The sequence below is a fragment of the Chanos chanos genome, chromosome 5 (genome assembly GCF_902362185.1).
Source record: "Chanos chanos chromosome 5, fChaCha1.1, whole genome shotgun sequence".
NCBI classification, from domain to species: domain Eukaryota; kingdom Metazoa; phylum Chordata; class Actinopteri; order Gonorynchiformes; family Chanidae; genus Chanos; species Chanos chanos.
The window spans coordinates 39,779,842-39,903,314 of record NC_044499.1 but is presented as its reverse complement, the minus strand read 5'-3'; the positions used below and the strand labels follow the sequence as shown (position 1 = coordinate 39,903,314).

The 123,473-nt window shown below is 41.5% G+C and overlaps 2 protein-coding genes across 2 annotated transcripts; one reads left to right on the top strand and one right to left on the bottom strand.

Moving 5' to 3' along the window:
- Nucleotides 1-3,100: 3,100 nt before the first annotated feature.
- Nucleotides 3,101-26,980, top strand: LOC115813030 (E3 ubiquitin-protein ligase RNF152-like). Its single transcript, XM_030775618.1, has 2 exons — nucleotides 3,101-3,178; nucleotides 25,807-26,980. Exon 2 carries the CDS (start codon nucleotides 26,047-26,049, stop codon nucleotides 26,683-26,685), a length of 639 nt encoding a protein of 212 aa, XP_030631478.1. The 5' UTR covers nucleotides 3,101-3,178; nucleotides 25,807-26,046; the 3' UTR covers nucleotides 26,686-26,980.
- Nucleotides 26,981-49,602: 22,622 nt separating this feature from the next.
- Nucleotides 49,603-64,492, bottom strand: LOC115812513 (cadherin-20-like). The gene is made up of 11 exons (XM_030774991.1): nucleotides 64,280-64,492; nucleotides 59,015-59,309; nucleotides 58,664-58,783; nucleotides 57,121-57,288; nucleotides 55,198-55,385; nucleotides 54,502-54,755; nucleotides 52,482-52,618; nucleotides 51,419-51,540; nucleotides 50,946-51,063; nucleotides 50,577-50,828; nucleotides 49,603-50,138 (listed from the first exon to the last, which is right to left on the bottom strand). Exons 1-11 carry the CDS (start codon nucleotides 64,490-64,492, stop codon nucleotides 49,603-49,605), a joined length of 2,403 nt encoding a protein of 800 aa, XP_030630851.1.
- Between the last annotated feature and the right edge of the window lie 58,981 nt (nucleotides 64,493-123,473).

Sequence of the window (123,473 nt, the reverse complement as noted above, 5' to 3'; positions counted from 1 at the left end):
AAGAAGGCCATTTGAAGAAAACGGATGTACTGAAAAACAAGAACTGTATTAAATAAGCTCTGATTCTAACCGCACACTGTTCACTGCGTGCTTGAAAGAGGTTTTTTTTCTTTTCCCTTTAATCCTGGTCAAGCCATTAAGAGCACTTGCACATTGTCAATGCCACCATGCTGGGAAAGGCAGACAGGAGCACCATGTTCCAGTGCCCCTTAAGAAAACCTGAGGTTAAGTGCCTTGCTCAAGGGCACAATATCAACAGGCAAAGGAAGTTAGACAGCTATTAGAACCAGCAGCCCCGCTTGATGAGGCCAACAGTCAAAGGTGCCCTGTCTGGGAATTGAACCAACAACCTTACAATTCCCAGGGTAGAGTCCTAACACACCATGGTTTTAAGCAGTTTCAACATCATGAGAACATCATGTAATTTAGAACCGGTGATGATGATTTTTCTTTTTGTGTGTTAGAGATCAACCCTGTTAACTTGACTCAAACATCAAAACAAGCTATTGAAAGTACACAGTTAATAACAGCAGCGCACCAATTAACAGATGAAGGTCTGCCAAATTATGTGTGCTATGTGCCTGTATTACCACATCATGGTTGTCAACCTATTAATACTTATTCCATACTTGTGAGTGGCCCTTTGATACAGCTAGATGTAATGGCACACTTTATAATAGAGTAGAAAAAGAGCCACTCTTTCTGCTTTCACTCTCCCACCCCCCTTACCCATTTGATGGGCACCTTTGGGCTTTGTGGAGTCATTGATGTGTCCTTGTATTGGCATACATTTTTGGTTTAGTCAAATCCCGGTTCTTTTTCTTACATTATTCAGAGGTTGCTATGTGCTGGTTATTGCAATTTCTTGCACCTTGGTTGTCAAGCTATTGATCTTGAATGAAGGCGATCAGGAACATTCGTTCTTGTATAAGACTCTTACTTCACCTAGGCAACAATGACAGACAAACAAATGACATCTGCATGCTAATTAGGCATTTGATTGGGTGTAAAATTGTCACAGCAGACTAATGAGTGGCGTCTCGGATAACCATGCAGAACAATGGTTCTGAAATTAACTGCAGAATGAAATGTAACAATTGCAGTGCAGAGGAAGGAAGATTCTCTCTATATACTTGTGTCTGTATTGTTAAATAAAGTATTTACTGAATGAAAAAAAAGTGCATCTTTCTCTCTCTCTCTTTCCTTGCCCTCATGCTCTCTCTGCCATTCACATCTATGGTGCAGACTATAGTGAGGATGCAAGAATTGTAACAAACAAACAAACAAACAAACAAACAAACACACAAATAAATGTTGGTATATAAACAAAACATTTGCTTTTACAAAATTCCCACAACAGGGAATGTTTCCTTCTGGGTTCATGATATTTTAATGTATAATATATGTCTTCCACACTGGTAGAACTGACATCACCAGAGCTAACTTAATACAGTTCTCAGGTTTACCTTATCCACCACAGTACTGTGAACTCCACTGCCAATTTTGTCCTTTATGTGTTATTTGTAGAGAAACTATGATTGTTTATGATTGTGAGAGAAAATGACAGAAATAATATTTTCACTTTTAAGCCACTGAAAAAACAGGGTGCAGATATTGTAACATGTGACCCGTAGGAATACAGATATGAAAAAAGTAGTGCATGCACACACACGCGCGCACACACACACACACACTCACTCACACATACTTCCACTGTGCAGTAGGTGCAAATTAATCTGGCAGGGCTGTCATTCTTTCTCCCTGCCGAGGGAGCATCTGCAAGCCAATTCACCTCATACTAGATACCCCCCCCCCCTCACACACACACACACACACACACTCACACACACATACATACATTGAGGGAGGGTGGGAGGCAGTCAAACACATGCATTATGCACACACAGACAATATTTTCCCCATTTCTATACATACACAATGTATGCCCCATTGCCTCATCTCAAGCAGCACACCTGTCATGCACAAACAAGTACGCACACCTTCACTTTATAAGATAATAATAGTGTGTGCACACACAGTTGTCTTGCAATATTAAAATGATCAGCCTGTCTCCTGTCTTTAACAGTCACTTGAGTAGACTCTTGTCTATCCATACCCATCAACTACATCTCCTCATAAAGCTTCCCAAAAGACCTCCTGTACTTCAGCTGTGTATTTAAACACTTAGACTCTACCAGCATAGAGATTGTGCAAAGCCTTATAAAAATGTCAGTGTAAATGTACACCCATTATTTTCCATATTTAAAGTCAATATAGCTTACAGATCCTCACCTCTGAGAAGTGAAATCTCTCAGGCGCTTCTTTCAACCTCTCTTGATTTACGTTAATCGTGCCCCCCCCGTCCCCCCAGGCTGTCGGCAAACAGATTCTCCTCAGGTGATTGCATTTGGAATGCTATTCATGCAGAATCGGACTTATAACACACAGAAAAAGGTTAGACAGATTTGATGACATATTACCGTCAAGCGACATGAGAAATGTCACCCCCTTGTCCATTTTCCCATTGCTGTTTGGGTTCTGACTAGGAGGTGAAGCACATCCATTCGATTCTTGAACCTCTCTTTCCTGAAACGTTTGGCAAAGGACATGTTTTAAGAGAAGAAATATTTTAACAGAATCAAACAAACAGACGATTAATAAGTCTATGTAAATTATTAGGGCTTTGTGCAAGCCACATGGTTACAGCAAATGTCCAAATCACTGCAACAGATAAGAATTCTTTAGGGAGTGAAATACAAACAAAACAACAGGTAATCCTCTTATTCTAAACAGTGATCAAAATTGCCTTATGTGTGTGGTTTCGTGACATGGCTCAGTGTTGCAAGTGAAGGTAAACATGTATAATTAGAGAGATAAGACCAGTGCGGCCACAGGGAGGGGTTTAAGACACTTGGGCGGGTCCCAGATTTTGGTAACTAGTCCCTAATGGGCAAGACCGCTGTGTTGGGAGGCGCATAGGGCAGTTGCTTTATAATAAGGAAGAAAACAGAAACATTAGGCTGCTTCCGAAAAAACTGCAAAGCTCTTCTGGTACCGTGCCGTTTGCCAGCTGATTCGCTCGGAGAGGCAGGTGTTAACGATTCCGTCTTAAAACACGAATGTGGATTGCTGCGCTTACCATTGTACGAATGAAGTACTGACGGACCTTCACGTTACGGTGCGTTCGTTTGATTTTGTCAATATTTTGTCATGTATTTCAGTTTCTTCCATTTTGCAGGTGAGGATAATATAACTTCTGTAGTAACGAGAAGTGTGCTACTCAGTTTGGAGCACATATGTGTTTTATGATAAAAGACTTCTCGGTCACTACCTCTTCCCTCACGAGTTGAGTGAATGCAATCGACCTCTATACCAGTGTTCTCGTGTCAGTGTCACTGTTGCAATACAAGCTAGTGTCAGAATTTGAAAGTGGTCGGTAGTCTAACCTTTAAAATCAATAGTTCATCAAATGCACTGAGAATGCAAGCGCTGGTGTAAGTGTCACTTTTCCTATTAGAAAATACCATTATCTCTTTAAACAATAAACCCTCGGTATTGCATTGTCTCGCTCTATCATCACATTGTGTCATTGCTCGGCAGTAGGTTACATTAGGTTACTACGATTACAATGCGTGAGGGTCTATGTCGACCATTAGAGCTGAATTGTTTTGGACACACAGCCTCAACATCAGGGTAAAATGATTACTTGCCGACGGAACAAAGCCTTCCGCGTCGGCGCCTATCCGCTCATTCCAGGGCTGTAAATTGAATGTTTCCCATCCTCGCAGACACGCTACCCACTGAAGAACATATGACATGAAAGAGCAAATTACCAGACAAACGGTTTGAGTGTCCATTTCCCCGTGAGTAAATTTTACTCCTTAGTCCATCGCATTTTCTAGATCTGTATATTCTTTATGATTATATCTGAACTTGCCACCCCATGCAACATTACTGAATACAAGGTTTTACACATGAACAGCATGAAAAGATAACGTTCACTGCTTCGTCTGGTTTAGCATTAAAAGCGCATATAGATGCCATTAGAGAACTGTAGTCTACGAAGATGTATGTTTTGATTAACTCAACTATTGATTAGTTGTACGACCGGCTGCAATTTTTGAAGCATGTACTTCATATAACTTCAGACGCCCCTGTGGAAAGGTTTCAATTGCAAGGGAATGTAGTGTAAAGTAACATGGCTCTTCCAAACGTCGTTTTGGTGCAAATAAAGTCGTCAAATTGATCGCAAACCGTTGGCTCTTAACTGACGGCTTTGTGAAAGACCTGTTTGCTGCAGGACTCTTCGGATATAGGCGACGAGGGAACAGTGATTAGTGAGACTAATTTCACTAAGATTTACCTGAGAGTGCTAATTTCTTGAAGTGAATTAACCAAAGCAGTAGGAGGTAAATACTTGAATCAGTAAGAATTATACCGCAAAAGATAATTGTCTGATTAAAGCGGACGAGGGCTTGAAAAGGATGGCTCAGACTTTGTCTCATAGTGCCGCTGGCGAGGCATTGTTGTTTTACATTCTTTGTGCTGAAAGGTTATTGTTACGGTAAAATTGCTCCCATACTCTCCTCATTTACCCATTAATTTTCACGTAACGTGTATGGCTTTGTTCTGTCGTCTCTTCATCCTTATGTGCTGTCTGTGTGGTCATGGGTAAGCAGGCTGCCCTGTCATTAGGTTTCAGTGTGAACTGTGGTCCCTTTAGAGATTGTCAGTTGACTTTATTAACATGGTACAGGATGAGTTAATGAGGTAATAAAATATTGTCTATCAGTAAGTCACATTATGCAACTGAGCTGTAACTTTGACTTGTGATGTCAGACTGGTGTGAAGAAGAACTCATTCATTTATGTGACACAAATTGTATAACTATGTTGGAGGGGGCTTCTCTCAAACATAGCTGTGAAGCATTCAGTAAACTTAAGTTCAGTAAACACACAATTTTCAGTTTTGTATTTGAGATCGTGCATCCCTTTGTTTATCCCATTATTTTTCCTTCTTATTTCCCCGTTGCCCGTAGTTCAAATATAGTTTTGCTATTTTGCATGCTCTGCTGAGCAGTAAATACATTCAGCAGTGACCTAACGTGAGGTAAAGTGCGGTCTGTGTGGGCTAGGCTATTACAGAGTAGTATTTGCACTGGCGGCTGTTATGTTGTTACTCAGTTATACTCCATGCCTGTCTTGTCACACATGTTTGAGTGCTGATTGATAGAGAGCTCTAGTGTTTGACTTTATGTCTTGCATTAAATATTCTGAGTAAGGTGATGTTTCATTTGACTATAACTCTAGTCAGATGTGCGTCATCTTATTCTTTCTCCCCCCTGCATTCCTCATTCTATCTGTTGTGGCCTTGAGCCTGTCTCTTAGCTAGTGTTGCTCAGATGAGATCACTCTTAATAATTGAAAGATGTTTTGCGCTGAGGAATAAGCCAGGGTACATAATTGAAGACATGTGGAGAGAAAAAAGGGGGGGGGGGGGGTTTGCCTTATAAGAATAATTGCATTTGACAAACACTGCAAAACCAGATGTTTTCAAAGTGCCTCAACATAAGGCACATGTTGTGTTAGTTTGAGAAACTGTTACTCTGAGGGACTCAAGTAAGTAAGGCCTCAGCGTGTCAGAACGGAACGGCTGTTGAATGGGCGTGGTAGTGGAGTGGGTGAAGGAGTACCATTAAAGAAGACAATGTGTTAAGTTCTTATGAAATTCAGGGATGTTGTGCCCTTGTGCCAGTGTCCTTATATAAAGGCAAACATGTTCCCTTCTTAATGTGGCAGCAGGCATTAAGTGTTCTCTCTGGCTGAGGGGTTCCATAAGTATCTTTTAGCATACAGAGCAGTAGTCTCTGTCACTCCCACACAGGGCAAAACTGATGAGTCCCAACAACTGCCTAAGTCTATGTTTTCTATAAGGTGTACATGCACTAGTATAAGAAGCATTACTCACCCTGTGATGAGATAACAAGCAGTTTTTGAGTGGGATTTAGCATCGTATTCACCCTATGGTACTCATTAATGACCCAGGCTATTATAATTGTGTGGTTAAAATGCAAGCTGTCTCTCCTCTATTGTACCGTGCGTGGAAATCCCCAACATCTCTTAATAGCTGAATCAGTTGAACCAAGGTCGAAGACTGGAGTGGTCATTAATCAACAAAATGGTGAACAGCCACGATCGCTGGGCGGCAATGGTGTTTACACAAAATGCCCTCATCTGGTGGTTAACTGGCTTTTGTTTGGATCTTGAACTTAGGGTCAGGACTATAGCTGGGAGAGCTGGTTATAGCTCATTTATTAAATGTGCGACTGTTCCCATATGAAAAAACGTTGGGCAGGAGGCATTGGCCCATAAGAACGTATTGTTTTCTGTAGCAAATCCACACACTGACTGATTTCAAATGACTGATCCATTGAAGGTTATTGTGGAAGTGTAGTCTGTCAGACAGGAGATTATGAACATTTATTCACGCTTCATTGGAGGAAATGTCTGTATTTGATTGACAGGTGGGCTTTAGCACTATATTGTGAGGTGTGAACCACATAACCTTGACCTTACATCCAGCAGTTGACAGACTAAAGTCACTTAAAGCTGAAGTTTTTGCAGCACGGTCATGAGCACTGCCTCAGTTTCAATGTTGCAAGCAGTAGCTTTGTGATTTTTTGAAGTTTTGCTAGCACTGCTGATTTCCTATGACAGATTGTATTTACACATCATTGCATTCATCTGAAGTTTTGTGCAAATGTTTTCTCCACTTTTGAAGGAAAATATTTGAAAGAGAAATAAACAAGTTGCCTTGAAGTTGAACGTCATGCCTTCAGATTCACTCGAAGCTCCAAACGTGTCCTCTTCACTCAAACTTTAATTCGCTCTGACAGCTTCCGCTATGATTTTTCAGCAGCTTTTTAGAAACTTGAGACTTTCAGATCCAAAATTTCTGAGACCTTTGATAGAAACATCAGAGAAGGTTATAACTTTGTTCCTTCGCAGACTGGCAGCAGCTTCATTCCCTCAGACAAGGTTTGTCTCTTTTCCCTAACAGCTATCATCTTTTTGTTGCCAGTCTTCTTCTTCTTCTTCTTCTCCCTCATTTTTATTGTTCTGTTTTTTTTTTCTTTTAAATTTTGTGTGTGTGTGGACAGGGATGTTATAGTTTTCCTCAGCGTTGCTTTTTTCAGAGAGGTAGAAGGACAGCAGTAATGAGTCAGCGAAAGTGTCCTTTTTAAAGGTAGGAGAATGACTGACATGTGGAGCAGAGAATGTTTTTTACTGGATGGGTGCACATGTGTCACACAGGGCCTTATCTTTGCCATAGTGAGAAACCTTCAAGCTAAAGGACTGATAAAAGACCTCAGTGGAAAACACAGTAGTAGGCTTTCAAGATGAGCTGCTGTACCAACAACAACAACAACAACAAATATTCAGAGTGTTTTTATTTATATTTGAACATAAATGAAATATTTGCTTATTTATTTTTGTTCTTTTTTTTGTTTTTCAATTGAAGAAAAATTGAAGTTATTCTCGTATCTACCTTATAAGATTCTGCTTTGTTCCTTTAGTTGTTAGTGTCTGAGCTGGTAGTAGGTTTTCTCTCTCTTTCTCTCTCCTCACTACATCCCTCTAACTCTCTCCATTCTTTCATTTGCATCTCGGCTGCATGTGAGCACCCAAGTGTTTTCCTGGAGTCAGGTGGCTAATTGGCTCCCATCTGTTGAGACAAGTGTCTGTGCCGAATTGCCGAGTATTGAAGAATTTGTGTCGGGAGTTTTACCACATTGATTTAACTCTGCTGTGTAATCCAGAGTGCAGTACTGGTGCCATTTCTCTGTGTTGTCTTAGTACATTTTGCTCTGTGCTCTATCTATTATGTTTGTAGAGCAAACTAATTTTTAGCTCTGTCACCGGTTGTCAGTCAGGACTATTAGGAAATGACAGGGAGCATGCTGAGAGATTTCTGTTTTGCTTGCTGTATTGTGGAGCATGAGCAATAACTGTCTGATCTTATTTCCTCATGACAGTGATCCTGCACTGTGTTTGCAACTGCTGAAATAAATCAGCACTTTTGAGTGAGATTAGAGGGTTTGCATTAATGCACTTTATGGATGAACAAAATCAGTATTGGTCTACTCATAACTCTAGTATTAAGCCTGCTATGCTGTCGGCATATGCCATAACCCTGTAGTCTCTCATGTTGATGTGCGTGAAGGTCTGTTTTTCAAAAACAGGAAGTTTAAAACCACACTGCCACAGGATGTCACGTGGAGTCTCCGTGGTCCTGTGTAGACTGGGAACTGTATACAGAACTGTAAACCACATGAAGGTGTTGTGCAAGGAGGGCAGTGGGCCAGCTTTCTGAAGGGATTAAGACAGAGCAGGATCAGTTAGCCGTGAAGGTTGAGAACATCGGGTTGGTTATGGCCTATTCACAGTGACCTTGAACTCAAGCATTGGCCCGGTGCCTGTCAAATACTGATCACTCTCAGGAGCACCAGGGACCTTGAGAAACCCTCCCCCCCCTCCCACCATCACCCTCTGTGTGGTTGGTTCTGATATGACAGGTTTCACAGGATTTTTTTTGGAGATTTGTGCTTGTAGAATGATCTCCATGTCTTCATGTTACAAGACCTGAGGATAAATGTATGATCACAATTTAACTAATTCAAACAACAAATAGCAAATAATGATGTAAATGTATGCTCATCATCATCATCATCAACTTATCTGCCTGATACCATTCTCTCTGCCTGTCTGTCTCTTTGTCTGCCTGTTTCTCTCTCTCCTTCTCCCTCCCTCTCTCTCTCTCTCTCTCTCTCTGCATCCACCCCCCCCCCCCCCCCCCTCACTGACTGTGCGATTCATCACAAGAGTCTGGCGGGATCTCTCTCCAGCCCTGTACCAGGCTCCTTGCAATAAATGCAATTCAAGCACTTTCTCCATGAAAAAAGGGTTTCTGACAATTGATGGGGTGTCAAAAGTGACCTTCACTAATGAGGTGATGCTTAGGTATCTACAGCTGAAAAATGAAGGAAAGCTATTTCTGCAGAGTGGGGCAAATTTTGTATGTAGGAACAGGGGCTGCCTGACAAAACGAAACATGGGACCATTTGGTCGTTAAATATCACATTTCAGCAAAAAAATGAAAAAAAAAAAAAGGATGAAGGGAAATCTGGGGAGAGAGAAAAAGAGAGAGAGAGAGAAAGAGAGGTGGGGGTGGCAAAGAGTGAGGGTGAGTGAGTGAGTGAAAGGGAACTTTCAAGGTTGAACTACCAAGGTTACCTTGTTTTTTAGATTTGTGACACAAATTGAGTTGTAACCCATGGGATGTTGTCCCTATGGCACCTGATGTATTATTTTGCGTATTTTTTGACATTTTTTTGGCCGAGTGAGTGCATGAGCAAAATTGAGGGCTTAAGGCCAGTTGTTAATGGTTGTTTGCAGCCTGTAAGTGACCTTATGTTGGTCTGTGTGCATTGGATACTCTGGGTAAAATCCTGACATTAAATTGTTTTGCAACCTCCATCTAAAATGAATTTTCACTGAGCACAGATCCTGCGTGACCTTTACTTGCGTATCTATTGTTAATGACAGTGCACATTGCATAATGCTTTGTTAAGCTTCTGTTGAGCATTATTTGATCTCAATCGTCATAGAGCTCTTGTGTTCATTTGTTTATTTTGCTTCATGTTTTTCATGCCGCATCCGCAGAGACTGTATAAATCCAGCCAATTTAAAAAGCATTCGTTAATGCATAGGTGGTCTCTTTACCTTGCTCTTTCTTCCTTTAGATGGATGTGGTTATTTTCCATGTGTAGAGTAAATTGTACATGAAGCCAAATAGCTCCATCAAATCAAATACCTCCTTTGTTTTCGCCCAGCCCAGTGAGACAATGAGAGGAAGAGACTGCTCCAGCACTGACTTCTACTTAAGACAAAATGATGTGGATAAACAGAGGCATAGCAGCATTAACACTAACCTTGAGGACCGCTTTCAGTCAGTCACAGCAAAATAGTAAAAAGAGGTTGTGAAAGACTGTCATTTAGGCTAGCATTGTTACTGATTGAGTTTTAACCTTTCAAAACCAGCAAGGAGAAGCAAGATCACTCTCAGCACTTGTAATATATTCAAGGGATTGAAACTAAACTGAAAACAAGTATGAGGTGTCAACATCAAGGATGAAAAGACTGTTACTGAGGTTATTTATTATCTACACAAAAGGAGCTGTTTGTCAAATCATACATAGCGTGATGGTGAATCTGAGAGCTTGAACACGCGGAATACCCAGACTGTTAAATGGGTCTGCGTGGAAAAGAGAATCCTCTTAATTAGTTCTCATTGACAGACACAAAGCAATAACCTGAGGTGGTGCTAACGGTATGATTAATTTACTTATTTATGCGCAGAAAATGTGTCTCCGCTGATTAGAGGCCAATGAGGGGAAAAAATTGAAACGGTAGTGATGATGACGGAGAAGGGTGTGTGTGTAGAGAGAGAGGGAGAGGGAGAGTGAGAGAGAGAGAGAGTGAGAGAGTGAGAGAGAGAGAGAGTGAGAGAGAGAGAGAGAGAGAGAGAGAGAGAGAGATGAAACGCTGCGTTTGGTAGATTTGTCATCTAAGCTTGGTGACTTTATTACCTTCAGTAGATGTGCAGTGCATTATCTACGTGGACAGGGAGCTGTTGGTGGAGATATGATTGAACCTGTGTGTGAGGGGTCATCTATTCTTTCACTACCACTGATACACTGGACCTGGACACTGCCCTTAGTATGAACCCTGCTTCTCACTTCTCACACTGAGTCATGACCCGCCAGCCAATTAGAACATAACAGACCATGAAAATCTGTTTCTGTCCAAAAGCTGACTCTGTCTTTTAACATTGGATGGCACAGGGTTCTAGCAATGTACACTTCCATGCTGTTTAAATGGCCTCTATTTCTCTATTTTTAGTGAAATATATTTTGAAGAGTCGAGGAATTTGGGGTTCTTTTCTGTGAAGAGTATTGGAAGGCTTTGTGCTAATGAACCACCTGATCACATTAGTAGTTTTAAACAAGAATCCCTCCCTTCGGGTTCCCATACATCCATTTCCCAATGATGCAGTAGGACTGAAGAAAACCAGGTGCAGTGTTTTTCTGGATTTTTTCCTTTGCTTGTGTATGCAGGTTCTCTCTCTCTCTCTCTCTCTCTCTCTCTCTCTCTCTCTCTCTTTCTTTCTTTCTTTCTTTCTTTCTCTTTCTCTTTCTCATGCTCTTGGGGTTTCTATTCTGAGGTACAACAGGAATGGATGTGTTTTGTCGGTGGGTGTGTATGTGTGTGTGAATGTGTGGTGGAATTGAATAGGTAGCGGTATCCTGTGTGGGATTTCCTTACTGAGACTGTCCTTGACCCCCACAGACGCTATGTGAAATGGTTTGTTCCTGCTGTGTGTGAACTCATGGTCAGAGCAGTCAAAACAAAAACCAACAGAGTCACGGAGACACATGCACACCCACACCTACACCCACCCACCCACACAGACACACACACACACACACATCTGACAAATAACCTTGTTGTGGTGCTTTGGATCAGACTCCTGGTAGGTAACTAATTTCATGGTGAGATGACAGTAAGAAACAGTGGCCACAATCAGAGGAACACAAAGACAGAGAGAGAGAGAGAGACAGATGGACACGGATAGACAGCCAGGAGTCTCTTTTCTCACTGGGGCTGCTGTTCATCTCTCAGATGGTGGTGTGTGTGCATGCGTGTGTGCGTGTGTGTGTGTGTGTGTTCGTGCACGCGTGCGATTGCTGGCTGCTCTCTCCTCTGATGAGGATGTTCACTGGGCAGTGTGCCACTAATGCTCAACCTAATGCAGGAGCTCCCCACCTGCTGCTCCTCTGTCATCCTCACCTCCCTGCAGCTCCCTGCGTGTGAGTGTGTGTGTAAGTGTGTGTGTGTGTGTGTGTGTGTGTGTGTGTGTTTTCATGTATTTGTGGATGCATGAAAGAAGAAGATGCAGTCGTGACCAGTATGTTCAACAATGCAGAACTGCCCTTCGTCTCTCGCCTTGCCTCTCTCTCTCTCGTCGTTAATCTGAGGGACTTGTACGTTTTCTCTGAGAAGGGTGAGACCACTTATGGTAAAGCTTGCTTTTATATGTCCTCAATACAAAGCACAATCAATGTTTTTTTTTTTTCTTTTAACAATTTGTACCAGTGTTTCTTTGAGCTGAGAACTGTTCCTCGGTAAGCGTTGTTGTTGTTTTTCCATTCACAGTATGGCCTCATAAACTGCTCCAGTGCGCAATGTAGCACAACTCTTCGTTTGTAATAGACAAAGTAGTATTTCCGTTGACAAAGCAGCTAGCCGTTCTCTACAGGAAAGTTAGACCCTGCTGTCAAACATCAAACCAATTCTGCCGCAGGTCTTGCAGCAGAGAGAGACAAGCCTCATTTAGGTTCTTAAATCTCTCTAACATCTGCATTAGATACTAAACTTTAAAAAAGTTATTCTGTTAGATGCTGCCTGGTTTAACTGTCAGAGTGCACAGTAAATTGGCCTATGATAAATGAAGTCTAAAACTCTTTGGGAAAATATAAACACTTTGAAAGTTGATTAAACGCTGTTTAACTGGCTGTGTGTTGGCTTGTGGTATGAGACGCTTTGAAGGCAAGCTTTTACTTCTGTACGCTGTGTGTCTTAAATGTAAAATTTGCTATAATGACTTTAATTAAAGACTTTACTCTCTTATATCTGTGCAAGCACTGTATGTGTGAAGCCCAGCTTGACTTCAGCTCTTTTTGTACAGCTATACTGCCCCCATTCACTTGGCAGTCTGATTTTTACTGAATGTGTTAGGAGAGCAGAGGACAACAGGAAAGGCAAATTTCTTTTCTGCATGCCCGAAGCCTCCACATTTGTCACCATGGCAGCGATTAAGTTGATGAGCGACCCTTTTGCCTAAGGAGAAGTGGTGGATGATCACATTTCAGAGCTTGGTCTATCTCTCTCCCTCCCTCCCTTCCTCCCTCTCTCTCCCTTTCTCTCTCTCTCTCTCCCTCTCCTTTGTCTTTTCCGGGAGCGGTGGGTTGTTGGGCTGCGGCAGTAGTCTCTGTCTGTGTTAGAACGGAGTGATTTTTAACCCCTCCCGCCGTGTTGTGGGCTAATTAGTTTAGATGCAATACCTGGGAAGGCTTTGGTATGGACAGGAAGTATCGGCCACATTTTCATTCTTGGGACCTACATTATACGTATTACAGGAAACTTAAGCCGGTCTTGAGATCACAGATGGTAGCCTATATATTATTGAATAGTATATGCAGAACATTGCAGCGAGAGGTTGCGGTTTAAATTGTCTGCATAAACCATGACTCACTTTACTCGTCGTAGTCATGCAGAACAGAAAAGCCAGTGACTGTCAGCTGAAAGAGAATATTAATAAGATAGAAGTGCAGCACACTTCAGATCATATGGTTTAAGGCAGAGAGTGCTCTCTTAGAATGGCTATGCCACGAACACTCTGGGTGACGTTTCGCACTGGCCTAAATGCTATCATTCTTTTTATGCACGTCTTAACGGGGAGCTAGAAACAGAAACAAAGAAATGCAATTCCTCTCATGGCAAGACAGTTATGCATTCATGTTTAAGAAACTGAGAACAAGTCGTCATTGCGAAATTACGGAAAGTTTCGCTTTAAGGAAGTGGTTCTCTGTCTGACGTCAGAAACCTGAACAGTTAAGAACAGTAAAGAACATGTATGTAAGGGATAGTTTAGGTGTGCTGTAATTCACCGTTGGAATACAGCTTTACTCTTTAAGTAGGTTCTGAAAGAGGAACTAGGGCAGCACACACGCGGCTGTGTAAATGGCTGTTCTGTTCTTCCAGGTGCAAACTCAGACATTCTTCTGCTGGATCCTCCATGCAATTAACAACACGTACGACTGTCTCCTGAAATGACCCGTTAAAGCAAGGTTACCCAAATCCAGTCCTGCTGCTGGAGTCTTCCCCTTCATAATAAGAAAGTCGGTTTTAGGTGAGGAACAGGTGTGAGACCACTGTGGTTGTTAGAATTGAAAACCAGCGGGACGTTGACTCTTAGGCGAATCTGCCGTGTGGAATGCAATGACCGTCATGTTTTCCCATATTAGATTCAGATGTATCAGTGCTAATCTGATGCAGCAATGTTTAGTCCAATGATGTTTGCAGGAGTGGAATTAGACACAAGAGTAGAGAGTAAGGACAATGTCAGACTTAGTTTCGTGCCTTAAAAGACTGAAACACCTGTTGTGTTCAATGCCTGTTAGCCATTTTGGTTTATATACATAGATATACATATATATATGTATATATATATATGTGTGTGTGTGTATATATATATATATATATATAATATATATCTGTGTGTGTGTGCGTGCGTGCGTGCGTGCGTTAGTGTGTGTGTATGTGTGCGTGCGTGCGCGTGTTTGCTTGCATGTGCGTGCATTTGTACATTTGATAATATCTGAAGCGGTCCCTGGTTGAATTTATCTTGTAGCGACAGCAAAGGATAATGCAGTGATTACCTACGGTTGTGCCAGGACAGTGATGTAATAGCTCTTAGATAAACAATTAGACTACACTGTACAAAGGGCTTCTCTGCATGGCCACTGTTCTATCCCAATACCCCAGAGCCCTGTAGGCAGAGAAGACACGGACTTCACAGACAAATATATCGTTTCATAGCTACTGCCACTGCTGTGGCCATTAAAGAACTATCAAACAGTCCTGTTCCTCTGAGACCAGTATTCAGTACATTCATAAATACACACCCTGTATTTATGAATGTCACAGATATGTACATTATTATGTCAGTGATTGACTGGTTTCCATAAGAGAAAGACTAAGTAAATAACATTAGACATATACATACTGAATGCATATGTGATGGAGAGATACAGAGCGAGTGAGAGAGTAAAGGAAACATGGTAGAGAGAGTGTGAAAGCCAAGGGGAAGAGAAGCCAGAAGATAGAGAACAGGGAGCTAAAGCCATGTTTTCCATGTCTGGCGTTTTCTCTCTGTTTCCCCCAAGGGGAGAGCAGGACTGTGGTGATCCAGCCTAATGATCTGAGATAGAGAGAGAGAGAGAGAGAGAGAGAAAGGAGACAGAGAAAGAGAAAGAGAAATAGAGAGAGGCTTTTGGATGGACAGAAGGAATGCTTAAGAGGTTAAAGAGAGAAACTGAAGGCATTGTGATGTGTCTGAGTTGTACGCTGTGGTGTCAGTTGGCTTGTAATGTGGTTTTAAACTGATGTAATTAAGAGCTGAGCCCTCAGCAGTTTTCTGCAGGCTAATGAGTTTAGAAAGTGCTGATTTCCCTCAGCCACCCTGTCTGACACTGTCACTGATTATAGTGATGACAAAGACTCCCAGGTGTACACACGCAATCTGGCACACACGCACAGAAGCCTGTGTGGATGCACACACACGCACGCATGCACGCACGCATGCACGCACGAACGCACGCGCGCACCCGCGCACGCACACGAGTTCGTGGCGTCCGCCTCTGTTAATACCCTGAATTCACCAATCACCTTCACTACCTCCCATAGTGCTGTCTCTTCACACACACTGAAAAAGTGGTCTATCTCTCTCTCTCTCACCCACCCACGCTCTTTGACACACACACACACACACACACAGACACACAGACACACATGCACACACACACATTTTAAGCCAGGTTTTCTCAGATCGATGACCATATCTAAAGCTCAATTGGAGGTCAGGAGCAGTGCCTCTGAAATGGCTAAGGCAATTTGAAACTGCTGTTGCCATGACTACAGGATACCTGTGTGCAAGCCTTCATTTTATGATTTTCGTTTGCCCACTATTTTGGTATGATGAATGAACAAAACTGTACAGACACAAACTTTATACTTTGCTCATCAAGCCTATTCTTGAAAAAATGTGGCAAGTTCAAGGGCACTAGTTTGAGTGTAATACTGTTTCCTCTCTGTCTCTCTCTCTCTTTCTCTCTCTCCCTCTCTCTCTCTCTGTATGTGTATGTGTATGTGTGTGTGTGTGTGTATGTGTGTGCGGGCACCCTTGAGAGACCCTTAGTGGCCTCCATAGAGGTCCCATGTGACCAAACACACACACACAAACACACACACAAACACACACACACACACAAACCCTCAGAAAGCAAAATAGAGAGTCATTCCTGGGGTGAGACAGGCTTTGGAAAAGGAGAAAAAAGTGGGTGTGTGAGACTCAGAATCAGAAAAGGAAGAGAAGGGAGGGAGAACAAAAGCATCAAACCAGGGTGTGAGTCAGAGTGCCCATCAAAAGCCAGTGATGGGAAACTGTAGATCTCATCTGAGCAAGACGGGACAGGCAGTACCAGAGGATGGGGATGTGGTGAGAGAGGTTTAAAAAAAAGTGAAGAGAATATGGTTAGAGGGAATGGCAATTTGATTATGGGATAGGAAAGGGAGCAGTAAGGTTCTCTAGGTGAGAGGGGTTCAGATATTATCTCTGAAGAGAGAGGGAGTGGGGATGAGGTTATGGGCTAGTGCTGGATTAGATTTGGGCAGGGAATCATTCAGCCACAGATAGAGTTAGTCTTGTCAGAGACTGAAGGAGGCGCTGATGCTAAATGTGGTTACAAAGTGATGGGCACACACTTGTGTGTGTGTGTATGTGTGTGTGTGTGTATGTGTGTGCATGCTTGTAAACATGCTTATGAGGAATATTATAATGATAATCCCCTGTCATGGTCACTTCAAGGAGCTCTCTATGCATTGTTCTTTTAATTATACTGACTTTATTATTGTTATTTTTTTAAGTCTTTTCCATCTCTTTCTTTCTTTCTTTCTTTCTTTCTTTCTTTCTTTCTTTCTTTCTTTCTTTCTTTCTTTCCTTTAATTTTCTCACACTTTTTCTCTCCTTGCAGGCCCCTCCTCTCTCTCTCTCTCTCTCTCTCTCTCACGCTACCTCTCTCTCTCTCTCTGACCTCTGTCTTTGTCTATCCAGGACAATTTAACAGTCCTTATCTCTGTCAATCTCTCATTGATTGTGCACCGTGTGTGTGTAAGTGTGCTAGTGCATATGCCACGAATCGACTCGGACTGACTATACTTATCTGTGACTTGCTCTACAGCGTTCATGCATGCGCACCTGTGTTTGTGTGTGTGCGTGTGTGTGTGTGTGTGTTTGTGTGTGTGTATTGGCTGTGTTGATTTTTGAGTGGCTGCTTATGTATGTGAGTGTGCATATTTGTGTATGTCATTGATTATGTCTGCTTAGTCTTCATTGAGTGGTTTATCATGCGTCACATTCATGGATTGCTTGTGTGATACCCTTCAGGTCTGCTTGTCATATGTATTTAAGTCTGTTCTGCTGATTCGAGGTGGTAAAGTAACTTACAGTGTCAGTTATGATTTAAATCACTGTAAAGTAAAATTTAAAGTAACTTACAATGTCAGTTATGATTTAAATTACTATAGGCGTTAGAAGTTATAGAAAATCTGAAATTCAACACAAAAATACAATCATAGGGCTACAGTTATTCATTACATATATATATATATGTACGTAACAGAATTGGCATTCCATTCTATTCTATTCTATTCTATTCTATTAGATTCTATTCTATTCTGTTCTGTAACTAATAATAAATGGCTTTGAGTTCTGAGCCTGTATTTCTGAGAATGGTAAAGTTATTTTCTTTGTGAACTGAACTCTTTGACACATAAGATTCAGTATTCATTCTCGTGACCTCATTTCAAAAGCTATGTGTATGCTTCAAAATATGTCCATAACTGAAATGGTTTTGTTGAAATGATTTTACCATACCCTTATTAACACCAGTAACATTCTCTAGCAGTGTAACATTTGCGGTCATGCGGGCATCCATATTTAATCATTCTTCGGACGAGGAGTCAAAACAGCATTGAAATTCGCCGAAAGTAGCCTTTTCTGCTCCTTTTTTTCAACAAGCAAATCTTGTTCCGAGAATGGTCTCCTGAGTAAGTTGTTCTTTGTGCGGGTTAAGGCGGAGGTTGTTTCAAGGTCTCAGTCATAAAACCTCTTTGTGGTGTCTAGTGAGTGTTTCAGCACTTCAAATACTGCTCAGCGTGTGTGTCATGACCACCCAGCTGGACAAGCCGACAGCCGCATGCCAGCCACTCAATTACCATTGCTATTCGTACACTCCTCGTCAGCGTACGCCTCAGCGGCCGCTCGGCCTGCTCTTCATATACCACAAGTTTCACAGACCCCTCACTGCGCTTTTGTTTTCTGCTTATCTGGACCGCTTTGACGCTGCTCCAGCCCTAGACAACAACAACAAAAAAAAACAAGAACCTTTTCCCTCATAGCTTGGAATTCAAGTGTATTTTTTCATTAAAGGTTAGACAGAACGGGGGGGGGGGGGGGTTTGGGAGATGTGGGTGGAGTGTATAAAGATCATTTTCTGCACTCAGGTTACTCAAGAGCACCTTCAAAAGTCCCCCATCAGACAGATAGGTGCTCAGAAACAAAGGCCCCACGTCCCCTGAGTGAGGCTTTTTTTTTTTTTTTTTTTTAACCTCTGATCCAGCTCCGGAGATCCACTGGACAGAAAATCTTTGCTTTAATCCATCACTAACATGCAATAAGACAAACAGGAATTGTCTGCAAATGAACATGGACCTCATTAGTTAAATGAAGAGGATTTTCCCAAGGCTACATTGGAAATATGCTGTCCAGTGGGTCCCTAGGTCCGGCTTTAGAAAACACTGATATATACAAACTTTTTACAAACTCCTCAACTGTTCTTATCCCTTTGCCACTCACCTAGTCGCCTGACCAAGTAAAGCAGTGGATAGTATCAAAGACTCAGTAGGCCTATATGAAAATAATTTCTTTTTTTCTGTGTAACGTAAAGACATTACCACAATTTTGTATCAATCTCTTAAAATTCCACCCACAGCCTTAGATAATCTCAACCCGTTTCGTTTGTAAGTATATTTGTTTTTTTTTTAAGTGCCTCTGTCTCCTTGTGTGTGTGTGTGTGTGTGTGTGTGTGTGTGTGTGTGTGTGTGTTTGTGTGTTCTGAATCTCTGATCCGCCACCACCCACACAGGGAACACTGTGGAATAAGTTTTGCGTTCTCACCGATGTTTTCTCCACAAATTCCCTCAGAAAAAATAAAAATCACTTGCCAACGCACTCTTTGATGTTTCTCGCTTGTCATTTTTCATGTCATTTCAGGCCTTGAGAACATCTCCTGAACCCTCCTTTCTGCTAAAACATAGAGAGAAAGATGGAGAGGGGGAGAGAGAGAGAGAGAGAGAGAGGGAGGAAGAGAAGGGGGTGACTTGTTTTACTGCGTCTGAGTTTGAATGTTCCAGGATGTCGGGATAAGTGCGTGAAGGGAATCAAACTTCAAAGGACTGTTGATTTGGCAAAATGTGGGAAACATTTTGAGGCAGGATGGTGTTTTGTGGCTGGCACCCTTAAAATGCTCTTAATTTGTTTGAAGACTGTGAAAGCTTTGCTCAAGGAATGGAGCTGAACTTATTTTCTGATTGTTACAGAATAATTTAGAATCTAGTTGGCTGATTTTTGTGCTTCAGAAACACGCTTAAATTCTTACAGAAATGTTTTTTTTTTTTCTGTCATTTTCTGACATTCTGACATTTGTCATTCCATTTTAGTTTTGACAACCTTTCACGAAATTGTGTGTGTGTGTGTGTGTGTGTGTCTGAGGGAGACAAACTGAGGGCATCTAGCTGTCCTAATGCATTCCCCTCTGTCTTTTGTTTTGCTGTTTGGATGTTTTTCTGTTAATCCCCCTCATCGATTGGCTTGTGTTTTTACATGTGCGTGGTTGCCATGTTAATGCCAGCGTCTGTCAATGATTTGTTTTGGTCCAGACACACCTGCCTCACTTCGTCTCCCTCTCTGAGTAGAGCGCTGCTTCCACAGCTGGTAGGAAAACATTGGCTGTCCAATCAATGATGCATCAGTTATTATAAGCAGACTAATAGGCTTTTGCAACATTCACTAATCTCATCGCCAATTAGTATGAGTTGGAAAAGTGTTTTTACATTTTGATTAGTTTCTCTCAGGATATATCAGCTCGTTCACATATTTACCTTTAAATACACCAGTGTTAAGGTGGCGGTGGCACGGTGGCTCAGCGGGTAGCGCTGTCGCCTCACAGTAAGAGGGTCTTGGGTTTGATTCCCGGCCGGGCGTCTACTGTCCTTGCTGTGTGGTTTTTGCATGTTCTCCCTGTATCTGTGTGGGTTTCCTCCCACAGTCCAAAGACATGCAGGTCAGGCAAACTGGAAACGCTAAATTGCCCTGGGTATGAATGTGTGTTTGTCTGTGTGTCCGCTCTGCGTTGGCCTGGCGACCTGTCCAGGGTGTTTCCCTGCCTTTCACCCTATGAGCGCTGGGATAGGCTCCAGCACCCCCCGCGATTCTGATTAGGATGAGAGATGAGAGTGAGATATGAAGGTGCATTTAAAAGTAAAAACAAGTTAAATGCATGTATTTCAGTGTAGCAATAAAAAAACAGCAACAAAGAAAAACAACAACAAAAGAACCCCACATAATTTCTAAGGTCGTATTTAATATGCAAGAAAAATCAAGCCCATACCCTAAAACTGAGAATAATTAGAATTTTTAATTTGTTCTTTGACTTAAGGGATTAAATGCTCTTTCGATAGTTAAATGAGGCTGAAGCACAGTTTTAGGAAAATCAAGTTGAGCCAAGAAACCTTTGGCCATTTTAGCTTTAGCACAAAGTAGAAAACACGTTACATAACCCAGTTGACAGTGCTTTTTCACTGCAGCAGTACCTCCAGTCAAAAAGAACGGAGGAATTTTAATTCAACTACTGTATTCACGGTTGTAATTTTATGTGAATATTACATTTTCCAGTCACTTTAAACCTCACAGAGCATCCGAAGGTTTTATGCTGGTCAAACATGATGCACTGTGTAATGGTGAAACCATTTTAGGCTTTAAATTGTTACAAAACAAGAGGGCAGATTATTTTAAACAGACCTCAAGACTGTGGTGTTAATGGGTCAGAAGAATTTCCTCACTATAATATTAAGACAATTTTACCTTATTTTACTGTTGTGGGATGGTACATTTTAGACTGGGTTCTGTGTATTGCTTTGTATTTTGTCTGTGCAACTGTTGCATCTAACGCATCGAATCCCATCTGTGTAGCACGCATACTATGTTTGTTTGCCTATATTTCTATATTTCAGTGAAGAAATCCCTGTGGGAATTGTTATGTGAGAGCCATGTGCATGTGCGCTGTCTCTCTGAACTCTGTTTATGTACTGTCTGTTCTTCATCTTCTCCTTTATTGGTTTGTTAATGGGGAAGGTTTTAGTACTGCTCTGGTCAGTGAACACTAGCACATTCAGCAAAGTTCGCTTCTAAACATTAGACATCCATTTCCATCTGTAGGCTACACTGGCTCTTTTCCCTTCTGTTCAGTTCATCTGGGGAGTTTTTGTGAAGTGCTATAAATAAATATTGAAATGACAGAACGCTTAGCATCCGAGTGAAAGTTGTGATACTTTTAAGAACATGGAAGAGTTTCAGTCTGAAATGGGGTATTGGAGGAGAAATACAGAGTTGAGGAAAAAAAAAAAACAGGAGGAAGCGATTTCTGAGGTTCAGGTTTCATTTTATTGACCACAGGGAACTTGGTCTATTACCGCAGTGAGAAAGTGACTACCATTGGTATTGACAAGATGACAAGAAACAGTTACTGGACGGTTCTTCAATACACAACCACACACACACACACACACACACACACACACAGACACACAGAGAGTACAGACAAGGCCAAATCCTCTTTGATTTTGCTGTGAGACAGCTTTTGGAACAGGGGTTGTGTCTGTCTGACAGGATATTGTGAAACTAGCTCAAGGTTGAGCCATTGCGGCTCTAGACATATCCTAGCTGCAGTAACTCGGGGGAGAGGAGATGAAATATTTTACGTAATGTAAACATTGGATATGTCATAGATATGAGTCGCGTTTAATCCATTGAAGTTACACTCAAACACAGTCTCTCGTTGTCTCTCTCTGAAACATCTGGGGGGTGTTTTTGGAGCGTGACCCTACTCTGAGGTGAAGAGATAAGACGTGAGTCAGTTGAGTTCAGTGTTCCCTTTGTGTCTGCCTTGGTTGCATTCAGAGTCATTCAGATATTCAGAGCTCTTTGGTAACAGCTGTTAACTTTCTCAGCAGAATGATATACTGAGTGTATATACGGATTGACTTGGGGCTAATTAACAAACTGATGGTTTCGTTGAAGACTTCTTAAGATGATTCCTATCAAAAAATTGAATACAGAGATTGCAGAATTTGATGTAGTTGCATAGTAATGATTTAACTTCTGTGCTGACTTTCCTAAAATGGGCTCCTCTGTGCATAAATAAACATAACTGAGGGAAAATGTATTTAATGTATATTTGGTGTATGAATTAATTTATGTACAAAAAATAACATTAACATTACAAAGTAGTTCTTTAGTTATACAGAAATTGTTGACTTTAAGTACTTTGAAAACCAATGTGATGGTGGGGACACATAATGAAAGCAGTCACACGCATAATCACACATGCACATACAAAAACGAAAACGAAAAACAGAAACACACAGATGGGCTTTGTACATAATCAAACTGAACTCTCCCTCAAGACAGAGCTGTTCACAAACTAGTCCAAACTAAGCACTAATTAGCACTAACAAACCCATATTTTTTTTTTTGACGACACTTGTACAATTCTGTGACGAAACAGATGCGTTCATTTTTCATTATTCTGTAAATGTCTTGTGTAAAAGCCCCTTAAACAGTGAATGACGTCGTATAATGTCCGTATGATTACATCATTATGGTCGAGCTGAACAGACTCTTTTTCTCTCTGTACGCTACATGCTAAAGCTTGTGCTGTCACCAGCTGTTTAAGACTATGACTTATCACAAATGGGGATAAAACCCTCTTAAGTAGCCTTCCTCGGAGGCAGCTGGCAGAGTTTCCATTTCGTCTCTTTATGAGTGAATCCCAGAGCGCTTCCTGGGAATGAGAATGTATCTATGAGCAGACCTGTTAAAGACAGTCTCTCTTTTATGCACCTGTTTTATTTTTTCATTTTTCCCTTGGTCTCCGTTGAGTGTCTACCCGGCTCTTCTCTATATAAATCTCAGACGTCTTTCCTTTGATAACTCTCCACTGTGTTATGTTTATAGCCTTACAGTCTCTGTAGCCTCCCCCCCCCCCCCCCTCTTTGTGGAATGCAGATGGTTTCTGATTTGCACTGCAGTATTGTCAGGGTCCTGCTTTGTTTCCGTTGCAGAATGTGAGTGCTCTCTTCTCTAGTGCTGTAATAAAACTCTGAATGACTGAGTTCTCTGATTGACTCAATGACTCACTGATTCACTGACTGACTCTAGTGCGGTGATAAAACCCTGAATGAATGAGTTCTCTAACTGACTCAATGATTCACTGACTCACCGACTGACTCTAGTGTTGTGATAAAACCCGAAATGACTGAGTTCCCTGACTCAATGATTCAGTCACAGACTGCTCTGATAGATGGACAGACTGATGGACAACCCAGCTGACTGACTGACTGACTGAATCACTGACTGACTCTAGTGATGTCATGAAGAGACTGAATGCTGACTGTCTTCTCTAACCAACTGACTGCTACTTTGACTGCAGTGTCTGACTAACTCACTGACTGACTCACTGACTGCTCAGTCTCACAGAACATTACAGTAATGCCGAAGTGCAGAACATTACTGCATATAGGTTTATACTGGATGCTTGTCGTGTGTGTGTGTGTGTTTGTGTGTGTGCATCTGTGTGTGTGTGTGTGTGTGTGTAAGGGTGAGGCACAGGGAGCTATCAACCAGATGTATGCCCTCACCTAGACATTGTTATTATCCTGTGCACACAGCTGTGCAAATTCAATTAAAGGACTACATAAGCACACACAGGCATGCACATACACTTAGAGTTATAAACACACACACACACACACACACTCCCACAAATCCTAACTTTCAAGGGCATGTAAGTGGTATTTGGTCTTCTTCTTACACGATCCCTGTAAAATGCATGGAAGTGCAAAGTACTGGCTAATTGAGATGAATGACCCTGGAACACATGACTAAAGAATAAGAGCACATTTCATGCTGCTTTATCCCTCATAAGTTTAAGACTGCATTTGACTTTAGACTTGTTATATGCAAATTAATAATATTCTTAATGACTCTTATATAGAGACACAACTCGTAGGTCTTTCTGAAATCACTTACACAAGTGAGCAACCTTGGCATCCATGTATTACATTTTAGATGTCTTTTCTATTTTTGACTTTGGAGAATTAAGATCTGGTCTGAATCAGTAGTTGATGATTTTTCTGGACATTGTGATAATTTTACCTGTTAGTGATTAATAGCTATCAAGGATATGAGCCTGGCTGACTATGTTCCCTGCCTTCTTACCTTTTAGTGGTACCTTTTTTTGGTTTTTGTATGTATGTTTTTGTGTGTGTGTGTGTGTGTGTGCACGTGCGTGCGTGAAAGACACAGAGAGGGGTTGAGTATTTTGTAAAATTTAGACAAAAGTGATCTTTAGAAAAGTGATGAAAGTGATTGTGTCAAATCAAAGCAAAAGGTTAGTATCTCAAGTTAGTATTCAGCGATGGTTTTCAGACTACTTCTCAAAGGACAGGTCTCTTTCCCCACCTCTATTCTCTCTATCTCTCTCTCTCTCTCTCTCTCTCGTTCTCTCTCTCTTTCTCTTCTTTCTTTCTTTTTTTTCTTTCTCTGTTGCTCTCTCTGACTTTTGCTTGTCTTATGACTTTGACATGTTGTGGGTAGTTGGGGAAAGTAGGTCAAGCAGAGAGAGAGAGAGAGAGAGAGAGAGAGTCAGGGGAGATGTTGCCTCTGGGGTGATTGTGGATGAATCATTTTGCCCGTGGCGAGGCATGTTTGGATAAGAGCACCCGGCGACGCTAACAAGTCCAAATGGGTGCAGTTTAGTGTGGATTTAGCTGGCTGGCATAAGCCGCCTTCATCAGAGGCAGCGTTCAGCGATAGCCTCCTGGGCTGTGACACGTGAATGAGGTGTTCAGCCTTTAGGGTCCTTCATTCACTGACTCTCTGGTTACGAGCCTTTCAACTGAAGAGGAGGGGGGAAAAAAAAGCATCCTTGAGATATAGAGGGAGAGTATAACTGTGCGAGAGGTGTGTTTGCTATTCTCTCATGGCAGTAGTGTGGATTACATTAGATTGAATCGGCCTGAAGTCATTCCGACATGGAGAACATTGAGACGTAAGAAGCCGTGAGTAATTTGTGAGGCATATTTTTGGGGGGCAAACAGTACTGCCAGTTCTAACAAACTGGCGTACAAACTGGCTGTCATGTGATGTCTCTTTCCTCCACTCATGCTGACTGGAGAAAGACCATAACCGTTTCTAATTACCGAGGAGCAAATGTAGCCATGGCTATTAGAATCAGTTTGATACTTTCTGTTAACTTTAATTAACTTTAATTACTTTGTAATTCAGGATTCATCATGAAGATGAAGGAGAGAGTTAAAACAGAGGAAACAGGAGAAGGTGATTATGGGGCAGAAGGAGAGATATTGAGCGACCGGGTAAATGGTAGCAAATGAGAAGGCAAGATAGATGAAGACACCATGAAAATGGTCCAGTGAGAGAGGGTGGGAAAGATTAAGGGAGGGGTTTACTTATATAGACTCACTAACATGTTCTCTCTCTTTTTTGCAGGTGGGAAAGTGTATGACCGTACGATCATGATCAGGACTTAATGTCATGACCTTCTTTCAGACCCTAAGAGGATTTAGACATCTGCTTAGAGTCTCCAGAAACCAAAACATATCTCCAGAAGCTTTGTGAAGACAGGAAGAGAGACCAACAGCAACAACAACAACAACAACAAAAACAAATCCAATCAGAGACGCACTTCTGCAAAACCTGAAAGAAAAAAAAGGTGCAAAAGGCGCAAAAATGAACGTGGAGACGTTGTCTCAAGACTCCATGTTGGAGTGTCAGATCTGTTTTAACTACTACAGCCCCCGTCGGCGGCCCAAGCTGTTGGACTGCAGGCACACGTGCTGCTCTGTGTGCCTGACTCAAATGCGCAGCACCCAGAAGGAGATCCGCTGCCCGTGGTGCCGTGGCGTTACCAAGCTCCCAGCGGGCTTGTCCGTTTCTCAACTGCCCGACGATCCCGATATCATCACGGTCATCGCCATCCCGCACGCCTCTGAACACACGCCCGTGTTCATCCGTCTCCCCAGCAACGGCTGTTACATGCTCCCCTTGCCTGTCGCCAAGGAACGTACCTTGTTGCCCGGCGACCTGGGTTGCCGACTGTTGCCGGGCATGGGCGGGGGTCAGCAGAAAGGCATGGCGATGGTTGCCATGCCGGAGGAGGAGCCTCTGGGCTTGGCGATGGAGGGATTGGAGGGAGAGATGGAGAGGAGAGGAGGAGTAGGCGGAGGTGTTGTGGTAGGGAAGGGTTCCACGTGGTCGGGGGTGTGCACGGTTATCCTAGTGGCCTGTGTGTTGCTCTTCCTGCTGGGCATAGTGCTCCACAACATGTCCTGCATCTCCAAGCGCTTCACCGTCATCTCCTGTGGTTGACTGCCCACCTTCTCTTTGCACTCCCTCGCACATACACACACACGCACACACATACACCTTGACTGCCCTGCGAGCACTCTACTGTGGCCCTGTGCCAGAGAAACTACTTAAAGGAACAGGAGGACAGGAGAACATTATTCACATAATGGATGCCTGGAGAAATGAGAGGAACAGGGGGGAAGAAAGAAGGAAGTGGGAACTGGGGACCAAAGCTGTGTGTGTGTGTTTCACACTGTACACCTGAGGAATGCTGGACCAATGAGAGTGATATATATTATGTGTGAGCACACGTACGCGCTCACACACACACACACACACACACGCACACGCACATGTGCACACACACACACACACACACACACACACACACAGATGCACAAATCAATCTGCCAAAATCAGATGATCCCTAGTGGAGTGTCCAGTGACTGATGATTCATTTCTCTCTATGGTTGTTAGAGTGAAGCAGTAGTTATCTTTAGCTGCTCTACAAGTCTCTCATCACTGCTACACCACTGCACTGGGAGACACAGTGTCTAGCCTCTGTTCATGGCATTCAATCTAAAGTCAACTGATTCAGTGCTATTTGTAAAGTCAGTTTGTGTCTTTGTTTGTGAAGAGATTGCTGTTACCAATAATTATACTCTGTTTTGTTATTTGATTTTTTTTCTCCCTTTTTGTTAACATGGGAATGAGTAAAGCCTTTATTTGTGAAGATGTATGTGTGTGTGTGTGTGTGTGTGTGTGTGTGATATAAGGGTGTTGGCGTGTACCTTTCTGTTGAAAAGAAACAGGGAAAATGTGTTGTATTTTACAGTGTGTGTCTTTGTGGCGGGGGAATTGGATGGGAGAGTGCAGCTCTTTGCAGTGCTCTGGGAGAGCAGGCGTGCTGAGTGTAGATGAAAGCTGAGACTTAAAGAGCAGAAGGATTCTGTGTTTTACCTGACCCCCACTGCCACCAGCACATTCTGATGACAGGTACAGCTTTCAATAAGACATACTCACTCTTTCATCCAGGCTGCATCTCTCTCTCTCTCTCTCTCTCTCTCTCTCTCTCTCTCTTTCTATCCCTCCTGCCCCTTTTTCTTCCACTCTCTTTTTCCTCACACTCTCAAACGTACCCACACAAACACACCCAAGAGAGTGAGAAATCTCATACTGATTACTTGTGATTAATGCAGGCTTTTATTTTCATTCAACAGCAAGACAGGCTATTTCAGTGTGTGAGTGTGTGTGTGTGTGTGTGTGTGTGTGTATGCATGCAGTTGGCTGGTGGGCTGCATAATACACACGTGAAACTGTTACTGTCCAGAGATGTATTACCTGTCTCCTCTGTTGTGTACCACAGCTCTGGTTTACTGTGTAATAGAAGCAATGAAGCCTACAGCACATAAACAGGGTCCACTGCTTTGTACAGCTATGTAAAAACGACTGTACGTCTGTTCTGAATTACTGCATTTTTTTTATGGTCCATGAGCTGAATAAATGTTTTCGCTGAATGGGTCAAACAGTTGTAAGGTTGAATTTTAATAGAAAGGAGATATGGTCGACTGATGATTTTTCCACTGTTTTGGATCTGTTCCTTTTATTTCAGTATCATACTGTTTACAATGAAATGTCAAGATGTTCACTTTTTATTCTTTATAGATTGACACAGTTGTTTGGAGTTGGTATGTGTCACTCTTAATGATTAGAGCCCTGTCTCAACTCTTTACGTTTGATAATTGTTTATTCACTGAGCCAAGGAATACAAGATTTGATTTGTCAGACTGTCTCAGAGATGTCTTTTTTTTGACCATGTTGGTATCTGCTCTGTCTTTTGTTTTTGTTTTTTTTAAATGGAAGTTAGAACATAAGAGGGTGTGCAGCCATACATGTTTGTCTGGCCTTTGTTCTTTGCAGTATGCTATGGAATACACACACTGGAGAGACTGAGGACTTCCTTGCCTATAATGGATGAATGGACAGAATGAAGATAAAATACTTAAAAGCTCCTAGGTATTGTACTACATATGCCTTCATGGGCTTGTGTGTGTGTGTGTGTGTGTGTGTGCACGCGCGTGCATGCGTGTGTGTATGTATGTGTGTGCGTGTGATTGTGAGCGTATGTCTGTGTGTGTGTGTGTGTGTGTGTGTTTTTGTCAGTGCTGTAGAGTCTCTGTGGTAGTTTCTACTCATGTTAATTGTCATCATGAGTAGCTGTTTCTGTTAAATACTAATAAAAAAACCCCGTCTCAACCTTGGGTTTGTAAGCCTGTTTTTTTGAACAGTTTTCAGGTGGTTGTTAAAACCTGGGAAGAGGGTCAGGTAAGCTTCGGCCCATCTTTTATTGCTGACATACATCACATACCCACAGAACAAATGGACCTAGTAATTTGACATACAGGTCCTCACACAAACATAGTGTAGATTACATGTACATTATACAAACCTTACCTTTCATGGTATTCCTGTGAGGACTAAATGAGAAGTATTACAATTTAAGAAAGAAGCTGTCTACCTGAGAAGATGAGGTCTGCGTTGTAAGATGACATCAGTTCTGCCATGTAGCTCTCCTGCAGTGGCAGCAGCAGGTCTATGCTTTGTGAAGTGCCATTATTCTGAGCCAACTCATGTGACTTTCATGGCCCACTGAGGCGTGAGAGCCGGGGATGGGGGTGAGGGGTGTGTGTGTGTGTGTGTGTGTGTGTGTGGGCTTTGTTAAGGATACATTTGCACCGCCATGTCTCTGACAGGCATGACGTGTATGATGGAGTGCAGAAAAGAACAGATAAGCCATCGTTTTGTGTGTGTGTGTGTGTGTGTACAGTAAGTTAACCCAGCAACTCTTTGTGTGACACAAACTATGATTTATCACCATTTCAATTTGTCAGTATGAGAGAGAGTCAGAATGTGCGTGCGTGCGTGTATGTGTGTGTGTATGTGTATGGTGAGGGAGATGTGTCGGAATGGAGCTATGTATGCGTTTATATATTACCTCATAGTGTGTGTGTATGTGTGTGTAGATATTTGTGCGTCAAAACACAGCCTTACACAAAAATGTGTGTGTATGGGTTTTTTATATGAGGTAAGAGCTTTGTGTGTGTGTGCATGTGTGTGTGGGTATGTGCATGTGTGTGCGCGCGTGTGTAAAAGACTATTTGTCAGACCTAGAAATGTGACTGTTCTGTTTCATTGGGAATCACAGAGAGGAAAACTGATCACAATGTGGAACACCCCTCAGCAGAGAGTAATGCCACTGCCTCCACTCCTGATGAATAACTGCAGTGTGTGTGTGTGTGTGTGTGCGCGCGTACGCGTGCGCGCATAAGGCATGGGTGTCTTCAAACATCTGACTGTGTTTACAAAATGCCTCCCTAATACCATGGCTCAGTGGAGTGTGTGAATATTGTAATAAGCAGTGCATGATTTTGGATGACTCAACTTATCCATTGTAGAAAGAATGCATTAAGAACATTCATATTGTTTTTGATGGGGGAAAAACTCCAGCAGCCCCAAGAGTTTTGATAACAACGTTTTCCTTCAGTTGATGTTTGGTGACAATGCGCAGAGATGAAAATAAAAGTCATATCAGTATTTTACACAACATGTCCAGTGGCACATTTGGGTTGTGAAATTTCCTTAAATATTTCAGAAGACTTGGGGTGTAAACCTTGTCATAATGTCATTGATGGTATGTTTTTATCCAAATGGAAATGCTTTTTTTTTTCTTTCTTCCTTTTTGCTTCAGATGTAAATTAATATATAGATGTAAGCCTGAAGGAGAATAGCAGCTTTTAGAAGCAGTCTCATGGAGGACATGTTTAAAATAGCATCTTGTTCAGTAATGGATTCAGCAGACGTAGAACTTAATTGGACGTGATGGTATTGTAATTTGACAATACCATTCAGTTCCATCAAACCTAGGTAATAGTACATCTGAAAGGCCTTTGTTTTTATGGTACCTGACAGTTAATGAAGATGTTTTTTTTGTAAACAAACAGCAAACTCTGTGTAAACAAGCCCTCTCTGTGCTCATCTCAGAATGAAATCTAAAAATGCAGAGATTCACAGTCGTTAACATTCATCCATATTCCTCTGAATATGTCTCCCCTCCATTTCACTGTGCCTGTAAAAAAAAAAACAAAAACATTTATTCTCCATTCTCTCCTCAAATGCTTTTCAGCCTAATTTTGACGAGGAAATAAGCTAGTTTAAATATCATGGCAGATATTCTTCAGTATTAAAAATGACAAAAAAAAAATAGACGTAGGTTTGTTCTTTCTGTTCTCGATCGCAAGAATAAAGAATTAAACGCCGTACAGTTTTGAAAGTGGGAAATGAAATCGCTCTTGGTCCTCCAAGGCAATCAGCCCTTTTAAAAGAGAGCAGGTGTATCAAATTACTGCTTAATTGGAGTTTGTGTATTTGTGTATGTGCGTGCGTGCGAGTGTGTGTGTGCGTGCGTTCGTGTGTGTGTGTTTGTATGAACGAAAGAGAGAGAGCTTACACAGTGTCTGTACACATGTACTCATGCCAGGAAAATGACATTTCTGTTTCAAGAGGATGCTGTTCTGGGGGATGATAGGCATCTGATTACTTGAGCACAGTGAGAAAACTTCATTTAGACAGAGTTAGACGGAGACAGGATTTTTTTTTTTTTTTTAACCAGAATACCAATGACTTCTGCGTTGTAGCTATCCTATTTTTGTGCCTCAGGCTATCTCAACCTCACTAATTGTTAGCCAGTCAAAATACATTAGGGATGCTCTACCTGTTCATTAGTATTCAGCTGCACCTTGTATCAGAACCATCTGAGCTGATAATTCTCTCAAATGAAAAAAGACAACCCTTTCATTTTTATGGCATTGCATCACACATGAGAATACCATGCTGATTTGAAACAGATACAGCCTAACTGGTGAGAGAGATTTATCTGACTATTCTGTCAAGACTTTGAGTTCAAGTGCTTGAAATGGAGATGAATTTACCTCTTCAACAATATCTAACAATCTCTTATTTTCCATTTTTTCATTGTTATTTGGGTTTCAGTTTTGTGTGTGTGTGTGTTTGTCTGTGTGTGAGTGAAGCTCTCATCATTAACTTTTTAATTTATGACAGTGGGCGGTTGGGGGGAAAAACAGTATGTGTGTAACTCTGTGTGATGTTGGCTTTCATTATTCAAGAATGAACAAAGCAAAAATTAATTGCATTTTATCCCCTAATAAGTTGGCTTGTGTTTCTGTAAGTCAGGGCTGCATTAGTGATAGTCTTAATGAGATGGGGTAGTTTTGCATACAAATGACCAGGACTGTGTGAAGGCAGAGCATCATGTGTATTAGTAAAGAGAACTCAGACCCCACCCGCCAGACACCCAGCACTCACTGCAATTTAAAAGCATCTCCAAAACAAAATTGTACAAAGGTAAAAAAAAAATGTCAACACTTCAGGAAAAAAAAAGGACAATTTGGTTTTATGCTAATTTTTTGCATTATGCCTGCATGTTTTGTGTGTGTGTGTGCGTGTGTGTGTGTGTGAATGTTCATGTAATAGAAGAGATGAATATATTAATCAGCCGTTTTCTCTCTATTGTGCGTGAGCGTGCGCACGTGCACTTGCGATGTAGCACAGGTGTGTGTGTGTGCGTGTGTGTGCTTGCGTGCTTTCAAGAGCTTTTTGTGCAGCTGTGCGTTTGCCTGTTTCTGAAAAGAAAATCGTGAGCGTGATTCGTAGTGCACCTGTTTAGTTTGTTATGTTCCTAAACAGCTGTTGGAGAAGAGCAGCAATTATGTCCCAGCGTCCTTTTTTTGCACCTCTCCCTGTCTCAGCTTATATTCTACTCTTCTCTCCATTATAATGCCATAAAATCTCAATTACTCAAGGACACGTTGATTTATGAATGTTGGTGAGACGCACACTTAAAAATGGAACCTGACATGAATGTTTTATATCTTAAATTCACCTGTTCTCTTATCTGTCTAAGCGTTTACACTAACCTTAAATGGATGTCTCAAGTGTTTCTCTTTCTTACCAGCCCAAAGCTGAGCCTTTTCACGATAACAGGTCCTGTTGTGTGTTGTGTGGTGTATGGTATGATATGGAAGAAGCTGCTCTCTCACATATGCTGCACTGAATCTGTCCATTAGCAGTAAGTGTGGAACAGCCCTGAACACTGAGACTGATGCTTGACAGCTTATTATACCGGCCACATACAGTGTCTCAAATGGAGTACAGATTCTGCCTTTTATCATTTTAGACCTTTGACAGTTTCCCGTCCAATCAGAGACAACACTGGCTCACAACACCGGCTCCCTTCCTCTCCATTGAAACCTGTCACGCAACAGAGCGTTCTTCCCTAATATTCCTTTGTCTGTTGGACGTCTCTCTTTGAAAACCACTCTCCTTTGTCTTTACATTCTTGAACTCTTTTGCTCTCTCTCTCTCTCTCTCTCTCTCGTCAGAAATCTCCATTTTCCCTTGTTCTCTGTTAAATATTAGTATGTTGTTAGTGTAAGTGCAATGGCAAAATGCTTTGTTTCACCATTAAATCGTACTGTAATCAGTAGTGCTTGTATTTGTATGTGCTTGTATGTTTCTACTCCTAACGCATTTAACTTACGCAGGCAAGAATGAGGTTGACCGTCGACTGCTTTTCAATAGCAAATGCTTTGGCAAACCGTTTGAATCCCTCCATGTCGCCAATCTTTACCCCTCTCTCCTCTCCAGACACTGGGGATTTCTACTCTTCTGGTGACGGTGCAGTGGATCCCATCTGTAAATACTCTGTGAGTGTTTAATCTCTCAGTGTGAAACTGCCCTCATTTTCACTCCTCTGACAACATCATCTCATCACTGCCGTCACCAGTCCCTCTATTCTTAATCAGTGATTAAGGACTTTACCTCTCTGTCTCTCTCTCTCTCTCTCTCTCTCTCTCTCTCTCTGTCATATCCTTGGGGGACTGAGTTAATTTTAGTGATATAGCTTTTTAAAGGAAATAAATGAGAACAGAGTCATAAGGGAGCCGAGCGCGTTATTTTTCACTCTCCGTAAAAATCCCTCTGCCTTTTATTTCAAAGAGTTTTCCGTCAATCCGGGCAGAAAAGTTAACGCCTCCCGGAAGAGATAGTCTTTCCACAGGGACCGTCTCCAGGCACCACTTCAGAGCATCGTTGGTGTCTTGGGATACATTGGTCTTATAATTTAATTTTCCCATACTAATTTAAACTATGCAAATGTTATTGGATGGAGTTACTTTGCAATGTAGTTTCAGATTGGTTTTTTATGGTTGCTGATTGATTCAGTGCCCTTGTGATTTGCTTGTGGAAATGCTGCGGTGAAGATCCAGACCAGTATCTCATGGTGGGTGAGTAGTCATTGAGTGAGGACAGTCTGCCTTTGAGCCTTTTGAAACTAGCTTTTTCTGCCTAACATTAAAGCACCATCAGAGAGAAAATCAGCTCAAAAGGCTACTGCCTTAAACCATCAAACACACACACACACATGCACACAAGCATATCTTTACACTTCTGTTCTGACCTCTCTTCGACACTCCAGAGGCAATTGACTTGGATCTTGAATGAGTTGGAACGACTGGATTTGTGTTGGACAGTCAATAATGCATTTTTGTAGCCTGGTTTTTGTGGGTGATAATAGGATTGGAAACACTAAGCAGTTTGTGGGGAGAAAAATGATGTTGCTGAATGAAGCAATACAGTAGATTAAAGCAGTAAACAAATATCCATTTCATTATTCCGCTCTTACAGAAGAACTGCTGAAAACTCGACTCCCACCAAAAATGAGCCGATGCTCACCTAAAAAGCCTCGCTCTGATTGGTGGCGATCGGCAATGAACTTTCTTCCATTCTCCTCAATGGCATCTATGATTGGTAGAGATCAGAGTCCATTCTTGTGTGTGATGATGTTAAACCCCGAGGCTCAAGACGATTCCAGCCTCTTTTGGTTCCTGTTTGTGTTGCTATGGTAACACACATTCACTGATGAGTAACTAATGCCTCAAAAATACCCCAAAACATGATCGTTGCTTGGACATACTCTTAACGCGCAGTCACCGCTGTGCTTTGCCTTGTGTGGAGAATCAACCGAGCATTACATTGAAGTCCCTCGTCAAAATGGCTGGCCTAAAACTCCACTGAGCTGTAGTCTATATGGGGAAGACGCCCAATTAGATTTGGAGTGCGTTTATGTGTGTGTGTGTGCGTGTGTGTGTGTGTTTGCGTGTGTGTATGTGTGTGTGTGTGTGTGTGTGTGTGTCTTAGACTCAGGTGCACTTGTTTAGCCATGTGTAGAGAGACTGTATTAAAGAAGCATGGTTAATCAGTGTTCATTTGGACAACATTTTGATTCCATGCTCTCTACCTTATGGATCATAGAGTCTAATAACTCCTTCATCAGAGTGGTAGACTGGAAAAGGCACTCAGCCTGAGGCAGTCTCATGCAGAGAGGGAGAGAGAGAGAGAGAGAGAGAGAGAGAGCGAAAGAGAGAGAGAGAGAGAGAGATGATTCTCTTTTAATGATTCATCCAACCTTCAGACACCTGCTGAGACAAAGAAAGAGGCATCTGGAGCACTGAGATTTGATTGGGTGAGAGAGAGAGGGGAGAGGGACAACCATGCATAAACAAATCCTTCTTCATCTCACTCTGATCTCACTTTCTTCTCTTACCTTCTCTACTTTCTCCATTTCTCTCTCTCTCTCTCTCTCTCTCTCTCTCCCCTCTTCATGACCTTCTCACATCGAGACAGATTTTGTCTGACACGCAAAATTGTCACGTCAGCCCCCCTCATCATCGCCCATCTTCTTAAAGTCTGTCAGTCATTCACACTGGAAGCTGTCAACTGTCCACTGTCTCCCATCCTCAGACTCAGACTGGCCTGTCAGTCAAGGCTCTCTCACCCTCAAGCGCTGTTTTGATTGGTCAATGTCCTGATCTCACCCTGTGGTGTTGGTTTATATTGGTCTTTGTCGTACGACCATCTATTTGTCACCTCTGGACATGGTTGGACATGTTTACACGTCAAAACAAACTCGTGTGATTTAATGGGATTCCGTTTTTCTGCTTTTGCTGGGTAGCAAACCCTTTACCTCATGTAGACATTTGCGTCACCAAAGCGCGTAACGACAGTTCATAGGAGGAACGGAGCTGCTGCTTCTCATTTGTTTCTCTTCTCTGATGGCAGGGTAAGAGTCTCAAGCTGTGATGCAGTTTCCCATTGAGCTGAAAGAATAAGTAGATTGAAACCTTGGGAGGGAACGTGCTCTTGTTTGAAAGTTGTTTTTCTTGTACTACCTACAGGCAATGGTCTGACCTTGTCAAAGACGTTATTATTATCTTTAATCAGAACTCTTCCAGGGATTTTGTTCCTTTCTTTTCTGCACCCGAGCTGTCTCTCCTCTCCGTCTCAGCGTGGTCTTTCCCCCTCTTTCTTTCTCTTTCTAAATTTGTGTCTGGCCTTCCAGTGAAATTCAGACTGCATCGATTGTCTGCCAATCTCCAGTGGGTGTTTTAATGAATTCAACAAGCCGTAATGTGGCTCTGTCTGTCCTATTCTGAGCGTAAAACTTTCTCACATACCGTTTGGCATCAATCTAGAAAGATCTATGGACTCGTGACTATAGCCGGGGAGTTGATTCTCTAACATTCGTGGAACACTGTAGAGTTTATGAAGAGTATGAAGCAGTGGAGAACAGCCAGGTGGCTTTTAACATTGCTTTCTGAGCATTAGCATACATTTACATGAAGAGTGGGTGTCCTCTTAAAGTCAGATTCTTTCACTCACACACACACACACACACGCACGCGCGCACACACACACACACACACACACACACACACACACACACACTCTATCCAAGCTATCATGCAGTCAATAAAAGTTCAGGGCTCTCGATACATAACAGGCTCAGTAATTAATACAACCTACTGTCTCAAGAGAGCAATGAGAAGAGAGAGTGGAAAAGGTGTGGGCGTGTGAGCATTGGCGGGGGGTGGGGGGGCAGGTTTGTTACAAAGGCAAATGAGAGGAAAGAATAGGTAAGAAAAGATGAAGGGATGATTTAGAGACAAAAAAGTAGAGAAATGAGGAAGGAAAAGACCGGTAAAATGGAAGGAGAGAGAGGTGATGATTATGTTGGTGATGAGAAATCAAATAGAAAAGGAGTAAGAAATATGTTTGTGTATATGGTACATGTCCCTTGAGGAAGCAAACGGTTAAGAGTTTGAAAATGTATTACCTCAATTACACACTCTCCAATCATCCGTTATATTTATTTACTCCTTCTATTGATCCTATCCTCTCTTCTGCTGCTTGCTAGACACAAATTATATTGGTCCACCAGGGAGTATCGACAACACTTGCTTTTATTGTATAATCATCACGTAAGACACTTTTCTGCCTGCTGTGCATTTTGTTAATACTTGGACATACTGGACACACATAGGAACATTCATAGAGAGAGAGAGAGAGAGAGTGAGAGAGACTTAAACATTTTCCTCCATTTTCAACTGTTTTCCTTTAAACTTGCAGCAGCATGCCTAATCCATCAGCTGTGTGGAAATGGCAGAGCAAGGCATTTTCTCCTAAATCCCCTACTGTCAAACTCATCACTACACACACACACACACACACACACACACACAGAATAAAGATGTGTACAACAGAAAACATTCACATTCATCAGTTATTCGGACTTAAATAGTTATATAATGTCATACACTCAGCCTTTCTTACTCTCTGCCTTAACCAGAGAATGCATGTCATATGAGTGCATGTGTGAGTTTTACTACACTCAAAGTGTGGCGGCCCATCCCAGTGGAATGCAGGAAGTGAGAGCTCCCTGGTTTCCTGCCCATGTCTGCATTGTTTACAGAAACAGAGCAAATACCCTCTAAGAACATTCCTAATTACCCTGTGGTCTGGATGCAAAACAATAAACACACACACGCACACGCACACACACTCACACGAACACACACACACACACACACACAGAGCTCATGGTACAAGGCCTGTGCAGTCAGATTTAATTTTGATGGTGTGTCATTAAGCAGCGTTTTGTTGACATGTTCCCCTTTTTTTTGTTCGGTCTGAGTGAGAAGGAGAGGTGTATGTGCTCAGCGTCTTCCACATTTAGACAGAGAGGCCAGACATGGACAGTTGGCACACATGGACAGTTGATTGAAGAATCTGCTCACAAACTCCCAGTGACAAGGCCAGTCAGATTTGCTAGATTTGATTTGGCCATATTGTATACCAGCACTCCAGAAGACCAATCTGATTACAGAAGTTTCCAGATAGCATTCCCAAAATGTGTTTCACGGACTGCTATTGAAACACGGTACTCTCTGAACCCCAAACTCGCTGCCAATCAAAGCTCAGGGAGATATTTTCTTCGAATGTCGTCAGTGAGTGAAAAGGTGAGAGAGAGAGAGAGAGAGAGAGAGAAATATTATGTTTGGAAGGGGTGGGGGGCAGTGAATCCACATGCATGTAAATGGGAGCACCTCTCACGCCCCTGTGTCTTTTCTATTTATACCTGAGCAGACACCATCGATCTGTTTACGAAGCTCCGCTTTAACAAATGCACAGGGGAGGCTGGTGAGAAGGCTCTGTGGATTTAAGGAGGTCAGGCCCATAACAAATGGGCTCCATCCCCGGGAAAAAAGAAACATCCCAAACGGGCCCCGTAGTCTGGCAACACACTTGGCCTTAGAAGTGCATTCTGTTACTCATGTACTCTTATTTACCAGCTCAGAGATGAGAAGGCACATTTAGTCACTATGGTATGGTATGGTTTGGTATAATGTGAAGAAGATGGATGGAGTTGAAGTTCTGTGTGTTTCATATGGCCACGTTACTGTTCTCGGTTTTATGAATTGGTATATGTGTAATACTAAAACAATTTTCCCTTGGTCCACAAATCCTGAAGGATTGCACCGTTACATAGGGCTTATTAGAAATTTTGGGATGAAAATGGTAACAATGTCTATAATGTAGCGCAGAGGAAATCTGACCGTAGTGTGTGAAAATGTTTTCGTTCTCATGTAGTCAGCCTTTTCCTTTCACATCTAATATGTTGCTGCGTCATCTGATTAAAGGAATGGATGACAGGAGAAACAAAAAAAAAAAGAAACAAAGAAATGATCTCAGATGTTTTATAGCACACAGTGTGCGTGTATTTCTGTGCCCAGATGTTGTTTTTCAGAGATAGAGATGGAAAATTGCCTGAGGAAGGCAACAGAAGGGTGTGGAACAAAAACAGGCTGGTGCACTCTACTGAAAGGGGAGAGAGACTATGCGTGTGTTTGTGTGCGTGCGTGCGCGGGTACGTGCATGCGTGCATGTTTATATATATGTGTGTATGTGTATGTTTCTGCTCATGCAATCCTCTGGCTGATATTCATACATGTACATGTTTATACACACGTACTCACACTGGGACATGAGGATCTCTCTTTCTCTCTCTCTCTCTCTCACAAACACACACACACACACACTCAAAATGATAACAAATGAATGTTTCTCTTTCTGTACTGCATGATTAGATTGGCATTTCAATACCCCATGTATCAGACCTGCAAACTCAAATTCAACACGAATGTTATCTTTTGGCTCTGATAAGGTTTTAGAATAGAACAAGCTGGATGGCTCAGTTTTTTCTACTCTGCTCCAACCAGACGGACCGGGCCCTGAGCACTGTACGTTATACACGGCTTCAGGAGTGGTCGATTAAACCGGATTTTTCACCTGAAACTGAACCGTACAAAGCAGTTGATAAGCCACTCAGATTCTCCTTTGCGATTGGTATGATACCAACAGGCTTCACCGCTAACCCTGAATGGGAATTCGATTGTTAAAAAGTACTGAGGAGGAGAGATGTGTACATAGGACTAAATTTAACAAAAAAGTTGCCCAAACGTTCATGAGGAAAAACCTCTGCACAACATCATAAGAGACAGTTAAAGACAGATGGACTTGATGGGTTGATGTTTATATGCCACCACTGGCCCAGAGGATTTATGTTCATAGGAGATTTGCAGGGCTGTGTTAAACATGATTTTGTTTGAAATGTTTTGCTTGTTTGAAGTCTTTGCCTGTCAGCAGCCATGTCATGTGCAACAGATCCGCTCAGAGAGAGAGAGAGAGAGAGAGGGAGAGAAAGAGAGAGAGAGAGGGATAAAGTAGTCCAGAGAGAGGAAAAATGCAGAACTGTCAACGTTTTCTGGCATCCAGAGCAATTTATATATTACCTTGGATAGACCTGCACGCAAGAAATTTAAACAGATGATTTTGGAAACTAAAATCGCATATATCTGTCCACACATATCAGCAGAGGAATAGAGAGAAACAGAAAGACAGAAAACGTGAAAGAAAGAGCTTCAGAGAAACATAATGGCACAAAATAAGTTGAAAGATGGAGAGAAAATAAATTAATTTGGTGGGTACATGTATGCTGGTGAGAACAAGAGATGAAGGAAGAGGAAGATGCAGAGATAACGAGACAAACTCAGTTGTATCACCTCTACAAAGTCATTTCTTAAATATGCTGAGCAAGGTCCTGGGTTGTGTTGTCTTGTTTACTCATTTGTTTACGTGATCTTACTGGATGACTCAGTGGTTTACCCTGTAATGGAGTGACTGGTAATAGAATTATTGATCCACTGATTATGGTTAGATAGGAAATGGAATTTATGATTTATTGTAGCTCCTGCATCACCTCCCTCCTGTTCTACCATTCAGCATTCACAACATCACTGATCAGTTGGTCATTCAGTCATGGGACAGGCCAGTTTTCTGTTAATTAGCCCATTAACACTTTGTGTAAATATACCCCTGTCTGTCTGAAATGCACATGGCAAATGCAAGACTTAACAATGAACTCACTGTCAAGTCTTGCATTTGCCTTGTGCATTTCTGAGTGTTATCCTGTGAATTATACTTCTGCTGTGTGTGTGTTGACATGTCTAAGCCTGTTCTTGGTCCTGTTAGCCTGTTCCTGCAAAACTGACTTTGTCTACCTGTGCCTCGTCCCTGTGTTCCTGACCCTTTGTCTCCTTTACTTGAGTTGTGTATTTCCCCAGTCTGAGTGCTAAAAGAATCTTAACTCCCATGTGTGTCCAGTCTTCCACGATCTTCCTGACTTTTATACGTGACAGTTTGAAAGGGTAATGAAATTTACAAGATTTTAAATGACGGTGAGGGTGTTCATGGTATCAGTGGATAGCTTTTGAGTATGCAACGAAAAAGACTGTGATAGGTTAGTGGTTTGGACTACGTTGTTCTCTCCAGATGGGGTCTACATACTCTCTAAAGATAGAGAGAGAGAGAGAGAGAGAGAGATGACAATCATTGAAATCATACACATCTTCAGGCAGCTAAGCTTGCATGCATAAACCTCAGTGATTTGCTATGTGCTGTGTTGATTGGGGTTGACTGCATTGACTTTGGCTGGTGGTAACAGTAGGAGGTGAAGATGAAAGGTTGGTTGGATTATTGACATGTGCAAAGGAAATACTAAATGTGAACTATGCAGATAAGGGGGCCTAAAATGGATTGCCAGGTTGGTTTTTCAGAGTTATACACTCCCAAATATCCCTGCTGAGTGCATACATTCGGAATGCTCTCAAATGAGGTTAATTTGAGAACTGTTTTTGATCAGAAAATTTCAAATGCAATCAACGGATGCCTGAAAACTCATTTCCATTTTTACCAGTGCTGACTATACCTCACAGGCTCTCTCACTCTCTCTGTCTCTCTCTCTCTTTATCTCTTTCTCTCTCTCTCTCTCACACACACACACACACACACACACTTCCCATGAGCACTGGAGCTTTCATGAAAAATTGACGTAATTTATTCTGTGAACTCTGTGCATTCCACTCTGTAAATTTTATGGGTGTTTAATGATAACATGCTTTTACAGAATCACACGAAAGTGTGAATTCCCATTAGCAATATGTGCATTGGGTGAATGTACACTGATGAATTTAAGAGACCTAAAGACTGAAACCAACTGTTCTACTCACTATCACAAAAAAAAAAAAAAAAAAAAAAATCATTACCGAAGAGGCCTTTTCTGCTGCCCATATCAACTGTAGTGGTGGATGACCTTTTACAGTTGGTGAAAATATCAATGATTCTGAATGATTCACTTATGCCTTGTTTTAGACCATCACCACAGTCTAAACCTTCATGTACATGCATACAATACCTCCGAATTGCCCCAAAACTGTTAGAAATGCTTGATCTGTGCCCCTCTGCTGCCATGTGCTGTTTATGTGTGCATTACTCATATTTATTTATGGGACTTGTCTGACAGCTGTCTTTAAGTAAGCATTGCGTGCGGTATCTATGCGTAAGAGAAGACAAGCGTGATCACAGGATTACTGTAAACATCACAGAGCATACAGATAGACATACATGAATGAGTAGACTCTCGTTAACCCTGAGGTTAATAATGCCACCTTAATGCCAAAACCAAAGCAATTCAAATTAAACACCCCAAACAGGGACAATCTTTAAAAAGCTGTTTTAACATGGTGGGTTGTTCCATTTTATGAAGATGAATCAGTCATGTCCCTTAGCAGCGTGTCCCTTAGCTCACAATGTTCAGTATTTGAGCACCACAGACACAGAACTGAACTGCCAGGCGTCACTGGTGGGTGTTAAGGTGCGGAGGATGGAATGCTGCTCTTTGTGATGAAAGTTCAGTTGTAATTGTTTACTTTTATACTACCGTTAGCTAAAAATGCTTACCATTTCAAACCTCTGCTGCCTTGGAGCTGTACCCACTCTTTAGAAAACTTTTTGGGAGTAAATCCAGACAAAAAAAAAAACCAAAGTACAAAAAAAAACAAAAAACAGGAGTTGGAGTCCCTGAGGCAGTGTGGTGTTTATCTCAAAGTCTTTCTGACACCTCCTGCCGGTGTAAAATGGAATCGGCCTCCGCTGTTCCTTTGAATCCATCAGTGACATTGAGTGGGGGACTTCTGTTGCATGAGCAGTGCTCTTTCCAGGCTTGTGCCCTGCAGTACAATGTCCGTCTCCACCTCACGATGTGGACTTGACATAAGGGACAGCGAGTACCAAACCTCAGTGCACCACTTACACAAAAGTGAGATGCCAGAGGTCACCTCTATCGTTGGGAAGGATTTTCACATCTCTTTGAATAGCGACTAGCTGCCTCAAGCTTGGTAGCCCCTCACCAACAATGCGCTGTTGTGTTACAGTCTCCTGTCCTCACCTGATGCTTTGTAATTCTGGTCTATACCTGACAATCAGGTTGTAAACTGGAATCAAGCAAGACCCAAACTTAAACAAAATTCAAGAAGAAACAAATGTTCCAGTGAGAATGCATGAATGTTCCGTCTATGACAGCTGGTCTTTCTGAGGATTTTCAAACTATCAGAGATACAGGCAAAACTGCTGTCATCCACCAAGAGCTCAAGAGGCCCAAAGTAGACAATACTGCGCTCCAGGAAATTTGCCTCGCTGACTTTGGCACTCTGAAGGATTAAAATGACACGGTTTTCAAGCAAAGAAAAGACCCTTACGACCCAACAGAATAAGAAGTTGGCTTTGATGTGAAGAATACTACATTGAACATTGTAGAACCAGACTACATAAGAATGGAGAAACTGCTAACACTTTCCTAATCTCTGATGTTGTCATCATCCTTGCTAGTGTAAACGCTCCTAAACTGATTGCTTTGTCTGAGATGAAGGACATGTTCTATGAGAACCAAGAGACAACCATAAGAAATATCCCAAGTAATGAACAACAGATCCATTTTGGAGGCTTAAAAAGTTTGTCTGCTGCATACAGTCTGATGGAAATACCCTTTTGCTAGCACTGAGTTAGCCTCAAGCAATAAGCTTACCCCTCTGAAAAGAGAAACGCTGAACAGTCAGTCCTACAGAGTGAGAAGGCTTTGTTATTCCCTCAGTGAACGTCTGGAAAATTCTGATGACATGAAAGCCAAATTTTCACATTCTGGATATCCATTTCCAAGGGTTGAAAATGTTTTTAATGCCGTGTAAGAAACTTGATAACATCAAACATTTCTCTTTTGTTGCTCATGTTTATCATTCTCCTGTATCACATCTGTCTCCTTAGAAGTCTTTTGATTCACAATCTGATTTCAGTTCAAAGTTAAAACCCTCATCATCTTCATGTGTATATAAAGGAAAAATGTGAAACGGCAATACTTTTGTGATATCTGTTTGTTGTGTATTGTTTCTATAAATCACATTAGATAGTTTAGTTAGACATTTTTTTTGTTGTTTGGATGGGTCTGATAATCAGTTGTGACAAACCAGATGATTGTTCATGGAATGCTCTCTCAGGCCACATTTTACACTATGGAGCATTGGGATAAATGAAAATCTGCGAGCTATGGCAGTGCATGGACTTTCTCACTTTGTCAGTCACCCATGAGACACCACAGCATTGCCTCAGTAACTTTTGGGAAGATGTCAGCAAAGACTAATGACTGCTTTGAAGTAAAGTCCAGTGGTTTGAACTGAAGGGAAGTCAGTGAAGTGAAGCGTGCCAACCTTTCAAAATACAAATAGTCAGAGGTAGAACCACATACTCAGAGCAGCAGTGAACAAAGCCCGACAATCTGCAGTGTCTACTGGCTTAGCTAGCTCAGCTAAGAAGTTCAAAATGCAGCAACAAAAAAACGACATCAAAGAACTGTTTGAAGACGTCAAGAAGGCCCTCAGCCCAATTCAGAGCAAATCAGCGTCCTTGAAATTCATCAGCAATGAGACAATCACGGACGGAAACAACGGAATGAAGAGATAGAAAAAGCATGGGGGAGGTGGAATTTTTCATCTTGCTCAAAATGAAGGAGATAGGAATTATTGTAACAACTGCAGGGGCTTTTTTCTTTCCCATAGCATCATTGGTAAGCTCTTCGCACATGTCATTCTGACTACAATATAGGAACTAGCTGTAATGTGTGCCCAGAATCACAGTGAGAACTGTAAGCCAAGAGGTCTGTGGTGGATATAATCTTTCTCCAACAGTCTTAACGAAGTGTTTGATCTGGTCAGCAGGGATGGTCTTTTCCAGAAACTAATGAAAATAGCCTGCCTCACAAAGATACACTATGATCATATCCTTCTTTGAAAACATGAGAGACAAAGTCCGGTATGATGGCAGCAGATTTTACGATTTGTTGCAGAGTAAAGCGAAGGTACATTAACAATCCCATGCTCTTTGGCATCTTCTTTTCTTTGTTTCAACCTTTACATTTGTGATTGCCGCGTCTCGGAGGATCAGCAGTGCTCCAAAGCTCGGTGGAGCAATGCCACTTCAGCACCACCTTCAGGGACACAACCGCTCGGTCGAGATAACAACAATAAAAACAGCAAATGGTCGGCCAAAACCCACGGGGTACGTGGGGGTTTGGCGGGTAACCCTAAGAAGGCATGGCTGGCGGCTTGTCAGGACATCCGTCGAGTTCCAACTAAAACGAGTCCGCGAAGGGGTAAGCAGACATGACAGAGGTCAGCCCAGTACATCTGAGCTGCCTCCCACAAGGGACGAAGCTTGCCAGATAGTCTAGTGGAGGAGCTCTTGCTTGCCACCCAGGAGCCCTATGTTTGAGTCCCAGTCTGACCTGCTGAGACCAGCTTCCAGAGCTGATAACCAACCTAAAGACCCAGCAGAGCACCAGACTCATCATGTGTGTAAAATAAAGCACCACTCCCAGCTGCCTGACTTGTGTCTCTTCTTTTGCCTGTGACGAATGCCATGCTATATTGTCTTGGAAGAAAATAAGTTTACAGTGCAGACCAAAATGACCAACACATGTGTCATTCACCATATGGTAATGACTCCTGGACTACGTGTGCAGCGCAGCCAAAGAATCTCAGCTGTTTCCACTTATACTGCTTATAATGCATTCATTGTGTCTCATGGTCAGACAGTCTCCGGCACTGAGGTCCACTCAAACACTCACCTTCTCATTGAGCACACATTTCACACAGTGCCAGCTCCCCTGGTTTAGTTATGTACACTGCGTGTAGCATCCCCAAAGACATGCTTCATTATGAGCTAGCTTTCAGAAGAGAGACAGCAGGATGCCTCGTACTGCAACTCAAGAATGTCTGGAAGTGTGACATGATGGTGCTTAGGATGAATGTTAAGCAACTTGAAAGGAAACTGCAAATGATTGTACCAGATGGAGACTCAAATAACTGTACAGTTTGAACAGGTACAGAGAAGGACCTTCACAAAACTGAGTCGAGGGAAATGAGATGGCTGCAAAAAACAATGAGAGCATGAACAATGAGAGCTTCAAATGTGGTTGCTGTAACAGAGTCTGCCACTATTTCTAGATTTCATTAGTGTTCACAGCCATAACTGAAGTTGCGAACAACAGTAGACACAACCAGGAACAGTCCCATATTCCTGTGCCTATGAATAACCACATATATATTGTTATATATGGAGTGAGAAACTTTGAGGATCAATTGTAGCCCTGATTGCTACTCAGCAGGTAGAGATCCATAGACTGCGCAGCTGATTACACTGCAGCTTAATGGTCCTTTTTTTTTGCATTTCAACTTCTTTTTCTCTAGTTTGTTCTTTTTCCTCCATGCTTCAGGCATAAGTACAAACAGGCTACATTCAGTGCAGATCGCCCTTTACCAAGATGTCTTCTTTCTTCTCTTCTATTTGCTATTGGAGGGCTATTTAAATAAAATGGATAATTTAAATACTCTTTAAATACTCTTTTGGGCACTCTTTTCCCAAGATTTAAGATGTGTGTGTGCCTGTGTATAAATCATTAGAGTTATACTCACATCCCAGGGGTCCACTTACTAAAAGATTGGACGTTTTTGGAATGTTGATGCCATGAATTTGAATGAGAACAAAGCTAGATGCTTATCAATGCATCAGTGGAGAGAGAAAACAAAAACACATTTTGCTGTCAAGCTTTAGTACATGAATATCATTAGAATGAAAAGTGTTTTGGGATTAATTTAGTGTGCTGCTTTAGCTACTGTAACTCCTACATTGCTGATAGGGGTCTACAACCAGAATGGTGAAGCAGTGAATGAGACTTTAATCAACATTTAAAAACCAATTGCCTCTAAACAGAGTAAGTCAAGCAGAATTAAATGGTTTTAAGGGAGTTGCAATGGGAACAGCATCATCTGCAATAACAGATTTCAGAACAATTAAACATATTGCTTTTTTGTGCTTTTATCTTTGAAATGACTCACACATTCACTCTGCTTCAGGGAAAAGGAACATTTTGTGGATGAAAGGAATGCCTTATTAACCAAAGAAAAAAAAAATCCCAAAAAACAACCAAATAAACCCATCAAAAATACCTCAAAGTATTTTAAATTTGAAAATGGTAGATTGCAGCCTCTTCTTATTTAACTGTAAAGGTCTGTTCAATGCTCCCCTCATTTCAACACATCCAAACTGTGCAGTATGGCTAATGAGACGATTTGATATGTCGTACGTTAGAATTGCAGGAAAGTAATTATTCTTAAAAAGCCCAGATACCATATTATACTCAACTAAACATACAGTGTGAAAGCACTTTGCTCTGTTGATTGATTGCTTGTTTACTTTCTGAGAATTCATTGTTATTGACTTGGATCACATGTAAAAGGAATTTTTTATGTTATTGTCACATCCGTGTCTACCGTCAACTGATGGTTTCTGTTACGTGTTGCCCGGTGGTTTTGGGGGATTTATAGTTCATTGTTCTTTCAACACCAGGTTGTGATGAGAAGAATGACAGTAAAGGCAACTTAAAATTGCTTTACTGAAGTAGTAAAATTTTACATTTCATAACAATGGAGAAGTGAAATTTTACATTTTATGTTTTTTTTGGTGTTGAGCGCAAACTTTTGCACATGTGTCATGCTTTCTGCTTGTTCGTACATAACACACAATTATATTTTTCCACACAAAATGACAGTGAAACGTAAAATCCAATATCACGGCAAACCCCACCATATTTCTCCGGCCATTGTTCGTATGATACTGTAGGTTTGCTAATATCTAGTCTTCACATATGCTCAAGCCGCACTGTGTACACTTACAAAGTAATGCTTAGATTACCAAAGAGTGAAAATATATACCAGGCATACTGTGTGAAGAATGTGCAGTGCATAAGATAATTTTAGTATGCACTGGTCTATCGTTTTTCTAAATAACTGGCCGTGTGCTGTCTAACCATGTCTTGTTATAGGCTACAGTTGAATGTTCAACACAGTACACCCCCCCTCTGTGAAATGAGGAGTAATGAGAATACAGTACACATCAGAGATGTATGTAAACGCAAAGTGTGCGCTATATGATTTTAGATACACCCATAGTGATAGAATATGGCACCATTAACATAATGGAACTATCAGTAAGGTTCATTAACCAGTGTCAAAACATTGATTTCTTCTTTTTTTATTACCAAGTATACAAAAAAATATGTACATTCAAATACCACTCAGTGTGACTGACACAGTTTACAATATTTTTCAAGTAGGTTTAACCCTTTAAGACTCTCACCAATCAGTTTCATGTTCTCTCATTATGTCTCTGGGACAATTTCTTTATCTTTCGGTATTTGGCGTTCTTAACTAGAAAGCTCTCTTTTCATTTGGCACTTACTGCAGATTATCAAGAGTCTTTAAGTCCAAAATGAGTTGAGTGATTTATATTTTAAGCCACAAGTGAGAAGAGGTGCATGACTCACGCAACACGGGTGGTTCAGTTAATGACCAAAGTCTAAAAGATCACTCTTAACAAGAGTGATAGAGAATAAAAAGAATAAGGTTCTCTCTATATTTTCTCTTTTGTAAGGCAAGATGACTCCTAACTTTGTACTGACATTTGCTGATGACTCAAAGTGAGTTCTTATGCCTGAATTTTTAAATGGTAACATATGGGTATAACAAAGCCATTAGGATTCAAGGTTCACAATGGCAACACTGTGGTGAAAGGTAACAAAAATTACTTACTAATGAGAATCAGTACATCAAACATATCTGACACTCTTCTAATTCACGTGGGGATACCAAGTGTCTCATTCTTTCACAAATCTGTCATTGTTAGTTTGGGGGAAATTCTCCCAAAATACACCCAAAATTAATCAAAATGTCAGACACACAGTCACTTTACATAAGTCGCAAAATCAATGGGAAAAAAGCTGAACTTCTCATCTGCATCCAAATCATGAATTAACGATTCAGTGTCCACATTCAAAATAATTTATAAAAAAATATAAATAACCGCACAGAAAAAAACCCCCAAAACAATAAATTAAGACTGCTGTTGAAAGAGCTACAGGGGCATTTTACATAACAAAAGAGCTGAAAACATTAAAATGACAAACATCCAAAAACATCCAAAAAGAGGTTTTATACCACATTTTTCTGTGTAATGGAATCATTTGGGTTGACATACATAGTATATATGACATATTGTCCCAAACACAATGTAGAAAAGAACTACAACTAACCAGCACTAGAAAATGATTCACTGCTTTGTGTCTGTCTCCTTCTGTCTGTCAGACAAGCACACACGCACATACACACACACCCACATACACACACACACACACACACACCCTTGTTCCCTCTCATCTAAGGCATAACAGGGATTCTTTGTAGCAGTGGTCCATCCTGACTGAGTAAGTCATGTATTCTGCTCTTTGACAGTTTCATATTTCAATACAACTCCTCTCTCTGTTCTGTTCAGTCCTCGATTTGAGGTTCCATATCTGTCACTCCATTTCTCCTCCATCCCACGCACTCTTTTGTTGATGTTTTGAGGCATCTGTGGATAAACCGCCCTCAGAAAATGCAGTTTCCTAGTGTGCTGTATTCAGACGTATTTCTTTTTTTAAACTTCCTTCCTTCTTTTCTTTTTGAAGAAAGTGATACTGTCCGTCTAAGAAGATCCGCTCAGTTCTGACCAGGGGGGGCTGCCACTCTCAGTCACTCCGTACATCTCGGCCAGTTTGCGAAAGCGCGGCCCCCAGTCGTTCAGATAGTCATAGTCGTGATCGGTGTGGGAGGCGGTGGATTGGAGGGAACTGAGCGACTCTGCCACAGAGCCCTCCCCCTCATAGGCGTAGGTCTGCAAAGAGTCGTAAGGCGGGGCGCACGGGTCCAAGTCGGCCTCGTACAATTTGGCCAACACGTAACCGTGAACGTTGCTGTCTTCGCCGACGCCCACGCCGCTCACGCACACCTGCGGGACATAACGGGACAGGCTCTCGATCTCCGGGAGCATGTCCTGACGGAGTTTGCTGAAGTGCGCCTCCCTGGGGTTCCACATGGCGGCGATGTCAAAGGCTTCCGTGTCCTCCTCGCCGCCTCCCTCGTCGTCGTAGCGCACAATGTTCTCGTGCACGTTCTCCTCCTCGTCCATCAGGTAGGGCTTTTTACGGTCGCTCCTCAGGGACAGCATGAGAAGGATCATGACTGAGGACAAGACAGAGAGCGAGACGTCACTTTTAAAACATTATTTTTACACAGCTACAGTGCTACAGTGTCAAATCAAAATGACTGCACTTTCAGCAAGTTTCTCACTCACTTGTGTTTCTAAAGGGGGTTAACAAACTGTGGGAATTACTGCCAAATAGATGAGTTACAAATTCCAAACACCTTTGATTTAGATGAACTCAGAGATATATAGACAGAATTCAACAAATTGATTGGTTAGATTCTTCATTGAAATCATACCCATTTCAGCATTCTCCTCAATTTTGTCTAGTGAAACTGAGACAAATGAAGTAATGGGTAGATAAAGGGAATAATGGATGAAAAGATGAATTATCCTTCAGTGCGGTACTGCCACAGATAGCCCTTAGCTGTAAAACAGCTAGACATGTCTCCGCTGCAGATCAAATGCACACTTACTCAGCAGGACGAAGATGCAGGCCAGGATGGCGATGAGTGCACCTCGACTCAGGCTGGCAGGGAGGGTGTACGCCTCTGCGTTACAGGACAGCACGTTTCCATCGCCGTCACAGCTGCACACACGGATGGTCAGAGTGCTGGTGCTGCTTTGTACGGGCTGTTCGCTGTCTGACACCAGAATGGGCAGATAATACACGCTCTGTTCCTGAGGAGACCAGCCGCCCCGCCGCGTCAGGACCCAGGCTGAGTTATCTGTGAAGGGGAAGAGCCATGACGTTATGAGAACGGCTCTATCGTTATCGTCAGTATCAATCTTCATTATCGTCATCGTAAGCATCATCACCGCTCTAGACCGTGCCCGGTGCTCACCCTGGTTGTCTCGGAGGGTGAAGTTGGGGTTGTTGGCTGCCTCAGGGGCCAGGCTGTAGTAGAAATGCTGCCCTCCTAAAGGCTCGTCTGGATCCATCGCTGTTACTGTTTGTATCAGCTAATCCACAAAAATAGATCATCACCAGTCACATCACCAGAACTACGACCATTCAGTAACACAAAACACAACGAAAGTTTAAATGGTAGGTGGTGCTGTATGTCTGGCTCTGCTGTGATTTCTTAGAGTGGAGTGATATGACATTATATGTCTGCCTGATTCCAGTTGCAAAAAATTGACTGTAATAAAATGTTTATTGTGGTTATTCAGTATGACCCCATGAACATGACTATCAATCTCACTGTATTAATGTGTCTGGGTGCAGAGTGTGCGAATATGTGGAATACCCCTGCCTCTGTATGTGTGTGTGTGTGTGTGTGTGTGTGTGTGTGTTCTTGTGTGTATTTGTACAGACCTGGCCTGCTTTGGCATTCTCACAGACGTAGGACTCATAGAACTCTGTCAGTGAAGGAGCATTATCATTGACATCCAGAACCTTCACAGCTACCGACACACTCCCAATCTGTGAGGGATTATCTGTGTGACAGAAGGAACCACCCACACACACATGCATACATACATGCGTCCAAACACCCACACAAACACACGCGCACACACAAACGCAAACACAAACACAAACACACGCGCACACACAAACGCAAACACAAACACACGCGCACACACAAACGCAAACACAAACACAAACACACGCGCACACACAAACGCAAACACAAACACACGCGCACACACACACACACACACACTCTGATCAGAGCCCATTTGATACAGAACCAGACAAGGATGAATAGCTCATTCACATTGTAATTACCTCACGGTGGGCTGCATTGGCTGCATTATGTTATATGATTATTTCTGCTCTAACATGGTGCCTGAGGCTCTTCGCAAGCCATTCAGAAGAGAAGATTACATTTCTATTGTTCTCTGTAACTAATGGCCATTTGCATACCTTAATCAGCTGTGTAATTGGCAGTGGAAATGCAATTAGTGAGTAGTAACTACTTTCTCAGGTTTCATAAAGCCAGTGATCGATCAAGGCTTTGACTTTGCCACTCTGTAGATGTGGTTGAATGAACATTCTGGCCCTTTGTGCAAACTTAGAGAAACTCATTGTTGGCTTATGTAACCTCCCCAAAAATGCTTTAACTACAGAGCAGTCAATTCTTAATTGTATTTTATCAGAGTGAACTCACAGAGAAGGTCCTAAAACCGCTCATCTGTTTTGCCCCTTAATTTGAACACGATGCCCTCTTCTCCTTTTCTGGCGCAGTAATTTCTGGCGCACTCGTTTCTTACTTTCTCTTCTATTCTCCTTTTTTTTGCCTCCATCCATCTTTGTTTCTCTCTGCCTCCCTGTCTTTCCGTGATCAGAGAGCTAAAGAAATGGAAAGTGTCCTGGGGTAGGCATGCCTGTTCGTGTTACTGTGATGTTGTTAGAGAGAGTCGGTGGTTATACTCACTCATCTCCATGGCCAGCACAGTAATGTTATGCCATGGAGCCTCTTCTCTGTCCAATGGGAGCACAGTCATCAGTGAACCAGAGGTGATGTCCATGTAGAAATACTTCTCGGGATCGCTCATCCTCTCTATGGAATACCTGACCACATAAAAACAAATGGAATCACTATGAACCAACTGACAGTGAGTGAGTGTGTGTGTGTGTGTGTGTGTGCATGTCACACCAAAGATGATAAAATGTGTGTATATTTATTGTTGCTTTTCAACATGTTTGTGAGTTTCCTGTTGGGCTTTCTTGCTTATGTTTCATGTGGGAGCTCTTGAGAGAACAGATTGAGTGAAAACAAGTCATCATTAAATAAAAATGAAATCACCACACTGGGGTATATATAAAATAGAATCCATAGAGCTAAAGGACCCTCTGAGAAAAGGGATTATTCTAAATACAAAAATCAACTGCATGAACAGAGTCACAGAATAAGCTCTGAAGAAAGACATCACAGGAAAGGAAAACTTACACCTCAAACGTAAATCTGTGTGTGTGTGTGTGTGTGTGCACCTGTGCTTTTATATGAAACAGAACTGCGTGGGAATTCACCTGAGATAGTGAGAAGCCTTAGGCAGGAGTTCATGTCACAAATTCAGAGATAAATAGAAAATCTCTTCAAAAACATGCAGTAAACACACAGCATCACCTGTCTGTCAGACACACACACACACTGGCGTCACTGTCTCAGCAGGAAACACAGAGTGACAGACAGGAAGTGCATCAGCAGTGACAGACTACATCTCTTCTTCACAGACACACAAGGGGGGTTGGTGCTGTCTTTGTCTTTATTCTTGGATAGAATGTGAAGACTGTGTGTGTGTGTGTGTGTGTGTTTGTTTGTTGGCATATGGGCAGAGCTAACATGCTCATCCAGGACTGACAAAGCTATGGTAGACTATGGTAGAGATAAATGTCCTTGTAGGAGGTGTGGTCTTTGTGTCTAAGCGAATTTACATATCTGTTTGTGTGTGTGTATGTGTGTGCGTGTGTGTGTGAGAGGGAGAGAGAGGGTGAGACAGGGCAGGGGAGCAGTCCCTCAAAGGATGTCTATTAATATCACTCCTCCATGCAGAAAGAGAGATGGGTGGTGTGAGTGTGTGACACAGCACAGTGTTATGTGTGTGCCCACCAGCCAGAGTGGAGGATGAGAGTGAGAGAGAGAGAGAGAGAGAGAGTGATGAGAGAGGGAGAGAACTGAATAGAGGATGGAGAGAGTGAATGTAGGACAAAAGGGTGATATCTGAAGAGTATTCATCTGGTCTTTAGCCTCACAGAAAACATAAGGAATGAATGAGAGACTGAGAGAGGGAGGTAGAGAGAGAGAGAGAGAGAGAGAGAATAAATCCATTTGTCCCCCTATTCACTCTTTGTAAGACTGTTGCGAGCCATAGAGCACTGTGGCCTGCTGGTGTAACTGTACATACAGCAGCTCTGCTGGGCCCTGTCTACATCTCTCCACAAGCAAATAGGAAACTAACAGCTCACATTATTTCAAAGAATATGAGCGATTATGCATTATTATATACAGATTTAGAGTTAACATCACAGCATGTTTTCTTTAACTGGCTCAGTTTTAAAAATGTTACTGGTCCCTCCAGAGCAAAAGGAACTAGAACATGGAATATTAGCATAATTAGGTGTGAATTGCACTCAGTGGTGTAATGCTTGTGTAACTGTTAACTCAGTTGAACAGCTCGTCACTTCAAAGATAGTTCAAAGAGTACAATTTCATGCAGCCAATTTGAAGAAAAACGAGGTTTGACATCTTAATAGTATTACGATCTTTTACGTATGTACTTTCACCCATTCAATCGCTGCGTGTGACCAGTCTCAGCGACGTTTAGAGCTCTGAAACTGAGCCGTGAATCCATCCACTTATTCGACAACACTGCCATCTGCTGGACACTGTAATTCTATGAAAAGGAGTGCACGAAAAAGTTGGATTTGGTAGTAGCGTCACCACAGTGTCTCACCTGACAGTATTGTTGGTTGCATCTGGGTCCCGTGCCGATACGGTTTTGAAAACAGTGCCGATTTCGGCGTCCTCTGGAACTTCCACAACGTAAAACGGAGCGTCAAACTCTGGCGGCTCGTCCACATCCTCCACACTCACGTGCACGATAGTGACGTCGCTGAACGGGCCTTTGCTGTGGTAGCGCGGGTCAAGATGTATATTTCTGCCCTCTACTTTCAGGGTATAGCTTCGCTTGCTCTCGAAGTCGAGATGCTGAGAAACGAGACATAGAGGTGTCAGAGACCCATATGCTGTCATAAGGTGTGTAAAAGACACAGTTTGAAAGAAAACACTTTCACTGATTGAAATGCGCGGTATGTATGCACAATGTATTTAATTTGGGTATTCTGGACACTGTTTTTGTCCGTTTTCGCATGCTTTGATACGGACAATGTAATTTATTAATGGTTTAATGCTTAGCTATTCAGCACTAACAAATACGCTATTAATCTGAACATATATACGCTATATATATTTGTGAATGATATGACATCTTCTTTGTTTGTCTGTTACTTATTTCTTTGTCTCTTTGTTTGTTTGCCCGTTGTTTTAAACCTTAGTTTGTGTCTGTAATTAAAATCCTTCTGTTTTGATCAATTTTGAAACATTTGATTTTGACTGAGAAATACCTCGTCGTCATACGCTTCAAAAATACCTTTTTGATGGTGATGATGCCGTGCAGTTTTGTGGGGTCTGTAGTGATTTCAAACGAATCTCGGCCATCACCATCAATGATAGTGTATTTCATCTCTGCATTGATTCCAATGTCCCGATCCTTAGCCCAGATACGGCCCACCACGGAACCCAACGGTGCTGACTCAGGAACACTCATCTGATACAATTCTGGGGTACAAAGAGAGAGATGCTTTATCATCAGTGTTTTGACATCACTCTCAATTAATTGCGCGTTCCTTAGACATACTGAACAGTTTTGCACACTGAGACGCAGTCTTCAAAGTCTATTCTCTGTACACGTTTTTTTAAAGTCGCTTCAGACAGAGCTGTCCGCCAAATGACTAAATGTAAATACATTAAATTTTATATACAGAAATTGCGAGAGGCTATAAGTACTCTCTTGTTAAAAGCAGCATTACTGAGTGGCCCATGCATTTTCCATACTCTGACAAAAATTCAATATCCTGTCATTTTAAAAAGCTGTTTTTAGAGCAATATTGTATCAGGAAATATGTTCCAGTCTCTCCCCTCTAGAGGGAACCAGAAGCCATTTATGTTCTTTACTCATCCGGAGCAAAAAGGTGACCTAGTCATGAAGCTCCATCTTACAGAAGCCCAGATTAGCCATACTGCCTTGTTAGAGTGAGGAAATTCATTAGGCATCTCTATTCTTCGTTCTACATACAGTACTCTAATAATAACACACACAAACACATTTGAAATTCAGAGCCATAGTATGAAGCTGTATGTAGTATGTGGTGTGTGTGTGTGTGTGAATATGTGATATCACTGTACAGATGATGGGAATAATTGGTTTGTGTTGGGGGGTGTGCCAAGGGCAAAACAAAACCACCAGTCAAATGGATTGACGGGGTTGCCTTAGGAACCAGGCTACCTTTTGACCTCTTAGGGACAGTAATGAGGGGAAGAAAAATGGGGGCAATCAGAGTGACAGAAGAAGACTATGGGTGGTAAAGGAGGGGGGAGAGGAAGGGAGAGGTGGATGACCTTACATGGTTACGATAAAACAAGGCCCCTAGAGTGGGCTCAAGGGGGAGAGAAAGAAGACTAGAGTGCATATGAAGAGAGATGGAACTGAAAGATGAGGAACAGGGAATGGGGAAGGCAATCTTAATGGGTGAATGAGCAGGAGACAGAAGAGTGAAGAAATGAATATAAACTGGAACAGGGGAGGAAAACATGGATGATTTAAGACCAGCTTCAAGAACTAAGGAAAAGGATGATGTCTGAAGCAAGCTGTGAATGACAAAAGGGTGGATCGATTGGACAATAGCTAGACAGATAGAAAGACAGACAGACAGACAGACAGACAGACAGACAGACAGACAGACAGACAGATAGATAGATAGATAGATAGATAGATAGATAGATAGATAGATAATGTTGTCAGCTGTTATATATTTAGTTTTAAACTACATATCTAAAACTAAATAATCAAATTGTAGTTTTGTCATAATTTAGTCATGTCATTGATTTTGTAACTAGTCTGTGTGTCATTCAATATTTAGCACTGTGCAGGCAGTGAAGGAAGGAAAAAAAATTCCCAGGGAACATAGAGCTTCATTCAACCTATCTCATAGAAGCTCCACAGGAGCTTATTTTGAAAAATGAGTGCATGTAAATAACTGAACAAAAATATCAGCTCAATTGCTATTCATCCCTCTCTTATGTTTCTGACTCATTACTATGCATCAGTGAAAAGCGGGTAAACTGAAGAAACATTTTTTTAGGTGCTTTTTTATTTCATTACAGTCTGTGTCATTGGAAAATGTCAATAACAAATATATTTCATCAAAACTTTCACTGATAATAAAGATACGGGGGGGGGGGGGGGGGGGGGGGGGGGGGGGGGGGGGTGAGGAGATTATATGAAAGCTCTTACTTTGGGTGAATTTCGGTGGGTTGTCATTCACATCACTGAGGGTTATGTTGACAGTGGTGGTCCCAGCTAGACCACCCAGCTGACCTCCCATATCTTTGGCCTGGATGATGACGTGATACAGCTCCTTCATCTCCCGATCCATGTCTGCTAGAGACACACGAATCTCACCTACAGAGTTACAGAGAGCAAAAAGACAGGAATGAGGTTTAGAATACAGAGTAGAGAAAGAGACAAGAAGAGAGAGTGTTTCCAAGGGTTGGTGGAGATCGAGAGAAAGACAGGGAAGAATATGAATATTGTGATTGGAAGTTATGTGGAGAGAGAAATAAAACAAAGAGGTCAGCTGAGAACAATCCCTCAGTGCTAGCGCAGAATCGCATACATGAAACTACTAAAGTTGAAACAATGCAATAGCTGCTATGACAGCAACCCCTGCGCCCTCCCTTCGTCACAGTGTACCTAAACTAAACTTCCTGGTGTCTGTTTCGTCTCCTACGAGAGCTTCAGCTGCGATGGTATATCTCTCTCATGTTAGTTTCCACAACTTACACTGCTCCTACTCAGATCAGTCTAAATAGAATAGCCAAATTTGAGCAAAATAAAGAGATGCCTCTTTGTCACGCTAGCTAAATCATGCTATGCCAAACATGCTATCCAGATTGAATCAGTCATTTGTGCCTGTAATGATTCAGAGCACTACTGATACATTTCTTAAAATGACTGCTGATAGGTCTCAAGTTGGCAATTTTGGCATGTCTTCGGAATGACTGTTATCGTGTAAAGGACTAGCTTGTTCTAAAAGGGACTTTTTCAGACATAAAGCTGTGAGTTTAGCGATGGCAGTCGCAGTAGTTCAGTGATGGAAAACCGAGACACAAAGAAGCTAAGCTTTTGGTTTTCTCTTCTCTTATTTGGTGGTGGATTGGTAACCCACACTCGATGATTAGACAGTGAGATAAGCTGATCTGTTGCCTGAACCCTGTGTGTAAATTCTGTAACACTACTCTCTGATTGCTGGCATGTTGCATTCACAAGGTGGTGCTAAAGGCTAAGATGTTACCGCTATATAGAAGCATATTCTATTACTGATGGAGATAATTTTATCACAAAGGTGCACTGAATTTAATCATTAAATTTCCAGTGGACCTGTGGAACATTACATTATCAGCCATCTAAATCTGCTACAATATAGTTCAACAAATATATATCACTTTTCATTTTAACACTATGAAAATGATTAGTACTAACACCACCATGTTATAAGAAAATAAGCAACAGCAACAATTTGCAGAAATGGAATGTCATTGGAGGCACAATAAATGTCTGGAATAGATGGTTAAGCTGTATTACTGCTCGTTGGTTTGTGCTGTATTTGTCAGCCATACTGAAAGTCTTTCTGGGTTCACACAGATACACACAGACACAGACACAGACACACACACACATACACCTGTGACAGCCTGACCGTCTGTCCTTCCCTGTAGGGGTTCAACTGTTTGCCCCCCCCCTTCCCCCCGCCTCTCTCTCGCTCTCTCTCTCCTACCTGTCTTGGGGTCAACTGAGAAGTAGGGCTGTCCTTCTAGAATGCTGTACACCACACGAGCACTGTTTCCATATGAGGGGTCATCGGCGTCGGTGGCTGACACCTGAATCACAGAGGTGCCTGTGAAAAGACAGGCAGAACAAGTCATGTCAGAAAACTGACTACTGTAGTGAAAACCTCACCACTATTCATTCAGTTTCCTACTTCTAATGGCTCATTGTGATTGATCGCATATTCTACAGAGGTTTCATTCAATAATTTACAGATTAGTGTTTTAAATTTGTTTGTTATTCTTTCAGCTGCCAATACAACTATTTTCAATTTGACTTTGAGTATGCAGAGTAAGAGAACCTATTGGGGACATCTCAGGTATGGTGGCCTCATATGGGCCGTCCAGGAACTTGGGCTCATTGTCGTTGATGTCCTGGATCTTGATGACAAATTCAGACTCCTGCTCCAGTGGGCGTCCAGTGTCCCGATTTCTGGCCTGGGCTCGCAGCACATACTGAGCCTTGACTTCGCGGTCCAGTCTCTGGATAGCGTGGATGTCACCTGTGCTGTCATCCAGGGTGAACATGGTGCCTGCCCCTTCACCCGATAGGATGTACTTAATGGAACCATCACCTTTGTCCATGTCTGAGTGTAGCTATGAAAGAGAGAGGGAGAGAGAGAGAGAGAGAGAGAGAGAGAGAGAGAGAGAGAGTTCAACTAAAGTGGCAGTAGCATTATATGGCAGTTTCAGTCTGTACTCTTGAGACCTAGAGAGGAGTCCTGTGCTGAATAGAAGGTCTTCAAAACAGATGGGATGAAATGTTTTCTTAAAGCTGAGAAGAGTCTGCACAAAAAATGAGTTGATGTCAAATATTGTATTCTCTCTCTCTCTTTCTGTGTGTGTGTGTGTGTGTATGAGTTCAGCTAAACCATTATCCCTCAGCTAGTGCATTTCCACATGTCAGAATGGTGATTGATGACTTTCCCAAGGCCAACACTTGAATATAACCTCCAGCTTCTCACATCAACTCTGACAAATAACTATGACTGATCAATGCACTTCAGTCCATGCCAGACAAAATCCTACAAGAAATCACTGACAAACACACATGCGTGCGCACACACATATAAGTATATACATACATACATACATACATACATACATATACACACATACATACTCATACACACATATTTATGTGTGTGTGTATAAATAAATAAATGAATATACATACATACACACTCACACACACACACACACACACACACACACACACACATACACTCACACTTGTTTGTCAAAGTATGAGGCAGATGTCTGTGTTGGTTCGATCATTTTAAAAGGTATTGTCAGGTGACACAGGCTGATTGAATGCCATCACTTAATCACCCCATAATGCTGGACCACTTGCCATGGCATTCTTCAGCAATGGCAAATTAGCCTGAGGAAATTGGATTTGTTCTAAACAACAGGCTCTGATTGGGATCAGGATGCAATCGGAGGCCTTTTCAAATCATTACTTCTTTTGTTGGGAGGCCACGGTGCTAACAGAAGGGCATGCAAAGACAGACGGATGATTCTGGTGGTTTTTATCATGACTGTCTCCCTCCACACTTGAACCATCCAAACATGTGAAGCATCTGTGCTCCAAACAGATTCAAAGGCCAAAGAAATAAGAAAGTAGGAGATCTCCACTTTGCACAAAAAGGCTAAAAATGACCCTATCATGAAATCGGTAATAGCTCTCCAGCTGTGTATTAAACGGTTATTTAAAAAAAGTTGAAATAAATCTAAAAAATATTTTATGCATATTATACAACCGTGCATCAATAGGTCAAGGGTGGCTTGTTCACAACCTGGTGCTCTTCATAACCACATAAACACATGAGCTTTTGACTGAGTAAATGAGGGATAGAATCTGAAGATGATGGACTAGCGATCTGCAAGAGATGCTCACAAGTAATTTTTGCACATCCAAGTCAAGTCTCAAGTCTTTGGTCACAAGTCCAAGTTATGTCTCAAGTCTTTGGTCACAAGTCCAAGTCAAGTCTCAAGTCTCAAGTCTCTTATCGTTGTAATGAGAGTTCTATCATCTGCTGCATGTTATCTGGTCTGCTCAGAACACTGCATTGCTATATTTAAGGAATTCAAAGCATGTACTGCATTATCATCACTCCTTTATCCATTAGCATACAGTATCAGCATTGATCAGTTGTTTGGTATAGAGCCTGACCATAAATCAGCGTGCCGATATTATTAGCCGATATGAGCTAATATTGCAGATAAATCGGTATCGGCGTTTATAATGGCTGATAAAGGACAATTAAAAAAAGAAATGGTAAGATGGAAGATGGATCCTTCAACCATGCTATGACATTCATATAAGCCATGCGTGGTTTTGCTGCAGTGACGTGAAAGCTGGTACAGTCAGTCAAACTTGAAAATTACGTTTAAGGTTACGGTAGTTGAGTGATGTAGCTGCAGGCTAAGCTGTTGACAAACTTGATTGTAGATATATTTATGAAACAGTGTGGCAGTTCTCGTGAGTAAAGAATGGTCCTATCATTTCTCCCTCGTCACTTTCAAAAATTCTCTGGCAACATCGCTTACAGCAGCTTATAACGCTGTCCATTGCTAAATTAGGTTACCCACAAAGCTAGCTGATGCCATGTTTATCAGTGGAAGACCGCTAACATTAATGAGCGGTTAAACTATACCTTTTTTAACTTATTCTGCCTAAATGAAGCAATGGTAAATTCATCTGCAACTCGCATGTCTGTAGTTACAATCGGTGGATGAGAAATGATTAAACCAGAGGGAACACGTAAACAAACATGAGCTGAACAAGCATCTAACATGGCTTGGTAGCTGAACAAAGTTACCTATCTTCTCTTTCAAATGTGTGGTGTGAAATTCCAAAGTCGTGGTTGCAGACAGTCATGTAGTCTTAGATGCATTCAACAGCAGCGTTTATTCTAGATCACTGTATCAATTTACTGCATTATTTATCAAACCTGTAATATATTTTGATGTACTTTTGTTCAAAGTACTATTTATGACAATGAAACAAGTTTATTTTTAAAATGCACGTCATGTTATCCTGGTGAGGATTCTTAATGTTAGGGAAAATCTTTGTTCATGTTATGTGTTTCTGAAAAAAAAGAGAAAAGAATATCAGCTGATATATCATTATCGGATTTTTAAATAATCAAATATTGAAATCAGCATCGGTCTGAAAAATCCTATATTGGTCAGACTCTAGCTTGGTATACAATCACTTTAGACAAGCTATTGCAATGCAATATGAAAAAAAAACCCACACAGACACACAAAGCTTTTCTTTAAAAAGTTAATAACTGTATTTTGCAATATTCACTAATTTTTTCAAAATATTCAGCGAACGCCAATCTAATCAAGTTAACCTCCTTTAGCTACACAGCTATTAACACGTTAATGTTAGATAGCTGATGCGGAGCTAACATGTTTGCTAACGGTCCATAGGCACTAACGTTAACTTTCACATTACCGAGTGACTGAGGTGCCTGATAAACTTTGATGAGGTCGATCCAGCATCCTTTATTTTGATACCACACACCTTACATTCAGCAGTTCTTTATAGCCAAAGATTATCACAAATAGCACTGCAGCTGCAGGTGTGCTTCCCATGGTTACGGTATTGTTGCTGGAATTTACAGTCGTCCGTGGCCGCGCGCATGCGTAAAGTTAAGCATCATAACGAGAGAGAGAATGACATCCAGCTCGTTAGACATTTCTTTAATGTTAATGCGCCAAAAAAAAAAAAAAAAAAGAAAGAAAAAAGATTGTTCGCGAGTCGCAAATCTCAGAGTCGAGTCTCAAGTCTTTTGAGGATGAGTCTAAAGTCAAGTCCCAAGTCACTGAGTGTGCGATTTAAGTGTGACTCGATTCCAAGTCCAAACTCGTTTCCCCATCTCGGTAATCTGCCAAGTTACAGAACATTAAAACTTGTTCACTTAGCTACAAATCTATGTGCTCTGAACGAGGCTAAGATGGGAAAAATAAAATGAGTGTTTTTAAAAACTTTTATAGTTTTTTTGGTAATGAAACTGATATAAATAAATCAATTGGTGAAATGAAATGAAATGAAATGGAGCCAAGGAAGACTAGATAATGAACCTAAATAGTGGTCAACACTACTGACTAAACATTCTGAAGACAGCATCTGAACTACTACTACTACTACTACTAAATATCAGCTCACTTACTTTATTTAACAACTTCATTGCTATTCTAATTCTCTTCAAATTATGTCCAATATTGAATCCTTATTTCTTTTCAAGACATTTTAGAATTACTTTTTTAAAATAAAATGTGCCACTTAAAACCTAACCAGTTTTGCTTCCTTGTGTGTCTTGATTGGTAAACTAACATACAAGGCTGAAGCTATAAAGATGTTACATTTTAGAAGAATGTTTACCAACAGCGATCCTGTCACAAATGAATCTGTATGGAGGTTTATCTATCCTCCTACTCAAGATGTGAACTCTTTTGAGCATTGACTGGTTGTCTTCTTATAGTGAACAAATAGAGTGGAATAAGAAAAGGTGTCTGATCAAAAGCTGCAATTTGACAGGACATGATGGTGGAAAAAGAGCATCGGGTTACTCTCATTGTTTACCCTGCCGCTGTCTGTGATAAAACACCTAACGTGCACATGGCTCCAAGCCCAGGCATTGTGTTAAGAGCTCTAAGGCACAGCTGCATTGTAAAAGTGTTACCATACAAATAAAATTGATTAGACTTCAATAGACCTCTGCCAGCCTTCTGTCTTGAAGCTCAGTCAAGGCTGAAGAAGACTGAAAAACTGCTGTCTGCACTGAACTATTGAGTATAAGCCTAATTGCAAGTGTCTCCCAGTCTGAATAGTGCTATGGAAATTGCCCTAAGTGATGAAGACACTGAGTGATTAATGTTTTTAAAATATGTTAATGTCATTAACACTACATAGGTTATTCTTCATAGTTTTGCCTTTTTGTTTTGCTTGGTGTATATGCCTTCTTCTACTTCTTCTCTCTCTCTCCCTGTACAGTCTGAATGTTATAGATGATGTATAGTTATAATACACAGCTATAGAGATAACACAAAGACTCTCTGATGCTAATTTAAATCCTTTAAAGCTCTTTTATAAGAAGGGAGACATTAAAAGCACCAAAGGAATTAAAACGGACAAGCTATCAATGACTGGAGTGGACTTCTTTCTGTCAGAGTTCTCTCGAGCATGCGTAGAAACTTAACACAAGCTCATGTGTTAAGGATGGTAAATGAAGGGACTGAAGGAAGGGTTCTTTAACTGAGAGCTGCTATAGCCTACAATATCTTCTGAAACTCTCTGGGTAATAACACAAAAGGATTAAATTGTCATAGAGAAAAGGGAGAGAGTGGGAGAGACAAAGAGAGAGCATTTTGGCCATTGAAGGGAAAAGTAATGGAGTGATGCAAGAAATTTGGTTAAAAAAAATGTCTCTGACAATACTTCGGTTATGAGGAGACAGGGTGTACACACCCCTAATATAGAAAGGGGTTTTGGACTCTTTTTTTACTTTAAGATTTTAAATTTGAATTTAATAAATTAGTCTTTCACTTACCTTTCCAATGTAGAGAGGTTTTTGTTCTGTATACTCCTCAAGGACAAAAAACTGGTTCCATACCCATCCTCTCTTCACTCTTTTCAGCAATTTCTCTCCTGCAGTGTCCTCCTGGACTCCATCTCCCGTTAGTCCTTGCGCCAACATCACCAGGGTGACCACCATGATGATCATGGTAAGCCTCCTTGTCTTCAGAGACAAAATGCCTGCCATAGCAGAACCTTGGGAATGATATTAATTTTCTTCGTTATTAGCTTCTTATCCAGTTATCCAGTGTTTCAGTGAGTGGTTGACTCCAGTATTCAGCATTCAGCAGGTTGACTCCAGCATTATTTGTCTTAGCTGATTTCTCCTCAGACTTCACACTGTGAGAGAGAAGAGAGAAGCGGAGGAATGTAATATATAATAGTTTATATTATTTTACTGCCATATTTAAATATCTGCGCAGTTTTTAAACGTGACAGAACAAAGTTTTTCTGGTTTGTTCCAGGGACAGTTGATATTCTTGTTCCTGTAGAAAGTGCATACAATACATGAAGCTGAAAGAAACTTACTCCATTTTAAAGGAGCGACTACACTCCTTGAGGAATGAACAACTCTTGAACTATCCATTCATTTATAGGAAGGTGATTTTTTCTGTTTTCAAATAACCTCATGAATAAAGTTATAGTTGTGAAAAAAAATCAAAAGGTGTAGTGTCTGTGGTACATCACAGTGTAAATGTAATCTGGCTGTCCATGGAAGAGGAAAGCTGAATGACATAAAAGCCTCATGACTGTGACACAAGACCCATCGTCATGTTGGGTCTGCAGTACCCTGTTCATGCTATTCTTCTCTCCTCTGGCTATATAACTGCTTGAAGGACAAGAACTCAGGCTAGTTAAGATCATCCTTTTGTAGAGTGCTGGAGATTAGTGTACTCTCAAAATCGCTCAACTTTCTCATTCTCACTGAATGAAAATGAGTTCCTACTGATCCACTATGTGGAGCCGGATTACAGAGGGACAAGGACAGGTGATTCTCTCTCTCTCCTCTCTCTCTCTCTCTCTCTTTCTCTCTCACTCTCTCTCTCTCTCTCTCTCTCTCTCACACACACACACACACACAACACACACACACACACACACACACACACACACACACACACACCATGCATTTATCCACACACATATTTATGGATGAATTGAGAGCATATATTTGGATTCTTGCTGAGTGAACTAATCCTTCCTTGAGTATGTTGACATGATGCTGGACTTGGGTTTAAGATTTCATCATAATTTCTCTCTCTCACCCCCCCACCCTCTCTCTCTCTCTCTCTCTCTCTCTCTCTCTCTCCCTCTCTCTCTCTCTCTGTGCCTTCCTTTTGATCCTTGACCTCAGCACACTCTATAAATAGAGCTACCAAAACTAATCACTGAATACCATCTTTATTTTGTGTTTTAGTGCATTCCTGATGTACCATATTGATTTCAAGTAATCATTTACATTTAGTCTATTCTTTTTTGCTTACAGCAGGAACCAGAGCATAAATCAGAGACTGAGGTCAATTTCTCTTGCATTTCATAACTTTTAAAAAAAGGAACAACAGGTTACTAATTCAGTGGAAGTGGAGCAAAAGAAAGGGATGCTTTGTTTGTGTGCATGTGTGTCTGGATGTGTGTGTGTGTTTGTGTGTGTGTGTGTGTGTCTGTGGGAGCCTGCCAGAGGGAGGAAGATGGAGAGGTTGGAACAAAAGAAGAAGTGTAGAGAAAAAGACTGCCTGACTCTATTATTTGAGTTAAGAGGTAGCTCATTGTGAGTTTTTGGACTCCATCTGAGTCTTCAAACTCACTTCATCAAGACTGAGGAACTACAAAAGCCTGTCAAGGGCGTGAGGCGTGGCTGCATTGTCACAGTGTGCCGGCCTCCGTGGTAGTGGTGGAAGCAGGGCTTTGGGGCTGGGGTTGCATTTTAGAGGGGTTAAGCCCCCCCCCCCCCAGACACACACACACACACAAACCATACACTCCTCTTAACTCTTGAGCTTCAAGTCCCTTGGGCCTCTTTTTGACAAAATACTGCAGTCCCTCCCTCTGATGCCTGCTGCTCCCTGCTCCATTCAAGAAGCCTGTAGTCATTATGAAGTCAAATTCACTCTCTTCACACCCTGTTCCACTCCCACCCCGCTGGGGTCAAACCCTGAGCCTCCTGCATTTTGCTTCCATTTTGTCCTGGCTAATGAGCTGACATTCTACATAATTGTGCTGGCAAAACATTCGGCACGTCTTTCAGCGGCTAATCTTATGGCTTTTCACTTGTTAAGAAAAAGCAGCTGTCTGCCACGGTCACAGCACAGACTGCCCGAAACAGCCCACATTCCCTGTACTGATTATACTGGGTTACTGATGGATGGAGGGCTGAGAGAGTTAGGGATAGAGGAATGAAAAGATCACGATGAGCGTTTGTGCAAGTGTGTTTGAGAGAGAGAAAGCAAGAGATGGATAGATAGAGAGAGAGAGAGAGAGAGAGAGAGAGAGAGAGAGATGGAGTCACATGAGACAATATTGAAAAGGAGCTCCATTCTTATCACAAGCTTATTCTGCCTTCTCAAGGAGATGTAGATATAATGGAATAAAAAAAGAGATTGGGTGTTAGGAAATGCCCTCTTTCTGAACTCAGAACAGGATGATAGTGTGAGAATATTGGCAGAACACACAAAAGAGCTTGTTTTGAATACAAAAATCTGACCATCTGAAACTCTGCTGAACCCAATACATTGTACAACATTTTTTTTTCTTTTTTGAGTGTGTGGTTATGTGTGTGTGTGTGTGTGTGTGTGAGTGAATGAACAAATGTGTGTGAGTGTGTTTGTATTTATGTCTGTGTGTGTGTTTTTGTCTGTGTGTGTATTGTTTGTTTGTGTGTGTGTGTGTGTGTCTGTGTTGTTTGTGTTTGTGTCTGTGTGTGTTATGTGTGTGGGTCTGTTTTTGCTGCAGCTGCTGGTAGTGGTCTGAAGGACCATATTGTTGAAAGGTCTAATTCTCAGTCTGCATGCATCACCAGGAAGCCCTGTTTTGGAGAGGGGGGTAGAATATGATGGGACACACACATGCGCGTACACACACGCACACACACACGCGCACACATACACACACCATACACACACACACACACACACACACACACCAGACCAAATTTATTTTCTAAAAATGTTCTTGACACACAAAAAAGAAAGAAAGTAAGAAAGAAAGAAAGAAAGAGAGAAAAAAGAAAGAAACAAGCCAACGAACAACAATGAAAAAACATAAGTAACAAAAGTACTATTTCCAACTGTTGAAAGCACACAATGGGTGGCTTAGTCTCTATCCTTCCTTCCTAAGTGCCCATGTATCTCTGCAGACATTATCCAGGCCTGATTTCACACTGGGCATGTCCATATCCTCCATTCTCTGCTTCTTAATGGGCCATTTAAAGAGGGTGGAAACCATGAAAAAGGGACCAATTCAGGCTCCCAGGCCCCCACTGAGTGCCCACAGGGCCTTTTGCGTCATGCCTAATTTGTTAACTTCAATTGATTTTGCATGGTGCCCAATATCACCACTATGGAGCCATTTCATATTTGTGACCTCCGGAGAGCCTGGAGCGCCGGGAGAAAGACCCCCCAGTCTGGGCCCGCTGCCACCCAGGTGGGAAAAGACGGACGTGGTCCGCGGTAGCTCGCTTTCTTTACTCAGATAAGACTGGAGGTGAGCTTGGCTTTTCATCTTCACAAAGTGCCAATGGAACATGTTAAAAACACATCTTCGACCATTTAGAGAGATTTAGAGGACAGCATTTATCCCAATAGCCAGCTTTTTTTTTTCCCCTCATTAAGCTCCCCTATGCCTATCCCTGTCCCCCATCCTCAGGCGGCGCTAAACGGCTCATCCAGCGTTTGCCCTTTGTGAGTGGAGGGAAGATGTGTGTGACGACCTCTCCGTCTTCCTATAGACCCGGTTAAGTGTCTTTAAAAGTCAATGCTGCGCCTGAGATTTACCAAAGGCATTTTCACAGTCCCACAAACTCTGAATCGCATTCCACTTTCCCAACAGCATGACAGAGTCAAAACAAGTCTTAAATACAGAGAGATACAGGGAGAGAGAGAGAGAGAAGAGAGAGAAAGAAAGAGAGAGAAAGTGCTAAAACATCAGGTTCATTGTAAGGGAGTTCACTCACCGTTATTTGCAAGTAGAGGTTCTGGTTTGAAATGTGAGTGGAATGTGACTGATAATGCACAGTATTATCAAATTAACCTCAAAGAGGTTAATATTGCCTTAAATGTATATATTTTTAGTTATAGAGAAATGCAGCAGAAGTAAAATCCAGGTTCCTTGATTCTTTTCTGTGACTGCAATACACAGTGGGGCTGTACTAGATCACAGACTGGGACTGCAAACTTCAAAACAGAGAAGAAGAATCAGAGGTTTGTACTTGCTGAGTTGATAGAAATGTGTGTGTGCGCGTGTACATACAAATGGTAACAAAAGCGCCCCCCCCCCAACCCCCCCCCCCCCCCCCCCGCTCTCTCTCTCTCTCTCTCTCTCTCAGCTTTATGGTTAGCTGCTAAAAATCAAGGACAGCAATTCTCTCCTCTCTCAACTGTACTTTTGTTTCGTTCAGCTGGCAATTATAGCCTCTCAAGCTCTCCTTCACACTCTCTCACTTTACCTTTTCAATATCTCTTCTTTTCTCACTCTTTCATCCAGTATTTTCCGTGAACTATTCTTCAATCCATGCTTTTTATTTTACTGCTTCCATGTTTTTTCTTCTTTCTTTCTTTCTTTCTTTCTTTCTTTCTTTCACTGACCCCCCCCCCCCCCTCCCTCTCTCTCTCTCTCTCTCTCTCTCCCTCTCTCTCTCTCACTGTGCGTTTAGTCATTACTCTGTGGCTGGTGTAGAGGAGCCTTGTCATTTATGGGGAAATTAAATCAGTGGAGCTGGCATTCACCTCGGGCACTGGAGCGTGGCTGTGATGTCATGGTGCATGAGTGTCATCCACAAAAAAGTTGGCAATCAGTGTCACTGCGCCATAAATGATTTAGCCTAGGTCCAGAGGCCATTGGCTGACCACAGCTCAGCGCCACGCTAATCAAGCATATCTCCTTCTGATCTCTCACGTACACTGTATGAATTTCAGCTTGTTTTTTTTTTTTTTTTTTTTTAAATGAAATCAAACAGAGCGTTACCTCACCCTGCCCTGTTAGAGTTCTGTCTCAGCGGCAGAGAATGCGGGGTTTTTGCTAACTGATGTTATTTGGAGAGGTGAATAATGCTTGTCGTTTAGAAGAGTCGTTTATCACCCCGGCGCTGACACCGATAATGGCTAGGATGTGTCTTTGACCCCCCCCCCCATTCCCCAGCGCATGCCCCCCCCCTCCACAACACACTTGTCAATCTCTATGCTTATTCTTCGACCTCAGCAGCAAGGCTGCCGACAGCTTAATGGTTCTCTCAAAAAAAAAAAGAGAGAGAGTGTGAGTATATATTTGAGATAGGGAAAGAAAGAGGGAAAGAGAGAGTTTTTTTGAAAAATTAAACCCTTGAGTGTGCCTCTTGACAGAGGTCTGAGTGTTAAATAAAAGTGCCTAAAAGCTGAATGGCACTTTTCATGTCATATGCGTGTGACAGGAGAGACGTGCCAGGCATGCACCTCCTGCTTAAAATTCGCTTAAGTTCCTGTGAGTCCAAAAACCAAGTATTCATGACCACAACCGTCTAGTCTCTGAAAGACACTAATCCAAACTATCATGCAGCCAACACTCCACAACTAGAGATTAGACACTGTCGGTAGTAAAGACACATTCAAAGATTGGTGTGTTTCTTTTCCAACTTCTTATCACAAATGTTTTTGCTCTGTTCAATATCCACAATACCCCTGTGTAGATATTATCAGAGAGGATTGTCTGGGAAAGGAAATATCAGATAATATCAGATCAGAAGCATCATTCAAATCTTAATGATCTCGTTTTAAACATTACTAAAGTTGGGAAGAAGCGAAACTAGTCCACTGGGAGTCTGTTAAAATTCTGTCCCTTACCTCCTCTTGCTCCTAATGTTTTTCTTGTGTCAGTTCTGTTCTGATGTCTGTTCTGAAAAGCTCCCCTTTTGTGTCAACTTCTTCTTCTTCTTCTTCTTCTTCTTCTTCTTCTTCTTCTTCTTCTTCCACTTCTTCTCACGTCCTCTCCGTTTTCTTCCTTGCAATTTATCTTGAAAAACACCTTAGGAGTTATAGCCTGCTTCCTCCTCCCTTAGAGCATCACTTCTCTAAAGTCACCTTCAGTGTTGGCCTGCGCTGAACTAGTGTGTGTTCCCTCAAACTTCTCAAACTCTCTCTCTTTCACTGCCTCTCCTTGCGCTTCTCTCCTCCTTTAGCACGCATTGGCCAGTCTGGTGTAGCCAATCACAGTTCAGTAAGCAATATCACCGTAACCCCCACGACTGTGCTCTGCTCCAGTGCTCGATGTGTGTGTGTGTGTGTGTGTGTGTGTGAGAGAGAGAGAGAGAGAGACAGAGAAAGACAGAGCCAGAGGCTGAAAGGGACTGTTGCTGGGATGTGTGAAGGATAAGGGACAGTCAGTATAAAGAAAATAGCTTAGCATTTCATTTTTCTGTCTTGGAACTGAACAAAACCTCCCAAGTGATGAATATATGTTTATACTTGTACAAGGAAGGTGGCAGTTATTGTCATGAGTGGCCAAGCAGAAAACCTACAGAAAGGTGGAAGACAGAAAAGAAGGTGGAAAAAAGTAATTTGGTTTCTCTCTCTCTCTCTCTCTCTCTTTTACCAACTTGTTCTCATGCATTTTAATGAGTGTGTGTATTACACCGTTAGATCAGTGAGGGGATTTGTGGCTGTAAAAGCTTAAAACTACATTGGATTACACCATCAGCTCACACACAGGCAAAGCTATTAGTTTCCGAAATTGGCGTAAAGATTGTGGAAATGAGGTGCATGCCAGCACACCGTATGCATACACTGTGAATTGGTCACGGTCACGGAGACCTAAGCCCACTTTTAAAAGCCTCCAGAGCAAGACTAGGGGGTTTCATTTGAACAGTTATGAAATTAATGTGGTAAAGTGACCCAAGACTTGCTCCCAATTGCTGGACTTGAATATTGATGAGTCTGATGTAGATTATTTGCAATCGGGAAGAGCGGTTGTTGTTTTTGTTCGAGATATGGCAGGTTGATCGTTGTGCTGGTTGCCTTTGTGCTGATAACAACTACGTAGTATACATGGTAATGTGCAAGCACAGGTGTGTGCTAACTCGCTCTCTCTCTTCTTTTGCCCTCTCTGTCTCTCATAATAAATCACACACACACACACACACACACACACACACACACACACACACACACACACTGCTGAAGATGTTCCTCTCATCAGTTGCCTGGGCTTAGTGTCATAAAGTTTCACTTTTTCTCTTGCTTTCTTCCTCTCTTTCTTTCTCTCACTCTCACTCTCTTTCCCTCTCTCTCTCTCTCTCTCTCTCTCTCTCCATCCTTCTTGTTTTTCAGCACTTTACTCCTCTTCTGCTCCCCTCTGCAGCTCCTTAATCTTCCTGACAGGGTAATTTACTCCTTTTGTATGGCCCTAAAAATACAGATGAGAGCCTGTTGTCGTCTGCCTAGGCAGATGGTCAAAAGGTTTCTCTCTCCATCAGTTCGGTGTGTTTTTTCATCCCTCCATCCTTTTCAATATGTCTCTCTCTCTTTTGGCAGCCAATTCTTTTACCCTCTGCTACCCCCACCCACCACCCCCCTACCACCCCACCTCCCCTCCTAACCTCTTTGTCTCTTTGAGGACCTGACTGGTTAGTGCCCTGGCCAATCTGTCACTGCACGCTTGACTGGCCCATCAGAAAAGCCAGGGCGCTCCTTTTTGTTGGAAGAGAGAGGAGGGAGAAAAGGAGATAGAGGGAAAGGTGGTGGAGCTGAGGGTTGGCTGGGGGGGGGGGGGGGCGTCTCACTGATGGGTGTCATTCAGGCTCACTGGGCTTCCTGCACATAGTGAAGGAATGGGGAAGGGGGCCCTTAATTGGCAGAACAAATTGAACGTGGGGAGCTTAGGAGAGACAGGGCTCTTTTTTTTTTTTTTGGGAGGGGGACGGTGGAGGAGGTGTGGGGGCCAGAAACACGACCCCACCTAAAGCCGACACGCTAAGCACAAAGAGCTCAGGGACCAGCGTAGAAATAGATTTGCCACAGTCTTGTTTTGGACACAGCTCGTTTAGAATATGTTGGAATGTAATCTGAGGGGGACATGGTTTTTAAAAATACACGTTGTCCACTCCGCCTTCCTGTCAGATTTAGAGAGGGACACAATCCATTGCCATGTTTTGAACTCTTGTTTAAAAGTTATCGCTGAATTGTTTTTAAGCTGAAAATTAAAGTGTGTCAGTTTAAAAAAAAAAAAAAAAAAAATAACATGCAACACCATCAAAGTCTGCATCATCAGAAGTAATATATTCATTGAACTCCACTTAAACTATCTCTAACTCTCATAGGTGCCACTCTTTTATATAAGAAAAAAAACTTTGCTTAATTATGAATGAGATACATCATCTTAACAGCACTTGTAAACTTATCTACCAGTCTAAAAATAATCCAAAAGTTACATAACTTAAAGAAAACAAAAGATATTTGGCACATTTATACGGAATAATTTTACTGTCGGTTCAGTTGCTCGCGAATCAAATCCCACTGATCCACTACTGAATGTCCTGCGGGTCATTCCGGACAACGACCAGATGACATGGTCTCACGCCTGGCCCTGTGGGAGGGTCAGCATCCAATCAACCTGACACACCTAACTCAGCAGGAGGTAAGGAGATGAGAAGAAGGGAAATGAGAGCAGAGGAGAGAGGAGAACAGTAGAGAAGTAGAGGAGAGGACAGGAGAGGTATAAATCCTTGTCATGATGTGAGATGAGAGAAGAAAGTCTTCTAAGTCTTTCTGTAAGATTAAATGTGATGCGTCCAAAAAAGCTCCAACTACAAAGTGCCGTTGCCTCTCTGCGGGCTGAGCCGATGAATCTTTTTAACCCCCCCCCCCCCACTGTGGCAAGAGGAAAACAAAAGGAAATGAGAGGAGGAAGGAAAAGAGGAGTGGAACACTTCATTTTCATCGGAGTCGTTTAGGGAGAAGGGTGGCATATGGGTGGGTACGCTGGGACACGGAGAAGATGGGCTGAACATTTTTAACGGCACAGGAAGCAAATATCGTCCACGTGATTTCTCTCCTCTTCACTAAATGAAGAGAGCGTGTAAGATATGTAACAAAATTCCATTCACGCAGCTGTATTAATATTAACGTCGTCCAAAGCACACGGGTAGATGCTAACACGCCGTCCCCGTGGAATATGCATTCCTTTTAGGGCGAGTGACATTGTTTTTATTTATCCTGCTGTCTTATGGTGACCTTTGAAAAATCCCTTCTGCTTTGAAACAGTGTCTGTCAAGTCCATTCACTGAGGCAGCATATATTGACTTTCAATACGGTGTGTTAAATTCTCTGATGGGTGTGCTGCCTTGTTACTGGGCTCTGGCTGTGACATGAAGCAGCATTCCGGTTGGGATGAAAGGCTGGTGTGCTCTTTTGATGCTGCGTTCTCGCGGGAATGCTCCAAGGGCTCGGCCCTGACTCTGACAGGAGCCGAGCAGACAGGAGCCTGCGAACAGCGGGAGAAAGCCAGGGCCCGCTTACACTGAGAATGTGTGTCTCCACACTGATATTTAGCCCTCTCCCTCTCTGAGCTCGCTTTCAGAAATATATATACACACAGACACACACGCACATCACACACAGACACACACAGACACACACAGACACATATATTTACTAACTCTTTCTCTGTCTTTATTAATTACATTGATCTTCTCTTCTTCTCTTTTTTCTCGTTTTTTTCCCCCACTGAGAACATGAAATGTCTCTAAATCATTCATGTGTATAGTGATTGTCCGTGCTTCAAATTAATGATTTAAGCAGAGGAGAAATAAAAACTAAAAAAAACATGAATCTTCACTCAAGGAATTTTTAATTACCAAAAGCATAATGATAAAGGCTTCAAAACAAGACAAGAAAAACAAAATAAGACCTGTGCCAAGTACGTTGCTTTAGACTAGAGTTTCTGCCAAATTGTAATGTAATGCCCCAAAATTGTAATTGTTATACAATTCTCTGAAACAGTCTGCTTTGGCAATGCTCTCTCTGCTCACAGTGCATGTGTGAGAGCCTTGGCCTCTCAGAATAGAGGAGTTATCAGAGCAATTTCAGAGCTGAGACAGAGTTACAGTGTTCTTTGAAGAGCCCTGCTTACACTGAATGAAAGGCCGCCATTGTTCTGGTTCTGTGTGTGTGAGAGTGTTTTGAATGTGGGTTTAAGACACGCTAGTAAAGATACCTGAATCCCGTGGAGAGGTTAGACTCTGACAGATCCCATAGACACACACAGATCCCCAGAATAGAACCCCCCCCAAAAAACAAAGCATGTTAAAACACTACAGATTGTTGTCTCTTATGTGGTCAAAGAACATCTACTCAGACATGCATGACATCAAAGCAGCCGCGCTTCAAGTGTTCAGAATGAAAGAGAAAGCCGTACCTTGGGATGCCTCAGATAGCATGATAATGTTAAATGGTGTGAGACTTAAATGGGCTTGAAATGAAGGTCGTTGAATGTCCCCTTGGCCATTGCACTGTTTTTTTCTTTTCTTTTCTTTTCTTTTCTTTTCTTTTCTTTTCTTTTCTTTTCTTTTCTTGTTGTTGATTCTGAAAAATCTTTAGTTCTACTTGAATATGGTGGAGAGAGTGAGAGAACAGCAAGGTGGAAGAACGGAGAGAAAACAATAGACGGGTTCCGTCTGCATGATAAAAATACATCTTGCCACCTGTTTTTCCAACAGGTTTAATTAGATACCTGCAAAGAACCAACTCCTGGTCCCCTCACACAAGAACGCCCAGTGGCACAATGATTTGGAGAACTGCTTCATACAAGACTCTGAAGCCCTGTATCCAAACTGTCGCCTTGGCTACGGAAGCAGCGGCCCTCGGGTCCGGAAACATCCAAAGAACGTCCCCATCAATTATTTCGCAAAAGGGGGTTAATTTGAGGACAGAGAAAGCTGATCTGAAGAGACCTTGAATGATCTCTCTTTGCTTAGATTCTTAGATTATACAGATGAAACCACAGAGGAGACACTGGTGAACTGGTGTAGATGCAATAACAAGCAATAACAACAGCAACAAAAAAAAAATCCACACCTTCTTTAATCTGCTTATTTCACACACACACACACACACACACACACACACACACACACACACATACACTGACAAAGAAGGAAAGAAAGAGAAAGAAAGAGTTGTGTAAATAATTCTGCTTTATCTGAATTCACAAACAAACAAGTCCATCATAGCTACTTCACGAGTCAAAGCCAAATTTCTTTTTTTAATAAAATGTTTGCAGTTTATAAGAAGCAAAAAAAAAAAAAAAACCCAAACCAAACCAAAACAAAAATAAATAAAAAAGAAAAATCAAAACTTAGGTTCAAGTGAAGCTGTTCATTTTTCTTTCTTCTATTTCAAAAGACACATAGTAAAAGAACTATTGTAAATATTGCTTTTTTTGGATGGCCCTTCTGATAATTAGCCATGTTTGCTTTCATTTATAGAACTTCTCAGTTGAAAGGCGACCACAATAAAAAAAGGAGTGGGAAGCTTCAGGGTTAGAGGTAACAATGTTTAATGCCTTACTGCTCATTGGTTTTCAAAAGACATTGTAGAAGTGGCTGTCTTTCTATGACTGAACTAGAATAGAGCTGAAGAAGTGCGGTTGAGGAGAAAAACAAAAGAATGAAGGTGAACCGTACCTGAGGAGTAGGGATTGTACTGAACAAAACTCAGAGATGGATATAATGCACCTTAAATTGTTGTGCGATAGAGAGAGAGAGAGAGAGAGAGAGAGAGAGATCTGAGAAAGCTTTGCCACACATTTAATTGGTGTGCGTATGTGTGTGTCTGTCATTATGAGATGTGGCAGGATATCTCTGTGGGGATTACTAATCTGATCTAGTGCGCCTCTGGAACTACCTTTGGGGAACGCAGCTTTGAGTCTCAATTCCTTTCATTGTGTTTTTCTCTTTCCTTCTTTTTTCCTTCCTCAGAATGAATGACCCGACCCCCATTTTCCCTCTGAAAATATTAGAGTAAACGAGAATAACAGATATGACAGAGGGCACGAGTATGAGTGCTTGTAAGCACACAGTCTATTCAGTGTACTGGTGCGTTTTAGGAAACTCTGAATGAGGAGGGGGTCTGAATCAGGGCTTAGGTGGATTTGTGGCTGGCAGGTAAATCTCCATCTATCTACCATTCTTCATGTGTATGGCACAAAGGGTAGTTTTCTTGCTCTAGGCAGTCAACCCTTTTTTCTCTTTCTCCCTCCTTCCTCTCTCTGCTGGTTGCTGTTGCCTGAAGGTGCGTGTATACATGTGTGTGTGTGTGCGTATGTGTGTGTGTGTGTGCGTGTACGTGCATGTGTGTGCGTGCTTGCGCGTGTTTGTGTGTGTGTGCGTGTGTGTGCGTGCGTGCTTGCGTGTGTTTGTGTGTGTGTGTACGTGTGTGCGTGTACGTGCGTGCGTGTGTGTGTGCATGTGTGTGTGCGTGTGTCAGAATGTGTGAGGAGATGAGAAGGAGGGGATATGCTGCAGTCTGACAACATTAGCCCTCCACAGCCTCGGCCTGTATAGCAACACAACACAACTCCACAAGACATCTCCTCAACCCACCCCCTCTATCAGCAAGCACCTGCTAGCCCTGCCTGCCTGCCTGCCTGCCTGTGTGTGTGTATGTGTGTGTTTGAGAGAGAGAGAGAGAGGGAGAGAGCACAGAGCAGCAGCTGTCTAAGGTTATTTGGTGTAATGCAGAGAAGGCCTTTTGTAGCCTTTTGAAGATGATGCCACTCTCATTACATCGCAAACTAGACACTTGGTGGTTGTTCAGAATTAAAACACGGAGTCACTTTGTGGAGGACATGAAAGTGAGAGAGAGAGAGAGAGAGAGAGAGAGAGAGAGAGAGAGATGAGAGGCAGAACAGGTATTTTCAAATGTTCTACTTGTATCCTTTCAGTTGTTCCTTGTCCCCCCCCCCCCCCTTTCTCTTTTCCCCTGCCCTTGGCAAAGATCATGTTACGGCTCAGTGTCATTATCTGGAACTAAATGGTGAGAGGCACAATAGGGCCACTGTGACGAACATGTCATGAGGTCAAACTTTGTCTTGGTGAGAGGAAGAAACGGTGAGAAATAATGACGCTCACAGTTCCATTCATGGACGCCTATTCTTGCACTGCTTCAGTCAGCCTGCTCCTTTCAAGGCTCCGTCATGTAGAAATATGCTACAGCAGAGGAGGATCCAATGTCCTCTTATTCTCTATGTGAGGATGTCATGTCATTGAAAAAGCTCTACGTCTTCGTTCTTTGTCCTGAGATCATGGTAATCCAATGCCTAAGATCCTCACAGAGAGCCAGTCGAGATTCCATTACGGTTCTGGATCCCAACCAGCACGAACTGCATTAAAAATTCATTGTTGGATTTGCATCAGCGTATATTATGTTTGAATAGAAATGCCAGTGGCTGGTTAACACTACAAAAGTATAAATTAGCTAAGTATAAATGACTTACTTATGTACAAAGATTGACAGCTTAAAATAAAGATCATAAAATACTGACATCTTGAATGTGGTAATAAGACCTTCACTAGCCCAGGACTCATTCAAATGTCCCACTGTGACCATCACATGACTGGTGGCCTAGCTACAAACGGTGAGACGCATGCCGTGTTAGACCTCACATTTTATGTGCATGCCGTGTTAGACCTCTGTGCACATTTTACGTTCACGGAAACCTGCAAAACCCATGCAAGCCATCATTTCCCTTTTGTAATCTTGTTTCCTGATGGGCATTAGAGAAAACTATATCTAATGCAACAAGTCACATTTAAACCCTAATTCGGCCATGACAGTAAATGGTAAACACAGTGCTAACCCCTCTTGTCATTCAAAAATGCTGTAATTGGGCGATAGATATCTACCTTGTATATCCATCGAGATGGGAACCGTTGACCAATCACAGGTCATGGATTTAATCATCTGTTTAAACAGGGGTGATAGTGTGGAACAACTACAAAGTGACAGGACGGCGCTTGAACACTGAGAGGGTTGCATTCATTTAAAATATGTTAGTTTGTTTTGTAGGACGCAGTATTCCTCCAAAACATCAGTCCATTGACTCTAAAGTTCTGGCATTTTGGAGAGCAGTATTTTTTTTTCCTCTTTTTTTTCCGAGAACTTCTTTGGCAGCTGTTATCTGTGTCCCATGCCTACCATGCAAAACAGCACCGGTGAAAACTGCTGTGCACGGGACACTGTCTCTCATCCGAGTTAAGCAGAATGAAGGCAGGTTTGAAAGTAACATCTGATGTCAATTTTATGCCACATTTCCTGTCTAAGTATGGCATCTGGGAAAATGCGCAGGTGGGAAACAATAAACATAAAACAGATGTCTGCCAAGACAAGTGCTTCTTCACGCCATTCATCACTGAGAGTAATGTAACACAAAATGGTTGGGAATTGTAAATTGCGTGTGTGCGTCTGTGTGTGTGTGTGGGTATGTGTGAGAGCATGTGAAGAGGCGTGATGTGGCAAAGAAAGAGTTTAAGTTTTCTCCTTTACTTTCTTACTCAGGAGACGGGACAAGACACCTCTGAGTGTAGTGTATTGCAATGTAGTATCTGCATTTATCATTACCTGCTTAGTCACGTTTAAGCTGCGTTAAAATAAAATGTTGATTTATCTTACCATTACAGTAATGTAAATACCTGTGCCGGTTTTGGAGCAAATGATACATCTCTCCTTGCTTATGTATAATTGATTAGTTTAAGCCCTAAGTCCACTGAGATTTCATTTGTAGCCCTCACACATGCACACAGTCACACACACACACACTGGAACATTACCCCTGGAATTTTTGGGTTGCATGAAGCAATTTAATGATAGGTCCCTTTCACTGGATGAGTGGGTTTACAATATGTCCTTTTGCTCAGTACAAATAAAGCCAGGCATTTCACAGTCAGGCAAGTCAATAAACATATTCTGGCTATCTCCCTCACTAAAAAAGTGCTTATTGAAGTTTGCCAAGCCATTTGCTCTCTTCCTCTCCTTCTCTCTCAGTCCCACGGTTATATCAGGTAGGATTAAAATTAGAATGGTAAAGTTACAGAATGAAATAAGCAATAAAGAGTGTTAACGGGTTGTGTTTTTTCAGCTTGCTTCTCTCTGTTCTTTCTCTCTGTGTGAGTGTGTGTGTGTGTGTGCACGCATGTGAGTGAATACCCAAGTAGCTAACATTTACTTGTATGTACGGTGGAGAAAAGGTGACTCAAACTCATTGAGGTGACACACACGCGGTACAACCGCAGGCTCCCGGGGCTGTTTCTCACGGGAACATGAGATTTGCAGCAGATGTATTGTTGCAGAGTCGGTTATGTATTGTTCAAGAGGCCTTTTGTGCTGAAGTAGGCCCCCCTGTCATAGAGAGACCAACATTGTCCTCATTTCCACACCTCTGCACACCTGGGTGTGCCAAGCCTGCGGGAAAAACAAGCTCTTACACATGTATCTACAGCAGACGCAAACGCACATATGCACACAGCATGAAGACAGGAAAACCGGGCTGCAGGGAATGAAAGCTCTTTTATATTCTTCATATGGAGACAATGCGAAGTTACATGCCATGGAGTAGCGAGATGAACCCCTCAGAACACCTTTACCATCTGCAGGTGTTTACCCCTTTGTTCATTGTGTGTATGGGCAACGTTTCAGGAAATTTAACCGAACTCTTTCTTAGAACCAAGTATCCAAGTAGCATTCAGGTACATTCCATATGAAACATCCTTTTCCTCCATTCTCCACTGTGTCCACATGGTTATGTAAATGCATCTAATATTTTGAACCAGTGAAGTAACTATGCATAATCGCATATGCAAGAAAAAAAAGAAAATCTATTTCCTAATTCAGCAAAATCACATGTTTTCGAAGCGTCATTTCTCAAAGCAACAGCATTCACGAGGGGGTTCTAACATTTCAGAATGAATCTCCTCTCCACTTCTGAGAACCGAGAAATTTTCAATTTCTTATTCTTAAACAACAGCCTGAATGTAACACCCAAAACAGCAGTCTATTGCCCATTAGGAACAAACTATCTGGAACATCTCATGTCTGGGCCAGCAGGCCCGCAGTTTGAAAAAAAAGAGAAACATAGCCAACACTGAGGGATGTAAGAGAGGAATAACACCCTGAACTCAACACCCTGACTATAAACTACGGGTCATGTTTTTACCTCCAAAGATGAATAAAAAAGCCAGTTTTTAGCGGATGTATAATAATATGGGGGAAGACTAATGGATGAGTGGTAATAGAGAATTCTGTTAAGAGCCCGCTGAATCCTATTCACACATATCTGTCAACTCACTCAATGTTAGATATCGAAATGTCTCCAACACCTACCTCGCCTGTTTTGTCTGTCTTTTGTTTAAAGACTATGAGGGAAGGAAGGAGAAAAAAAAAGCAGAAAAGCAGGCAGGGATAAAGGATTGAAAGAGAAGAAAAGAGTTAGTGAGGGACTGATTGAATTAATTATGTTTTGTCACCTCTTGGCTGATTGAAAATCATCCCAGACCCAGGAGGTGGTCTGTTTTTTTCTTTAGAGCTTGTATCTAACTTAATGGATACTTACGTTTCTCGGCTGCTATACAGCTAAGCTAAGTTACACAGTTTAAGAGTCTCTCTTACTTATCCGGCAATATCGCCATATGACCTCGTTCAATTATAAAATATTCAAACATGAAAACAAATAAAACAAACAAACTGATTGAAATACCCTCTGGTGTTCATTCAGTTGTGCAATGTTTCCAAAATTCAGTATGATGAAATCCTCCAATCTCACTGGGCAAATGAAGAGCAAGTGAAGCAGACTGGATGAAAAATGGAGAGAAAGCCTCAAGCTGAGAGCTGTTATTGAGAGACTACTGTGTTAAAGGTAATATTTTAGTTCAGACATAAAGTTTCTCTTTTTCAAGTGCGCCAATGATTTATTTGATTTGAAGCCTAATCCTCTTTTGTCACTGCACAAAGGCAACATTCATATAGACAGGCTGAATTTTCTAATATAGTCTTATTAAGCCTTTATGTCTTCAGTGGTTAAGAGTGAGATGGACTGAACACTGTACTTCACCACTAATGAACAGAGTTTTAGAGAAACAGCCCTAGAAAATGAACAAGCTCTTCCCGCAGTCACCATCATCCCCATTACGAGTTCTCTCTCTCTCTCTCTCTCTCTCTCTCTCTCTCTCTCTCTCTCTCTCTCTCTCTCTCTCTCCTGTTTTGTGATGGAGTGGTGATAAACACATATCAGGAGAGAGAGAATTGCTTGCATCGATCAAATCGATCGGCTGATGGATCACTGTCAAGGCTCTGTTACACCCAGTCCGCAATCACCGTCAATTAGCTAAACGGGCCTGGGATTGATTCAGAGAATGATGGGAGAGTCACTGAATGAAAGCAGTACAAAAAAGTGAGAAACATGGTGAGGAGGAGAGAAAAAACACAGAAAAAGAGAGTTGAAGGTGATATATGAGCAATAGATTGAATAGTGACAGTATTTAACCTGCTTCAGACTTTACACAGACCTGTCTAGAAAGACTTTTGTTCCTTACACTTTCTCCAAAATGTAAAACACACAACAAAACCTTATCGCTCATTCTGTGAGATATAACATGCACTTTGCCAAAAAGACTGCAGTCGCCTAAAAGCCACACACACGCGCACACACACACACACACACAGACACACACACAACAGTGAATCCCTCTCTAATCCCCAATTACTCTGTCGTGTCAGAGGAAATAAACCATATTAGATGTCTGTTGACAGGATGGATTAGGTCCAAAGTTCCTGGAGTGATGAATGCTGTTGACTTTACTGGTATTAACCGGCGGTCCATATAAAACACAGCTCTTTGGACATCAATAACTTGAACAGAGCACTTGGTGCCTATTTAAAGGCTTTCTTCAGGAGTACATGTCTTGCCCACATATTTTCCACTGAGGGAGTTGATTTAACCCGTGTGTAATACAGAATCTTTGAAACCTGTTCCGGGTGCACACAAGGGTGTGATGTTTGTCATTTTGCAGCTTTGCCATCACCCAGATGGCTGTCGCCCTTTGTTAATACTGGATGTGGTTGGTGCCAAGGCTTCAGTGAAGACGCCTCATGTGGTTACGGAGGGAGATGAAAAGTTAATGCAGGAGGCTAGCTGCTCTTAGCCTCAACCTGACACAAGGATTAAACTAAGTCCAGCACCACAGAACAGAAGATAACAAGAGATGGAGAGAAAATGAGAGCAGGAAGCGACAGAGAGAGAAAACAGTTGGAGAAAAGGACTAACAGAGAGAACATAAAAGAGATAGGGGACCCAGGAGAGAGAGAAAAGAAGATGGCCTTGGTTCCTGCTTTTGGGTCTGTGGAGGTTTACTGTTTTCTCACAACTGATTTCAGGCTTTCACCACACAAACATGTACAAACAGCTTTCTTTCTCTCTCTTTCTCTCTTGAGAAGTCTTATCTTTGGTGTCGAAAACAAGGCAACACATTTTTTTTTTCTTTCTGAAGCACAAGAGCGTGCTAGCGACATTGCCAACAAACAGCTAATGAAGCTTGTGTCAGTCTGGCTTTCAAAATCATCGTTACTGTCACACTCCGTCTTCGCTTTGTACCATCCAATCATTCCATCACACGCTTTCTCACTTTGTATCTCACCTTCACCTTCACAAAGAACCAGCGTTGGCTCAAGTGACACTACACAATACATCTTCAGAGCTGTTGAAAGGGCAGTTTGAGGAAGACGAAGAGAGAGAGCAGTTACACCTCAGTCTCCCTGTGCCGATCGCATCATTCTCCATGTCCTCTCATCTGAGCCAGTTCTCCATTTTCACTCTCTTACTGCCAGAGAGGCCCCATCTCTGTCACCAGGGGCACTGGGTTTAACACAATCTCAAGCCAAATGATCCGATCTGCTCCAGAGGACATGGTTCTGTGCACTTAGAGCTCCTACCACTCAGAACCAATTTAACAATCTTGAAGTTGTGCTTGGAGGACAATAGAGTCATCATACAGTATCTAGGACTGATGTCCTTGGTAGAGACTCTTAAAATCTGCCAGGAATGCCATCATTTTTGGCTAGATGAAACATAATGAGAACGAAATACCTCAAACTCAGTGACACCTTAACCTGGTAACATTTGATAACTGTTCCTGCCCAAGCTACTGTTATTTGACAAGTTAGAAAATAGTTATTTCATAGTCACATGATTGTTGGTAAAGAAGTTAGAAATGGTCCTATAACTGAGAAGAGAATAAAAAAAAAAGATATTTGAATTTGATCTTTTCAGATATTAAAAATAATAGACAGTGCAGTTAGCTGTTCTGTGCGCAGTCATTTGTGGCCTACGGTCACGGCTTGTTTGACTTTTCTCCATTAAGCATTTGGGACATTTTGAGAGACTTTGTTTCTAATAAGCTTTAAGGACCTTATCGGCAAACCCGAAGGCATATTGGTTGCTTACTATTCGTGAGCAACTGCCAAGTAAAATTTATTTTCCAAACCTGTCTGATACATTAATATAATAGACAATTAGCTGCATAAACTATCTTAAATGAGCTGACTACATTGTCAGTTTCTTTGGTAATGTTGTGGTCTTTTGCTGTATGGCTTCCCGGTGAGAATATCCATGGAAGCTATTGATCCAGTGTACAGCATTAAATCTAATAGTGGATTTAATCTGCCCCCTGTGTCTCTGCAGTCTCCAAGTGAAGTCTGACTAATGCAGGAGCCTAACAGAGTGAGACACCTTCACACTACTGCTTATATCAAAGCCAGGGAGGGCGAGAGAGGAGAGAAGGGCGAGAGAGAGAGCGAGACAGAGAGTGAGAGAGACAGATAGAAAGTTGAGAAAGGACAAACAAAAACATAAGCAGGCTGGCTTCTTTCACTCTCCCTTTTTTTGTGTGTGAGACAAACACATACACATACGCAAGGGAACATTATCCCTGGAATTCTTAGGCCACATGAAGCAATTTAATGATGGGTCCCTTTCACTGGCTGAGTGGATTTAAAATATGTCCTTTTGCTCAGTACAAAGTCAGGCATTTTTTTTTTGTTTTAAAATTTTATTGTTTTATCGTATTGCCCATCCCCTTTTCATGAGAGAGAGAGAGAGAGAGAGAGAGAGAGAGAGAGAGAGGAGGGTGATCTTCTTGCCCACTGACTTTTCACCTCAGGTCTTCATCTGTGCTGTGGTGGGTCAGTGAGCACCTTCATGGCTGAGAAGAGATGGTAAAATAACTCTCTTCCTCTCTCTCTCTCTATAAATCACACACACACACACACACACACACACACACACACACACACACACACACACACACTTCCATACAATTTGGTAACACTACTGAAATCACATGACAGTTAAGTCATGCATAGCCTCTCTTTCTAAACATGCTAATGTTTCATTAGTTGCACATCATATGGTTTATCCCTACATGTACTGGCTGACAACAGATTTATAATGAATTACAGCCTTCAGGTGTGCTGTATTTCCCATACTTCCTCCTATACAGATGTTTTTCACCTTTTTTCATTTTGTCTGCTGTGTAAGGGTGACAGCTGCAGATGTGTGTGTTACGTTGCAGATGTGTTCAGATTCTCCCAGGCAACAATGTGTTAGGACAGAGATGAACCTGGAAACAGCACAAGTGAAAGAGTGAAGAATGTTGAAAGAGGGGTGGTAGAACAAGAGATATGGATAGGAACAGAACAGGAGAAAAAACAAGAGTATGCAAAAAAAAGGAAGGAAAAAACATGTTCTTATTGCACCCTAAGCCTTGAGGCAGCAGTGATGTGGAAACAAAATTGTCTTTAAATCCTTACATCACTCATGTGATGACTCTGAAGGAATCATATGATACTGCAACTCCAGATTAGAGTCATACGCGCTTGTGTGGGAGAGTTACATTAAAGAGAAAGAAAAACAGATTTTAAACAGATGCACTCACAAGTACATGGAAATGGAACAACAGAAGTCAGTAGACCCTAGGGCCAATAATGGATCTGAAAACAAAATATCCTGGTGATTCCTTGTTTGCATAAATCAAAATGATGCATGTGAATGAAATGCCACAGACCAGCAATTCAATGCACTTATCACTAATTATCAACCATGGTATGGGAGGTGAGGTCAGGCTACCTCCTGGGGATTAAGTCTTTTTTCTGGTCCTCAGAACAAAAACACTTTTTGTACAGAGGTGTATTTGGGCTTGGTGGTATGTGTTAAGGGGTTAAAGCACACAGTGACAGTCTTGGTGCAAACAGTAAATGCTATTGAGTAACAGGTCTATTACTGACTATCACCCCCATCTTCCAGGCAGGAAGGAGAGGAGGAGGAGAAAGCAAGTGAGAAATGTCCTGAGTAAAGGAAACTTCTATCACAGAAAGAAAGAACTCACTCTCCAGAAAATTACTCCGACTGGTGTGTTAAACCTAATCAAAAACTGAAACTTTACCCTGTGCTCCAAACAGTGTGCGTTGTTTGTGTGTGTGTGTGTGTGTGTGTGTGTGTGTGTGTGTGTGTGTGCGTGCGCGCGCGTGTGTGTCCTTGTGTGTATATGTGCGTGCCGGAGTGGTGTTTGTGGAAAACACAAGAAAAGTTTGTCTTTCTGATTACAAACCCCATTCACGTTTGGTTTTTCTCTTTTGGTGACATCAAGCTGGTGACATTTTGGCAGTCTTAACACATTTATAGAGATATGAAGTTTTAGGGAAGAGATGATGATCCAAAGAGAATAAAAAAGTTGTAATTTATAAATTATTATGAAAGTCAAAAATATAACATCACTTTTGATCACAGAGGAATTCTCCATTCTTCCTTCACACACACACACACACACACACACACACACACACACACACACACACACGCGCGCACACACAGACAAACAAATCCATAGGCAGTAGATGGCTGCTGCATGAAGATTTCATTCGGTGGCTTGTTTTCAAGCTGCTCATGTTACTTTTCTCTCTCCTTCTCTCTCTCTGTTGCTTGTGCTGAGTTTACAGGTGTTTGTCAGTTTTCCCCCAGTCTTTCCAGAATGGTAGACTAAACATCAATCACAGGGAAACGGTGTACTGTGACAAACAGTTAGCATGCATATTTAGTTTTCTATGTTTAATTTGCTTGTATGCTTATTTTATGCCAGCCTATTTCTTCCAGGGGCTTCATAAATATGCACTGTTTGGCAAAGTTTCCAAGTGTATGTACCCACTACCCCCACCCCACCCCCCGCCCCCGCTCTCTCTCTCTGCTTTCATATCCAAAATGAAAGAAACACTTCCATGAAAATATTACATGTCTATCATGCCAGGAGAATGGTGTAAATATTTATTCAGTACAAAATGCAGGTCGCTCCCCTCGCTCTATGGCTTTTTCTAACTCACAGGCACGCAACCCCCAACAGATATCAGTTACAACGACAGTTATTTCTGTATTGTTATTTCTGTATTTCAGATTGAATTAGGGAAAAAAAAAACCCAAAAAAAAAACCTTCTTAACACCTTCTTAATCTCCCGACACAGCTCATCTCCAAACAGAGGGTAAACAGAACTGCAGTGAAAGGTGAAGCTACTCTATGCTGTGCTGGGAGGCATGGGGGGGGGGGGGGGGGGGGGTGCCTGAGGAGCGGGAACCTTTCCCGTGGGAGAGATATGCATGATTGCCCTGACTGAAGCTCATTTCTTCTCAGCATCTCTTGCTCAAGCTCCAGTCAATTATAGCTGTGACTACCCAAACCTAATGCAGACACCTCCACGCTCCGCTCCCGTTAATTGCACAGACCCCCTTTCTCGTTTTTTTTTTTTTCTAATTGTTTTTTTTCCCCTATTCTCTCCTTCTTATTTAGTATAATCATAATTGCCTCAGTAATGTCGGGCGCTCGTAAAAACTTGGTGTACTTTAATTGAGTGGCATTGGTTCTGGTGAAGTACACAGTAAGACCGGAAGCTTCTAGGTGCCAGCTAAACGCTGGGATTATAATAAGTCATACGTACACAAGGCTCAATTATGGAAATGTAATATTTCTTAATGTACCAATTTTAACCTTCGTCTTTAAGAGCAGGAAAGACTGATCTTCTGATGTTTCCAGTTGCCTGTTAGCTGTGATTACCCCTCACTGGGAAGTTTACTTGCACATACTGTGTAGTCTGCTGGATACAGACTGTGTTACTCCGACAGAAGAAGAGAAAGATGGATATAGGGAAAAGGGCCAGGAGAAAGGAATAGAAAGAGATAGCAAAAAATGGGTAAGTCTACCACCCACAAAACATAAGCAGTTTGAATTTGTCAGTCTAGAGGAAACATTGGCTAAGGAAAGAAAAACAAACAGGAGCTGCATCGGACATAATGCCAATGACTGAGTGTGGAGATAGTACTCATCTTCATAAATCACACTGACAACAGATTCAGCCCTAAGGATGGAGGGTGACACACACGCACGCACACACACACACACACACACACACACACACACACACACACATACACACATGCATCAAGCTTATTGAAGAGTGGTCTGTATTATGCAAGGTCTACCAGATGTTGATTCGTTCATTAAAGAAATGAACAAATATGGGAACAGCTGAAGCAACAAATTCCAGCTCATATATTCCAGTAGGCAGTCATTCTCTCTCTCTCTCTCTCTCTCTCTCTCTCTTTGTATCTCAGTTACACAGACACACACACACACACACACACGCACACACACACCACAATGCAAGAGAGTACAATGGTAGTGCATGCAGTGCATTACAGTTAAATATATGCGACCCTAATGGACTATGTGGAGTGGAAAGGTCCGGATTGGAGAAGAGCTATAGAACTTTATAAGTCTCCTGGGGGCACCAGCTACTTTGTGGTTCACTTAAAAAGAATAACTTCATTGTTGTTCTACTGAGCGAAGTAATTTTGCCCAACAACTGTAATAAACACCCTGCTATAAACATGCTCCATAGAATGCAGTGAGTGTAAAGCTGTCTCTATTGTAGTGATGGATGCTCTTTGGGTTTCAGAATACAAATGAAAAGTGGCATAAGAGTACAGATGCAGATCCCTTTAGCGCTCTGTTTAGAGAGCGACAGTATGGTTGTCTTAAAAACTGAATTCATGATAGATATGATAGATAAATATGGACAACTGTAGAAACTTGATTTTGTTCTGAGGCATCTTTCTTTCTTTCTTTCTTTCTTTCTTTCTTTCTTTCTTTCTTTCTTTCTTTCTTTCTTTCAGGAACTGAAAACATTTAGAGATAAAATATTAATTCCTGCAATTATATGAATAATGCAACTTTCCTTATTGCATTGTGTCAGCTCCATGTTTTGTCTTCAAATATTTAGCAGAAGCAGCAATTACATGTTGTTTGTGAGCCCTGACGTGCATTGTTCAGTAGACACTCTGGATGAGATCTTCTACAATCCTGACTCTCCTATATTCAAACACATACAGTGTACTCTTAACCTTTTGTGAGTGTGTACACATGTGTGTGTGTGTGTGTGTGTGTGGGATGTGGTGAGGGAGTGTGTGGGGAGGTGAAAAAACAGACAGTTAACATAGACTAAAAATGCCCCACTGGTACCACATTTCACAAAGGGGTGCATGCAATTGATCTGATGATTGCCTAATAGCCTTTAATTGGTCGCTAATTTGGTTTAGACGTGGAGCCCCACACTCTGAAGAGTGATTACAACTGCTATACTTTTAGACGTGAGAGAAAGGAACCACTTATAGGCTTTTGTCTCATTTCCCAGTTGCAACTGCTCCATGCATCTCTCCTCATCACAATCCGCAATCCCTGTCATTTTTTAAACACTCATGTGTTACTGAGTACACTTTAAACCATACAATTACTGAGGTGGGCTGATGGTTGCAAAGATTGAAATTAGGAGATGATAATCAGGCCCTGACTGAGCTTGCAGGTCATTACAACAGATTATTATTGTTCATAGCCCATCCACTCAGTGTATCCCCAGTGAGTGTTTGATTGTTCTTTGAAAGCAAAGCTGCTTTATACCACATTTTTGGTGAATCTTTTGAAGAAGAGTGTGTTTAACCATCTTTAATTACTCCATCACTGGTTGCATAAAATGAATTCATGTAGGCATGATCCATAGATAGATAGATAGACAACAAGGGAGAGAGAGAGAGAGAGAGAGAGAGAGAGAGAGAGAGAGAGAGAGCCTTGCTCCTTTTCCTAAGATCCACAGAGCTCCACACTTCAAGAGAGGGCATGTCACAAGTCCTCAAAGGATATACTATCTCTCACTCTCTCTCTCTCTCTCTCTCTCTCTCTCTCTCTCTCTCTCTCTCTGTAGTGAAGGCCTAGGATGAAATCATGGACAATCCTTAGACCTCTATACATACATACAGTATGTGCTGTGTGTGTGTTTGTGTGTGTGGTTGGGGTAGACTGAGATCAAGTAGTCAGACTGAAACAGGAGATGTCTTCAGCTTCTAGTCCCTGTCCCATCAAAGAACAGCAGAAATAGATCAATAATTACACTAGGAATGATATTCGGAATAACTCTAAACACGGACATGCTTCCTGAAAAAAAAAGAGCCCAATTATTGTCTAGTCTTTTCTCTGCTAAAACTAAATGAATTATTTCCTAGTAAGAATAAGAATACTCATTCACACCGTTCACGTCTCTTTGACAAATAATCAGAATGAACCCGTGCAAAGTCAGATGAAAGCAATCCAAATAACCTCCAACACAACATCCACACGGGGGTCTTTTTTTTGAGATCCCGTGAAACTTCATACGCGTGTAGCTTTGATTCTCTGATAAGGGCCCTGTTTGAAGTAGAGGAAAAGAGGCTAAAGAAGAAGAGGAATAAAGAACATGACAACCACGAGGTGACTAGGTTCGTTTTTGGACCAGCGGTGGTGATGATGATGGTGGTGGGTATATAGCCTGTTTGGTGTGGCGCGGATAGATGAGTGGTGTTTAGGTTGGAGATATATCCGTGCGGAGCAGAATTAGACCTTGGCCTCCCTGTGAATGATCTTAGCCTTTCATCACTGCACCTGTGGCACGTTGCCACTACCCCCTATCACTTCCCCTCTCACCCGTTGAGCTAAACTTTCCACTCGCTGATAATGGGTTCCAGTTCAAAGGCCCGTTGGCCTGGGGGAGATGTTTTATGTATTTGTTTATTTATTTATTTATTTATTTATTTCATGTCATTCTTATCCAGGGGGCTCAAATTTTTTGAACAGACGTGCACCTGGAGACTTACGGAGACGCATGCACGCCCCGGCATATATATGTATCATAGCGGACCCACATACGCACACACAGACATGCAGACACACACACACACACACAGATGCGTGGACTCTTTCACTCTTTCATCTGTATTTACCTTCATTTCCTTATCTTGCCTTATCCCTGTTTTTATTCTGCTTCTCTCTTATCCTTCTGACACTTATAAGTCTACACCCTTTCATCTCCTCTCTGCAACCCCCTTTTTTTTCTTATCACTGCTCCATTCTGCTCCTTGCTAATTTTTTCTTATTCTCTCTCCCATTTACTTTCATCTCTCTCTCTCTCTCTCTCTCTCTCTCTCTGTCTGTCTCTCTCTCTCTTCTCTCTCTCTCTCTCTCACTCTTTCTCTCTCTCACTCACTATGTCCTCTTACCCCTCAGTTTGCAGGGCTGGATGAGGTCCAAGTATTGGTGAGGAGAGAGCTCTCACACAGAAACTGAAGGGTACAGACGCCTAATGGAATCTTATGTCAGATTTATAGCCACTTGTCTCCCCATCTCCTCCTTCAAAAGAAAAAGCGAATGTGAGGGCTTTTGCCTCATGAGTGAGAATGATTAATAAAACCCTCCCCATTTTATCCACGCCGCCAGTGCTGTTGAATATGAGCTTCTCTTTTTGGACCAATAAAGTCTAATCACTCGACAAGGGCAAACTGACTGGCCTGCTCCTCAACTCCTCAACCTGATGTTTTTGGCCTGTGCTGAAGGTCATTCCATTTTGTGTGTGTGTGTGTGTGTGTGTGTGTGTGTGTGTATGGCTTGTGGATGCACCGTAAAAACATTTTATTGCATAAGTTAATGTGGTGAAAAGCAAACACGATTCTCTCTCGCTCTCTCTCTCTCTCTCTCTCTCTCTCTCACACACACACACACACACTCTTTCTCTTTCTTTGCGTATGTGTGTTTGTCTCACACAAAAAAAAGAGAGTGAAAGAAGCCAGCCTGCTTGAGTTTTTGTTTGTCCTTTCTCTACTCTCTGTCCTTCTCTCTCTCCCTCTCTCTCTCTCTCTCTCTCTTTCCCCTCTGTGTTCATAATGAAAATATAATCATATTTGGGGTTGTATTTGAACACTAACACTGTTCTGTAGTGATCAGCAGAGCCAGGAGACTGACATGGAGGTCACAGCAGTGACAGGTTCCATTAGCTCTGCTGTATGTTCATATGTATTAAAACAGTTCACAACAGTTCCAATTTTCTACTCTTTATGCTCTTACATACTATGATACTTGTGCAACATGCAACATCAAGCTCAAAATAATTCTTTTGCAATCTCTCATCTTAAATCCAGATGGTGTAACTAAATTAATTCATTTCAATCTGAAGAGACCAAATCAAGAAGTCAATCTTTGTTTACCAGTTCATCTCCAGAATTTCTTTCTCCAAGACACAGTAGTCTTCTGACGTTTGGCATTGTTTGACATAGCCATACCATTTTACAATTATTGGAAAATACTCTATTGTATATTGTTTACAATTTTGTTATTCTTTTAGTGGTTCATACGTTGTTATTTTTGTAACTGGTAGTATAGTCTGATTTCTGTGAATTTTCCCAAAGTTCAGTCAATGCTCTTTATAGTTTGTGGAAAAAATCTCTATAATGTAGACTCGTGAATGATTTAACCCAACATCTCTCACTGTGATTCCAATCAGTCACTGGCATTTATCTTCCATCTGCAACGCCATGTCTGCCAAGTCATCTTCATCTATCAGTAAGACTGAGGATGATATCATGTTTCTGTCACTTTTAGGATATGTAAGCAAATGGCGATTCTACAAATGGGAAAATATTCACGGAGGTAAGTTAAATCTCTTCTTTATCATATTTCCATACCTTTTTTCTGACATTCTACAACAGCCTCACGGTCTCAACCTTCAAATGGAAACCATGGTGACGATCAACAGAGAATAAACAGGGATGAGGGTGACACTCTGTCTGTTCAAAACAAGCAATCTAATACATCGTCTCACATCTTCTGAAGGGTTTTACCAGTATTAGATACAAATTTGAATGGGGTCTTGTTGTTGTTTACACTAAAAATTGGCAGGGGCATAAATAAACACTGAGTTTCACTGAAATCGGTCTGAAGATTTAGGTTTGCCATCAGGCCCTTGGGTTGCTCCTCCCCCTTGGCTTCATTAAGGTGAGGTCAAAGTTGGAATACAACTAACTGTGGCTTTCCTGATTGAGATGCAAGACTGCGCTTCACTTAAAAATCATTACGGCTCTGACTACACAGGCTCAACCTGCCCCTAAATGAAACCTAATGAAGAATAAAGAGAGACACAAGGACAGACTGAATTAACAAGACTTAATGTATGCACCTCTCCTTCTTTCTCTCTCTCTCTCTCTCTCTCTCTCTCTCTCTATCTCTCCCCGTTTCTTTTTCTATTTTACCGGCTGAATCTGAATTGATGGAGGGATGAAGCCTTAACCCTGCTTCTAATGACACATCTCTTTAATCAGAATCAGATTGATTTCAGCATGTGGCCTTGCATGTTTCCAAATTCTGTCCCCTGAATCTTCACTCGAGAAATAGAGAGTAAGAGAGAGAGAGAGAGAGAGAGAGAGAGAGAGAGAGAGAGAGAGACAGAGAAATAAGTGAGTAAGAAAGGAGAGAGCGCACGAAAGCCTCAGAAAATCAATTTGAATTAATTTGGCCAGCGATATGTTTCTGTCTATTACTTTAAGCAACTGTCATTTCCAATAGATTAATTGCCTGAGAGCTTGTCTGGAATAAAGAAAGGAAAAAACATGATTGCTTTTATAATCCCAAGTGGGGTTGAAAAAACTCACTGTCAGGCTGGGACGATCTGCAACATGGAATAATGAGAGAGAGGGAGGGATAGATTGAGTGAGAGAGAGAGAGAGAGAGAGAGAAAGAGAGAGAGAATGAAAATGATTGTGCTCATCTGAGATGTACAATAGTGAGAGAAAAATTTAAACACACTTAAAATTATAGGTGCATGTGAGCACACATAAAACAAACACACACACACACACACACACGTACACACACACACACACACACACACACACACACACACACACACACACACAAATTGCTGTACTAAATTGTTGGTTTAAGTGCAAGGTAGGTGCTGCCTCCATGAATTGCCTCTACAATTGCATACAACTCCCTGCTGAGTATAAGAGGACCAAGGTAGTTCACCCCAACAGTAAATAATCTGCCCAAGACTACCTCACTGTTAACACCACATATGATCATATTAGTGTTGTATTTGTATGGTGCACCAGCACACCAAGAGAAATTCCTTGTTGGGGTAAACCTACATGGCAATAAACTAAATTCTGATTCTGATCAGAAAAATTAAACTTAAAGTTAAATATACTGTTAAATCCCATTGAGTACTTTCTTAATGGTATAATTAGATTGATGAAGTAGAGAGTGTGTATGTGTGTGTGTGTGTGTGTGTGTGTGTGTAAGTGACAGGGAAGAGTAATGAAAAGAATAACACATGACACAGTAGAATGTGGCTGAGGGCAGAGAAGTATCATTTACAAAGAAGGAAACTTCAGAAAGTTGTCCCATGATATCAAGTCACCATGCTAGAATTAAGAGAAAAGACGTCTGAGGTGTCCCATTATCCCATTCAACACGTCCTAATACAATATATAGAACGTGTATAGAAGACCCAGTGAGAGACTGGCATTGCCTGCTGTTCCCAGCTAGAACAAAGGAGACAGAGGTGTTGTGTACATTTTCAAACGTATGATGCTTCATACCACAGCAGCTGGGACATAAGGGATTTCCAATTAAGAATTCACAAGCCTATTGAACTCCATATTGTGTCAGCCCAGTCCCCTCCCCAGACATATCAAAAACTACCACACAAGAAACTCATTCAACACACACACACACACACACACACACACACACACACGCACACACACACACGCACGCACACACACACTCTCACACACACATGTGAGCACGCGCAATTCAACTCACCTTTAGTGATAGTTCACTGAGGTGGATACACAAACATGTATCATATACGTATCATACATGTATCATATTCTTCAATGTAGGTATTCACACTTTTTCTCTTATTCAGAGTATACTCTACATTTATATTCTCTTTGAAATGTGATCATATTAATTAGCCATGTTTGATCTTTGTTCAGGAGATGAGAAATACTGAAAGAACTTAGCAATTAAAATTCAGTTTGAGCATCTGTATTGTTCTTTCTGAACAGCTGAATAGTTCAAGAGTGTAATTAAGAACAAAAAATATCATCTGAGAGGTTCTTTTTCTTTTTCTTTTTGACCTCTTTTGCATGTGTGGAAAGTTCCATGCAGTGTCATTGTTGTTTTGACTCTTACCCTCCTTCATTTTTCAAACCTGACCTGGCCTCTCTAAGTGGTGAAAAAGAAATGTTCTGCTGTGAAAGCCCATTACACTGAAAGACAGTGAAACACACACATACACACACACGCACACGCACACGCACACGCACACGCAATCACACCACACACACACACACACACTCAGAGAGAGAGAGAGAGAGAGAGAGAGAGAGAGAGAGAGAGAGAGAGAGGGTTAAGTGGAGATTCCAGGAAAATGTACTTGTAGATGCTTAATGAATCCAGTCAGGGGCCTCCACAATGAAATCTTTATTCAGTGGGGCAAGAGAGTAGGGACTTGGCACAGAGAATATATATACACAAATGTTTGTGCATGTGTGTGTGTGTGTGCGTGTGTGTGTGTGTGTGCGTGTGTGAGTGAGTGAGTGTGTGTGTGTGTGTGTGTGTGTGTGTGTGTGTGTGTCTTTGTGAGCGTATGCACACATGCTCTACAGAGGGAGAAAAATAGAAGTCCCTTGTTGGCTTTCCCTCATTTCAGCTGCTGTGGAAACAGAGCTGGGTGCCAGCTAATCTGTGTCCCATAGACCTCTCTCTCTCTCTCTCTCTCTCTCTCTCTCTCTCTCTCTCTCTCTCTCTCCCTCCTTTCCCCTCACTTGCCCCCCTTTGTGGACCCCTGACATACACCGGTAACCCTCTGGCGGTATCTCATTAACACACACACACACACACACACACACACACACAGGTCTCCCCCCTGAGCATCGTCACCTCTTTCATTTTCTTGCTTTTTCTCATTCTCATGCTCTCCCCCTAACTCCCCGCATCTCTATTTCTCTCTCCATCTAAATCATTCCTCTCTTAAGGAACTCTATTGTGCTCAGTTTAAATACAACCTACGTGCTTCCACCACTCTGAAATGTCTGTCTATTTCTGCCATTTCCATGACATTTCTCTCAAATTAACTTCAGCTGACAGAGAGAGGCATCACCAACATTATCCATGGTATTTTCACTTCTTCAAAACACCTCTTCAAAGTTCATTTTCACATGTTTAAAAAAAGAAGATTTTTTTTCTAATGTAATGTAACATGGTAACTGAAGGACTCTATTAACCTTGTCTCTATTCAAACAGTTAGTTTCAAAAACATTAATTATAGTGCGAACTTTCCACTGAACATTCCACGCGCAAGAATAGTTGTGTTTTCATCCACAGGTTCAAACTGACAATACTCAGCATTTTCATTTTACTGTTTATTCACCAAAATATCATAACCTAAGTATGGTTAAGAAAAGAAAACACTCCTTACCTTTATTTATGATTTGTTGTTTTTCTCAGTCTCTGTTTGTTCATCCCTCAGGGCGGTTTATATCACATTCAGTGATAAGTCTGTCTGAAATTCATTCATCTACCTCTGCCTCCTGTTTCAGCTCTTGTTTCCAAGTGTGGTTTTGAGCTTATCAACAAGATTCCAGCAGAAAGGAAGAAATAGTGAGTGAAAGAGAAAAAAGAAAGGTAGGCTTCACACCTCCTGATGGAGTACGCGCAGTCTGCAGTGTCTCAGTCCTGATCTCTGTCCAGAGGCTGAGTGAGTGTGAAACAAAGTAATCTTCAGGTGAAAAGTATCTCTGTACTGTGTGCTCTGTCCTTCCCTCCCCTCCACTTGTCCTCTCTCTCTGTCTCTGTCTCTGTCTCTCTCTCTCTCTCTCTCTCCCCCTCTCTCTCTCCCTTTCTCTTGTTTTCTCCCTTTCTTTCTCTCACTCCTCTTACTTCTCCCTTTTGTGTGTTCTGTTGCACAAGTGCTTAAGCTGTCGCGTTCCAACTCTCTCTCTGTCTCTCTCTCTCTCTCACTCACTCTCTCTCTCTCTGTCTTTCTCTCTCTCTCTCTCTCTCTCTCTCTCTCTCTCTCTCCTCTTTCCTCCCCTTTTGTGTGTTCTGCTGTACAAGTGCACTAGTTCCAACTCTCTCTCTCTCTCTCTCTCTCCCTATTTCTCTCAATATTATTTTTCTGCCCTCAGCCTCTTTGCCTCAGTCGTTTTCTCTTTCTTTCCTCCCATGTGTTCAGTCTTCTTTCTTTTCTTTTTTTGTTGTTGTTCTGAAGCGTTCTCTTTTCAACCACTTGCTGTGCTGATGTCTGGAGCGCATTTAGCTCTGTCTCTCTCTGTATCCTGCCTCTCTGCGCTCTGCCTGACTGGAGCCCAAGCCCTAACGCTAACTCTCTCCCGTTTTCACTCGCTCCCCTCACTCAGACTCTCTCTTCATCCTTCCCTCTGCCTCTACACTTCTTTTTTAGGTGTTGCAGTCTCTTTTCTCTCTCCATCTCTCACTCTTTGCTGTGCTCGATCATACTTGTGAATTTTCTCTACAGGCAAACATAGTTTAAAAAAGAGAAGAGTGGCCCTATATTACTCAGCTATTGCTGTTTCAGGTCTCTCTCTCTCTCTCTTTCTCTCTCGTCCCTCTCTCTCTCACTCTCTTTCTCGTCCCCCTCTTGCTCACTCTTTCTCTCTATAATGCTTCATGAATACCACTAATTTTTCAGTCCTTCTTTCCGTTCTTTACACATGTTCCATTCTTTCTACAAAAGCCCCTGCTACTACTGGTTTGTTATCTACATTGTACGCACTGAGGTTAGAGGGTTCAATGTTAATGGTAAAAACAACAACTCAAGAACTACAGCTTGGTAGTTATTGATTCCTGACTCAGTACTGACCAAAAACAACACAGCACTTCTGTTAATACCGCAATTTCCCACTGATTATGTAAAGTCTGCAAAATCATGTGTTTTTGGCCGGTTTGCATTTCAAAGAACAAAATATGCTAATCATTACAGAGCACTAAATATTTTATGCGTCTATTAGAGACAGCTGAGAAAAGTGGGGTATGAAATAATCATGAGAAAATAAATAATACAGATATAATTAACCAACCCTTTTGTTGCATCAATGATTTATTCATCTTAATATTAGTATCATTGAACATGTTTAAACAGAGTCTTTTCAAATGTTTGCTCAGCCTGTTCTTGCTCAGCACCATGTAACCTGACAAACTCTTCATATTATGATTCTCTAGGTTCTTCTTCAGAGTCTCTGCAATGGGTCCATCTGCATCAGGTCATATTGCCATACAGCATATTGCCAAAAGAAAGAAAACCCATCAGTGCTTAATGAGAGATGGTATAACATGATACAGGGTTAGGGGAATGATGAATATTCTGTTTCTGCAAATACTTGATGAGATTGTAATGAGGACGATTCTGAGACGGTTCTCCTCTGGGTCCTCTGTGGACTTGCCCCGGACCAGGGTCCATAGGTGCATCACACATGATTGATTTATTTGATTTTGGCTCTGAAGGGTGTGTTAGGCATAAGAGGGAGGGAGAGAGAGAGATAGAGGGAAGGAGAGAGAGAGAGGAGTCAGTGCATCTATGGGTCCATAGGCGCATCACACATGATTGATTTACTTGATTTTGGCTCTGTAAGGTGTGTTAGGCATGAGAGAGAGAGAGAGAGAGAGAGAGAGAGGGAGAGAGAGGAGTCAGTGCATTCTGATCTGGCACCTATAAATCAGATCAGCCTGGGTAAATTCTACCATGCTTCCAGCTGCTCCCACTCTGACTGAGAGAAAACAATTAGGGGAGAAGCACCCTCGTTTATGCTCTGTGTCCATTGAGAGAGAGAGAGAGTCAAATAGACACAGAGGCAGATGGAGAGAGAAGTAGGAAGAGAAATGAGAGAAAAGGAAGAGAGAGGAACATATGAAAGAGGAGTCAGAGTGATGGAGTCAGTGGGAGATGTTGTGTTCCATTTCACTATTTATGCTCTCACCCTCCCCTGAGCTAAATTCACCTGCAACACAACCTGCCTTCACCCTAACGTTCATTCACTTCATCCAGGATTCTCAGTGTGTGTGTGTGTGTATGTGTGTGTGTGTGTGCGTGTGTATGTGTGTGTGCGTGCATGCATGTGTGCGCCAAATCTAACAACAACAACAGCAATGATCTTGGTCTTCTTTTGTCCATTATTCAGTGTGCACACATGTCGTTATACCAGAGCAGACCACTGCCTAAAGACTTTGGAAAGCCTTCAACACGTCTGAATCACCTCAACTGGATTAATGAGAGAACACATTGCCACAAAGACACTCACATCTGTGGAGCTGCAGTTGAAAGCAACTCATACCCCGACACACTCCAAAAAGCTGCACCATCGTGCAACAAAACAAAGCCCCATCATTTATCTGTCCGCACGTCTCTTCAGATGGACGAACACCAGCCGATTGCTTAACGACATCCCAGCAAGGCACCGTTTTTTCTCATTCTGTCCCTTTTTTCTTTCCTTCTCTTCTAATGGACCCAGTTTCATTCAGTAGTTACGAGGAGCAGGCTTGGGCATTTTCAGAAGATTGCCAGAAGCTTCTCTCTCTCTCTCTCTCTCTCTCTCTCTCTCTCCCACATTGACAGTGTTGACAGTAATATGTATCCTCTGCTGAGCATCAATAGCTGATTTGGGGTAATGAAGATGACACGGTGGAGAGGAGACGTGTGTTCAGAACCAGTCTCTCAGAGTTACCAGTCTGGAACAATGCTTGGTCTCAGTGGTAAGAACGGGCTAAAGGATTGATCCAGCGTGTAATTGTTGTGTCGATGGTCCTCTCCCCTTGTTTTGTGACAATTCTCTGAAGGTTGGCCATTTGGCTGAACACAGAGTCATTTGGATTGGGTTACTCACAATCTGTTATATTCATCACTGCATACATGTGCAGTCATCACTTTTAAACACTCACAGCTGTACGGCCATAGAAAAGTTAAAAAAAAAAAAAGTTCAGATGAAGAATTTTGCCCTCTGAACATGTCATTGTGAGGAACAAGTGTCCATAACTAAGTGGATTGTGGAGTTACACTGGCTGAGTTTACATGATTTATATTATTAGCACTAAGCAAAGAGTGAAAGAGAGGAGAACATTCTCCTGACGATTTCCTGCATTTTTCCCACCTGAGCAAAACAAGTGTGAAACAAACAAAAAACATTGCAGCCTAAAAACAAATTCATTGATTTCACACTCTGCATGTGTGTGTGTGTGTGTGTTTGTGTGTGTGTGTGTGTGTCTGTGTGCATCTGTGTGTGGGTAATAAATATTAATACTTGTGATGTACATTCGTGTATTTCTTGGCATGTTTCATTTGTTTGCTTTCCAGTGTGAGAGGTTTTTTTTATTTATTTGTGAGAGACCATATGTGTATATCTGTTTGAGTATTCAGATATGCATACATGCAGGCTCTTGGGAAAACGCTGTTCACCTAGGGAATCATCTGTGCACCACTGTAGCATTCCTGCCAGTTGTGCCTTGGCACACTATCACAGCTCAGGTGTGAACTGATACTGCGACAAACTCATTAATTCCATACACAGTCAGACTGCAATATTATGAGGTCATCGCTCTTTCTTTCTTAATTATTTACTGGACTAAAGCCCATTGTAAGGGAAATTTGGAGTCCCCTGTAATGAGATTTGCAGATTCTCAGAGACAACAAACTTCAGATGTGATGAATCATTTTATTACATGATCATGGGAGAAGCACACCTCAGAGATGAAATGCAGTTCTCACTGAGGTTAAGGAGTGCAGAGCTTTTCATACAGTGAAGCAAACTTCCAAGGACATGTGTGGGGGTATACATGATCATTTTTCTCATGGAACACAGGATACTTGGTGTACGCTCCAAGGTGTTGCAGACACACAGAGGCCTTGTGTTCAACATAATAAATGTTTACTGTTCTCACAAACATCTATTCCACAGCATATAGTAGTTAAGCAAGGACAGGTCCCTATAATATTGATACTTCATCATGACAATAGTCATAAGGCACGTTTTCCTTCTAAAAGTTACAATCATAATTGCAAAGTGATATTTCCCCCATACCATACAGCTCTGAAATGTCAGGTCTATATTATGACATATATTGACTCACTTTGCTCTATGATATGCATTGTACAATATGTTGGACTGTTTTTGGTATTGGAGCTTTTGATCCTCAAGACAGCTTTCACTCTGTTATATGCCGGTGTGTAAACTGATGCTATTCGAATACTGACTGCACAATAAAATGATAGAATGAAATGAATTTTGAAGTAACCTTGAGTGAAGCAAGACCATTTGTTATTGCTGCTCTGAGTCAGAGCCAATCAATAGAGAAATGCTATCGGGTGTTTTAGCTGTACACTACAACTCACAAACCCTCTGAAAGAGGGTTAGAAGGGTAGTTGGAACAGACTGAATTTGCTGTATTCCTGAGTAATTTAATAACAGTTTGACTTCCAACACATGCATATAAATTGAAATGGCTTGTCAAAATGCATAGCAATTCAGGTATGTACTCATCTGTGTATACACACCCTCTGGCTATCTCAATTAAATCTATAATCATTCTACCTTTGACTTGTTTCATTTGGATATCTGAGTAAAGTAATTATCTTTCCACTAAAGGCTCATCCTCCTGGAGATGCTGCTTTTCTCCACGCTGTGTTACTCTCCTATGGGCTTGGGCATTTACGCTGTCCTCCACTGTGATTCGCCACAGAACTGAAGGTGGTGCCTTGGTCTGACTCTAACCATTAACTGGCCATGGCGTATTTGGATTATCGATGCCAGAACTGATTGATTCACGTTTAGATATGTCAAAGATATTTACTTTGTTCCCTCAAGTTTACATCTGACAGATGATGGTAAGACTCTCAAAAACTGTTCCTGGTGAAGTAAAATTACAGCTGATGAATGCTAGAGAACAGACATGTATAACAACAATGTTTTACAAGGTTACAGGGTTGCGGCAGAGTTAAAGGCTTGTAGCAGAGTTAAAGGGGTTCAGTTCACAGCTGGCCTGTCCCATGTGTCTTCTCTATGGGGATTGTGGGAGGCCAGAAGAGTCCTTGCCATCCCCTCCCTCTCTCTTATTCCCTCTCTCTCTTGCTCACTCCCTTTTCACTTCTTACTTTCTCTCTCAGTGAAACACACAACTTGACAAACCCCCACACACAAAAAATTGCTTTTTAGTTTTCCATCTCTCCCTGAACACACAAGCATAAACACATATCAGGAGAGAGGGAGAGAGAGAGAGAGAGAGAGAGAGAGAGAGAGAGAGATCAGGAAGTGATCGGGAGCAGGCCATGAGTAGCCGTGACCCTGTTTCCCCATTTCCCTCTCCAGGGGCAGGGACTGGTGCACAGGCACTTCATCTCTATCCTGCACCCCCCCTCTGCCTTGTGGGGACCTCATCTGGAGGTGAATGCAGTCTGGCCCCAGAGGAATGAAAGCAGAGGGAATGGTCGACAGAGAGAAGCCCCCTTGGGGGTTAGCTATCCTGGGTTTGGAAGGCTGGCAGGCTGGCTTGGCCTTGCGCAGGCCTCCAGGGGTATTAGGCAGACTGGAGGCTGAATGAAAAGGGTGAGCTGGCTGATGCTCCACAAAAGGATCCAGACTCCAAGGCCTCCACTGAGTTGTTCTATCAGTCTATTTGAAAACAGGAGAGAGAGAGACAGAGACAAAGAAGAAAAGGTTTGTTGGGCGCATTTCATCTGGTCAGAATCCCATTTGGTCTACATGGCATGCTCCACTGATAAACTGATTATCTGGAGAGATGTACAGGGAGAGAGATAAATGTGTGTGTCAGTGTGTATCTGTGTGCTTGCGTGAGGGGTGTCTGACTGTGTTAGCTATGAATAAAGCTTTATAATCCTTTGTCAAATTAAAAAAAAGGGGACTTCTTCAATACCACAGCGAATTCATAATTATTTACCAGCTCTTAACTGAATCCTGGAAAAATAATAAATGTATAAAAAAATAAATCCAACATTTAATGATGTTAACGTTCAATTTAATTAATGTAACAGCAAGTCAGATAAACCACATACACTGACATAGCAGTGAGGTTAGAGGATTTTCTTACTGTTTAGGTCTCATAATGCTTTGTGTTATGTATAATTTGCAATTTTTCACCACTATTATTTTTTAGTGACTTCACTGACTTGCCTCACAATCACTCAAGACTCCTTTGGCTTCTCTATAGAAGGTATCACAGACCTAATAGTTTGTTTGCAATCATGTGCCTATTATGATGCGCAAACTTCAGATGGAGGACAGGAAGTGAAGAATCTATATTAGCGCAAATTGGAAATGGAAGAAAGTGAGTACATAAAAGGGTTGGATGAACCTGCACGCTGCAGGTACTGTCAGACAATTGAAACACATATTGAAGAATGAAGAAAAGTGATTTTTTTCCCACAACTTGGCCGATTTGCCCGGTGTGGAGGTGATGAACATTCCAAATTACTTTGTCCTCCAGACCTCCTACTACACGGCTAGCCAAATGACAGAGTCTAGAGCAGTGGTTCTCAGCTCCAGTCCTGGGGCCCACTGTCCTGCACGTCTTTGTTTTAACTCTTCATTAAGCTAATCAAGGGCTTGATAATTAATTGAACAGTGGAATCAGGTGTGTCAGCCCCGAGCTCAGGAGAGTTAAAACAAAGACGTGCAGGACAGTGGCCCCCCAGGACTGGAGTTGAGAACCACTGGTCTGGAGGCCAGTTACAACAAGAGCCCATCTACATAGAGCCTGCCCACTTCCTATTAATGCCGTCGTACCGAAATTGGCCGCAACCAATGTAATAGTATGCTAACAAGTCATGGTGGTGTTAATGACTGCCCCATGTAGTCATTAAAATGGTTTGAGTGCCGTGGTTTTTGCGTGCCATGTTCTTACATGGTACACAAATTGGGACATGAAATTAAAACCTGGGTTTAACTCAATCGAACTTCAAGGTATATTTTGTTGTTGTTATTCTGCATCCCACATATGGCCGTAAATGCCATAAAGCCGTAATGCTGTAAAGTGGCTTGTGGTGCGTGATGTCACAAAAACATATAGAAAGGTATTTTACTAAAATTGAAAACAATAAAAATCTAAAAATGGAACTATATCTATTGTCTCAACCCCTTATATAGAAAATATAATGAAAATTGCAAGAAAAAAATTGTTTACCCCATGAAAGTTACATTTCTAGGGGTAAAGCTCCATAGGCCCCCATTCATTCTGGACTTACTCGCGAGCGCCCCCATATGAAACAGGAAGTTCTCAGAGTGGAAGCTCTCTGTTTTTAGAAATTCTCTGCTCACAACTATTTCGTGTGCTGCTGGGTCCACAACCTCGAAACCAAAGTAGCACTGAAAAAGTGCCGTCTTCTTGAGTAAATGTGCTTCAGAATTACTGTCTTTTTATACTGCTATCCCGGTAGCTAACTAGATAGCTAACTAAAACTGCGAAATACTAGCTGCAGAACAAACACCACAGGGTGACAACACTGCAGATGTAGCTAGCAATGTGTCCTGTGATATCACCACCCTGTTCTGTATTTTTTGTCTGTTTTAGCTAGCTATGTAGGTAGCAAAATGACTTTAACCTTACTTTTCGCGAAGTGGTCACTGCATACATGAGCATTGTCAGACTCCGCTCCACCAGATTTAAGACTGAGGTTTTTGATCCATGTATGCCGTCTTTTCTCTATGAGTTTTATAAACGTCTCCCCTGTGTGTACCACTATTTTCAGGACTCGAAAGTAGCCCTTTTTTTTTTCTCCTGATTTGATCGGTTGGAACAGCCATAAACAGCGCAAACCATAGGCACTGCTGCAGTGTTGGTGGTCGTTGCCAACTTGCTTCAGAACCTGCTTCCAGTTGCCTGCCCTCTATCTGGAAAGCACACCGGTTTGTGATGTCATATGCAAAGAACCTATTGTTCTAATAACCCATGTTTCAAAATAAATTCGGGCTATAGCTAGTTCGCTCTATGGGACCAGCCATACTGTGGCTAGTGTGCTCCAAAAAATGCAACTCATCTGGCTCGTGTATCCACTGTCATTACTGATGACTTTCTCATAAAGCTAATGATGGGCTGTTATCAAAGCTGTTATTTAATGCTACTTGTTCAGTGACTTTCAAAGATGACCATACTGTCTGCACTGCTTTGAAATGGTTTTTTGATTGGTCACTAAGTAGTGGGGTAAAGGTTTGACGCAACCCAAAGCTACAGCTCATTCACATTAACACAATACCATGAGAGAGATCAGTAAATGTATATCTCGTATGGAGGTAAATTCAGGAAGGAGCTGGTTGTTCTGTGCATCTTATTCATTATCCAATCCATTCCTCCTCATTGCTCATGATTCAGGAACTGGTTAAGAGCTGAGTATCATCAGCGTGGCTGCGAGAAAACGCTGGGAAAAATCTTGAGATTTGATATGAGAACCTAGTGATTTAGTATACTTAGAGAAAAGTAGTGATCCCTGGGGATCGGAGCTTAGCCTGCTGCTTTTAGATTTATATACTATTACAATTTGATTATTGTACTCATATGTTATTGTTATTTATTGACTGACTCCCGATGTCCAGAAAGAACCAGAAAGATTTAAAATTAAGGAAATGTTCTCAAATACCTTTCTATCCTGTAAGATTGACAGAACAAATAAGGCTCATTCTTTTCCACCACAGTCAGCAACAACTGCTGGCATAGACAGTCACATTATGAGAAGAGAGAGAGAGAGAGAGAGAGCGAGAGAGAGAGAGAGAGAAATTCATTTAAAACATAAAAGGAAACATAAATTCATTTCTAGACAGGGTAAATAAATAGGTTCACAGAAAACCCGAAGGAAAAAAAAAGCAACAATAATAATTTTCATAATTTGCTTAATTAGGAAAAAGCGAGTCTTGTTCTTTTATGTTCACAATACTCTGTTTCCATCTAATAGGGAAAATCGAAACAGCAGAAGGTATGTTTGTGAAAAGGCTGCATTTGAATGCCTCTTTGCCATCTGTTGGTTGTGTACATCATTGGAGGACATACAACATTAATTCACAATTTCAATTTTCTCAGGCCTAGATGAATGTCTGCCTGTCTGGGCATTGCGTGCACCATCTGAAAAGAACCATCTACAGCTGAACAGCAAGAGCAAATGTTGGAAGCATCTCCATAAAGCTACTATATTACTGCCTCACTCCATCCATAGAATTACCACCCACCAAATAACCAGCATAACCTCAGGCCATTTCTACCACAAAATCACACCTACTCCCCTCTCAGAATTCCATAAACAATTGCATACACAAAAAGGTTTTATAACCATTTTCGATTACAAGTTCACTATAAAGAAAGCATTAAGTATTTTTTTTTTCTGTATCAATAAGGACGAACAAACAAATGCATTGCTTTCTGGAGTGTTTTTTATCTGCAGTCGTTGAAGCCTTGTATAATTCAAGTGCGTTGGGTTTGTAATAGGTTCTACATTTTTATTACATAAAATTACATTCATTTTTTTTTCTATACTGCTCAGGAATGTTTTTGTCTCCATGCACAAATTCACAGAGCTTTAAATAATCTTCGTTCCTTGAAGGAGCTCTCTCTTGCTTGGCGAGATGCAGCTCATTTTTGGCATTTTCTTTCGATTTTTAAATCCCAGCATTATCACTGCATGGACCTCAACTCAAACACAGGCAGCCAGTGGCAAAATAAGTGTCTTTCCCTGAACTGCAATCACTGTCCACACAGACTGTTTGAACTGCAAAACCAGGGCTGATCTGCAAATTAAACATGACAGTCATGTTATATTCCTGAAGCTTGTGCCCATCCATGGAAAATCTGAGGGTTTTTTTTCTATATTCTACGCTTTCTTTACAAGGCTCTACCAATGATTCAGTGTTAAGTGACTGAGTATACATCAGATTACAGTTCTATTTGATCATTCATTTCGGGGGATATGGCAATGTTACAGGTGACCTTTAGGTATGAGAAAGAAAAAAAAGATGATTTTATTTTTCTTTTGATTCAAAGTGGCATTTCTCGATTTAAAACACAAAAGCTTTTTGACATGAAAGGGACTCAGGCCAATCAGAGATCCCTTGGTTATTTTTATTCATTTGATTTTTTCGGAATGCTCGGTCTTTGGAGGGAAAAAAACCCCCCCCGAATAGCATAACAAAGTGGTCGCTGTCTGACTGTATAAATTCTGTGAGTGTATTTTGTTCTAACCATCAAAAGAACCATCCCACTACTTGTGAAACACAAAGGAAGAAGGGGAAATGCAGAAAGCATTACATTTCAGGTTAGGATCAGTTCAGGTAGGACCATGCTCTGATGTATGACACACTGACAGGTCAGGGAGGATTTTGGATTAAAAAAAAAAAAAAAAAAACACATGAAAACAACAAACTAGAATGGAAATACTGGCCTCCTAATGCTAATGATGACATTAGCATCATGATATCACAGGCAAGACGTTGGATTCAGCGAATTTTGATTTGGTTGCAGTTACACAACCTGGTAGGTCTGGCAACTTAACATTATTTAAGATAATGACTGAAGTGAGTTAGTTTTCAGTTTTCTGAGCACAGAGAAATACTGCATTATTGAGAATGATATGATCCTCAACTTTGGTCATTGTGTTTAATGAAGGTCTAAATATTCAAGGTATCAAGGTACCTTTATTAAATCCCATGTGTGATATCTCTCATTTCTCATGTGAATACAGTCATACAAAGCCAACAATAGAGAGTGGAGATGAAAGAAAAGACAGAGAGAGAGGGGAAGAGTTTGATCTTTTACAGCTGCTGAGTGTCTCATTGGGGCTGAACTATGCTCCATAGACTAGTTTGATTAGACATTTACTGACAGTTTTTCCTTGTAGAGTGCTTTTACTTAATATTCAGAATGGATGAACACAGTATCGGCTCACCCACAAAATTCCCCTTTCAGTGAACCTGCAATGCAGCACACATGCCTTAAGCTAAGATCTTGATGTGTATTGATGCTTATATCTCTGGCTTGTGAACAGGTAGACAAATGTAGCATTTGTACCAAAACATATTCAGGCCACATCATACAAAAATAAAGGCTAACAAGAACGGACTTAAGACATGCATGTGTGTGTGTGTGTGTGTGTGTTTTTTGTGTGTGTGTGCGTGTGCGTGTGCACACCCGCGCACATGTGGCACGTGTGTGGGTATTCTCACTGACGGTTACTGCTTCGGTCAGGCTTCGCTGCTAGCCTGGATGAGGGGCAGGGAAAAGGCAGTCGTACACTGATTGATTCTGACTCCGCAGGTTGCTCTATCTCCAGCTATCTCCCTTTGCTCTCCAGGCAGGAGCTTTAAGCAATGTGTCTTATGCAGGAAAACAGACTTTTGCTTGGACAGGACAGCTGGGAATGAGCTATGTGAAATGACATTAAATGAATGCGAATTGCCGTCTTAGATGTAAGTCATGCAGGTGAGTGAAAATAGATGGATATTTTTTGTTCTGTCAACTCTTACCCAGACGCTGACTCTACGGAACTGTGATAAGAGTCTATGTCAAGTTTTTGAAACATCTGCGTGATTTATTTTGGTTTCCCTTAAGTCCAGACATTGGGGTGTTATTATCAGTGTGTCCTCACAATAACCTTGATTGCAGGAGATAGATAAGTACGTGTGCTTTTCCATTCAGTCTTCTGCCTTTTCTCAGAGACTGGGTTTCAAAGTCACAGTTCTCTGGAATGCAGCTCAGACATGTGCTTTTTCTTGTAAAAGTCAGTGGAGTTATGAAAATTCACTGCCTTATAACAAGGAACCAGTGAACTTTCATCTTCAGTTTTTTTTTTCTTTCCCCGGTCTTTTCTTATGCTACCGTGCCTCTATTGTTCCATCTGAAAATTAATCATTGTAAATTTAATTGGAATCTACTGTTTTACTCTCTTGAGTAGCTCACACACCACTCTAGGAGCGAGAAAGAAAGAGCAGGAGGCTGATGCTGTTATTATGCTGGAGAGAGAGGGATGGACGCCAATGGACGAGAGTAAAAAGAAAGACACACCTCCACTTCACTCCATCCTTTGTGAGTGTGAGATTGAGAGGGGCTTTAGATGATTGTGCCTGGGCCCCATGTCTTGCTGAAACTCTGCAGAGTATTTTTTGGAATCATTCCCTTGTGCACAAGACTATAGACAGACAGCAAAGGATTAAGAGATAGAGAATATTGTATTTACACGCGTGCACACACACACACACAGACACACACACACACACACAGGCAATTTCTAAAAAGACGGTGGGTTTGTTTTCAGTCTATGTACAGTCCTCCCTCGAGACACGCCCTTTAGAGTTACGAGAATTCGACTTCACGAGGAGTTTCATTTTCGGCTTTGGCTCGCAAAGCTTTTTTGTTTTTTTTTTTTAATTTACAAGGTCGCGAGTCACCAACCAATTTTGATTGCCCCGAGAACAGTTCAAATATTAAGTATCGCGTTGTAGCGTTGGGTCTAATTTTTTTTTTATTTTAAAGAAACATCAGAAGAGGAAGTTTCTCTTGGAGTAGTTTACTATTCACTACCCAGCCTTTTCATAGATCCTGTTTAACAGAAGACTTTATTTAGAACAATCTGAAACATCAACACAACACAGTGACTTGCTTGTTACTGGGAAAGGTAAACGCAGGGATGATGCAGTGATAACAAGGCAACATACAACTGTTTACACAGCTGCTGTGCATGCTGGGAAGAGCTCCGTTCACGATGTGTCATGTCTATGAAAAAGCTTAGGAGAGCAGGTATACATCCATATTATAGAGTAATTAATGAAGGAAAAATAACTTATCAGCTTGTGTTATGAAAAGTTGCATTATATATTTTAAGTAACTCTGTCCACCTCATGTGATTTAGTGTTGTTTTAACATAAATTGTTGCCAGCTTTGAGGGCTCACAAATGCATAAAAATCTCTCCATTGAAATGATTGGTAATTACGTTTTCAAGATAGGAGATTTGCTTTACGAGGGGCTTTGGATGCACGCACTGCGCTCTGATGTCGGGAGTCTGGGGAGGACTGTATTATGAAAGAGTGACGAATGAGGAGAATATATAATGAACCGGTGTATGTGGTTGTTGTTGTTGTTGTTGTTGTTGTTGTGTGAATGCTATTGGAAATAAGCCATACAAGACAGTCCAGAAGGGGGCCTTTGGTTGTCCTGTTTCACTTAGAGCATCATGCTGTGTTTAGTGGAGTAAACAACTTTCCAAAGATCTGTCCCTTTCAGCTTGATAATACATAGTATGTGAAATGACACATCATCTAAAAAACCCATGGTGGATGTTTTGTGCATATGTCTCAGTGAGGATGAATATGTCTTGGAAAAAAGCAAACAGCAACAACAACAAAACTCCTCGCTTACACTAAAATAAAATTGTAACAGTAAAATTTTCTTTTAACAAGAAAATAAACCGTTTTCATATGAAAAGGAGAAATTCACTGTTGAAACCTGTCAGAGAATGACAGCAGTTGTGTCTTTGTGTACATGTGAAGGTGGAGGTGTTGTGTCATTACATTCATTTACTGTCACTTCAGTGTTAGGGTATGAGCGGAGTTAAAACATTTCTGCTATTACAGTCTGTCACTTAACAATGTCAGTTTTATCACTTGCTACTTTTAAGTCAAATCATTTGACATCAAATCATCAAGGTATAAGTTCTGGTTATTTATGATGTCCTCATGAGAAACTTGAAAACATTTCTTTCTCTTTATTTGTCCTTTCTTACCTTCCTCCTTTTCATCTGTCACATTTCATCTTCTTTCAGCTGGTGGCTTTGGGCTCTGGCAGGCATCTGCAAAGAAAGCTTACTATGCACTTGCACTTTCTGACCAAGGTCACTTTGTTCTGAGTTTCGATTTTAAAGTGCCTCATATTTCTATTTTTAAAAAGAAGCAATGCCCGCTAACGGCCATATGGATGGCAGTGGCACAGTTATTTATGGTAGGTAACGACACTCTTTACCAGTGAAGGCAAATCTTTTGGCGGACGGTTCCTGCCAAAACAGTGAAGGATAATTTCCCTTAATTACGGACGATACAGACGCTGGAACTTGACCGTTCATTTTTCCTGTCAGGATAATGATACCCTCAGGTATGGCAGTCCTGCTGATGTGCTCTGTGTGTGTGTGTGTGTGTGTGTGTGCGTGTGTGTGTGTGTGTGCACGTGTGCTGATGAAGAAGACATCTTTTGAAAAGAAACACACTTGAATGTCTTGATGCTGAGTTTAGGTGAGTTTGGCTCATTTATAAGGGTGTCTGAAGTGGCCAAACCCTCTCTCTCTCTCTGGAATAAAGATACGAAAGCTGCACAAATTTCAGAATCTGAAAGATCACTTGAATGTCTCACCATTATATGAGTTTGAACATGTAAAAAGATCATCTTGAGCAAAATATTTCTTTCGCTGGCAAATACACATTCTATGACTGACAATATTGTGAATTCTTTTTCTTTCTTTTTCTTTTTTTTTTTTTTTGGAGTAGCTTTTCTGTATGAGTCGCCTCCTCACATAACCAATTTAGCTCCGCAGACTTCTCATGCCTGTTAATGGTTCTTCAGAGAAAATAAAGGGGAAACACAGCAACATAGGGCTTCAGGACAGATATATCTTTATTGTCCTGGTTCTAATAGACATGGCTAGCGAATCTTTTGCACACAATACTCCATTACTCCTTAGTTCTTTTCCCTGCTGATGACAAACTGGATGTAGCATCTGCACACAAATAACCTGATTTCATTAGTGGATAGCTCATTAACGTGTTTGCTGTTGGTTTTGGTTTCATTCTCTACACATTGTCAAATTCTACTCGTTCGCATATTATCTCTATTGTCCATATGCTTGAGCTGTCCATATGGAATGCTGAAGGTTGTGTTGATAAGGTAAGTTTAAATAGTAAATGACATCCTCCCCAAGAGAGAAACACTCTCTCTCTCTCTCTCCTCTCCTCTCCTCTCCTCTCCTCTCCTCTCCTCTCCTCTCCTCTCCTCTCCTCTCCTCTCCTCTCCTCTCCTCTCCTCTCACCTGCATTGTTTTTGTGTGTGGTGTGTGTGTGCTTGTGTGTATGTGTGTGTGTATTTATTTACCCTACCCTCATGTCCATTGCTAATAGAAGCATCAGCAGGTGTGTCCTGTTTACACTCCCTGTGTAAAATAAGACAAGAGGGGGCTGTTGATGGTGCACCCTGTTCTGTACAACAGAGCAAGCCTCTCATTAGTCATGAAAATTGGGTCCTATTTTTTTGAATAAACTCGGTAGTGTTCTGTAATTTATTAATGTAGAGCTGTGCTGTGCATAATCTATTAAACAGAATCCATCAGTTTCTTGGTTCTTTCATGCATAAGCAATAGGCATTCAGCTTAATGCTGTGTCATTTCTTTAGTTCTTTTTCAAATCATATTCACATTCACACAGATGTACTCACAAACATCTGGTCATTTCGTTCTGAGCTGAGAAAAATACTGAAATAATTTCACTTCAGCCCTCACTGAGATGTAAAGTAAAATTTGCTGTGACTTTTTTTTTTCTTTTTTACTAAATTCAGATTTATATTTGAGTTATTTTTCTTTCCATTGCTTATGTATCCACTATACCTGCTATGTATTTGTGATTCTGTGCAATTCTGTGCAATTCTGTGTCTTTTCAGAGAAATGAGAGGGAAAAGCAATCTCTCACATGCTTGGAAGGATGGTTGGGTGCTGTGAAAGATTTTGAGAACTTTTGTGAGCTTAAAGCATCTAAATAGCTTATTATCTACATTTCCTATCTAATAAAGCTAACAGCAGTGTATTTAAAACAGTTCTCAAGCCTTATGGGAGAAACTCTTAATAACTATCCATGGGATTCTTCTAATGTTATCCAAACCTACTAAATTTGGCTTCTTGGCATTTAGGGGCTTTGACTGTGTGAGTATCATTGCTGAGTTCTCATTAATAGGTAAGTTTCCTTGAATATCTTTGGTCTCAGTACGCAGCCCTAAATTTACCATTTAGATAATTGAGCCCCATCAATTCTTGCTATAAACCCACATACACACATGTGCACGTGGACCTGTGTGTGCGTAAGCACACACACACACACACACACACACACAGAGAGAGAGAGAGACAAACACTGGAGGGGCACTGGAAGGACATAAAAAGACTGGCAGGACTATTTCTCTCATCTATGTCTCTGTTCGTCAGCTCAGTCTCCAAGCTCTCATCTCATCCCATCCTCTCTCTGTGCTCTCCCCCAGCAGGTCTGGCAGCTCTTTCAGTTATTTCTGCTGGTTTGTGCTCTTGTCTGAGCAGCACAATGAGGATGATGGGCTCTTGCCAGAGGCAGAGAGATACAGCCCATGCAAAACACCATCATGTTAGAACCATAGTGAAAGCAGCTTTCTGTGGTGCCGCCAAAACTCTGCAATGTCACCCCTGTGGCTTGGAGTGTGTGTGTGTGTGTGTGTGTGTGTGAGTGTGTGTAAGAGAGGGAGAGAGAGCATGTATGTTATGGAAATCTTTTATCCCTCTTGATCACTTTGTAACACCTCCTAAACTTTGTTGGGTTGTTGAAGGGAACGTTGCGGGAACATTGTTAATTGGTTTTGTTTGAAGTCTACACACGGCTCTGGATGGCTGGCTCCGGTCTTGCACATAGCGCATTTTTTTTTTCATGAATATTAATCCACGCTAATTATGAACATGTGTAAGCACCGCTGGAAAAGATCCAAAGGACAAATTTTGGCTACTTTTGGCCCTGTTTTTCCAACTGTCATTACACTTTCTAAAAGTACAAAAGCAAAAAAGTAAACATAATTGATGGGTATATCACACTTGCTAAAACCAAGTTACTCACAGAACTTCCCTGACACATCCTGTATGTGTGTAATCAGACGGCCTGCTCATGCATGCGATGCCTTTTTGTTTTTGGTATTTTCTTTTTTTAACAGTCTGACCTTTTATGGATGAAAAAGTGCGGTGTGTCCTCTGGCCCAATGTTTACAAAACAAAGTCCTTTTGATAATTACTGTCATTGTCATGAGTTTTGTTTCCTCCTCCAAATGATTTATCTCTTTTGACTGCATACATTTGACTCATTAGCAGGCTCAAAACATCAGATTAGTTTGCCTCTTTGGCAGGCCGCCTGGTAATTGTTTTTGGAATCGACCGCAATTAGCCAGCTACTCATGGTCACCGAGGACTGGACTGAGGTAATAAGAATGTCATCGAAATCACAGTTTATGATTTACTTATTTCACTCAAAATGAGTCTACACCTATACAAAGTAGCTGGGGATGTTTTTTTTTTTCCTACAGATTAAGGTGTATGCTTTTAAAAGTTTAACTTATTTTAAGATTTTTGGATCACAGCTAGTCCGGTGGAAACTAAATATTAGTTCATGCCCTTAGCTATAGTGTCTCTTCCAATTCCAGAAATGAATTAATATTTCATCAACATAATAAATTCTGTAGGGCAAAAAATGCATTTTGATTTCTGTTCTCGAGTCAAAGTAAGATCTCTACTCCACCTCCTTTTGCTTGTAAGATATTGTCTAAAATATTTTGGACTGTTTTGTCTCTCTGACCAACTATATACTGTATACTCTGTGCCCCACCCTTATCTTGACACTTCAAAAACCTCTCTAAGATGGAGGTATTTCTCATCTGCTGCAGAAAATCAATAGCTTACATGAACGAAAAAAAAAAAAAGAAAAAAAGTAGGTAAAACTTAGCGTGGTACAGAGGAGACCAGAGCTTTCGTCAGACTGTCTTATCTCATTGTTAGTATTCTCTGGTCTCTTTGATAGTGAAGCACAACTTACGCAGTGTAATTATCTTTCAACAGTAAGGGGCTTTAAAACACTGTGACATTGCCTGTATGGGCTAGCTGTGGGTTGGCACGGCAAGCATGGCTGTCCATTAAAACCTACTTGTTCAGCTTCACCACACCATATTATTTATCATCCAAACAGATGCCGCAGTTGCGGATGGCTCCTTTTTTTCCACTGTTTCTTCTCTCTTTTCACCCCTCTTTTTTCAGGTTGTGCTCATTCTTCAAGGTCTTTAAAGTGGTGGGAGATTTGACTTGAGCCTGTTGGCCATAAAGTATGTTGCCTGAGGGTGAGTGCTTGGGGGATTACTGCCTAACCATGGCGCTCTTTCTGTAGCTGTTTGGTTTCTGTTGCCTGGTTGCTGTGTTGTCGCGGCAACACAGCTGAAGCTAGCCATCCCACTCAATTCAAAGAAGTAAAGATTAAGGTAGACTCAAGTCAAATTCAGCTGCCCAACCACTATCTCTGCTAACCAAATACCACTAACTGCAGCAAATAATGTGTAACATAGCAACACTGCTGGAATATGCTGTAGACCTACAAGATTCAAGTATATTGGGCAGACAGGTCTTTTTCAACGTAGCAAAACAATATCCTAATAGAGCAGGCTCCATGTGGGTTCAGCAGATGGATAAATACACAATACAAATTGCTGAAAATCTACATACCTCAAAGTGCCGGTTAGGTTTTTCTTGGCGGTGACAAAATGAGCCGCACCAACTGTGACCAGTTTTTTTTTGATGAAACTGAGGTTATTTTTTCCCATCTAATAATGTTACATTTCACAACGCATGTAGATTTTAACCTTACTAGTGGTTAACTAGCAAGATACCTTTGCTATGTGGTTGCAAATCCCTGACAAATAATCAAGCTTACAGTATATTACTGAATCATCACGACTCCTCACCCCACCAAATGACAGTTCATTAGCATTGTTTAGTAAAGAGTGGAGTTGATGTTTTGGTCAGTAATAAGTATGTATGTGTCACTATCACTCATGCATTGACAGCATACTTACTTTGGAAACTTTCTGATATAATCTCAACTGTACAGGTCAGTTATTTGTGCTTAACCCCTATTATATCCGATAATTAAATAATAACAGTACAACACAATAGCACAATATGTTCGTTACATATTTTGGATGGTATTTTTCCTTCTCTTCTTTGGCCATATGCACAGAGTTAGTGATGCAGTAAACAAGGGTGAGATGACACAAAGTCATGTATGTTGCTGAAAACTACACCCATTGATGAAGGTGAGGGTGGAGCTGCTTTCCTCCTCTCTCCCTCGGGAAGATGGCTCAAATAGGTGGTGTGATGTGATGGATATGGAATGTAAAGTAAGGTGGGAGAGACGAGGGTGTAATTAACACATGCCACAGAGAGATCGGGAGATTACTGGCCTGAACAGCCTGTGCATAACCAATCAGAATGGGGCTAGTAGTATCTTCGGGGTGAAGTAGGGTTTTATCCTCTAGAGGTGTTTGCCGCCTAATTGCATTTGAGAGGGTCATCGATAGGGTTATGCAGCAAGAGTATGGTAAGAGCCTTCTTAGTCCTTAAGAGTCACACTTCTCATACTTCTTCTAACTCTCCCTCCTTCTCTCTCTCTCTCTCTCTCTTGCTCTTTCTCTCTCTCTGTCTTTCTTGCTCTTTCCCTCTCTCTCTGTATTTCTCTCTCTCTCCTTGTTGCTATTCCTCTTTTTGTTGTCCTTCTTTCCAGTGAGTTAAACTGTTGGCTAACTCAGTCAGCCGTCCACCACGTGGAAATATTTATTTATTTCATTTTAGTTCTGCCTGAGCGGCCTAGACGGACTACAGGAGAGGAGATGCAAGCTAGGTGACAGGAGTTGAGAGTAGTCTGTTTTCTGTTTCTTCCCCTTCCCCCATTCTATTTTTTATTCTCTAATTGGCAGTTGCCTATACAGTTATTAATTAAAGGTACAGCTCTCTGTGACAAGCTTTTAAGCCTACGTGTAAGGCACTCCTGACACGCTCGAGACACTCTCATCTGTTTCGTTTTGTTCATCTCTTTCTTCTTCTTCTTCTTCTTTTCCATTCAACCCATTTTAATTATAGCCAACCATGCTTTTAGTAATCTCATATGATTGATAAGCTAAATCTGGCACTGGTAGATGCCCTGACTCTCCGTGTCCCCGACTGACCGGGGAGAATTACAGTGATGAAACTTTAGCCAATTTGGCTTGAATTCTCATAAACTATTGATCATTGCTGTCCAAGGCAGACTCTCTGTTCGCCTAGAGTGCAATTAAAATAAGCCTGCACAAAATAGAGTGTACAAACAGAAGACGGTTTAAAAAAAAAAAAATCCACCCAAAGTGTGTTGGCTATCTTTTTCATTTTGCTCGAATATGGATTGCTCGTTTGATCTGTGACAGCGCCTTCTTAGAAGCAGGATATGAAATAGACAGAAAAAAAAAGCATTGAAGAAATAAGTGACCATGAGAGATTATGCATGGTCTTCAGTTCCCCATTAGTGTCATGCCCACAGTCCCCTTGTGGGAGTTCATTGAACTTTTGATATTTCATCAGACTGTTTGCATCCTTTATTTGTTATTTGTTATTTTTATATTTTTACCTAAATTAAAGCAAGGCTCCATTTGTTAAAAGGTAATTGGCCAAAACGTGTTGTCAAAAATAAAGGTGAAAGCTGCATTTGATCAGTGCTGATGCATAGTCCTCCTCCCTCATCTCCTGGTCTCTTGCCAACCCTTCAGGAAGCAGGAGAAAACTCTCTGAATGCCTCTCCGAGTATGAAACAGGCCTCCCCTGGTTAAATATTTGCATCTGGTAATGACAAGCGAGATAATGCCCAACCATTTTCAGATGGTGTGATGGTGTGCATCTTGGCAGGGATCCTCGTGTTGTGAATTTTTATGAACACGCAAGGCTTTGAGTCACAGCAGGTCGCAAAGGCTGAGACTCAGCCTGTCTGTCTTCCCGCCTGCCTGCACCTCTCCTCCCCTGCGCATCCTTCCTTCCTAATGCTCCACGTTGCTGGCCCCAATGCCAGTTCTGCTCTCGATATCCTTCTTCCCCCCCCCCCCCCCCCCCCCTATTCTTAATGTTTCTGTCTGTCTCTTTCTTCTTATCCCTCAATCTGCCACCACTCGACTTCTCATCCATCCCATGCATCCCTTCATATCTCCATCCAAGCCTCTGTAAATTTGTCCATCAGTCAAAAACCCCTCGACACTCTCTTGGCTGAGTCCTGGATTTGGACTGTTATGAATGCCTACTGCCAGAAAAACTGCACTTTCATCCACAAACTGTGGTTGTACCAACCCCATCACCCCACCCCACCCCACCCCCCCTTCACCTCTCTTTTGCCCCAACACCCACTGGTTCCTTGCTGTCACTCCATCTCTCTCACTCTTCATTTTGAATATTTCTGTGTCCATTTTTTGCAACATCACCTGTCTTTTGACAGAAAATTACGTCATGTCTCTGTTCTCAGGGAAGACAGAAGCTTTAAAACATAATGAGGCAGACCTCCAGCAAGGAAGCATGGATTTAGATAAAGAACATTGAAGCTGTTGGCATTACTGCTTAAACCAGCTGGAATGCAAATCTGAAATTTTGTGTACGCATATGTGTGTGTGTGTATGTGTGTGTGTGTGTGTGTGTGTGTGTGTGTGTGGTGTTCAGGATAATAGCCTGAGTTGTGTGTGTGTGTGTGTATGCGTGTGTGTGTGCATGTGTGTGTGTGTGTTTGTGTGCACCATGTATTCCTATCTTTCTGGGGACCAGTAAGTCCCCAGTGCAATAGCATAAATAAAAAAAAGTGCCTGTTGGGGATGTTGGTTCCCACTAGGAGAACAGCGTTTTTTTAAACGATATTGTTGTTACTGTTAAAGCAAAAAGGATATGACAACAAGGATATGACAACAAACTTGTGTGTGTGTGTGCGTGTGTGTGTGTGTGCACGCGTAAGTGTGTGTGTGCGTACGTGTGTGTGTGTGTGTGTGTGCACGCGTAAGTGTGTGTGTGTGTGTGTGTGTGTGTGTTGCCTGAGTCAGTGCACCGTAGGCCACGGCGCCTGCTGAGTTGACGCCTGGCTGGAGAGTAAGCAGTTACTTCTGGTGTCTGGCTCTTCACAGGTCTCACCCATGAGCTTCAGAGGCATCTCCAGCTCTAAAAAGAACAGACTTAAAACTGTGTGTGGAACCACTCCTATGCACCAACAGTCATGAGATGAGAATGCACACATTAGTATGCACTCATCACACAGACTGCTTGCAAAGGGAGGATTAAATAAATAAAAGGGCAGCTATCCTGAACAAGAATGTACAATAGTTCTGAATTAAATTGCATTTGGATACAGGGTCCTTGCTCAGAATTCACTCTGAATGCAGTTTACTGAAGTGAGAAACCAGTTCAAAGCAGACATCATGCATTTAGATTTACAAACAACAAGCACTTGAGCTGTGCTTTTTTTTCATTTCTGGTTTAAGATATCACAAGCCTAAAATGCCTAAAAGACCCTAAAGTAACACAAACAAAAGTGAAACTAAACTATCAGAGGGACAACAGGAAGACAAAGCACTCTGTAGCCAGCAAAATTGTGTTTGTTCACATGTCAATTTGTCATCAAAGCCACTTTGAAATTAGCAGTTAAAATTACCAATAAAATTGCAGCACTCGCATTCACCGTTCCCACCTTTAATAGCACATTTATTTGTAATTTTTGCAAAAGCCATTTTCAGAAGGCACAAGTCAAGCTTCTTTCCAACAACAGCTAGCACTACACTACGCAACAAAGTGATGCAAACCAACCACTATGTGCTTCATTAAGTCATTTAAAAGCACAGCTCTGTTGACGGTGCTTTAAATCTTACTTGGAGTGTTAGCTGGAAGACGGGGAGGAAAAGAATAATATATGAATTAACCTGAAAAGCAGAAAGACGTGTTGACGAGTATCATCCTGGAGATGCTGATGTCAGTGAAAACACAGAGGTAATGTGAGTGCCAGCAGCCTATTTCCTGCTGAAAAGGTAACGACCAGGGATTTTGGCTAACGTTTTTCACACTCCTGTTGTTCTACACTGGATCTGAAGTAATCTTCTTCTTTAGGAGATATCATATGAAATTTTCTAAAATTTTCTTTTTGGAATTCAGTCTCTGGTGCCATTTCAAGGCGTTGGGTGTCAAATCACTAACTACATTGTAATGTAGCATGTTATCTCCACAATCCTAAACATATATTCTTTCCAGTGATTTCCACTTGGTTATGAAGTACATGGATATGACATTGTTAGATAAGGCTATGATTTATTTAGCAGTTTGCTAAATTATTGGCTAATTAAAAAAAGGCATGCAATTACATGTCCTAAGAAAAGAGACCAAAGGATGTGTAGATAGGTTAAAAATAGGTGAAACTGTTTTTGTCTAGAAACTACAGTATGACCGTGACCATAGCCTGCCTAACTCAAAAGTCACTTCTTCAGAGAAAGAGAGAGAGAGAGAGAGAGAGAGAGAGAGAAAGAGGCGGGGCTAAACCACCATATGTCAATGCAAGGTGCAACACAAAGTGTTGGTCTGAAGCACTGATTGATTAAAATCCATGGCATAGTGACGATAATCAGAATATCAGAGGATGCGCTGACAAGTACAGGAATATTTGCATGAATTTTTTCAACAGTGAAAGAATTGCGTTGTTAATCATTTCTTCCCACTTCAAATAATGGAAAGAGCTCATCCATCACCCACAGAGTACAATTTATAATTCGCACTTCTGCTAAAAATAAAAATAATAATAATAATAATAAAAAAAGCAAACGCATTAGTCAGTCTATCCACTTTATTCTTCCGTGTTCTGGTGTTTAGAGTACCTCAGCAGTGCTGGGCTGCTAATGGCCAAATGGAATACGCTCGGTGACAAATCTCTGCATGGGCGGCCGGCGCCTGTGCATTTCACACCTATCACACCTACAGCTGTTTAACTTTCCTGCACTGTACCAAATCCCCTCTCACCTCAACACATCACGATGGCAGCTAAGAGGGCGTTTTTACAGAGCCCTCCTTTTCTGCTACGCAAAGCCGCACTAATTGCGTTTACCTTCCCTGATCAAAGAGATGGAGCAAAAATAATTAGTGCCGGTACAGAGGCTAACAAGGAAATAATTCTCTCCAAACTTGTCAGTGTCATGGTTATTCTTGTCCACTTTGCTGTTTATCTTTTTTTTTTTTTCTTTTTCTTTCTTTTTTTTTTTTTTTTTTGGCTTCTCTGAGACCATCCTGTGGGCCTGTTGCCTCCCCTTCCCACTTATTCAAGCCTGTGTCCTCCACTGATGTGATGAATATTACATGAAAGAGGAAAAAACTTTGGCACAGATAAATTTCCCCTGACAATAAACAGTTTTTTTTAGGGGGGTTTTGTTTTGAGTTGGGATTTATATGATGCGGGTTTTGCTGAGCTGGGATTGAATGATAAGTGTTATTGGTGACATACTGGAATAATATTGCAGTAAAAAGCCTTTTTTCTGCTACCCAGACAGACTCTACCTCCAGGGATCATTTCCAAACTACCACACAGACCTTTGGGAAAGATGAACTATATTACACTGTGTGGTACTCCTTTATTTTAGATTACAAAGTAGAGAAATGCAGGTTATTGTCTTCACTGGTCAATTTGCATTCTGGCTGTGGTTTTTATGAACGCAATATTAAAGCATGAGTAGTGGTAACGCCATGACACTAATATTAGAACTGAATGACTTGATGTCTTAATTGCAATCGAATCATGTAGGAATTCAATTCTGAATAATTTATAAAATTAATAAAATTCCAGCTCTCCTTTTACTGAAGCATTGGTTTATGTGACAACCATCTAAATACACCTTTGGATCAGTTGTCTTGCTGCAGGAATGCAAATGAAGAGGAATGTTATTATAATTATTGGTATTTTTTCAGTGTTAGTGGTGCTGGCCTTTGCCTTGAGCCTAATGAACTCATCAAATAATGCCAATATTTACAATAATGTACACTTACTGTGATAATACACTACCGCTTCATTATATTTTAATGATCTACTTTGTGCTTTGGGGGGATGAAGTTATTATAATAGGTTACTCTGACTGAATGATATATGATTAAAGGGTATATGAATTACCAGATATCTTGATAGGAGACATTGTTAAGTACTATATGTTGCGATAAGTAATACATTCAAGTAACTATTGAAATGGATTTCAGGGGATACTGTATATTACAAAACATGTAAGTGCTACTGTTATGACCCTGGTTCATAAATGGTCAAATGTGTATTATTTCGTGTGCTGTTGTTTTTCTCCCCCTGCCTGTGTGTGGTGCTGTTTCCTCCCCTGCCTGTGTTTCCCCCGTATGTCTCTTTAATGTGTTGCTTTGCAGGTGGCGATCGAGGATTGGCCCACGGTTGACGGCGCCAGTTTTAAAAAGACGCGCCACCCAGATGCCGGCGCCTCTCGTTTTGTCCTGGCCACTTTGTCCGTGTCCGTTCCCGTTCGTTTGCGATTTGATAACTTGTTGTGTGTGTTTCGAGAAAGATTCGTTGAATGTGTTTTGGGAGAAAGATTCGTTGTATCGTGTGTAAAACTTTATATGTGTGTATGTGATTTTCGTTGTTGTAATATAGTTGTAAATATTTTCGTGTTAACTGTTCGGGTAGTGGTAGGGGGTGTGAAGCCATTTTTGTTGGATCTTCTTTTCTCCTGTTTTTCGTTAGGGAGTTAGGGAAGTTTTCTGTATTTCCTTTTCTTTTCTTTTTTGGAAAGCAGGTTATTTAGTTTGGGAAATATAGATTGTTTTGTTTGTTGTTTTGGCCGCGCTCACCCCCGAAGCTTTTTACTACCACTTTGTAAATAAATCACTTTTTGGATTATAATTCGTGGGCACGGGTCATCACTGGGTACAGGAAAAAGGGGGGGTCACTTTTGTTATGCTCGGTACCCCTAGGCTGGGCGTAACAGCTACAAAACTTCAGAGTTTTACCTTTACCTCTCTGCTTTCCCTCTCCCCCAGCACCGGGCTTTGTTTTGTAAGTGATGTTCTCATGTGTACGACTGCAGTGTCAGTGTCATGGGGAGGCTTCATTTTAAAAGGCAGTGATGCAGATGCCTTTTATTCCTCTAATTAATGTTTTTACTTTCCACAGATGAGCCTGCTCAAAAGTGTGCAGAGAAAGCTATTATGGCCAGGTTTCTTTTTTTTCCTTTTTTTTACTGTGAACAAAAACAAAAACACTTCACTTTGCTTCTTACATTCTTCTTCTTCTTCTTCTTCTTCTTCTTTTCTTCTTCTTCTCTCTCTCTCTCTCTTTTGGCTCTCCTTCCTCAATGCCATTCTCTCTCTCTCTCTCTCTCTCTCCCATGGTATTTTCTCAGAATACTCAAATGTATTACAAAAGCCATTCTTTTCTGAAAAGGCACACACACACACACAAAAAATCATCTCTTAAGAAAGTGTCCCTGCTGAGATTGATACATTACTAAATTAATAAAAGATAGTCTGCAAAATAATGCCAGCAATGTTTATTTATTTCATTCTGACCCTTAGAGATCTTCAGGTTGAACCACTCTTATCTGGGAGAAGATGACATTTAAGATTGTAATCATGTTGTGTAAGAGCATTACACAATCTTAAAATTATATTTTACATCAATGTTGATTCAATGACAT

What these genes read in the sequence shown, in the direction of transcription:
- LOC115813030 (XM_030775618.1), top strand. Translation starts at nt 26,047, where the DNA reads ATGAACGTGGAGACGTTGTCTCAAGACTCCATGTTGGAGTGTCAGATC.
- LOC115812513 (XM_030774991.1), bottom strand. Translation starts at nt 64,492, where the DNA reads ATGGCAGGCATTTTGTCTCTGAAGACAAGGAGGCTTACCATGATCATC. An exon ending in CTCAGTTGACCCCAAGACAG is followed by an intron (nt 57,289 to 58,663) that starts GTAGGAGAGAGA and finishes GTAACTCTGTAG; the next exon opens with GTGAGATTCGTGTGTCTCTA. An exon ending in GCAACCAACAATACTGTCAG is followed by an intron (nt 52,619 to 54,501) that starts GTGAGACACTGT and finishes TTATGTGGTCAG; the next exon opens with GTATTCCATAGAGAGGATGA.